General features: G+C 48.6%; 3 protein-coding genes and 4 long non-coding RNA genes across 10 annotated transcripts; 3 read left to right on the top strand and 4 right to left on the bottom strand.

Moving 5' to 3' along the window:
• Positions 1 to 14,095: 14,095 nt before the first annotated feature.
• Positions 14,096 to 20,993, top strand: IRF1 (interferon regulatory factor 1). The gene is made up of 10 exons (XM_055812685.1): positions 14,096 to 14,231; positions 15,354 to 15,445; positions 16,365 to 16,464; positions 16,668 to 16,844; positions 17,180 to 17,229; positions 17,355 to 17,490; positions 17,666 to 17,791; positions 18,631 to 18,674; positions 19,272 to 19,407; positions 19,857 to 20,993. Exons 2-10 carry the CDS (start codon positions 15,359 to 15,361, stop codon positions 19,955 to 19,957), a joined length of 957 nt encoding a protein of 318 aa, XP_055668660.1. The 5' UTR covers positions 14,096 to 14,231; positions 15,354 to 15,358; the 3' UTR covers positions 19,958 to 20,993.
• A 13,420-nt stretch (positions 20,994 to 34,413) lies between these two features.
• LOC106112821 (uncharacterized) lies at positions 34,414 to 39,714 on the bottom strand. Its single transcript, XR_008748434.1, has 2 exons — positions 39,001 to 39,714; positions 34,414 to 37,698 (listed from the first exon to the last, which is right to left on the bottom strand). It is a non-coding gene; the product is annotated as an uncharacterized LOC106112821 (long non-coding RNA).
• Positions 37,565 to 66,066, top strand: LOC114013679 (uncharacterized). The gene is made up of 3 exons (XR_008748435.1): positions 37,565 to 37,686; positions 63,341 to 64,566; positions 65,066 to 66,066. It is a non-coding gene; the product is annotated as an uncharacterized LOC114013679 (long non-coding RNA).
• LOC129785025 (uncharacterized) lies at positions 39,722 to 63,492 on the bottom strand. 2 transcript variants are annotated; one of them, XR_008748433.1, is made up of 3 exons: positions 63,352 to 63,492; positions 40,706 to 43,070; positions 39,722 to 39,902 (listed from the first exon to the last, which is right to left on the bottom strand). It is a non-coding gene; the product is annotated as an uncharacterized LOC129785025 (long non-coding RNA). The 2 variants fall into 2 exon arrangements; XR_008748432.1 differs by lacking the exon at positions 39,722 to 39,902 and having other exon boundaries at positions 40,393 to 43,070.
• On the top strand, positions 45,162 to 51,858 carry LOC106112820 (uncharacterized). The gene is made up of 3 exons (XR_001227334.3): positions 45,162 to 45,976; positions 46,483 to 47,915; positions 49,920 to 51,858. It is a non-coding gene; the product is annotated as an uncharacterized LOC106112820 (long non-coding RNA).
• A 4,671-nt stretch (positions 66,067 to 70,737) lies between the features above and the next one.
• On the bottom strand, positions 70,738 to 98,360 carry LOC101920386 (organic cation/carnitine transporter 2). The gene is made up of 10 exons (XM_055812986.1): positions 97,750 to 98,360; positions 88,477 to 88,580; positions 85,315 to 85,469; positions 83,806 to 83,977; positions 82,703 to 82,829; positions 78,197 to 78,297; positions 74,760 to 74,974; positions 73,289 to 73,471; positions 72,660 to 72,795; positions 70,738 to 72,040 (listed from the first exon to the last, which is right to left on the bottom strand). Exons 1-10 carry the CDS (start codon positions 98,140 to 98,142, stop codon positions 71,953 to 71,955), a joined length of 1,674 nt encoding a protein of 557 aa, XP_055668961.1. The 5' UTR covers positions 98,143 to 98,360; the 3' UTR covers positions 70,738 to 71,952.
• Positions 98,361 to 100,377: 2,017 nt separating this feature from the next.
• On the bottom strand, positions 100,378 to 125,707 carry SLC22A4 (solute carrier family 22 member 4). Of its 3 annotated transcripts, none has more exons than XM_055812987.1 (10): positions 125,254 to 125,707; positions 118,431 to 118,534; positions 116,622 to 116,776; positions 113,692 to 113,863; positions 110,910 to 111,036; positions 108,869 to 108,969; positions 107,642 to 107,856; positions 106,791 to 106,973; positions 104,473 to 104,608; positions 100,378 to 103,256 (listed from the first exon to the last, which is right to left on the bottom strand). In XM_055812987.1, exons 1-10 carry the CDS (start codon positions 125,644 to 125,646, stop codon positions 103,181 to 103,183), a joined length of 1,662 nt encoding a protein of 553 aa, XP_055668962.1. In that variant the 5' UTR covers positions 125,647 to 125,707; the 3' UTR covers positions 100,378 to 103,180. The 3 variants fall into 3 exon arrangements, 2 of the variants coding, with proteins under 2 accessions (XP_055668962.1, XP_027650175.1); XM_027794374.2 differs by lacking the exon at positions 125,254 to 125,707 and adding an exon at positions 119,048 to 119,318; XR_008748567.1 differs by lacking the exon at positions 100,378 to 103,256 and adding an exon at positions 105,539 to 105,892 and having other exon boundaries at positions 104,475 to 104,608.
• Between the last annotated feature and the right edge of the window lie 4,229 nt (positions 125,708 to 129,936).

Below are 129,936 nucleotides of genomic sequence, written 5' to 3'. Positions count from 1 at the left end.
TGCTTCTTGTGTTCGCTTCTGCTTCTCAATCAGAATAAAACCAGATTGTCTAATACATACATATATATATATATATATAAAATCACCTTTCTGTAAACCTGAAAGTGAGTTTTAATTTTCAGCACAGACTCTAATTCTCACAGGCTATCTCTGAGCTGGGGGCAGCAGAAACAGGCAGGTACAGACAAGTGTAATCCCAGCCGAAGCTGCACGTCGGTTTGCAACAGCCTGAAACATGGTGTTGTGGCATGGGGCGCGGAGCAGGCAGGCTGCTGGTAATACCATCACTCCTTGACACTGGTGACAGGTATATTTAAAATCCTGATATTACCCTGACGTTACTCTACTTCATCCTAAATTGCATTGATCACCACAAGAAAGGCTCCAATTTTAGCTGGAGGACACAAAAGGAGAGCTCACAAAAGGGCTTTGGGCTACACACTCCATACAAGCCAGCTGCTGGGAGTACAGAAGACTTAAACCCAGACCCCCCCATCCCTGCCTCTCCTCCTGACCCTGGCTGTGCCCTGGGCCAGCCCATCACCATGCAAACCCAGGATGCCAGCCCCTGCCTTGTCAACGGGTTTTCTCTAGCCCCCTGGGTGATGCTTGCATTTTTTGCTATAAACATCCCAGTGTAAATTAATTCCTTAAAAAAAGAAGTTTTAAATATAGGAAAAAGGAACGAGAAGAAAATTGAGAAGAGATTTTTGGTGAGAAAGAGAGGTTCTCTGATGCTCTCCTAATCACAGAAAAAGCTTCTTGCAAAACTTACCAATTTTGACATCGTAAAAACAGGCAGCTGAGCAACTGAGGCAGTTGTAGGCACAGTGTTCCCAGGCATCTGATTTTGGTTGTTCTGAATTCCCAGGTCCGCCGTGTCCTGATAGAACGTGTCAGCATTACTACTCCTTTTTCGCGTGCATCCTGGAGACCCTTGCTGAAGCACGGGCAAGAATCCTTTGATACCAGAACAAATATGGAGAAGTAAAACATTTTCTTGCCGCCCCAGTACCAATTTCCCCAGCATTTTCAAGCGTCATCATCCAGCTTCTACGAAGGAGAAATACACAGTACATCTCCATAAGGGGGGAGGCAACAGCTGCCGGTGAAACAAGGATTAATCAGCAAAATTATTGATAAATTATTTGCGCAGACGGCGATCTACGAGACTTTTCCCTCCGCCTGCCCGCAGCCCAGCGGCCGAAAGCCGCAGCCTCGCACGGCAGAGCCGAGGCCAGCGCCAGGCGGCTGACGGCAGGTGGCAACAGGGGACCAGCAACGCAGCGGGGACCAGCAACGCAGCGGGGACCAGCAACGCAGCGGGGAGGCTGCTGGGCAGGACGAGCCACGGGCAGGGATTTCTCTCCCACGGGCAAGCGCTGCTCACAGAAAGTGAGTGATGCTGCCGGGCTGCCCTCCGGCAGGGACGGGGCTGGGGGCGAGGCTCAGGCTCCCGCGGGGTGCCCGCTGCCCGTCCACGGCGGGGACCCCAGCCTGGCTGCACCCCAGGGTGAAGCCCCCCCGCCAGCAGCCCCCGAGCCCGAGGCTGCCATCAGGTGACTCCTTCCTGGGCTGTCAACGCGGGTCACAACTCGGGAACACAGCTCCCTCTGGGAAGCCTTTTTCTCCAGGACGGGCTTTGGGCTACACACTCCATACAAGCCAGCTGCTGGGAGTACAGAAGACTTAAACCCAGACCCCCCCATCCCTGCCTCTCCTCCTGACCCTGGCTGTGCCCTGGGCCAGCCCATCACCATGCAAACCCAGGATGCCAGCCCCTGCCAGCAAACGGCGCTGTCTTCAGCCACTTCTTCTGTTTCAGAAGATGCTTTCCCCTTGACATCTCCTGCCCTGCCAACTGAATCCAAGGCCCTCCCTGCTCCCAGGTGGGGCTTAGGCTTCACATGGCTGCTGTGCTCCCCCCTTGAGCAGCCATGTCCCCCAGATTCAGAGCTGTGACCCCTCTGTATGACAGGGAGATGGTGCTGGCCCCAGCACTCAGCCCCACACAAAGTTTGCTGGGAGGGGGTCCAGCCTCAAGGCACCTAGCAACCCATGATATCCTAGGAAGTGATGGATAACTGTCATCCCCTGGCAGCTGGAGCATCTCTGGAGCAGTGCCAGGCATGAGAGTTATCCAGCAGACAAAGATTTTGCTTTTGCTTTGCAGCAGTACCTGTCCTATGGATGCAACCACTCGGCACCTCAGGGAATGGGCTGGAAGAGGCTGCTGGTGTCCCCAGGCACTGGCTCATCCAGGGATAGGGTTCTCTGAGTATTCCAGACTCCCTGGGAAAGAGGGAGCTGAACAGGAGCAGCCCCTGTGGGCACAGCCATGCCAGAGCCAGCCCCTTCCACCTGCTTGCTTTCCACCTCTGCGGCCAAGGTGGGAGCAGAGATGCACACACGGCTCCTGGACAGTGTGGCTGGGGTTGGGGCTGACGGTGAGCTGGGGTCCTCCGGCCCCACATCAGAACAGGCAAACACCCACCCAGGCAGGCAGAGAGCGGCCAAGCAAACTGCCAGGATCACTCACTCACCCAGGATCACCCACCCACTCACCCAGGAGGGTTGGCCAGATCCCTGCGTGGGACATGTCGGAGAGAAAGTGGTCAGTGCCAAAACAGGAACAGATGCGCACGGGGCTGGCAAAGCCACGCGTTCCCTGGAGCTCACCACATCCCTTCCCAAGTACCTCAGCTATAGAAGAGCCTGCTAACATGCAACAACAAACCTTCAAGCACTTTGCAATAGGGTGCGCAGCTCTGAACACTCATACCCAGGTGGGGAAGGTGGGACGCGGCACGTCCAGCTGCACATAGCTCCTCTGCCCTACCCTGCACCGCCGGGTCCCATCCTGCACCCCACGAAGCGGCAGCCCCAGCACCGGAGAGCCACCACCTAAGCCAAGGCAGGGCTGGGCTTTAATACCTCAAAGGCATTTCTGAAGAGCTGAACTGTGTCAAAAAGCGACAGACCACCAGGAGGAGAAGGCAGCACTGTCACAGCCTTGAAAAGCCAAATAAAGGTGGTTTCCAAGTCGTACTCCAGAGGATGTACAGACAGCCCAGCAAAATGTCAAGTACAGCACCAGAAAACCTCCAAAGGAAGCTTCTAACACCACTGGCTCTTTTGTTGGTTTTTTTCCCATATTTTTGTTATTTTCCATATTATTTTAAGATATTTTTCCACATTATTTTTCCATATAATTTTTCCATATTATTTTTTTTAGGTCTCACTGAATGAGACCATGTTAGCGATCTGACTGCACTGGATGCTATGCCAGCACAGGAGACTGTTCTAGCCACATTTTCACATAGCTATGATGCTTATTTTTCTTCCTGCTACCTCTTACTCAACTACCTGTTCCCATAAGGCAGGGAAATACTGTTATAGCCCTGCCCCTGACCGCAGGCAGAGCAGCAATCCTGCAGGGAGCTCCAAGCAGAAGCTGGCAGAGCACTTGGACACACCATAAAGGTAAAGAAAGGAAAAAAAGATGTCTTCCCTTGTTTACCTACAATTTCATTCTATGAAAGAACAACACTGTGGTGCAACAGCCCTCTTTCATAGTGATCCTGATTTCTAGGGTGAGCCAAAGTCCTGTGGGTGCTCAGCACGTTGCCAGAGCAATCACTGCCCCCCACCACCCGCCCGGTGCCGATGCTACCAGGCCAAACCAGCGTCGGTTCCAATGAGATGGGAGCTGCCGGGTCCAGCTGTATGAAAGCTGAGGCAAAAGCTTAACAGGGGCAGGAAGGATGCATCAGCCAAAAATATAAAGTCATTGAAAACTAGTGGGCACAAGCATAACAAGTATAACCTCTCAGTACAATCATGGCATACAATTTAAATATAGGCACACAAATACTGTAAAGATACCGGGTCAGATTTCACAGGGTTTGGTGTGTGCACGTCAGAAGGGACAAAAGGTGGAGAGAAGGAAAAACCTGACCGGCCTCTGGCTGTATGAGGCTACAGAAAACACCACAGGAATCCTGAGAAACGAGTGTGCAAAGAAACTGAAGAGGTCATGATAAAACTACCTGTGACAAAGAAAACAAACCACTCTCCATCACTTACCTGAGTCAAGCAGGACAAGATCAGTATCACAAAAAAAAAAAAAAAAAAAAAAGACCTTTTTTACAGTCAGTAGCTCTGGAAAGCAGCCTGCTAGTCACTGTCCCCAGAACGCTGCCTCTGTCACCTGCCGCCCCAACCCACCTGCATCCTTTTCAGATGGAAACAGTTTCAGATGTATTTTAGTTCAAGATAATCACCTTCTCTAGCATGCCCAGGGAAAAACCAGCACATTCTTAATGTAAACCAACATTCTTTTACTTTAATTAACCTTCTAATACTTTAATTTACCCTGGTAATGATTTAATCCCTGGTAAGAGCAATTCTCTATTGCTTCTTATCTTCATTATTATATTCTTATTATTATCATTGTTATTTCGGCAGCAAATACAGAAGTTACCTCTAAGACCACGACTCCAGAAGTGTGGCTTGGGGAGGGGTCGGTTGGCCGCAGACCCCTCCAGCAGGGCCGCGGCTCACCCAGCACCGTTGCGGGCAGCGCTGCCTCTGCCTGAGCCCGGAGCAGGGATGTCCCCTCCGGCCCGTCCCACCGCGTCCCCATCCAGCTCGGTCCTGCCGCGCTCTCCCAGGGGCGCGGGGGTCACCACGCTCTGCAACGGGGTGCCGCAGCCCTCGGCTCCGGAGCCTCCGACAGCTCCCGCTGTCTCTGCACCGGGGGGGTGGCGCAAACGCCTCCATCACGGGCCAGCCGGCCACGCGAACCCCCCGCTCCTTCCACCGCACCGCCCCGGGACGTGCCCTGCGGGTATCGCGGCATCGCGACATGACCCGCGCGGGGCCTGAGCCCGGCTGCGGGGACCAGCGGCCGGACCGCCGCGGGCTGCCCGGGGGTCGGGGGGCACGGCCGATGCCCGGCGGTCGGGGGGGGACGGCGGCAGCGCGGGGCCGCACTGGCGGGGCGGCGGGGGGTGCCGGGCTGCAGGTACCCACGGAGCAGCTACCGGCACCCGCACCCTCAGGGGCCCGCAGGACTCCCCGCAGCACCGCTCGGGCAGGGCAGGCGGGCACTGGAAGCGCTCGGGACTCCCTTAGTGCACTGCCGGGCCGGGACCACCGCGGCCGCGCCCCCCCAGGCCCCCCTCGGGCTGCAGCCTGGCGGGAGAGCCGGACCCGTGCGGGGGTCAGGGGCCGGGGGCCGCGCCGGTAATTAGAGCAGCTCATTAGCCCGGGGCTGGCGGTGCTGCGAGCCCGCGCCACAGCAGACAGGGAGGGTGGAGGGGTGTTTTGGGGCTGTCTGGGGGGGGGTTTTTGGCTCGCCCCCGGGGGGTGCAGCGGATGCAGGCGGTGCCGGTGCCCCCCCCCGTGGATCATCGCACCAGCGTCCAGGTGCCTCGGGGAGGGGGGGTTTCCCGGCGCGGATGGACTTTCCCGGCGGGGTGGCTGGAAGTCCCGGCGCATTCCTGCCCCTGACTCACAGCTCGGGCCGGGCTTCCCCCGGACCCCCAGCCCCAGCCCCGGCACCCCCGCACCCCTCGAACCCCCTCCCGCCGCCGTGGCGCCCCCTGGCGGCCCCGCTGATTCCCGGAAGCGGCGCGTGCCGCCCCCGCTGCGGGAAACTGAAACTGGGGGGGCGGGGCGGGGAAGCGCGGGGGAAGGGCCAGGCTGGTCCCGGGTGCGCTCCGGGCACGTTGGCTCTGCGGAAGGAGAGAAATAAATGGATAAGGTGCGAACAAACAACAACAGCATCCCCAAAACACAAAGGGGGGGCCAAAAATATAAGAACATGAAAAACAAAGAAAAAGGGGTAAAAAAAGGGTAGAAAAGCCCCCCCCCCCAAAAAAAAAAAAGTGGCTGGAAGCAGGCAAAATAAGGCAAAAGAAAGGGGAGGGGAAGGGGAAAAAAAAAGGAAAAAGTAGGGTAAAAAAGAAGGGATAGGAAAAGGGGGGCAAAAAAATCCGACAAAAATGGAAAAGAAAAACGGGGTGGGAAGGATAAAAAAGGAAAAAAAATACACGAGGCAAAAAAAATGGGCATAAAAAAAGAGCAAAAAGAGGCAAAAAAAGGCCAAAGAAAAAAAAAAGGTAAAAAAAAACCCTGCAAAAAAAAAAAAAAAAAGGGCAAAAAGAACAACAAAAGGGAAAAAAAAAGAGGGGGAAAAAAAAGGAGAAAAGGAAAAAAGGTGATGTGGCTGCCCAGGGGGCCAAGGTGGCCCCGAGCAGGTGAGGGTGGCTGCCTGGCATTTTTTGGCCCCCTTTTTTTTTTTGCCCCCACCCCCTTTTCCTTTTTTTGTTACCCTTTTTTTCTTTCTTTTCTTTTTTTTTTTCTCCTTCCCTCTCCCCCCCCCCCCCCCCCTCCACCTGCCTCTCCCACACACGCACACTTTTTTCCCCCCTATGTTTTTTGGGATTTTGTTGTTTGTTCACGTGGCAGCTGCTGAGATGTCAGCCGTGGGAGGCGAGTCAGTGGCCAGGGGTCTCTGCTGGGACATCAGGTGTTAAAAACAATAATAACCCCAATAATCTGTGCTTCTTCCAGAAGAAATCACACCCACCTGGCAGGGGCCGGTGCTGTGTTCCAACCCGGAGTTGCCTGGGACAGCCTTTCCCTGCAAGGTGTCCCCTCCCCTGGGGGGGGTCCCTCCTGGCCGGTGGGTGCTGCTGGAGGGATTCCTCCATTTCTTGGTGGGGAGAAGGATGCGAGGGGTCCTTCCTCCTGCGGCAGAACCTCCACCATCCCTTCTGCAGGTGGTCATCTGGGCTGCAGTGAACTCTCTGGGGTCTGGCTGGAGATATCACCGAGCTTTTCCCAAAATTTTTTTTTTTTTTTTTTGGGGGGGGGGGACAGATAGCAGAGCTTGCAGACCCCCCTTTTCGAGCACCCCAAAGCAATGCCCAAAAGCGGCAGCCATGACCAGTCCAGCATGGGGCAGCAGCAGGGCAGGTGCCGTGGCGCGGGGGCCCAGACTGTGCCACCGGCCCTGCTGAAATGCATCTAAATGTTTTCCACCCCCCGAATCTGACTCTTGCCTATGTAAACGACATTATTATCAAACGAGGCTGTTCTCGCTTGCAGTCTGTATTTGGACAGAGCTGTTGCAGTCTGCATCAAGGTCAATAGCCAGTAAATAATAATAATAAAAAGCCTAGGGAATAAGATGCAGATGTTTTAACATCTGTCGCTCACAGCACGTATTTGCTCTGGTTGTTCCATGAGGGCCACGACAGCAGCCAGGTGCCCTCCCAGTGCCCAGACCAGCCCTTCAACCCAGGTGCCACATGCCAGCAGAAGCCGCCCCGGGTGCAAGCCTCTGTCCCAGCACATCCCACACACCCCCGCTCTCCCATCCTTGGCTCCTAACAGCACAAACGTGCCAACCCCACAGCCCTCTTCAGCATCCCTAAGAGCTTCCTCCTTGGCAGCCATGCTGGACAAAGATGGGATGGAGTATTTCAGACAAAGCCGGGCTTGTTGCCATTTGTCCTGGGGCAGAGCAGAGGCAAAATGCTGGCAGGTCACTGGATCAGGATGGCTTTCCCTGGGGAGCTGCAGTAAGTTCCCAGCGTCTCCCTGCCTCTGCGCTCACAGGTACCCTGGCCCACCCCAGCTACCTGGTGGGCAACAGCAGGGTGCCAGCAGGGGCTGGGCAGGAGGCGGGGGTGGCCCCGGCGAGCCCCAGCACTGTGCCAGCTGGACCCTGTCATGCCTGTTGGGCACCTTTTTGGATCAGTCCAGAGAAAAGCAAACCCTCCCGGGGGGGGGGGCAGGCTGGAGGCACAGCCAGCCGCTGGCCCTGCAGGCTGGAGCTCCCTTGGGTTTAACTCCTGCTCTTCAGATGGCTGGGTGGGGAGTGGAGTCCTTCAGACTGATTACCTTCAGCTGGATACTCTAAGGGCATTAAAAAAACCCCATCCAGTCTTTAATACCCAACTCACCATTTTTTCCCCTGCTGATATCAGCCCCAGCTGCATCGGTGGGACGTCAGCAATGTAAACTGAACGGGCTCCCCACTGACCTGCACCTGGGCTAGCTGCTGGGATGCTGGCACCCCAGGGCACCCCGGGTCAGCATGGCCCCACAGCTGCCCCACGGCTGCCCCACTGTGCCTGGGCTGGGCAGGGAGGATGAGCTGAGGGAGCCACTGCCATGCTCCCAGGAGCACAGGGAGAGGACTGAGTCTCTCTGACCTTTGGCAGGGGGCTCAGGCTGCTGCAGGTCCCTCGCTCGGCAAATGTCACAGCTGCCAGCTGCCTGCAGCACACCAGGCTTGCCTCGGCAAAGGCTTCACGAAAGGTCTGTGTCCTCCTGCAAGGGTGAGAGAAAAGTAAGGAGCCCAGAAAGTCTGAGGACGTGAGTCAAAGTCAAATTCTTGGAATTCCCTTTTTTTCCCACCAAAGCAAGCACAGAATCTCATTTTGGTTTAGTGTAAAAATCCACCGTGCCGTCAGTGGGGAGAACTGAATTGATTTCAGCTCCTGAGATAGGTCTCTCCAATTCCAGGAAACTGTAAACGGCCCATCCCAGGATATATTTATGGCAGCCACGATCAGAGCGCTCACTGGCGTTACATCATGCCAGGACAGGGTTTCAACATTTCTGACATTATTCATTCTCCTGCATGTGCTTCAACCAAACTTCCTTTTTGTAAGAGAGGCATTTATAAGAAATGGAAACAGCTTGCAGCAAGTCCTGTGCTCTCAGGGCTACTGACCGGAGCAGCTTTTTTTTTCTCCTTAGCCTTTGCAGCTTTTAAGGCTGATACTCCCATTAACCTCTCCCAGCCCAGAGAGCTGAGGTGCATCAACTGCCTGCCCGGGGAACCGTGGTGTGGCAGCGAAGGCTCTGTACCCATTTTGCACGCCCCAGGGAGCTGCTCCAAAACAGACTAACTGTTTCTGGTTTTGATGGGGAAAGGGGAGGATGACAAGTGGGAGAGAAAATGAGAAAGGATTTGCATTAGAGCAGGTTTCTTTTAAAAGCAGGTAGGGAGGAGGAACAAACCCTCCTGGAGCAGGGTCTGGGAGGACTGTTGGGTGCTAGTGGGCATGGAAAGATCGTGATGCAGCGACGGAAGGAAGCAGCCAGGGCCGCGAGGAAGCAGATAAGAGGCTCTCTCTCACCATGCTCCCGCTCTTCCCCTCCATCAACCCCTGCTCCATCCTGTGGTTGTTCACTGCCCCCCCCCCCGCCCCCAAATACTGCCTGGCCATGCAGACCTCGGGCTCTGCTCCCTCCCAGGGCTCACTGTCAGGCACCAGAGACAGCTTTCCCTGGCAGCCCCCATCCCCACCTCCCCACCTCTCCATCACCAAAGCAGAGATTCCCCACTGTGGAGCTTCTCCTGGTTGGATTCACAGTCTCAGGGAGGGACAATCATCAAAGTGAAGACTGCCTTTAGCACTCGGTGTGATGCTCAAGCTCTTTCCCTGCAAGACACCTGAGGGATTTAAAACCCAAGGGTAATCTGCCCTATCCACAGCTCACGTATAGCACTGGGCAAGCACAGGGCCAGTGCATTGGTGGCATGATACATGCACTGAGCGATGCGCTATGGGGCAGCCCCATCCTGCTGCACACACACATGCCCCTGCAGCATTGCCTGGTGTGAGGGAAGGGCAACCTGCCTTCTGCTTACCTTGGGAGGGAGCCGTGGGCTGGGCAGTTAGCAGAAGCTGACAGGCTCCTGTGCTGCTGCCCTGGCACATACTGGAGGTGACCGTGGCTCTCCTGCAGTTGGTTTCTCCCCTTCACCCCCCCCAGCTCCCACAAGGATGTGTGTGAATGTTCAGAGCCTTAGGGGTTTGCTGGGGGGTAAAGCAGGGAAGGTCTCGTCCCCACTCAAGGGTAATTTTGCAAGGAGTGAGGAGCGAAAGGTGTGGCAGACATAAGGTGGAAAAGATGCTCCTTTTGCACTGCCAGAAAAACAACCTACTCCAAGCAGCCCCGGCATCAGGCTGGGTGCCCATGGGTGAGAAAGTCCATGCCGCTCGTCACTAGGGAGGAGAGAGCTTCAGCTGCCTTCAGCTGGAGGCGGCAGGTTTGCCTGGCTGTTACACAGCACTGCTGGCTGGGAATGGCCCATTTCATGGCACACAGGGTTCAACATTAACCACTCTTCATTCTATATAGCACTGGAGCAAATCCATCCTGAGCTGCTCAACCAAGCACAGCAGCAAAGACAGGGAACAAAGAAGCTCGTTAGCACCTGCATGCCCAGTTCATCACCCTCCCTCCTTGCTGGCTGCCCCAGGAGGTCTGTAGTGATGCCATAACAGTTCACGATTTTTAGCATTACTTGAAATACAGTCTTCCTAGGAGCACCTTACTTCAAGGGTGCTACTGACTGAGACCGAGAGGTGGTCATTTTAGAGTAACAATTACCACTTGCTGCAGCAACACTTGGGGATTTGATTGTGTTTTCAATAAAATTATTATTAAATATTTCCTCTGAAACAGGAAAACAATCCCAGACTTGGGATCTCCCTGGATCAGGTAAATTGATAAAATATTTTAGCAATCTGTTTCTCTGTCACTCAGTTTACAGTTAAAACAAAAGAAGTGGCAAATCACAGGGGGAATATGAAAAAGGGGGAACTTCAGAAGGTGTCCGAAAGGCCAAGCAAGTGTCTGAGATACGACTGCTGTGAAGTAAAGCTGGAGCACAGCTGCAACCCTGCAGAGGATCAGAGATGTTGACACTCATGGAAATTCTCTCTGGGTGATAACCTGGGTGGAGCAGAAGGGATTTACAGCCAACCATTTATTGACGCCCTTGAGGTGCATGGATTATTCCTTGCTTATACTTTTATACAAGTATGTGTCAAATTTAAGTGCATATTCTTGCTACATTGAGAAAACTGCTGAAACGATTGTTAGCGTAGTGGCATAAATGGGAGGAAGGAGTTGGTTTTGTAAGGAGGTGGTTTTGTAGCTGTCCTGTAAGGACAGCCTGACACACAGTAACATCAGGGAGAGACAAGTTGTTATTTCCTTGTTTCAAGCTGAGAGATAACAATGAAGCAAACAAACAGAAGGCATCCCAGCTTGGGCAGGTCATGCCTCATGGAAACTTGTGCAGATATGGGATAGAATGCAGATATAAAGGTCAATTAAGTTCCACTGAGTAGTATCTGTATGGGTTTAAACCAGAGGAAAGAAGTGGAGATTTAGGGCTGGGACTGTTAACCTCCCCTCCTGCATCTCTGTTCTAGGTCTATTTATTTGGTGCCTGGTGCCAGTTCCTGACGAAGATACAGACTAAAAATAGCCAGTAAGGACCACAACAGTACCGAAGTCATATATCAAAAAACTCGCTGTTCAATTTTGTCATTTAAAGTATTTAAGATACATTTAGTGTAAGCAACCATTGGCCTGTCAGACCAGAAAGCTCAGAATTAATTTTTCTTAAAGCTGGCTGAGAGGGTAAAGTTTAACCATGGGAGGATGGAGCTTGAAAGGAATGACAGCATGATCTTTTCTGTTAATATTTAGGTTTTATAAGAGGTGTTGTGACTATTTTTGTAGATGACATCTGCACTGAAACCTCAAATACCTTCCGTCATCTTTTTCAGGCCACTTTTATGTTACCTCTTATTATTCTAGATTTCTGGACATCTTACACCGAGGAGTGAACCTATGGCCTCTCACAGGCCGTGAACTATAAATGTCCTAGTGCTGTCCCCACCTGGTCTGTCTACCACTCTCCTTCTTTGCTTACTTGTTTAATTTACCTAATACGTTATATCTTTGCCTACAGTGAAAGCTTGCTGGTGAACAGTGCCTCACCCAGCACAACGACCCGACTGGAGGATACTACCACAAGATAAAAGTGTCAAGCAGACAAAAAAAATTAGTTTAGAGAAAGCATGGCCCATCTACAGTGTGTTTTTCTGTACTTAAAACCAAGTTTGGGCTTTTCTTTAATCACTGTGTTAAAGAAAGAGAACTTGCCAGTGCTGGCAGGGTGATAGGGCTGCCCACATGTCTTTCCACCTCTCTTCCAATAAACCTTCCCATCGCACACAACTTCAAACCTGCCTTGAAAGTACTGAAAAGGGAGTAACTAAAAATGCTCTAATATTCTGCTGGACTGCAGGCACCTTGAAGACATTGGATGCAAATCTGATCTCAATGTCACCCAGATCCAGGGGATCGGAGGGAAATCCTGATGATACCAGTGGCCTTCTATTGTAGTGTCATTTCTCTTCCGTGTGCTTCATCTGTGAGCAGTAGGAGAGGACAATACCAGTGGCCACGCTTTATGTCTCCTAACACAGCTATTTCAGATCAGCCCAGCCTGACACACATCCCAGGCCAAGGGAAGACGGGAGAAAAAAACATTCCTGGGTTTTGCAAAATGGCTGCGTTGCTCTGCCTCCCACCTGTGGTCATTTATGTCGAGAGCAGATGATGGGCAGTGCACTTCTTGCTATAAGCTACTGCACAAGCTATGGCAAATGCGTGTTATGAAATTAGAGCAGCTCGAAGTCTCAAACTCCTGCGGCAAAGCCACTAAGACCAGATCTCGGCTGGGAGCTTTATGGGAAAAAGCCCTGGAAACAGGCTGCGTTATAGTTCTAACTAGGCTGAGGAGCCCCGTTAGAGCATCAAGGTGTTCAAACCAATGACAGAGGAAGTCCAGGCAGCGTCTGTAGCACTGCTGCTCACCAAAGAGGTGGTCTGCTGAGGCCAGGCCCGTGTCACACGCTGTAGGCACACTGTGATGTGCACTGGCACTGCTCTGCCCACTGCCCCGAGCCCTTTCTTTCAGCTGCGCGTTTGATGAGCATTCAACACCACAAGGCAGCAGCACACCCCTGTACGTCTGCTTGCATCACTGGGGTGGCTCACGCTGACACTGGGCAGCACGCTGGGTACAGACCACTACCTGCCTTGAAAGCATCAATGCGGAGGAGATGGTCAGAAGCATCATTGCTCACAATCCTCAACACCTTCCTTTTCTATTGACCTTCTTTCTATCACCCGTGGCTGCTCCTATTACTCCAGGCCCTACCAAATCCCTGCAAATTGCTAACACCAAATAACAAAACCCGCGTGCAGTTTTGGCCCTCCATGTCCAGCAGTCCTGCTGCTCACAGCAAAAGCATGTGCGTTGGAGCTGGTACCATCCTGGGTCCCGTGGCAGCAGGGCTGCTCAGTGACCGTCGGCACTGGGGCCGGTTCTTTGGCACTCTGCAGTGAGGTGACTGGGAGCAGCCCAGCTGCTGGCCATGCTCCCACCCGACTCCCAACAGCCTCATCCGGACCCTGCTCCCTGCTCACCGGGTTCCGGTGGATCAGGGCTGCTGTGGCTGGCGGGAGCTCTGGGGCTTTGCGCGTCGCCATTACCCCACTGCTCCAGCTGCCCGGGATGCTCGCGAACAGCTGCCACGTGAACAGCTGCCACGCGGGGGGAGCACGGGCCAGGGATGGATCCCTCTGTGGCATGGGGGCTGGATCCCTCGGGAGGACAGGAGCTGGATCCCTCTGTGGCATGGGGGCTGGATCCCTCGGGAGGACAGGAGATGGATCCCTCAGTGGGACGGGAGCAGGATCCCTACATTAGACAGGGACTGGATCCATTGGGGAGGACAGGGGCTGGTCCCTCAGTGGGACGGGAACTGGATTCCTCGGGAGGGACAGGAGCTGGATCCGTTGCGGGGGGGCAGGGGCTGGATCCTTCCATGGGACAGTGACTGGATCGCTCAGTGGGACGAGGGCCGGATCTCTCGGCGGGGGACAGGGGCCGGATCCCTCGGGGGAGGCACGGGGCCAGGCTGGGATGTGCGGCGAGGGCCGGTGGGGCCGGGCTGAGCCCCCCCGTGCCGAGCGGCGGGGCCTGGCGCACACCCGCGCTGGACGGCGGCGGGGCGGGCGGGGCGGGGCGGGGCGCGCGGCGGGGGGCGGTGCTCCCCCCGCGCCGCTGGTGCTACAACAGCGTGATTTCCCCGAAGTGATGCTGGCGGCGGCGGCCAATGGGAGGCGCGGCCGCCCCCTGCGGCGGGGCTGATTGGTGGAGACGCAGCCGGGCCCGGGGCGGCGGGGAATCCCGGGCGCCGCCGCGTTATACCCGAGGGCGCGCCCCGCGGGCGGCAGAGGCCGGTCGGCGGGCAGCGGGCGCGGACGGCTCGGCTCGGCTTACCGCATCGCTGCACAGGCTTGCACGGCTCGGCACTACACGGCACAGCCAGGTGGGTCGCCGTACGTCCCGTCGCTCGCCCCCTACCCGCGCTTTGCACAGCCCCGGGTCTCCGGGAGAAGGCTCCCCGCAGGGTCCGCGGGAGCGGTCCCAAGGGTACGGTACGGCACGGCTCGGCTCGGCTCTGCTTGGCAAGAGGGGGCAGCACCGGCATCTGTCGTGCGGAGGCGGTTGGCGGGCGCCGGTGGCCGTCGGGTGGGCACTGGGCATCCCTCCGGCGGGCGGCGGCCGCGGCCCCTTACCCAGCCGACGGCAGGAGACGGACGGGGGCGGGATGGCGTCCCGCACCCGCGGGGCCGGGCACGGCCGGGCGCGGCTGCCACTCGGCGGGCTCAGCCGGAGGCTTCGCTCTCGCTGTTGAGCTTGTGCCAGCGCCGAGCCGCGGGGCCCGAGCCCCGGGGGGCATCCCGGGCCGCCCTCCCCGGGGCGGGCACGCTGTGGGCCCTTGTCCTGCCGCCGCGCGCGTTGGTGGTGCAAGCTGGAACAGTATTGTTTGGGAAATCTGGGGCTGCCTTGAAAAACCACCGCAAACAGGAAATTATTTGTGCAGAGGAAGGGCTGGGAGCGCCGCGCCGCCCCGCTCCCTCTGTGCGGCGGCAGCACCGGGCGCGGTTTGCTGGGGCCGGCTGCGCGGCTAGTCGGGCCCCCGGCAGGGCCGGCTTCCCCCGCGCCCAATTTTATCAATAATAAACTTCTAAGAGCCGGCCGTGCCGGTAGAGCCTCCCTGCCGCCGCGGCCGGGGGGTCCCGCAGCGGTCCCCGCCGGTTCCACCGAATCCCCTCCTGGGCAACCGGCCCCGGGGCGGGCGGGGGGCTCCCCGGGGGGCCGGGCTGCCCCGACCCCTGGCAGCGGGGGCCGAGCTCCCGCCATCAGTCCCTTTGCCAGAATTCCAAACTGGAGTTTTCGGGGCTCACCAGGCAGAGTGGGATGCACCGCCCTGCTCAAGCAGGTGGAAGTTACTGAAATAAAAAGAGTTATGAATCTAGAGAAGTAGTTAGTTGCATTGCTAGCATTACAGGCAGTGCTGGCAGTACAGAGGGTAACGGGGGGGTGTGACATTGCAGAATGAGGAAAAGTGATGAGTGGTTTTGCTGACCTATTATTTCTTTCATAGACAACATGCCAGTGTCAAGAATGCGCATGAGGCCCTGGTTGGAAATGCAGATTAATTCCAATCAAATACCAGGACTGATATGGATTAACAAGGTGAGGGTTGTTTATTATGATCATCATTATTATTACTGTTACTTCTGTGTCATTAACCATCCTCGTTCTTAGATGATGGTAAATGTGAGTCAAGATCAGAAAGGAAGGAAGAACATGGAGAAAACTTGCAGGCATTATGTTTAAAAAACAAATATTTTTGATTTCAGAAAAGTAGCTCTGGTTGGTACACAATGCAGGAGTTCAATTTTTTTTTCCTGGGAAAAATGCTAAATTACAATAAAAGCAATCTGAACTTGAGGGAGAACGAAGAAAACTCCAAGTTCTCTTTTAACTCCTGCTGCCCACTTGAGCCAAGTCACCTCTTGTCCCAGTTCAGTGGCTACTGCTACACTCCCAGTTGCTTCCAGTTTTATGTTTTGGCCTGAAAGCAGCACTGTATTTTTTGTTCTGGAAGGCAATGCCCTGTACCTGTAGCACCGGGTCAGATCAGTAGGCTTACTGACCCAGGTCTCTTTCTCTGAAGTTTCCATATCCATCCCAAGGTGATATTTAAGCTAGGACATGCTTTTCTCGGGATTCTTGTAGGATCTTATGGGCAGCTTTAAAAAAGGGATTCTCTACCAAAGCATGCCTAGAAAATAGGCCATAGTTCCTGACATACTAATGATTAGATGCAATGTATTTAAACGATTCTGGGATAAAATTGACAATATTGCTTACTTCTAACTGTACTGTACCACATGTGTTGTTGGGTTTTTTCCCCAGTTTCAGAAATCATAAAAAGCCTTAAATGCCTGGAACAGAATAGATGGAACAACGGATGTTTAATTAAGATATAGAGCAGGGGGGTTTATAAAATTTCTGAGCTGCTACTGAGAATTCTTTGATTAAATCTGTCGTTCTAAACTGGCATGTGGTGCTTCTATTTTAATTCAAATCTCTGTTGGTTTAACTTCAGGATAAGATGATGTTTCAAATCCCATGGAAGCATGCAGCTAAGCATGGCTGGGACATGGAGAAAGACGCCTGCCTTTTCCGGAGCTGGGCCATTCATACAGGTGTGTGCCAGTGTCACATTCCCATCGCTCATCTGCATATCTCAAGCAAGGCATTTTGTTTTGTCTTGACTTACACCTCAGGTAGTTATATTAACTACTAGTATAGATGTCAGAGAAAATAGAAGAGTAAGGTGTTATTTTTTTAGGGGGAAGAAGTTAACACTGAAAAGTCTATAAATACTCACCCCATCTCTTATTTATAGGAAGGTATAAAGTAGGTGAGAAAGACCCTGATCCGAAAACCTGGAAGGCAAACTTCCGCTGTGCTATGAATTCACTGCCTGACATTGAAGAAGTGAAGGATAAAAGCATCAACAAAGGCTCCAGTGCTGTCAGGGTTTACAGGATGCTGCCGCCCTTGACAAAGGATCAGAAGAAAGGTAAGCCCCTCAGCACCCCAGCTGGGCTTATGCAGCTGCCACTGCTGTGCTTCAGCACCACCTAAATTTCCTGTTCCGCATAGGCGGGGGTGTAACAGACCTGTTGGTAGCACCGGTGCTGCTGGAGTTAATAGCTGGTTACTGCCATCGGTAACAGTTTGTAGAAATGGTCTGGTTTTATCCCAAAGTCTTTAAATGCGCCTAAAGGCATTGTCAGGATGCTGCTGACAGCAGTAGCAGAGCTTGCTGAGCAGGGCTCAAAGCTGCAAGAGCTCATGCTCGCCTGAAATGTCAGCCACGCAGCTCTTTCTCACATTCATCTTTTTATTTAACAGAAAGGAAGTCGAAGTCTTCAAAAGAAGCAAGAAACAGGAGCAAGAGAAAGGTATGTGTCTGTAGAGGCAGCTGAAGAAGCTAGAGGTTTTGGTGGTTTTCATGCTTAATTTTTTCTCGTATGGGAATCTGTGTATTCTTTGACGAGCCTTTCATGCACTGCTCTTATTTTTGTAGTTGTATGAAGACATGAAGACGGAGGAGTCGACAGAAAGACTAACCAACACTCCTCTGCCAGATGACCACAGTGGCTACACCGTTCAGGACTACGTGGGGCAGGAAGTGGAGGTGGAGAGCACGGCCATCACCTTAGGTGAGACTCAGTTTTTAGCTCTGAGCAGGGTGGAAAGTGTCGTTTGTGCTAAACCCACAGTTTCTGCACCAAAAAGACAAAGATGACTCTCGGGGCCATGCCGTCAGGTGGGCAGGGAGGAAATAGAGGTGGTTGTGTCTCTCCTGTAAGTGCCAACTCCTGGTGCATCCCACAGACCTCTCCTCGTGCGAGGTGAGCGGCTCCCTGACTGACTGGAGGCCACCGATGGAAATCAGCATGGCTGACAGCACCAACGACCTCTACCAGCTCCAGGTGTCCCCCCTGCCTTCGTCCTCAGAAGGTGGCTATTTCTGTTTTCCTACCCTGATCTTTTATAAGTCTGCTGGGGGCAGGTTGGAGGCAAGACAGCGGGAAGGAGGAGTGTCTGGGACATGAGAAAAAGCAAGAGCTGTTTTGTAGAAATACCAGCCTCCACCTGGTGGATGAGGGTGCCTGGAGCCACCAAACTGGCCAGGTGACAGAAAGGAAGACCTGGCAGGTGCCACCTGCAGTAGTTACTCATGGGTGAAAGGCTCTGAAATGCCATTTGCTTTGCACACATGGGAAAAGGGGCAGGCTTTGTCCTGCAGGCTCCACCTGATGGCACAGACAGGTCGGTCTGTAAAGAAGAGGGGAGATTTCTGAGCTGGGAGGGTGGGACTGGGGCTTCCCGAGGCAGCTGGAAGGAGGCAATGCCAGAAGCAGGACAGAGTTGGGTACAGTAGTGTCAGTGCAGGTAACCATGCTTCCAGTGGGGAAGAAAAATAATCAGCATAGATATAGCAAAGTGGTTCTTCACTTAGGGTGCAAATACCTTCCTCCTGCATACCAAGCGGGCTCTGCTCCGCTGAGTCCTGGGGAGGCATCGGAGCTGCCTGCGCCGCACACCCCAACACGTGGGGGCTGCAGAGCATCTGGGATGAAGGGCTGCAGAGCCACGGGGAAGGAGCTCAGACCCTCGAGCCTCTCCTCAGTGTCATCCCCGGGGAGGGGGAAGTAAGGGGTAGGGCTGTTGTGTGACAAGAGAACATGAAGTGGGTTGTGTGGTGGAGAAGCAGAAGCTCAAGAGCTAACATGTGAAAAGTTGACATCTATGTTTTCTTCTTTTTTTTTTTTTTTTTTAATATGCTTACAAAACAGTCACAGATGAAGATGAAGAAGAAATGAACTCGGACATTTTTAAGGTAAAACCAATCCTTCTGGTCAGAATAAAATTGGCCAAAGTTGCTGTTTGCACCAAGAGAGGAAGGGAAGCAGCTATCTGATCCAGTCCTATATGAGCTGAACATACGCTTAAGTAATACAGGGCCCTTATTTAATGAGGAAGCCTGAAAAATTAAATACAAAAAGAAGGCTCCTTTGCAAACATGTACTGGAGAAGACACATCCCTGGAAATATTTACTCTTCATGTGAAAGTCAGAGAAAGCTGTTGAGTACTACTAGAAGTAGAGGTTGCTATATCAGAGTCTGCAAAGGTTTTCTAGACTTTATTTGGCCCATCCCTCTGGCACATATGGCACTTAATCTGCGTTTCCAGACATGTCATGCTCATCCCGCTGATAAGATGGGGGGATTCATCACTGGAGGTCTTCCAGCCCTTCCTGTTTTGCATTAACTTTTTTTTTTAATTCTGGGAATAAAATTAGTTTTATATAACTTAGCCTGAGAAGGTATAATTTGGTCATTTTTGCTTGCCTGTCTTGTGATTAAGGGAAAGGAATAGAACATTGCACCCACAGAGAGCAGGAGCACTTTTTACCATCCCCTTATTCTCTTGCAGCTGTTTGAACCAGCCCAAGACTGGCGTGCCACCAGTGTTGGGGGGAAAGGCTTCCTCACCAACGAGCCGGGCACGCAGACCATGTGCAGCACTTACAACTACAAGGAGCAGGACGGGGAGATCGACACAACCTCAGGTACCACTGCCTCTGCTATCACCGGCAGCCATGGCCACAGGAGAGCACGGGCAAGAGGTTTCATGCAACACACTGATGGGAGGGAGCAAAGCCAATGGAGGGATTCACACATCCCTGTGCTCTGAGATTTCCAAGTAGCCTGTCGGAAGGCTGCAAGGAATTTTTGATAAAGAGGAAAAGCCAAAAAATGCCTCCACTAAGAATACTAGAGACTTGTTTTACAGTTACACGCCTGCAAGTCATGTCAGCTTTCAGGAACTCCTTGCAGTGTAACTGAAGAATTTCCACTAGGAATAGCTTAAATGGGATGGTTTGATAGAGAGTGTTTGGAGTATTTAGTCTAAGGTGTTTACTCACATCTGAGGAAACTTTCAAGTTTTGATATACACACACACAATTTTGCTTTTACCAGGTGTGCTTCAGTACTCATCCTTTTTTATTTTGTCTAGGAGAGCTGGAGGTCAGGTTCTTCGACCAGAAAAGCTGCCTAGACTTCTCCTGGCTGGACACAGTGAGACCTACCATGCAGGTCATTCCTTGTGGCTTGTAAACCCCTGGCTTCTTCCCACCACGAACTGCTCTTGGGTAGAAACTCTGACAAGCCTGAAGAGATGGAAGAGGTTGTTTGTTACTGACTGAGCAAAGAAAGTAGCTTTTATATTCCGTTTAACTTTTAGGCCTGAAAAGGTTAGCAAGAAAAACGCCATTATAAATTAAAAAAAAAAAAAAAAAGAAAAAAAAAAAAAGAATCCAATCTCACTAGCAGGACTCTTGGCAGTGAAGATGCTCAGCCACAGTGTGCACCTTGTCATCACTTGGGAGCTGAAGCTTTTTTGCTGGGAAGGTTGCCAACGTGCCATGGGGTCTGACCTGGTAGGGTGCTGCCAAATGGTACCCCGCTGTGCTGGAGGCCTGGGGAAGAGGTTACCATCCTCCCCGTGTGAGATGTGATGAGCACTTTACTCATGGAGTGCTTAGGAGAGATGCTGCTAGGAGAGCCTCTTACCTGTTAGTTTCAGTTGCTGCTTACCTGTGCAACACTGGTGACAGTGAGCTTAATGACTGTCATTACACTTAAGAAAAATTGCACTAATTGGCACTGTCTTCTTTGATTTACTCCATTGCATAGTTCACCTTTCAGATCTTTCAACTTTAAACTGTAAATAATTAGACCAATAAAATGTGAAAATTCAGTTTAGGCTTTGCTTCCACATTACCCAGGTCTACTCATAGGATGTTATCTGCTCATAGACACGCCATATCTATTTCCACATAATAGTTGAAGAGCTGCTGCATGAAACAATTTTTGCACTGATGGGGCAGAGCTCTTTATTTATACCATGCCTTTCCGAGATCCCTTCTCGCACTCTGCTGGGACACCCACAGTACTGTATGCAGCAAGCGGTAACACCCTGCAGACTCACCCCGGACCTGCACCTGCAGGAGAGTGCAGAATGGAAGGTTCTAGTTTGTGTGTAACACATAGGAACCAAATCACTAAGCTGTAATAGACTATTTTCATGTACATTTTATTTTTGTATATAAAGTCATGTATATTTGTTTTAATAAAAATGTTTTATATATGATGTTTACTTTATCTTGTGGGAGAACTCAGAGAATGCACTCCAAATTCCTTGAAAAAACCCAGACACATGCTGTTGACAGAGATGGTTGCAGGGGGTTTTTCATGAGTCATGAAAGCATAGGGAATTTAGTAGTTTACTCCTGTTTTCCACTCCTCCCCTCTTCCCAGTGCAGCTGTGGGTGGAATCCTGCTTGTTTTGGGAAGGGAAGCCCAGGTCTTGTGCACGTGCAGGGGAGCTGGTTTGTATCTGCCATCATCTGCAAGTCAGACCTACCTCGGAGCAGGGTTAGAGGCTATGCTATTAAAAAAAGCGCTATGGACCAAGCCCCTGCTGTGGATGTCCCTGTCACCAATGCTGCCAGCTTCTGCAATAAGCCAATCTGCAGTGAAGACCTGGCTAAATAACCCAGGTTTACAAAAAAACCCAAACAAATGCACAGGCACAATTCAGAAGGCAAGGGGAAAGCAAGCTGGTTTTCCCCTGCTATTTTACTCATTTGCCAATAATTTTAGGCTGGAAAGGTCTGACATGTTAGAGCATCGTCTGGGGTGGGAGATAAGAGGCAAGTGTGGCTGATGCAATGTGTCTCCAGCTGCAGCCACCAGCATCTGACACTGCCTGGAAAACCCCCGTGCTGAGCAGGGCTGTGAGGCCATGGCCTTTGGGGAATAACTTCATTCACCGAGCAAGAGCGAGGGCGGCCCGCGGAGAATAAACATCAGGCTGTGGGAGAGGAAAACCCAACCCAAAGGGCTGGAACAAAGCGAACATTTCCTACCGCCTTTGGCACGGGCTCTGCTGCGACGCAACCTGCAGACACGCAGGGACAGATGTGGGGTTTACCAAAGGAAGAGGGGAAAAACAAGTGCTACAACCACCACAGTAAGTGGTGGGTCTCCAGTGAGGCAGAGCTAAAAGCCTTGGCGATGGTACAGCAAGGTGGGCAGGCAGCAGGGAGGGAGAGGCTGGGCAGGGCGACTGCAGCGCCTGTTAGTCATTAACTGGCCCTATCTCTGGGGCAGCCCGGAGCAGGCAGCACCCTCCAGGTGGGACCAGGCAAAGAGCAGCTCCCTACGGCCTCATCCTGGCTCTGTGTGGGCAGCAGCCTGCAGGGTGACGACCTTGCTGTCCCCCCACAGCATATCTGGTCCACCTCCCGGGAAGGGATCCATCCAGCCGGGAACCCTTTGGGTACCAGGGCTGCCGGAGCAAAGGCCATGGCTGCCTTGGATCACACTCACCTAAAATCCCGCACGACTACCCAGTGCAGACCTAGACCAGGAACATTCTGTGCACGAGCAAAGGGATCACCCACCAGATCAGGTTTGTGCCCAGGCAGCTGCAGCAGCAGCTACTGCCAGGGAGAGTGTGTGGGGCGGCTGGATCTTGAGCATCCTTTGCACACCCAGGAAGGGATGCCATCCCAGTGTCATCAACACAACCAGAAGAAACAGGTTTTGTTTAGGAACCGCTGCCAGTTTGTTACACATAGGGGGAGGGGGGCGGGGGAGAGAAGGGAAACTTTCTATGATGCAGACAGTGCTAAAAATAGAAATTAATTTGCCCACTCATGCATTAAAAGAAGCAAGTTTTTCACAGTTATGCTCAGATGCAAAAAACCCAGCACTTATATTTTCACACATAAAAGGTCTGACCAACATCTGAGGACAGAAAACAGCAGCTAATGCCTCACACCCAGGGGCCATAGGCACGCTCCGAGTGTTTTTACCAGGACAGAAGAGACGCTTGCCTTTGTCACCTGCCAAAGTACCTGTGTAACTGACTGCATGCCAGATATTTTGCCAGTGGGAAGTGGTGAAGTCCCACAACAGGGTGGAATTCATCTGTCCAGTCGCTTCATTGATTGAATAACTGCCAGACTCATTTTTTCATGGTTGTTTCAGACTCCTCCATCACCCCTAGAGCAGGTGGGATTTGTGTAAGCGACATTTCCTCTCCCAGTGCAAACCAAGGAGACCTTCAGGCTGCTTGTACCCAAAGGAGCATCATGAGCTCTTTAGGATAAGCCTTCTGCATTGACTATGCAATGAAAACAGTTTTAAAACCTTGACATTGAATTTTTCCAAACTCGCCTATCCTAATTAAGCTCTTCGTAAGTCCAATAAACTTCAGCTGGCTTTCCCATGTTGGAGTAAGAGCTGTTTTCACCTTTAACATGCACACAGCTACATACCAGGGGAGCAGGTCACTGGGGAGAGCTCATCCCTGCCAAACCCAGACAAATCAATAAAAGGTAAGTTTTTATGGGAAGGGCTTGAAGAGCAAGCAGCTTTCTTGTGCTATGAACCTCACATGACAGCAAGATAGATCTATAGGCAATACCGCTGTTGTAAAAATGAGAAGAGATCACCTCTCCGCGGTGGAAAACAAAGAGGAGTTGTTGTACAATCAGGGTCTTTTGGGAAATGCACAGGAGCTTATGCCATGGGCTTGGAGGGCTGCTGGAGCAGAGGCTCTCCATCACTTACACCATACTTAAACCATCGCTGGCTGCAGCTTACTTGCAAACCTTGGAAACCATTTAGAAACAAACAAAAAAATTCTCCTTAGTTTTAGAGCTTTAGGATGTCAACAGGATGAACCCTCCTGAAAATAACGACAGCCTCAGAAACAGTCCCACAGCCAGGAACCTGGGAAAGCCCTACAGCGGCTCAGGCACAGATTTCGCTGCTGCAGCATCCTGCGTCAAGGTGGCAGAAGACCTTGCCTATAGAGATTTTCAGAGCTGCAGAGGCAAGGATGTCACACATCTGTTCACAGCAGCTTTTCCTAGTGAAAACCCTTGAACTATAAATAAGGAGTTGTTGCTTTTCCCCTGATCTTTGTCCAAACAGATTGTTAAAATGCCCTTCCATAATTAGAGGGGAACATAACTTCTTCCCCTGGGGTCCACTTACCACATTGCTTACAATTTATTCACTCATTAGGAGAAACCTGTGAGCAGCTCAGCACCAAGCTGCCTAAAGGAGCCTTTTGCTCTTGGCTGCCCAGAGTGCCTGCACCTTCTGTGAGCTTTGCCCACCAGCAGAGGCTGTGATTAGTTTCACCTTTATTTGCTATGGCCATTGAATCCTGATAATAGGGCACATTTCCAGGCAGTCATAGGATGTACAGTATCATGTCTGTAAAGCATAGCATGCTTCAGACCAAAGATATGAAGTTATAACTGCAAAAAATAGTGGAATATTTGTTTGTGGTGCAGAGGCAAACTATAGCTTAGGTAGCAACTGAATGACTTTGACTTCAAACACTATTTCTCTGCTGTTGTGCTGGATCGTTCCTCCTCTCCGGACCCCCAAGTGTCCACTTTTCCCCCAAGGGTCCACTTTTCCCCCCATGTTTGCACACACAACACAAGGAGGACAGAAATTTCTCTCCCAAAGGCTTGGGAGGGCCAAGGGAAGAAGTGTTACCTGTAGAAAAGTCCCTTTCAGAGCTTAGAAGGGGAAAAAGATTTTCTAAAAGTACTGGAAAGCCATGTTTTCATGGACAAATTCTGAGTTGCCTGTTCTTCTACGCCAAGTGCTTCAGCCACCACAGCACCACATTTCAGAGCTCCTCTTCTTTCCACATTTTTCCACCCCCTACAATGTTTCTCTCCCAGTTAAACTCACACCTGTCCCTTCCCAGCCTTCCCATGCATGGAAGAAACAAGGCGGTAACACCAGTGTGTTCGTGCAGGCACCATGGTGCGTGTAGCTCAGGCTACTTGCACACCAAGTCATCCCCCTCTAACCTTGGGTCTTGCCTGTTCTGATAACGTCAGGATGCAAATTCAGCCAGCTTGGCTCCCTGCCACATTGGGCTGCAGGTGGCCACCCCAGGGAGCAGCTGGGAAGGGATGGGGAAAGCTTCCCATGGCCCTTTCCAGAGCTCAGACACGGGCATGGCTTGCACTGCCACCAAGCTGGATGCTCAGACATGAACCCAAGCCAGCAGAAGCTGTAAATCACCTAAAACCTAGAGAACCTGCTCACCCCGCTGATGGAGGTAACTGGTCACCAGCTGGCCCAGCAGGGGCTTCAAACCACAGTACCAAGGACGTGGGGTGGCCAGGCACCAGCGATCGGATACTGGCTCCGCTAAGTGCCTGGCTGACCCGGGTAAAGAGCCATGCCAGGTCACAGACAGCATGACAGGAGCAACGAGGAGCAGGGGGCAGCCAGGAGGGTCTGTAGTCACAGGGTGAGATGATGAGGGCCAGGGAGTGGGCAAGGGGGCAGATCTCACCACCCACCTGTACAAAATCACTGCGGGCTGGGACCCAGGTGCCAGAAGTCACCAGGCTCTGCCCCTGCACGAGTAGAGGCAGCTAGTCATCCCTTCTGCTATATATATAAAGCTGATAAATGAAGTCAGGACAAATGCATGGATGGAATAGGCATTTGATCAATGGTTATCAGGAGATTTCCAGGAATAAGGAATCCAATCTGCACAGCAAACAGGACAGCAGACCCAGGCTGGTTGTGCTCTCTTCATCCTCTTCAGGATGATCCACCTCATTTGTTTTGCTCATGATTCATACAGAAACTTCACTGTGAAGCCTTTGAAGAGCCAGACAGTTGGTACCCGGCTGGGTGCAGCTGCTGCCACAGGCCAGGGATGCCAGGAAGGATTAGGGGTGAGGTGCTGCCAGTCTGCCCAGCGCAGACCCACCTCTTGCACCTCACTGATGTCTCCTCAACCACCAAAAGCCAGTGGGGAGGAGGTGGCTGAGCTTGTGGCACATCAGGTTGCTGGCGGCTCTTACCTGACACACAGCATCCAGGGTCAGGTCCCAGCATCCTGGGTCACAACAGCAGCAACATGCATTACTTGGACACCACGAGCATCCTGAACAATGACTGTAGGTGCCTGCACGGAGGATGCTCAGCCGTCGCAGATGAACTCATGACCTATTTTGGTATAGGAAATGTCGCACTTCAGGCGCTCCTGCCTATTGTGCATTGTTCCCCACTGCCCGGCCGCGACATGCTATGCTGCGGGCACGTGGCCACAGCATCAAAGCACAGAAATGCTGAGGCAAGCGGAGATGTGTGCAGCAGCTTCTGGGGATCTTCCAGGGGAATTCAACCTCACCAGCTTTACACAACTCCCTTAGCAGAAACAGGCTGCCTCACCAGCCACTGGCAAAAGGAAGGACTTTGTTTTCTGTTTGCATGGACCAATGGTTAAAAATACAAAAGCAAGGGAGTGGTTAAAAGGTCAGTTTCATTAGAAGGAGAATGGGGAAATGGTCTGAGGAGCTCTGGGCGACCAGAAAATAGATGGAAGTCCTTGTTCCTTTCAAAGCATGTGGTGGTTTAGCAGTGACAGCACAGAGCATGAAGAACAGAAAACAGCGTAAGGATGCTGGCCCTAATTCAAAACGAATCCAGCACAAGCATTACGCCTATTAGCTATTTGCAGCAGGGCTATTAAATAACCAGACCCAGGCTAACCACAGGCATAAACACTGAACATGCCCAGTTTTAATATCTGCATTGCAAGAATACGTTTCACTGAGTTTGTTCTGTCATGAACTGAGTCCTATAAAGATTTCACCAACAGTCTTCAGGCAGAAGTTGTTAATTGAGAAGCCAAGTCCAGACAGGTACAACTTTGTTTTCACCAACTTTATCACTGAGGAAAGCGGAGGGAGCAGAGAGCTGAGCGTGGACTGTGCTGGCCTGTTCCCGGCCTTGTGGCTGGATTTTAGGATGTTTTTAAAAAATTCTGGAGGGAGTTTGCAGAGATTACCAGCAGCACTATTTAAAATCAGCAATTGAACCATGTTAGCACATATACGTTTCACACGGAAATAATAATTAAGCAGCTGCCATTCCTGCCCAGAGCAATCCTTTGCCATCAGCTTTGGAAAAGCCTCACTGGGCTTCCTCCAGCTCCATGTGCAGCGCTTCACGCTTCTGGGAGCCCATGGACAGACTTTCCCAGGGATGTACCAGGGCAACCTGTCTTGGGGCGAGTGATTCACGCCACCATTTGCTCTGCCCTGCAGCTCCACATGCCTCCCGCCCCCACCCTACGGTGAGGTCCCAGCTCACCTGACACAGGCTGGCTCCACAGCAAAGCCGCACTTCATTTGCCTAATGTTCACGTGATGGCTGTATCATCACGGGCGGCGTGCCAGCACAAGCTGCACGATATCAAAAAATCTCATGTAGTTTGTATCTACTAATGCATAACATCCATCAAGCTCACAGCAACCATCAACTGCATCTGAGCTATACCAAAAACATCTTTGATGTTGCCTACAGAATATTACGTGGACCACAAGAGCTGCAGAAGTTTTACAACTGGCTACATCAGAAATGTGCTTCCTAGCTGCTGTGCGAAACACTACCAGATTAGCCAAGGGGAATGGTCCAAACCAGCACAGCTTGCATGCAATTTCCATGCACGGGTGATCAGCCTGTCTCATTGACTGGCTTTTTCTCCATGAGGCAGGGAGAGGAAAGCAATCATCAACAAGAGGAAAAGGATTTTAAAAACCCACTGTAATGAATAGGAATGTTCTTGGACCTATATATCTTGTGATTGACCAAATTTCAGGTTGGTGGTGTGTTTAATTAAGGCACTATTACTGGACATGCCCTTTCCTAGCTGATTTACTGTTGTCTTCCCTTAGAGATAAAAGGCAACAGAAGTTTTTCCCAATGATTTTTAAAAGTCTTGGGCCTACCTGGATTATACCCTTTCCCAGCTATACACAACACTGACTCATTTTTGGGCCTGAGTTCCCGGATCCCATTTGCTGCTGGGTTCGTCCCCACAGTTCAGAACCCGATGTCGCTGCGGCTGAGCACCTCCTGTGCCTTGGCTCTGGGATGGGCAGTGGCACATAAAAGCCATGTGCATGTGCTGACAGCAAAGCCAAGGCAAAGCATGAATATAATTCCTACCTCCAGGAAAATTCTCCTCCCTTAAAATAGCAATTCCTCATGGAAAAGCATGAAGAGCTTTGGTGGAAGCACAGTCTGAGCCCCTCATCCCCATTCTTGATGAACAGATCAGCAGGGGAAAGATTCCAGCTCACTTTCCTCCAGCATTTTACTCGTGATAAACAGGGAGCAAACATTCTGCATAATTAGCATCTTTAGAGAAGCAACTCACTGAGTGCTTTGATTACAGTGCATGCACCTGTATGTACTGCCAGCACCCAAGGGTTAGGGAGTGCGGACAACCCTTGAACTGCACATAGGTATGAGGAAGCCTTGAAATAACATCGTTCTGTATTCCACGGCAGGGTGTCATCTCCTGTCATGGAGAAGCACAGCCTGGCTGAGCCCGTGGCCCTTCAAGGAGGTGTCCCCCGGATCAGGAATGACTCTGCCATCAGCCCTTTTGCAGGGACAGCAGCAGGACCCTGCCTGGGGCGCAGGAGCCGCACAGGGCGCCCCATGGCCGATGCCCCACTCTTCCCAGTGCTGAGGCTGGAGCGCTGATGCTGTGCCACGTAAACATTGTGTGGTGCTTTATAGTCAGATCTAAGTAAAGGCAAAATTTCTGCATTTCAGGGAAACCAGCTAACTGCCCTGGAGAAGGTGCTTGCCACGAACAAGAAAAACCTACAGCCCAAGCCAGGTTTGGGGACTGTGAGGCTCATGCTGCAGCAGACGAGTTTCCCTGCTGCCCTGGGAACTGCCGAGCACCCTTCTGCACCCCAGGGAGAGGCACGAGTGGGCTATGCTCCACTTCCAGCAACCAGCTCCTTTTCACTGCTTGGCTCCTGCAGGGATTTTGCATCCCTGGCCATCCTGAAGAGGCTGGCTGAAGGCCACCTGCAGGGAGCCCCGGCTCACCTGCAGTGCCCCAGCTCCACAGCTCTGCAGAGTTACCAGCTCTGCTGAACCCGTGCCGGCTGCTTTAGGCACGAGCAGGTATTGGCAGCCGCAGAAGCGGTGGAGGCGGCTGTGCCAGCAGGCAGTGGGGGGCTGTGCTCCAGCATCGCCACGGCCCCTGGGGGGAAGGAGCTGCTCCATCACTTCTGTGACCTTCTCACATGGCCCTTGTGAGGGCAAGGAGAAGACCCTTGCCAGCTTTTTTCTTTTTGCTTTCAGTGTAGGACCTGGCAGACTGTGAGACAGAGGACCCAGGTGTTGTCCTTACCACAGCTCTCTCCTGAAGTCAAGAGGATGGTGCAGGAGACCAGCTGGTGCCGTCCCACCCATGGGATGGGCACAGCACCTGCTCAGCACAGCCCTGCACTTACCTTCCGACTGCTTGGCAAGGGCTTGGAAGGGATTGACTTCACCCTACTTTAAAGAATAACAACGCAGGGGCAGCTGGAGCCACTTTGGTGGCATAGTTTCACAACAAACTCGCTGTGGTTCAGCAAACCTCAGGCACCTTGTGTCTGAGGAACAGGAACCTCAGCAACTGAGGTCTGCAGGACGTGAGCCCAGCCCTGCAGGAAAACGAACTTGCTACCGTGTCAAAAACCCAACCAAACACTCAAGAGCTTGGCACTAGGGACACATCCCCTGCTGTGGGTGCCCCCCGCCTACACGTACTGGCTGGGCTACACCACTGCCCTCTGCACAGAGCCCAATACAGCTTTCTGCTTGGGAAAAACTCAGTAAATTGAGAAAAAAATGATGAGAAAGGTTAATGTTGTACTTGATAACAACTTGCTGCCTCCTGCACCTCTGCTGAGCAAACCACTGTTTCCTGAATTGAAGTGTCAGGCATGAAATATTTCATATGCTGGAGCAACCGTCACCATCTGCTAAGTGACAAACATAACTTAAGCCTTTCCTGGTATTTAATGCATAAATCAGGGTGCGTCCTGTGTGGCTGTTTGTGAGTCTGTAATTGAAAACTCCATCTTGCTTGGGGTGGTGGCAGTAAAAATGCTTGTAGAGCCAGCAGAGCTTTAGCCTAAACCACTTTCTAGCAAAGTGTTTCTACAGCATGCTTAACTGGAGCGTGCAGTCTGATGCTGCTGCAGCAGGAGCATGGTGAGAAGTGCCTGAGGGCACCAGGGAAGGCCGTACCTGAAAAACCAAAAACTTGTTTCCTTGGGTATCCTCTTTTCCCTACAGCTAATACGGATTTATCCGTTCCTTCCTCACCTAGTTGGCGAGATGTGAAGTGACTTGGCCATTACTCATGACCCCATGAGTCTGGCAGGCTGACCACTGCATAAGCATTTATTTTTGCTCTTACCCCTCCAGGCACTCGTTGATTTTCCCGCTGAGCCCACACCCAACAAGTGCCCAGCAGACAGCGCTGCCCAGGGCCACCACTACACTTGCAGTGAAGACAAGGAGACAGAGCTCCATGCTTGGGGAGCATTGGATTTGCATGATAACCCCCTACCCAGTGGAGCTCCTGGGAGGTCTCCTGTGCAAAAAACACATTATAAATATATATATATATATATATCTCCACTTAAAAATATGCTTCACCAACATCATTCACAACACTTGTGAGGAGCACAGGGGAAAGGCTGATTGCTGGTGTCAGTCATCAGCATGGGAGGGTTTGTGCCTGGAGGGCATGGGTACAGTTCCATCCCAGTCTGCTGCAGTTGAGGGAACACTGAACTCAGCGTGTCCATGATTCCTGCCCGAGTTCAGCGCTTTCCCTGCTCTGCTCTTCACCTCAGAGCACCAGGTCACCTCCTGCCTGGGTCTCCGTTTCACACAGACTTGTCTATTCAGACCTCCACATCAACAGGCACAAACAGAAGCATACCCAGTAGATCCAAGGAAAGGATTATCTCCTTCGTGCAGCACTCAGTAGGTCATATCTACAATACCATGTCCACTTTTGAGTTCCCAATGGTAGAAGACAGACTGGCAAACTGGAGCAGTAAGTCCAAAAAGCTTGAAGCCACCAGCACAACCAGGGGCATGGAGCCCTTGCTGCAAGAGGAGAGGGCAAGGGGGGCTTGTTCTGCTGGAGGAGGGGCTTTGGGGGGGCTCATAGCACCCTCCTGTAGGGGGGCTTGTTGAGAAAATGGAGCCGGGCTCCTCCCAGGGTGCATGGTAAGAGCACCAGAGACAAGAGGGAAAAACTGGAGTGACAGGGTCAGCCTGGGTACCAGGGGCTGTTTGTTCCTGCAAGCACAGCCCAGCAGTGGGACAGCTCACCCAGGGAGGTTTCCAAGACTGGAAACAGCCCAAGGCAACTTGGGCTGACCTTGCTTGAGCAGGAGGTTGGACTAGAGTCCTCCTAAGGTCCCTTCCCATGTGAATTATCCTGCAAGGCTATGCTGCTATGTTCTTCCAACAGCAAGCAGATCATTGCAGGTGGTGCAGCTCACAAGAAGCTCATTGCTTTCTCCTGCTTCGTGCACTGATTTACCATCTGTTTATCATCTCTAATCAGCAGCTAGCTTCCAGACCATGCTTTTAGAAGAGCTATTTTATTCCCAGGTCTTCATTATGTCTCAGCTAAGGTCTGGTAGTAAGTCTCCTGTTCCTCCACACCTCACAGCCATGGAAATACAGGTATCGGTGGCCGTTCCCTCACTTATATGATGTTTCTCTGCTGCACAGAAGTGCAACAGCATAAAGCTCCCAGGTGAAACCATCTATACCAGCTTCAAAAGCAGGGGCAAATCCCAATCAGACTTTACATGGCATTTCTACTAGCTATGGTGTTCTGAAGTGCTGGCTTAATATTTGCCTTAACTCAAAAAAAAAAAAAAAAAAAAAGACTGTAAACTTACTATCTGAGGAAAGCCAGACCATCAACAAGCAAGTCCCCACCACTCTGCACCAAGAAATACCATACCACAGGCTTTCACTGAATTGTAAGGGGGGGGATAACCTTCACAGGCTGCTGCTGCAGCTGCTGGAAGATGCAGAAGTCCATCTGGTCCCCCCTGTTTGTGTCTCCTGAGATTCCCCGAGGGAAGCACAGCCAACAGTTCTGCAAAGTCCGCCTGCCCTGGGCTTTGGTCGCATTGCAGCTGTGCTCACAAGTGCTTTTAATTTTTCAGGAAACCTCCCAAAGTAATCTAGATACAGAAAAACTAAAGCACAAGAGATGCCTTGCCCTCTATACAATGTGGGAAGCTTCTCTGAGGGCTCCTTCAATGCCCATTATTACTAGAATAAGCCACAGTAGACAGTTCCTCATTTCTTACTGAGGTATATAGGAGAGAGGGGCAATTGGCACAGACGGGTTAGAAAGAGGCACTCGGTGCCTTGGGAGTTCTGCATGATGCTCCCATTGCCCCAGGGACAGGCATTGCCCGCCCTCAGGCTTGGCCCCATATCCACAGCACCGCAACAGGAGGATGGGAGAAACAGACACAGAAGCTCCTGTACAGTGGGAACAAAGAACAGGTGCAGGGAAAGAGAGAGAGAGGAAGAACCAGAAATACTGAGAAGAAATAAACCAAACCAAAATAAACAAGAACACCTAGAGCCAATAGTTTGGCTTCTGTTACGAATAAACAATAACAAAAAAGAAACAGTTTCAATTTGCCTTAAAACATAACAATCTTAATGTGCCAGAGACACACCTGTCCAGGGGGCTCCACCAACACTCCCCCCCTGCCCAGGGCACCCAGCGATGCCTTTCAGCCCCCCGATGCCCACAGCACCCACTGCGGGGATGTGACCGTGTATTTACTGACCTTCTGAGGGTAAAATGGGATTAAACCCAAGAATGACTGCAGCAGTTTTAAGCCACATGCTCAAATAACAAGATGCAAATTTCCTTAGATATGTTTCCGAAACAGCCATTAGAAACCCCAGATCAAGAGTTATGAAGCCCCAGACCCTGTAGTTTACCCGCCCTTGCTTCCCACCCCAGCGTCCCACTCAATTAGCTTGGGGTCACCTCTCCAAGCCCTAGATATGAGCAAACCAGTGCAGCCCCACCATCAGGACTTGGCTCCCAGTTTCCCCTCAACCACTTGCACCCTTAGGTAACAAGCAATAAAAACGCCCCAGAACTTGGTGTGGATGTGATGCGGGCTGCCAGCCCAGGTCACCACAGGGACAGACCCCGCGCACCCCCGGCCAGGCTCTGCAGCGCTGGCCCACGCTCCCCCGGCAGCCCTGCTTTCAGATAAATGAATCTACTGGCTCCTTTCCCTCCTCACTCTGCTAAATGACATCACTGCAAAACCCCTGACAGCTGGGTGCAGCTACGGAGAGATGCCCCTGGCCAAAGTGCCCCAGGAAAACCTGGTGTGGCTCGGGTGAAGAGCTGCACCTGCTGATTACAGCATTCAGATGCAAATGGCAACAAAAAATACTTGCAAGGTAAAGAGCAACACATTTGAGCTGTACCAGAACCCAGTGGTGTACAGAAATGCATCACAGCAGCTCTACTTCCTATTTCCTTTTCCTTACAGCTCTGAAAATCATAGCGGCAAGGTGGGGGCTGGGGGGTTCTGGCGATCCGGCAGCCCCGGCAGCTGCTCGGGGCCAGCTGAGCACACTCAGGAGCTGGGGCCCAAGCCCCCACCGTGTCCAGCCGGATCTTTCCCGCTGCTTTCCTGCCTGGTTTACCATCAGGCACAAAGCCCAGGGGTGCAGGAGCGGGTCTCCGGGGGGAGCTTTGGTGACAGCCGTAGCTGGCAGTGGGGCGCAGGGATGCCCAGGGTGCAGAGGGACCAGCTCAGTGATGCAGAGCTGGGCTGCCAGCCCCCAGTCTGGGGCTGAAGCTGCTCCTTTTGGGTAGTGCCTGACGAAGGGTCTCTTGGAAACAACCCAACTCTTACAGATTTTTTTATGTTGAAGCAGTAGTGAGGCTCCTGGCCAAAATCAGCATTGGACTGTGATAGTCTCTACAGATACGAGGTATGTTTGGTCTGACAGCCTGGGGCAGAGAACACCCGAGCACTGTAGGAGCAGAAATTCACACCCAGACCCCGGTGGGTGTTGCACCATCAGAAGAATCACTTTCCTCCCCCTCCACACCATTGTGCCCTATGATCCCCGAACGACAGCACCATCCGTGGTGGGACCAGCCCTGATGAGGCCCCTGGGCACCATGGTGGGACCAGCCCTGATAAAAGACACAAACTCGCAGCAGCAGCAATGGAGCGAGGAGATGATCGGAGCAGGACTGCAAGTATTGCTCAGCCAACTCCAGGCTGATTCACTACAAGTATCCCAGCAATTTCCTAATGGCCTAAGAGTCACAAATTTTACAGGGTATTTGAGATACAAGTTGGTGTCCTTTTAATATTTAAAGGGCAGGGAAGTGGCACTTGATAAAAGAGAAAGCTGGCGGAAGGGTCTAGCTAAAAGGAAGGGTGGGGAAAAGGAGGGTGTAGGCAAGACGTGAGGAGGACAGAGATTATTTTTGTAGCCACAGCCCTGCAGATAGCATGGTGTAAATATCTTAGTCTAGCCTGTATTGCTTGTAGTCATAAAAGAGGGGAAAAATTTGTAGAAAGGACGACAGATGCCCATTCGAAGACAAAATCCAAAAGGAATATCAAAGATTTAATTTAAAATAGCTCAAGTATGTCTTGGTCTAAGGTTCAGAAATCCTTGGCAAGCAGCTGGTGAAAATGGCCTGAAGGCGATGAACGAGGCAGTATTGGGAAATGGGAACTGAAGCAATATCTGCTGGTGGGAAAAGAGAAGTGGCCGGGATATTTCTCAGCTGGTTTCACATCCAGGCACCCCCTTTCACGCATGATCCCTCCTGCTTTACAGCAGGTGGCAAAGCGAGAGGTGTGAGCCAGGCTCCATTGCCAAGGGTATCAGGGTACCAATGGAGAGACACCACCACATGGGGACTGATTCACGGGGAACTTCTTATTCAAGACATTGTTTTCCCTCTTGCGCAAAGACTGCACTAGGGAATCTCTCAGCTGCAAAGTCTGGCTTACTGCTAGCAGGCTTGGCTAGTTTTCTACCCAGGGGAGAAAACACTAAAACCAAAAGGATCTGCTGCTTGTCCTTAGTACTAAGGACTATTTTGGTTTACTAAATGAACGTGTAATGATAGAAGCAAGGTGCAAAGAGCACTGTGGGTCCAGGAGACATGCTGCAGTCTGGTGCCCAAACGCAGGCAGGTGCCAGGATGCATTACAGAAGAGCCAGTGCAAATTAGCCCTGAACCCCTGCCCAGCAACGCAGCTCCTGGGCTGAAGCACCTAACATACACCTACAGCACCAGGAGTTGCTTTGGGATATGGGTGTGTATCAGGTTTGCACATGGGGAATCACAGGACACCCCCAGAATAACGCAACCCCCGACTCGTACCCACAGGGACAGGCTGTGAGCAGGGACACTGGCACTCGCTATGGTCATAGCATTTGCATTACTTCCCTTAAAATAAGTAGTCTCGTGGGTTTATTTTAGAATAGCCAAGTACACAGGAGGGTTTATGTTTCTGCTTTCTTATATTTATATACAAATAAACCACATAAATATCTCCCAGCACCACAACAACAAAACGCGTGCAGTGAGCCAGCAGACAACAGCCTGGCCTGTACCCAGAGGCTCGGCTTGGTTTAACTTCTAAGAATTCTGCCAAACAGGGACTCCCCACTTCTTCCTATTGGAACTGATGGCGATGTACGTTGTTTAAAGATGCGTATGGAAAGGCTGTTTTATTGCATTTCTTCAGTGTCAGCTTGTAACTCTCATTCACACCCATCAGCTGCTTTGCTCAATCTGCTTTGGGTTTTGGCGATGAAGTTTAATGAGGTTAAAGTAAAACCTCTCAAAGATTAAGGAGGAGAAAGCTCTTTGTATTTTGGAAGGAAAGGGGTTTAACGAGCGGTTGCCCAGTTCAGGACAGTGAGAGCCAGTTAGAAAGTGAAGTGCTGCTCCAGGATTCCTGGGTCCAGAGCACCTGGACACTTGCAGCTGCTGGGGAGCACATGCGGTGGCTGGGGACTTCCACCCAGAGCAGCCCTTTACCTTCCATCAGAGAAAGCTGCTGTCTCCATGACCACTAGCTAATGCAGAATTTCCACGGCAAAGGAGACCAGCATGGCTGGAGCGGCAGGGCTGTGCGGTTACAGCACAGCGGAACGCAGGGGGCTTGCACCCACCCTGGGCTGCCCGGTGGCTGCTGCGGGGGTGGAGGAGTGCAGGGAGGCTGGCCGTCACCCAGGCACACAGGTTCTGTGGTGTGTCACCATCTTAAAACACATAACGAGGATGATGCAATTTACCACAGATCCACTTTTCACAGTATTTTATCGGAGTCATTTAGAAACAGCAGCAGAGACTGGTGAAGCAGCAGCAGTGCGATGACTGAACTTACGCTCACCTCTAAGCAGCCTGGGAAATGTCAACCACAAACTTGAAGTGAATATGTCCAAAGCCACAGGTTTGGTGTTATTTTTTCCCCCCTTTTTTTTTTTTTTTTTTTTTTTTTTTTAGCTCATCAGTCATGATACTTTATAAAGGCATTTGCAATACTGCAGAAAAGAAGAACAGAAAATTCCAGAAGTGCATTTTATGCAGTATGAAATACAGTCTCCTCCAGTTTCATATCTTAAATTTGGGTTTTGCTGTATTCCAGTATAATAGTCAGCTTGAAAGGAGCTTTATAATGGCATATATGAACAAATATATTGCATGGACAAAGGAGAAATTAACCCTGCCAACATCTTTGAGGAAATTTAAATTTGAAATCCAAATGAAAATAAGTATCGACAAAGATTTTTTTCCTCCTCAAAACCTGTTTTCTCTAAACTCTTCTTTAACATCCTTAATTTAATCTTCAGTGCAGCAGATGTTACTTACCAAATGCTTTATAAATAATACCTGGCTATAGTCTAGTCTAATTTAGTCCCGTATTGTAGGATAAGAAGTCTACACCAAGTTGCACAGTTAGTTAAATGAGGACCCAGTGCCTGGTGTGAGATAACTGGTCCCTGTTTCAAACCTCCTGCAAAAAATCTGACAACCCCAAAAGGCTAGATTATTAAAATAGAGTGCACACATGCATTCCACCATACCCCCATGTGCCTGTGGGAATACAAAGTCTACATTTCCAGTACATTCAAAAGCCAATTTCTAATGACCCAGGTGGTTCCAGGAGGGCAAAGGGACCTCTTGAAGAGAGGGATTGAAGTGGGATGAATTAGTTCAGCAGAGGCTGGTCTTTATTTTGTGTTAGGCAGGGGAAGCCCTTGCTGGGGGCCCCCACTTTGGAGCACTTGGCCACTGAAATCCAGAGACGGTCTGATAATAGTCTCAGTAGGGTCAGAGTCTGAATGTCAGTGAAGATAAATCAAGCAGTAACGGACGTGTGAGCGAGGTTAAAACCGCTGACAGCAAGGCGACGTAAGGCAGAAAATGTCTTTCATCCCCATCACAACACAGTGGGTGCCAAGGCGGTCGGCTGGTTCCATGGAAATTAATCTACTTCTCTGGAACTGACATAAAACCACACAGCTGGCACATCAGCATTCCTACCGCTCTTACGGAGAGCGGGCACAGGCTGTGTTCTGGCTACGGAATGCATGAGAAATGCCAAAATTTAGATCTTAATCTTTATCAGTTGCAAAGTCTATGGCTGTGAACCTGAATCCAGATACAGGACTAACTCAACCACCTTTCTTCTGCTTTTCTCTGCGGTGTCCCCCCGTCAGACAGCCACCAGCCACTGGCCAGAGCTGCTGGGCGTGCTGGCCATCAGCTGCTGCTCCACGAGAATCCGCATCCCTGCTTCCAAGGGCAGAGGTTTCCCAGCCTTGCCTTCATCCCATGCCTCCTCTGGCTATGAACTGTGCAGCAAGCGCTGTAAGGAAAGCGACACTGTTAATGTCCTGGCTATTACTGTATTTCTAGATCTGCTGATAAAAGGTATTCCTTCTTTGCCAAAGCATATTCATTTCTTCACATGCTGATACCCATTCTCCCTGCAAGTGTTGTGTATAAGCATAAATATATATGTATACATACATGTTTTTACAACACTGGCATCAAGACAGCTGACAGCATGTTACTTTTGGTGTATTTTATAAAACTTTTCTCCAAACACCATCACTTAAGCAGCTGCTGTCAGGTCTGCCTACACCCTGCCAACCACCCTCCTGTCTCACAACCTTATTCTGGCCATATTCCCTTGCAGGGGGGAAGCACAGTCATCTTCCTCATGCTAGAGACTATCCCATGAGAGGCGCTGTCATGGTTTAACCCCAGCTGGCAACTCGGTGCCACCCAGACACTCGCTCCCCTGTACCTCATCCCTGGGATGGGGAGGAGAACCAGAAGAAGAGTAAAACTCATGGATTGAGAGAAGAACAATTTAATAATTGAAATAAATAACCACAACAACTGTAATGGAAAGGAAACAGGAGAGAGGAAAAAACCCCAAGGGAAAAGCCCCAAGTGATGCTCCCTACCCACTGGCTGATACCCAGCCAGACCCCAGCAGCGATCGGGGCCTCGAGCCAACTCCCCGCAGGTTATATCCTGAGCATGACATCCTCTGGCATGGATATCCCTGTGGCTAGTTTGGGCCAGCTGTCCTGGCTGTGTCCCCTGCAAAGTCCCGTGCCCCTCCAGCCCTCTAGCTGGCAAGACCTGAGAAACTGGAAAGTCCTTGACTTAGCACAAATGTTACCCAGCAGCAACCAAATCCAGCAGCGTGTTATCAACATTACTCTCATACTAAACCCAAACCACAGCGTTTCACAAGCTACTAAGAAGAAAATTAACTCTATCCCAGCCAAAACCAGCACAGGTGGGCAGCAGGGTCCGCCCTGCAGGAAGCTTCACCATGGCAAAATGTGGAGATGGACAACAGTGTTTTTCTAATGCTGATGTCCTGAAGTCATTTCCAAGACAAAAATTCTCTCCTTGCAGTCCAGTTGGAAGATGAAAACTTAGATCAGGGAACCTAAATTTATTTTTGAGTCCTCCACCAACAGCTGCAGAAGTCCTTGATAGTCTCTGCTGCCCAAAAGTTTATACATTCCAGCCTACCCAGCTCACTGTGAAAAATAATTTCCCATATTCCTCTTAAAATGCTGTAGCTGCATAAGATCCGCTTTCCCTATGACCTGAGATAATGTTTAAGCACCTGGGCAGGACACACCTTGCCCACCATCCAGCTTGCAGCGAGGAGGAGCTGGCGGTGTCCGAGCACGCTGGGCTTTCCACCGCCTTGCCCTGTGCGATGGCTCAGAGCATTGCGAAGTGACTGGCACGGGGCTGGCTGCTGGCTAGGAACAAAGTGGGGAGCCGTGTGAAGCTCTGGAGTTTATGGCTACCTGAGCAATGAAACTAAGGCAAATTGTGTATAATGAGAAGTGTGAACAGAGATGGGAGCTCTGTGCCATGAAGAGCAGAGAGATGGCTCTGGCACAGGGATAAGCTCCAGCTTCTGGCTGACAATCTCCCAGATACACAGCTTAACAGGGTGCAACACCCAGACGTGCTTTTAAATAAAAGTGAGGGCCAAGCTGTGAGAGATGAAGGCACGGCTGGTGCCTCCCAAACCCTGAGTGCCCCCAGGAGCAGCACCCCTGACAGCACCGTGCCCCACCGCCCGTCTGCACAGCAGCTCCTGCGGTTTGGTGCAGTTCCATCTCAGGAACTTCCCTCCTCAGCTTGTCTCCTCCTGCGGCAGCTTTTTCGAGGCATCACTTATTTCTCCAGTTCCTACCTTTCCCGCAAGCTGTTTCCTCTCATGGAGCACAGCTCAGTGTGCAGGGCTCTGCTTCGACATGCAAACCCACCACCCAAGCTGGAAGCTCCCAGGCAGCACCCCAGCCGAGGGCGGCTGCCCACCGCAATGCAAAGGCTGAGTGATTTGCCTGAAAGTCGCACGGGATGTTGGGCTGGGGCAGGAGCGGAGCAGCAGCAGCATCTTCCAACACCTGGGATGTGCACACAGTTTCCACTCTTCACACCTCATCCCCGAGCCGGTATCGGTCCATGCAGCCAGGTGACGGTAAAGGTCCATGGGAGAAACCCACCGTGCTCAGGAATGCAGGTCTACCATGGGAAAACACAAAAAGGAGCGGTCCCTCCTGTGCAGCATTTTCTCCCAAAACAGACATATCGAAGTTATTGCTGGAATGAGTCTGTCCCCTAACAAGAAAGCGCCATGAAAGGGCTCCCAAAAATGAGAGTGCTGGCAGAGGAAAAATAGCAGATGCAAAAGTTTTCATTTTGCCTCCAAAGAGGAAAAAAACCCAACCCAAACAATACCTGGCTTTCTTCAGCAGAAAACTGAAAAACTTTGTCTGAAAAGGCTAGAAAAAGTTGTTTGGCTCAGAAAAGGGCGGAAGCAGCATAGAAAGAAGAGGAGCAAAGCAGTTTTCCAACAAATCACAAAAAAATAGACAATTCCTGTAGAAAGCAGATAATTTATACAAATATTTTTGTTTGCCTTCAACCCCCTCTGCTTCTATTTTTAAATCAAGTGTAAAATGAAAAACTTCACAGGAAGTTTTCTCTGCTCAAAAACCCCTCTAAAACACAATCTAATAATTTTTGCTTTGTTAATGAAGAAGGTTATGAAGTACACTGCATAGAAAGATGAACTTTGGAAATATTATAGTTTCCCCTTGGAAAGGGAATTATTAACTCCTCCATCAGGGCCAGCAGGACAGACAGCACAGCAACCAAATCCATTGTCAGTTCTGGAAAGTCCCACATCACACACACTGTATTAGATTAGAAAAACAAAGATTGATTACCCAAGAATGAACTTTAACTAAAATAAAAGTAGCAAGTTCTTCACTTCCTGGACCCAGTGCATTTAAAAGCTGGAGCATCTCATAATATTTTCTTACCCAAGGTGAGCGAAGTATTTTGGGTATCTATGTCTTGGATCTAAAAGCAAATTTCCCTTTATTTGCTTACAGGCTTGAAAAAAAAAAAAAAAAAGAGATTTCAGTGTAGAAAGATTAGAAATGCTTCCCCACATGTCCTGGTCTGGGTCAGAATGAGGAATTAGAAACAATATCCTTTCACTCCTGATCTTCAGCCAAACCAAACAGTGCGCACCAGGAATCACAGCGAGAGGGGGAAGGGGATGGGACACAAGGTCCTTATGTGGGATTTTCTACATTTTTGTGCTTTTTGACACTCCAGTTCAAAAGACTCAAGTATCTTTCAGCTAAGACAATAACAAAATTCAGCCTCCAAGTTCTTCTTGGACATCTCAGTTCCAGTGGGTCCGAAGCAGAGGTGGCCGCAGGAGTCGGGCAGGGCTGGACACATCCCTGCAAGGAGACACCTCCTGTAGGAATCTGATATCCTCTGACTCAGAGGACACAAAGCCTTGTGCCATGTAAGATGCCCCAGCTGTGCTTTGTCTGTCTTCCTCGTTGCCACGATGAAGGCTTTGCTCAGCAGCTGTAAAGACTGGAGAAGCCCCTGGTGAAGCAGCACACCCGCCGGGGTGTCTCCAGCCACCCGGGGTACCACGCAATAGGCCATTTCAGACGCTTTGGGATATCCATCATCTCAGACAATTACAGAATACCATCTTAGTGGTTTTGCCCCCCCAGTGACATTTCTCCAGGGGCTCCAAATGCCGTACTGCCCAGTTTGCAAAGGATGTGGCTGAGGTCTCTCCCACTTCGCCCCCCTCGCTGCAGAGCTGCGCTCCCTTCCTGCAGGCAGGACAAGATGGATGTGTCTTATGGACTCTCACTCAAGCTAACAGTGGACTCCAGGATCCATGTTATCCAGTGAAATGAGCCAGCAGCACTCGTGCAGGAAGGGAAGACCTGATTCCTTGATGGTTTTGGATCTACCACTGGCATTGTCCAAGCTCAGGACCAAATCTGAACTTTCTCTTTTGAGCTCTTGGAGCGTGCAACATCTCCAGGTGGGCAGGCAGGTAAGGCTGGAGCTGTGTCTAGGTGGGAAGCAGAACTAGAGAAGAGCCCGACATTTCATGGCAGAAGGTACCATCGCCTGCACAGCATCGGCAGAGAGAGGTCTTGGCCACAAAACAACCCCTTCTAGTACAATCATCAAAACAGCTCTTGCCACATCAGGTGGACTAATCTTCATGACCACAAGATGAGATTAATCCAATTTATCACACTCTTGCAAAAGAAGATAAACTGTATTATTCTGAGACTCCTTGCTGACTGAATAATCCATTCTATCATTCTGGATAAAAATGCAATGGGCCTAACACTGTCCTATTTTTTTCTCATGTGAGAATTAACTTAAGCAGTGTAATTAAGATTACATCAGTGCTAAGTGAGTAAAAAACAACATCAGCTTCCAAAAGCCCGTCCTTATTTCATAACAAATACTACAGCAATGGCTGGCTACTTGATAATACCCCTTATTTGTAATAACTTTCTAAATTCTCTTGTATGGAACCATGATGTTCAGCACTAGCATGATGGAAAACTCACTTTGAAGAACAGCTGTATGAGGGAGAGGGAACATGTCATTGAGGTACAAATATAAAACTGTATAAATAAATCAATAGGCTTAAAATAAAAATTACATATTACAGCCGTAACTCACCCCAAGTCTTTACATCCTCTTATCTTGCACATTAAAAAAACAAATACAATTTTTTTCTTGCTCAGCCATGCCTGCTGACACGTGACTTTGGAGGAGCAGACTGGAAACAGTCCAGCAGCCAGTATATCTGTAGCGTTTATGTGGGGACCCAATCCAAAGTGTGAAAAGACAGAATAGGGGTAACTATACAGATTTCCCACCACCTCAAAGACAGCTTAATGTTAGTGTCTGAGCATGTACACTGTTCATCTCCCATAATGATTTTTTTTTAATTTTTTTTTTTTTAGCATATGAACAGAACTTGATTGAATGTGTTTTCTCTGATGGGAGAACAGTCTAGTTTTGTACCTGCATCCTCTGCAGCACATGGGACCGTTCACACGACGGGGCAGACAGAGCAGCTCTTTACTGACAGACGGACACTATTCGAGATGGTCCACACGGTCGCCCTCACAGCTCCATTGATTGGAGTCTGATGTCTTGAACCAAAGTCCTGGTGAGGGCCAGACCATCGGTGCTTTGAGAAGTGGTTCCAGCTTTGGCCACTCCCTGCGATACCAGCCCCTTCCCTGGGCAGATTTCTACTAATTTGAAATTCACTCTGTAAACCACTGGAAATTCTGCAGAGTAGCTCCTCTCTTTTGTTTCCGGTATTTTCACTCTCTGGAAAAGGGAATGTAAATAACAGGTATAAGTCAGATTGTTCTGGTCCCCCAAAACCTTTGCATTTGGTGTGTATTTTGGATTATTTTCTCTAATACACACGAAGGCACTGCTTAGCACTATCCTGTCAGCAGTCAGCTGGGTGCTCCCCCTCTAACACAAAACACCATTTGAATGATGCAAAATTTCTTGAACAATATCAATAAGCAGCAACCATCTGACTGGAAAAATAAAAGAACAAACCCTTGCAAAGCCTTGATGTCGGGATAATGACTTTGATGAGCAGCATAAAAAGGCAACCTCTTCTGTGAGGTCTCTTTTCCTAACAGGATTTCCCATGCAGGTCACACACCGCCTGTTTAAACAAGGTCTCTAAATCCAAAGCGATGGCACCATTTTCAGGATGCTTTGATATGTATCGTCCATGCATGAACACTGAGGTCCCTACAGCACACACATGTTCCTTGGTTTCCTCAGCCCAGCTCCTCTGCTGGTTGCCCTCTACATCCAAATTACCCATATTCCTAATTCCATCGGTCATTTACCTACACAAAACGTTTAGAGATGAAAGCCAATACATCTGCCACTTAAAAGCCAGCCTTCAAGGCTTTGTGCTGTGTTACCTGTAAAGACAGCTCACAGCAGCAGATGGACTTTCCTTGGTGACAAGGAAAACAAAAGTATATGTATACATACGTATTTTAATCCTTTTTTAAAAATACATTTATTTTACCATTTTTAATTATTTTTTGCTAGTTGGAGCAGTTACTCTGCCAGCAACTAGATGCACAGTCACTAAAAAGAAGGTTGGGAATAGCTGATCTAAACCCCTGGACAAGCCCTTGCAGAAGCTCAATCACTTCTCGGCCACCTACATCCAGCTGGGACTGACTCATGCATCCCCCTGGGAAGCAGCTGGGTTTGTGTCCTGTATCTACAGCCCTTCAGGCCGTGCTGAGGCTGGATGTCCCTGGACAGCAGGGGTGGCTGGTGGCAGTCCTGCTTGGTTATGTAGCCAGTGGAAACCGGCATCGGTCTCACGGCATCGGTTACTGCACCTTGTACCCCGCCAGCACCCGCTGCTGGTAAGGAAAAGCACATGAGCAAATGGGGGTCACTCAACTAAATCATGAAAGAAGATGAAATCACATACTTGAATGTGCAGAGCATCGCTGGTCTCAAATAACTAAAACAAATGTTGAAATCTGAGTTGCTTGGAACTTTCTCATCACAGTGCTTTTGTCTCAGAAAACATGGTTTAGATCAAAAGGGAATTTCCCACAAGAACATCTGAATTTTGCTGAAATCACCCCATATAAATATAAGATCAAAACAAAATGTTTTGGTTGTGCTTATTAAAAAACCCAAACAATCTCACAAGAAGCACAGCTGCCTTGCTGAAATGAGCTGAAATAATTTTTGCTCAGCCTTCTACTTCTACTTCAGCTACTTCTGACCTGTGATCACCTGTCCATCAAGTCATGAAGTTTTTAAGTAATTTTTGCACTTCCTGACCCCACTTCTGTGGGCAGAGCCCTTAGCCAGACTACATCGCTCATAACACAATCTATTTAACCTTTAATTAAACCTTGGTGCTACCCCATGGACATTCAGGATGACTAAGGAGCCTGTTCCCAGGGGCTGGGCCGGTGCTTCCTGGCGCACCCTGCTCTGTTTTGGGAGCACCTCGGTGGGTGACTGCCCCGGAGCGGGGCTCAGTGCCGGCCCTTCTTGTGCTGCATTTGGAAAGGGTGACTGAAAAACCTGAAAATTTCAATTTTCAGCTTCATACCTGAAAAATTCTTTTATCTCCCCATGTGCCCAGTAGCACACCCACAACACAAGAATAAAGTCTTGAGACCCACAGTTACATAATACCACTAATATTAACGAGTTGAGTCACCTTAATGACGCCAAAATTTCCTGTGGAGATTGCGTTCCGTTTGCTTATGTGGCTTTTTCTTCTTTCAAATTTCAAGCAAATACCTTTCAAGCCCACCTAAAACCAAGCCAATAAATGCAAGTTGACTTTCAAACATGTGAGATGCTAAAAACAGGTGAATTACTCAAGACAGAGCAAAACCTCACCACGAGATGTGGCATCATATTCTTCCTGCCACCCTCCTGCTCCTCACGCTTCAGCAGAAGTCACAGCTCTCTGAAGCTTTGCTCATCACCATGCAGCCCAGTTTTGGCAGCTATTTTCGGCACCGCCGCTGTACAGCGGCCAAGTTCTCAGATGTATTTGTATGTTTTTTCATAACTTCCTCCAAGTAGGTCTGGTTTTTTTCCATACTAAGCTCAACATTTTTACTCTTCCTAGGTCAACCAAAAGCCATCTCCTCTTGGCATCGTGCCTATCTGTCCAGCTCAGTCGCAGCGTTTCTTATGACCGGTGCCAGCTCCCAGGGCGGGTGGAGAAGGCTGGGAGCCAGGACCCAACTTATTTACTAAGAGCCCATCACAAGCTATTTCTGTAGAGCAGACTTGGCCCTTTCAGAGCTAAAAGGGCAAAGATTCGGCTGCTTCCCCATAGGAAGGCAGTTCCCAGGCAGCTTCCTGCTGGGTACACGCTTTGCAGACCAGGGGCAATGCTACTTTCCTTCCATTTTTATGCCCATTGCTGAGCCTGCATTGGGTTCCTCATCCTGCTGAGGGCTTCACCTCATACGTGCCGAGGCCCTGAGTTATTGTTCTGCTTGAAGGCGGAGGGGACGGTGAAGGAAGCGACACTGGCCAGGTGTTACACAGAGCCCCAGGAGCAGACACACATTCCAGCCACGTGCCAACACCTCCCTGCCCAGCGCAGAAAGCTCCATTTGCCGACAGCCCTGCAGGTCTCCAACGCAAAGCCCATCGAAAGCAAGGTACCGCAAGAGTCTTGGATGCACATCAAGCGAGCGCAGGTATTCTGCTTACGTGTGCTGGGTTACAGCAGCAGAGGATCCACCTCTTCAATCCTCTGCTCCTGTACATTAACGAAGCACAAAGCGTGGGGCCGGGGCAGGTCAGAGGGGCCCGGTGCTGCTGGGGGCATTGCCTCAGGCTCTGAAACCAGCTCCAGGTCCCAATGGCTGCGGGTGAGGAGCCGCCCCTGGGGCTTTTCCTAGTGTTAATTCACCCTGTGGGGTCCAGGGCTGCCCATGCTCCAGCCAGGACTGCAGCTCCTGGCCCTGGAGAGCTCACCGTGTAGTTCAAGTTCAGTGGTTATTAATAAAACATGCAAGGGGAGGGTGAGCGTACTCAGAGGATGGAAGCAACCAGGCTGAAATGCTCAGAGCATCAAACACAAGCGAACATTTGATGTACTCAAGTGTTTTTCTTCCCTTTTTCAATTGCTGCTTTGATTCTTTGAGTTCTTTTTTTTATACCATGCAAATGTTACTTCAAGCTCTTCCTGTTCTCACATCAGGTGTATGCAGTCAGCTTTCTCGCAGCAAGATTGCCCAAAAGCTTTAAAACCTAAAAGACGGGGAGTTGCCGAGAAGTGACTTCATGTGCACCCTTGTCTGACACCCCCGGCTGTGAACAAGCGCCCTGCAGGCTCCTGAGCCAGCCTGGCCAGCCTCCAGCACAGCCAGCAGCCCCTTTCCAGAGATGCGGATGAGGTGTTTGCTCTTGAGGATAGACCACGAGAGCCCAGTTCTCAGTTGATCCCCCAACACTCGCTTCCTCATCCATGTTAACCAGTTTGCCAACTACAAAAAAATAAATCTGCTCTTCTTGTACTTACACCAAGCCACAAGAACCAGAGCTTTCCAGTTGAATGACACTGAAACCAGTGAGTAACCCTGGTCTCAACCCCAGCTCCTCTGGACTGCTGTGACCCCACATACACACACGTGTGCAATCCCACCCGCACATCCTTCCCACACAAACAAAACAGCCACAAATTTATACGGCTATGAACAGTACCGTTAGAAATTCATTGTGATGCTATTGGAAACACAGTGTGGTTACCCCGCTACAAAAAATAAATAACAAAAATATTGAAGTGCTGCTATCGGTGCCAAGGCTTGTGTAGTCCACTGTGCTCGGGGTAGCTGGTAGATGGATCAAAAAGCTTGAGAATCACCAGCTTGGTGACAGCCCCGCAGACCTGGGGTACCCATGCTTTATGTCCAGTCTCCCAAGAGATGCACTGGGCAATGCTTTGGCAGTCCCTGATGATGCCCTTTCAGCTCTACACCTCAATGTTCGGTTAGATTATTGAATTTTGGCCCCTCAAGCTCCGACGCAGGCTCAGCCCCAGGCGAATTCCCTCTGTCCCTGGGCAGCACCCATCAGCAAGTGCAAAAGGCAGGGCAGGGCTGCCAGAGGGATGGGCACTGCCAGCAGCTGTCACAGCCCTCAGAAACAGCAGAGTCACCCCTACACGTGATAAACCATTGCTTCATATTCTCAGTTTCTTACTTTAATCAAAATGCATCTGTTGCAGATTCATGCAATGACTTGTTCTCCCATGAACCACCTGGTCCAAGTGGATTCACATTATTTGGAGTAAACCCCACCCCCCTCCCTTATTACCTGATTACCTTAAAACATTCATTGCAGTGTTTCTCAATAGCAAATGCCATTCCTAAGGTCACGTTTTCTAAAGGAGCCGAGATACCTGGTGAGGATGCAGGTGTTGATGAGGATGAGCTAACGCCACTGCTCGCAGCTCCAGCAGCTCCAGCACCCGGCAAGCAGGGAGCCCTCAGCCCTGCGGTTCCCAAGGCGCAGAAGAAAGCGAAAGGCAATTACATGAGAACAATTAATCAGAAATGGGAAACAACACCTCGAGGGAGTTAACCACAGGAACATGCCTTTGGTGCTACCTGCCAGGATTACAGACACCAGCAGGTGAGTTGGAAAATTGGTGCATTGCTGGAAGCCTCCACCAGCCTCATGGCATTTGCTCTTTTATTTGCAGTACTTCGCCATATGGGCCCGATCCAACAGACATACATGTTCTCCTGCTTCCTGAGCAGGTTTGGTTCTAGTTTTTGAGGATGTGAAAGGCTTACAATTCCTTTGCCTGTCAGGGTGGCCAAAAACCCTGACTCCAAAGAAACCCTACCCAGGCATTTCCCCCACTGCCTCCGACATGCCCAGCATCAGCTCCTGCTAGAAATTTTCAACAGCTCCCAGAAGTTGCCCAAGTAGTTGCCACTTCTGCCAGCTACGGGAAATGATGGGCAGCAGCTCGTTCTGTGAGGCTGCGTGACAAGCTGCCCGCGGTGCCTGTTTGCAGGTGCATGTGTACGCCTGTGTGCCCCAAAGCTTCCAGCTCCCGTTTTTCCTATGTGATGTACCATTTATTTTCAGGTATCTGAGAATTTCTGTAGGAATAATGCTTCATCTTGGGAACACTTGAATATCTAATTATCACTTTAACCAAGCCTTGATTCATTCTAGCAAATAAATTAAAACAACAAAGCAAAACCAAGAATATGGAAAAACCCAGGCTGCCTAAATATCTAGCTAAGGAACTCCAATAATTTCACTCTCCTTAATGATGCGAATCAACAATATAATGAAGGTCATCAGGGGAACTGCTCTGCATCAACAGGAAGCACAATGCAATGCTTAAAGCAGCAGATAAGGATCAGGAAACCTGCCACTATTTGCCTTTCCTCTCTAGTCTGCAGTTTCATCATCTATAAAATAGGAATCCTGACATTTTTCCTAGCCTACAGATATGCGTACTAAACCACTTCATTAATGTTTATGGGGCAGCTGGAGAGGTTCAGATGAAAAGGGCTGAATATATGAAACCACAACAGGCTGTGAGTGATTCAGAAGAGCTGGTGCCCTGGGAAGCGCCGAGGCGCAGACAGAGCGTAGGCTGCAGGGTTCCTCTGCAGGCAATGCCAGGGCCATGGCGGGTGCAAAATGAGCACCAAACCAGGGGAAAAAAGTGCTCCAGAAACAAACAAGACAAGGCAAAAAGCTATGGCAAAGTACCTTGGAAGGTGTCCCAACCAAATATTCCTTTTCAAATTTATCATGTGGCAGCGCCGTTAGAGATCTGTAATGGGAAGGCTTTGTTTCCCCCCCACTGCCTAGAAGTCAGACTTACTTGGGCCATTGCTTCCTATCACTGGAGTCTGGGATGGGAAAAGATGCTCCACATGGCAGCTGGAAGGGTTATTACAGGGTTAAAATAGCAGGACTAAAATAAAAGTAGATTATATAAATAAGTCTAGGAAACATTGGCTGTAACACAACTCCAAAACCAAGGTGCTAGCTGGATTTGTTAAACAGTTATAATTAAATGAAATATATCTCCCTTAGCAACTTATTAAGCTGTAGGGAAAGATTAATTTAGTAAGATGTTTCAAATTTTTATAGTGCATTTTATAATACCTGGACATCAGGGCAGTTTTCCATGTATGCAGCCCAGCAGCCAAAATTACAGTTGCTATTAGACTGCAGTTAATTAGGTACAAAGCACTCTGCCCACTTCATCATGTAAGCACAAGGATGAGCCAAAATTTTTCTGTCAGTCTGCTTTTTCTTTTAGCAGAAAACTGAGTTTTTGAGAAAATGGTTTGTTCACAACCATTATTTGCTGTCAAAGGAAGTTTCCTCAGCAATGGTTTTTTATTTTCAGTGGGTTAAATGCTGTCAGAGTTTTCCATAAGAGAACTAAAATAGTTTTGTGGCAAATGGGTACGCACTAGTACCCCACTTTGGGCTTAGTTGCTTTCCTTATCCAGATCAGCCTGAAACAGGCTCCATCAGCCCGTTCACCTTGGTTCTGCAGCCTCTGCTGCTTCCGCCTGATTTACGGGAAGCTGTATTTTACCTTCTGATGACTCAAGGTTCATGCACCACATCATAACTTTTTTTTTTATGGCACAGTGACCCTTTATCTGGCTCCAGTAACACGCAGCACTGCCTGCCCTGGCAGGTTTAGGCGATGGTGAACATGTGTGGTGGTGCATCTCGTCCCCTCTCTGGGCTGCTCTGCTGCCTGGGGGTCCCTGGTAGCCCCGGTGTCTGCGGAGCGAGCTGGCACCCTCGGCTGCACCAACAGCTCCTGCTTGGCTGAGGTGGGAACGGTGCTGCCCGTACCAGGAACTCCTGTTGTCTGGCAAAGGTGGAAACAAACCCAGCCATCGGTCATCCCCTGACAGCCCTGGGACATTCCTGACCCGACCCGCAGCTGGGTGGAACGGTACCATTGTCAGTGAAAAATGACCGGCTCAGGTTACGGCCGGGATGGAATTTTATGGATGACTAAAGCCAGTCACCTCTGCCCCATAAACAGCGGTCCATGCAAGACCCTCTGAGCCGTCCTGGAGCACCGCGGGCTGCGACAGCATCTCCCTCTGCGTGGGATGTCACATGCCAACTCCCAGGTCTGCAGTGTCGGAGGGACCGTCGCTGAGAGCTGACGATGGAGCCTGGACTGATACCCCCGCTCCTCCAGGCTCACCCTGAGTATTGCACTGAACTCAGGGGGAAATTTTAATATATATATACCTTTATACATTTGTATATCTATCTCTGTACACCTATCCCCTTGTGTTTGTGTGTGCATGTGAATAGATTTAGATACTTCATAACCAATACAAGTGTTACCATTTGGGGTCTGTAATTAAATCACTGTTATAACTGAAGTAAATCCTACTGAATCACTCTGTAAATGTTAAATTGATGATTAAGTGCTGCTAAAATTTTGTGATGAACCTTAAGCTGTGAATAAACTCTCACTCTCTACATACCCTTAGAATAATCTGTCGACCAAATCTGAAACTAAGATTGGATCTAGCTGCAGCTAAACTCGACCAAATCAGTAAGAAAGCCAGGGGGTCCACTCTGAACCTCATGACTCAACAGTAGGTTCTCCCTTACCCGTGACATCTTTGATCCCTGTGTAAAACATTCTAGTTTAATTCTAACTTGATTTTTAATTTGATTTTTTTCTTTGTGTTCTATCCATATAATAAGTAATGAATGAACCTTGCCATCACACTTTGTGAAGTCGCACCCCCACAAACTCTTACTAAAACTACTTCGCTCATACCTTTGACAGTGCTTCTTTAAGTGACTTAACCTAAACAACTCATTGGCGACACCGCTCCTTGCCACAGTGACCTTGCTTTTTCTTTGTGACCTTGGTCACCATGGTTGGGTTTGCTCCTTCAAACCACAGGACTGACTCCCATACTGGCCTCATTCAGCCTCCCCCCTCCCCCCATGGCGGGGCTGAGCAGGTGTGACCACGAAGTGTAGGGTTCTGCCAACCCACCACAGAACAGGCACGCATGAGCATCCCCCTGCCCCTGCACAGCCCAAGTTATTTCTCATTCACTTATTACCACGTTTCTGTGCTCTCCGAGTCACACTGAAGCTATACGGGATTTGATAACGTATGTCAAGATACAACAGCCATAATGCCGGGACCATGGGAGCAGGAATCAATGACCCAGCGGCGGTAACCCCACGTCCATCACCTCATCCACCTCTTGCCAGCCCCGTGCTTTTATCTTAGGTTTGACAATCAGCTTCAAACTAACATTAAAGCCAACATAGAACTCTGCTTCATCCCCTTCTTCACCTTTTTTTCCTTTTTTTCTCCCCCTCCACCACTTTTTTTTCCCTTTTTTTCCCCTTTTCTTAGCAGGGTGTTTTTCCAAGATCATAACAAGCAACAAAGGAAAGCTTTGCAAACAGGGGCTCAGTCATCAGGCTGCCTCGGCACTGCACTGCACTCTGTTCTCAGGAGTGGCTGTGCAGAGGTAACCTGACACGTTCACAAGTACACGTCCAAATCAAACATGTCAACATCGCAATCCCCAATAAACAAAATAACTCACCTGGAAGCTACAGCCTTTCCTGCCCAAGGCCGTGACACGGCCGTGCTCCTGGGCTCCCCTCCGTCAGGCTCAGAACAGCCCCAGAGTCCCCCGCTCTCCGCAGCCCAGGCCAGCGCCCAGCCCACACCAGTGCAGCTGCATGGCACACTGGGACAGCAACGCTCATCCCAGGGCATGCACAGGGCCAATGGATGACTGTAGGGTCTACAGAATCAGCCAGCCTTTAAGCTGAGTGTTATTTATGAGGCGGTCTGGCAAGCCTGACTCTGATTCTCCAGCTATCTCCATTTGGACAGAGACCTGGATGCTCCAGTGCAGCCCAGATGCCCTCTGACGGGCGGCAGGGAACGGGGAGCAGGGGCCGGGGCAATGGTGCACACCTCTGCCTTGGCATGAAGGAGACCCAAGTCCGGAGCGTACACTACCGACACCATTCCCAATCCAAAAGCTTATCCACACTCCAGCTGTATTACTTAAATTAAAAACAAAAAGCGTTAGCCACCAGGGATTTCCGTTGTTATTTTCCCCATCATGTTTCCAAGGCAAAAGAACAGACATCATCAAGCAGTTTTGCTGACTGTAATAGAGAAAAATCACATCGTTGGACACTCACACAGGCTTTTTCATCCCTTTCTCTGTGTATGCTCTTGGTTCTAAACAAAGGAGAACAGACAAGATAAATTAGAGGGGAAGATGTACTTCAAGAGATTATATTTTTTTTTTCCTAAAACCATCTTGATTCTGTTTATACTGGCTAGGAGACAGCATATTCCATTCTTCTCAAACATACCAAACAAAACGCAAGCTAATGACGTGATTCCCCTAATCAAGGTCACAAGTCTGGTTTTGCTGCAGCGTGCAGCTGAATGTTATACCCAGGGCGGAGCTCAAAACCCAGTTTAAAATGGGCTAAGTATCAAAAACATAAATAATTTGCTTAATAGGAGGAAAAGCACTTAGGGAATGCTTTTCTGTCAAAAGAAAAGAGAAAATTTAGAAAGCCTGTGGGTCCCCTCGAGTTCTTCATCTAGAGGAAGGTTCAGGGTAAGCTGTTAGGATGCTAAAGTCAAGGGCAAAGCTCTTCTCCATTTGGGTGAAACTGGGATTGTGCTCCATCTCCTTCCACGAGGGAAGAACTAGGAAGGAGGGTAGTTCAAAGAAAGAAAGGATGGCTCACTGCTCAACCCCATCTGCAAAAACCAAAGTCATTTCCCAGCTGAGAAACTCAGCTATCAGTGCTTTAAAATAGCAGCTGTGACTCTGCCATCGCCAACAGTGGCCGCTCCCCACATGCGCTGCATGCAAGGGATACGTGCCATGGCGTACAGGTAATTTCTCTCTAAACAAGGAAATCAACATAAATCAACATAACTTGCAGATTGGGTTGTTGACACAAGAAATCCTGCTTTAGCTCATAAGTCTATAGTTTTCTTGACACACAAGAAAACAAATGTAACTGAGCAATCCTGGTGGTAAGGCTCAACGGCTCAGCTGGGACAGCTCTGGGCATGGCTGGAGGGGGGTGCAGGGCTGGGGGCTTGCTCAGGAAACATGCCAGCACCAGTGCTGCCCACCCCTCCTGCCAGTCCGACTCCACTGCACCATCACACGTCCCAGGCGGAGAGGGATGCCTGGGGCTGGCAGGAGCTCTCGGGGAGGAGAGCGGGGAATGGCTTTTCTGCAGGTGATTCCAGCTCAAGCATTTGTGAAGCACCATGTCTTGGCACCAGGCAGAGGTGGCTGGTTTTCCTCGAGGTGAGCAGGAGAGCTCCTGCCTCCAACAAGCGAGGCTGCGCTCATTGAGATGGTGACTACGCTGCTGCTGACTCACCTCTCGAAGGCAGGAGGCAAAGAGTGCTTGCTCTGCTCTCCCCAGCAGACTTTGGTCATGAGGAATAACAATAAGGGAACACAGATGATTTGAGTCATCTCCACTGATCCATCATTCAGGGAAAAAACTGCTTTCTGTTCATTGCAGCAGAAAAGATCAGCAGACTTTTTAAAAAAAGCTACAGGGAATCCCACAAAGCTTCTTACAGTGCCCTGTGCTTCGTCTGTTGGAACTAATAAAAAAAGTTACAGCTGCATGTTATATAGTCACACAGCTGGATGTAAAGCAACACAGCACTACTAAAACAGGTTGCAATTTTCAGACCAGCTTCCAGCCCTCTGAATAATCCAGATGGATGTGCAGCAGCATTCCCTAAAGCAGCTCCTGTAGCCTGTTCAGCCCACACATGCCCACCTTGCCTGTCTGTGCCTGCAGCGCTTTCTGCACAGCACGAGCTAGTTTTATTTGCACTGCATATTTGATATAAGTTTAAGCTCTTTCAGAGACAGCTCTTCCAGAGCACCTTCATGTGCTGAGGGACCTCCCATATTTAAGCTTGTTATCACCGGGTTGTCACACACTCCACTTTTATTAACCACAATGCTGGTTCAGAGGAAGATGATGCAACGGCTGCATGGGAAATGTCAGCTATTTTGTACAACGCTGTTTATTGTTTCAGAAAAGAGACTTTCAAAATGGAACGGCTGCTGCCGTGCTTACTGACCTCCTCAAGAAGGCTTTTGGCTGTGCCTTCTCTTTCCTGAAAGGGAAGCAAAAATATCAGGATGCAAAAATTAGTGTATGTTAGTGAAGCGGCAAAATCAAGCAGCGCTGTCCCTGACCCATGGTCGTCCTCCTCCTCTGGCCCTGCTCTGGCTTTTCCTGGGGGCTGAACTCCAAGGGTTGAGCGGATAAGACAATCCTTTTTCTCTATCTAATCTCTGCTGCGTTATCCCAGCACGAACACATGTTGGCTCCTCTGCTGCTCAGCTGAACTCAGTGGGAGCAGCAGCCACAGGGTGCAAACAGGTCTGGCGGAGCTGGTCCATCGTCTGTCGTCTGTCGTGCGCTGCTGCCAGGGAGCAGAGGTGGCACGGCTCTCCCCAGGGAAGGATCCTGCAGGGGAACTTTGATCCATGTGCATAAGGCACGTGGAATTAAAACGTCTGCCTGTGCTCTTTCATGCAGCTTGCAGTTACCCTTCTCTCGTAAGGGGCATAAAACCAGCTCAGCTTCATCAACTCCAGCCATCTCCATCCCCACTGACCTCACAGGACCCTGACATGTTACACCACCTACCAGCAAAGAAAGCACATAAACCACAATGGATTGATCAAAACAGATACAGGTCATAAATCGTATCTTATGAATGTACATTAAAAGCAGGTGGGTGAGATAATAATGAATCACTACAGGCAAAATTACTCTATCCGTCGACCTGCAGTGGGGCCACTCCACAAAGCCACATCCTTGCTGGCGGCAAGTGGCGTGTCGAGGCGAGCACGGAGCAAAGAGCAGCAGCTGCAGTGGCATGCCAGGCTGAGCACCGCTGTCTGAAGTAGCTGGCAGGCACACTGCCACTCGGGTGACACTAAATAATCAGTAACGTAACCTTTCCACCCTACAGCCTGTCCAGGAGTCATTATCTTTTATTACCCTCTGGAAATCATTAACTCTATACCCAAAAGTCTATGCAGACTGAAGCATGATAAATGGAGACTAATAAAACTCAATTTTCTCCAGGTTAAAACTAAATTCTGTTTTCAGCCTTCTAGCGTACTCTCATCCTCAAAAGTGAAAATGTGTGGCTGCCCTTCACCCAGCAGCTGCCTAATAACTCATACCCTATGCAGAAATCACAATTAGCATGAGCAGCCATGGGGACTGGGCTGCAAGTACACGTTGGTACTCAGGCAGGGTGAAACCCAGGACACTGTTTACTCCCAAGGCTCGCAGCCACGTTCCCTGGGAAGGGACGATGCCATTCTCTAAGCTCACAGAAACGCTGCGCACTGTGGGACGTGGAGGTTACAGCACAGCAGGATGGACGTGGAGGTTATGGCACCTCAGGAGCCCTGCAGGTGAGCGCGTCGGGCAGGCAGGGCACAGCTCATGCTTTTCAACAGGTGTTCCAGGAAACCCAGAGAAAAGAAAGCAGAGGTGCAAAGCTTGTCACCTCTAGATTCCCCCGTTCTGCACCGTCCACCATCAGATGAGGCAAAGACAAAAGCTGTTTCATCTTAAAGCCAAGGCAAAGCTGCTGAGCCGCCCCAGGTGACACGGGCACCCCTGATTCACACCACCTGCGCTATGACTATCTTGTATATAAGACAATCCCTTTCCCATAAAAGAGTGGCAGAACTGGTTTTGCAGCCCTTCCACCATGCTAATTTGCTGATGGAGAACAAGGTGCTTGTAAGGGAGAACAAGCAAGCAAGTGAGCTTTATTCAGCTTAATCACTGGGTTAATTAATGGTGTACCAGATGAACACCATTTACATTGTATAACTACCATAAAACCTTAGGTAGGGTTCACTCAAAACAAGAGCATCTCACCCATGAAAGCACAACCTTCGCTCCAACAGCAGGTGACCATCACTCCCAGCAGCTGGTAGAGGTAAGGAAGAGCAGAGAAGCTGCCCCAAGGCTTTTTGCCAGGACCACTAAGGTCAATAAAGTCACCCAAGGTCTTCCACCAGGGACACAGCCTCAGAGACACTTATTTGGGCTCTTACACTTAGCGGCATAAGGATAAGTTATAGATGTATTTTGCTAAAATAAGGCAAAGGGGACTGACCCGACAAGCACTTTTATCAGCAGCTGAATTGCCCCCTGGGTGAGGGGCCCCCTCCTCTCCCCACAGATTTGCCTTTTACAGCAGAGGAAACCACTACCAGCATTCTGGTGAACACACTTATGGGCTCCTGATCAGGGAAACCCAAAATGCAATGCATACCGGGGGCTTAACGGGGCGTTGCACGCCAAAAATGATCCTAAAGCAAGTCAGCACAGACTGTGCTATGCTGAAGATTTCCCAGTTCTTTTCCCGGCCATAGAATGCATACAGACTCCTCCATGGCTATGCAAGAATGGCTGTGCGGGGCGAGGAATAATCATATATTGATGAATTAGTGGGGATTAACAGGCTCATTAGCAGAGCATTTTGACATGCTCATGAATGCAACTTCTATGCTGCGCAACAAGAACTCGGCAGCGAAACAGTGGTTGCAGGAGCTGTGTATCATGATGAATTATCTCAAAGTGGTGGCTGGATCCTGTCCATGTAAACGGAGCTTCCTCTGTGCGTGGCCCCAGGCACTACCCCGCGGGCAGGCAGGGCAGGAGGCGGTGACCCTACAAAGGCAGGTGACAGCTCTGCGCCCCCGGGACCCCTGCAAGCCACAGCCTTGGCAGCGGCGCCTGGCAGCGAGGGCCTGCACGGTAACAAACCGGGGTGGTTTGTTAACCCGCTGTGCCGGCACGGCGAGCACATCCGAGCCACAAGGGAAGAACCTGCTCTTCCCTTCCTGGGCCGCAGTGGTCTGGCAAGGACATAGAGCGCCCGACATCTCCTGTCTTTGTCTCCTTGACAGCTCCTGTTGCTTCAACCAACTCTGTTTGTATTTTCTCCACCAGACCTGGCCCACTTCTGTGACCCCTTTTTCTGCAAACCCTTCTGCGTCTCTCCTCTACTAACGCTCACCCTCCTGGGTCTCCTCCTGCCCCGCAGCTGGCAGAGCTTTGCTTGCATCTGGTATCCAGCCACTTCCCCACAACACTCCAGAGCACCTATATGGAAAATCCTGGAGCACTTACTTTTAAAAAGTGATGGTATTTATTTTTTTAGACTATCGTAGCCGAGTGGGCTGCAGGACGGGCTGTACGTGGCAGATGCCCGTGACTGCTGTGAAGCAGTACGTGTGGCTGCCCCAGCAGCTCACCTTCCCCTGCAGCAGCTCGAGAGGAGACAGGAAAGGGTGGGATGGGTGTCAGCTCGAGAACAAGCTGTGACAAACAGGGCAGGAGACTGTAACTCCAGGTGTACCAGAGATGCTGAAAAGGTGACCGCAGACCTCCTGAGCCACAAAGGAAAGCAAGCCCCACAGGGCTGCTTGGCATGTGTTATGGGTCCTGGAGTGCCACAGACCCAAAGCCAGTCGTGCTTTTCATGGTTTTAGAAGTCTTTCTCTCCAGCCATACTGCAGCCTACGTAAACTCTTGGCTGTCACACCAGAGACCTGAACTTGACCTCTAGCCCTGCGGATAAACTCAACATTGGCTGAAGCCAATGGATTCTGTGCAAAGGTCCCAGGACAACGAGGAGATGTGGCTCCCACCCCACAGCTCAGAGCCACTGCTGGAGGCTGACTTTGGCTTCCAGAGGGAAAATGCCATGCCCAGGCTTCGCTAACTGGGGGCTGGCAGTTGACGGTTTGGGTCCAAGGGTAAGAAAGTCATGATGGGCACAAGCTTGGCCAGGGCTCAGGGAGGAGGGCAGGCACTCCCTGTGCCTGTCAGACAGCACAGATACCGTGCACAGCACTTATGGGACTAATTAAGAACAGAAAAACAGTCTGCTGAGGAAGCACAACAAGTGCAAGCTGCACTTCCAGCAGGCAGGGGAAAAGGAGGTGAATAAAAGGAACTGCAGGCAAAGAGACTGGCAGAAAACCACAAGTTCTGGCAAGCGCTCAAGGCAAAGATTTTGATCACAGCCTGGTAAAGCTGAACTCAGTACATTCATTTCTTCCCAAGAGCTACACCTGACAGCTCCAATAAGACCAGCAGCTCTCTACCCTCAACCGAGAGATGCTCCTCCAAGATCTCTCGGAGCTGCTGCTCTTTTCCCAGGACTCCTCAGGATCTGGAAGCTCTTCAGAGTGACCAAGTCCCCCACAAGCAGAAAGTGCTGGGGTCTCCTAGCTGAGCCCCTCCTTCAAACCTCTCCTCCAGATGCAGCAGATGCGGAGGCTACCCTGAAAAGTGTCTGATGATGGTGGGTGCCTCCAAGGTCTGAGAACACATGGGCTGCATGACCACGGAGCCTCCCTTGTTACACTTTGAGCATCTTCCAGTCTCTCTGCCTCCGAACCTCACCCCAAAAATCTCCACAGGCTTGTGCTCCACATCCTCACCCTCACACCCTGGCCAAGCAGAAGGCAGCTGCTGTTCCCTTATTTTACTTCTGCATGAACAGTTGGCACCTGCGAAGAGAGCCTGCCAGCCCCCTCATCTCTGGGGGGGGGGCGGTGCTGGAGCAGGGCAAGACAGGCTCTGTGTGCGCTCTGCAGCCTGCACCTTGCTTCAGGCACTCAGAGACTCCTTCCCATCAGAACTGGCTCCAGTGATCACACTGGGGGACGGAATGAGGAGGCAGGAGGGAAGAGGGCACTGCACTGGGTTGACATCACCTTTTGTGTGACCCTGATCTTTACCACAGCTGTTGCTCACTGCTGTGAACAGCTGATGGTGTTCACCATCAGGGCAGCGTAAGGGAAGCATCACGGCGGTGGTCACTTGTCTTGAGCGGGTGTTCCCCACTGCCATGGCCAGGAGGGATGGCAGCACAGAGGCTGGGACACCAGGGTGGCCCCTGAAAGCCACCAGCGAGCCACCAGCACATGCAATAACTTGCAGAGACCCACATTGCCACCCAGGACCAGCCCACGACTCCCACCCAGCCTGCCAGGAGCTGCTCCAGGGCAGCTCCTCCAGCCGGCACCCAGGGCCACCCGCGCTTCTCGTGGGTGCCACTGCCCTCTGCAGTCCCCAGAGGAACCTGCCACCATGCAGCCAGCACGTCCCTCGTCATCCTCTCCTTCCAGCCTCACCTCACACGGGCTCACCCTACAAAATCCCAGCCTAGAAGATAATTCATCCATAGAAACACGTCCACCCACAGTGGGAGCACTGGGAATGGCACTGGGGGGGAAGCACGGTCCCTGAGCCCTATCTCGTCCATTGCCCCAACTGGGAACTCCCCAGCCGAGCTGCGGTTCTCACAGAAGCCACTGAGGAACAGCCGAGAGCTGAGCCGGGATGGGTCATCCCACCCTAACGCCTCTGGCCGTGCCCTTTTGCAGCTTCCATCTGACAGCCGGTGCTGAGCGCGGCTGGATGGCCCCGCGCAGAGAGGAGCTGCGGCCACGCGCTGCCTCTGGTCACGGGCTGGGGACACGCCTGGCTCCGCACCGCGTCTCAGTCTAAACTGGCTACTGCAGGCTGGGTCTGTAGTCAGCAGAGACTCAGCCAGTGGGACGTAACACACCCTGCTTGACTGAAAGTGGAAGGCGAAGCAGCGGAGGTGAGGAGGAAGAGAGCAGCACCAGGACGGGACATGGCGCAGAGGACAACAGCTTTGGCAACCCCCGTAAAGGTCTTTGTTGAAGCTTCCCAGACTGCAGCGACCAGGCTGAGCCGGGATCAGGGCAGGACTGAGGGCAGTGACAGCTCGAAGGGAGCCAGCTCCTTCAGCCACCCGCGGAGATGCTGATCGTTGCTCTCTTCTCTCCAGAAGCAGAGAGTGGGTGAGCCGTCGGGACACCTCCAGACTCCCTGCTCTTCCCCATGCTGCTCAGAGGGTGTTCCCCAGGGAATCTGCTGGCTGCAGGAAACTGGTTCTGGAGGTGTCGCAGGAAGCACTGTTGCTCCAGCCCTGCCCGACACACCTGCCCAGCTGCCCCACAGGCTGCCGGCTGGCACTGACCTTGGTCTGAGCACACTGGCCACACTGGTGTGCCAGCAGCTCTGGTTTCAAATACATGTTTCTGCTTTGAAGGCTTTCCTTGGTAAGCCAGCCAGATTGTTACATATAGATCCTACACCTTAATGCAAAAAGCGGAAATAGAGCTAGTTGTTTTATGTGTGTATTTGAACAGTATTTGCTTTGTAGCAGCAAGTTAATCATAAAAGCAGTCTGGTCTGCGGCTTGTTTGCAAAATGGAAAGCAGAAGATAAGAAAGGGCTTCTGTGCCAAGGGCTCTGGCACCTGGGTGCGTTCAACACAGCTCAAGCAGAGACTAACACCACCCACGGCTCCCACACGATGCCCCCCCACCACCCCTACTTCCAGTGTCCCAAGTACAGTTTTAAAACTCCAGTAATTATTGCTGTTATAAACACAGTAAGGGTAAGAAAGACAGTGAGGTTGGGCTGATTCCTGGGGTAGAAGTGGAAGAAAAATGTTCCCCAGCAGAGCTGGAGCTGAAGACTCAGATATCCATCACTGTCCCCTGATCCCAGTGCAGCACAGAGCACCCAGCGCCCAGTACCATAAACCAGTGCCAGTTTTCAAGACCTGATAAGAACCTGTGGGCCACATTCACCCAACACTCGGTTGGGACTGAGCTCATGCAGTTTGACTAGTGATTAATTTGTATCTTTAGGTACAGAATTGTAATGGGCTTGAGTGCTCCAGGAGCCACATTTTGATGGAGAAACAACAGGACCACGGTCACAAACTCAGACTCCAAACACTGAAATCCCCCGACTCGCATCATTGCAAGACACTCGAGCAACATGAACGTGTCCCCGCTGTCCCTCAGCTCCCTGCAGCAGATGAGCAGTGCTCACTCCCTGTATACTGTTTCTCCACATTGCTCAAGCCTGGCATTCTCTCCATGCTGGCTAAACCCTGCTCTGAGGACAAATTGCATCATCCCACCAGCTCTTCCGAGGCATGTGCTCCCAGAATATTTGTTGTGTGAGTCTGGTGCTTGGCCTTGCAGTCTCGTTTCTTGGGCCGTGGCAAGAGCTGTGACATTGCAATGTAACACTGCCATTCCAGCGACCGACCTACACCACCGCATTGTCAAATGACATCAACACAGCACTTCATGCATCTAAAGCTCAGTGTCCTTGGCTCTGTGGCTGCTCCAAGCAGTCAGCACTTCTGAAAGAGTATCTCCTTTGGCTGCTGCTCCTGCCTGCACCATACCACCAGCCACCCTGCGAGCAGGCTGGGCTCTGGAGACAGCCGCCTCCTCCAGCTGCCGCTCCCAGAGCTCCCTCCATCCCAGCTCCTGGCTGTAGCTCCATCCCTCCTGGCTCCTGGGCACAACACACCAGCCTGGGACAGGGATGTCAGAGCAACCTGCACTCAGCCACTGCCTGAGGCTGGCTCCAGCACTGCCAGTGCCTGCAGGGTACCTGGCACCAGTACGTATGCCCTGTTTAAAAATAAACGTGAACACACGAGCTGAGACAGCAGTGTGAGTATGGGCCAAACACAGACTGCCTTTCCAAAGGTGTAGTTGGCTGCATGGTGATGCAACACCCATTTTTGCTTGCTCCAACTGCCCTTTGCCAGGGAAGCAGAAGGGTGTTACTTGCTTTTCGTTAACCTACAGCTGGGCTGGGGGAAAGGCTGAGCACAGTCTGAGCTGTTTGACATATTGAGGGCTCTGTTCTCAAAGGGGCAGCAGGCAGAGATCACCGCTGTTGCTACAGGAACAAACTGAATTTCATCTGCCAAAGGCAAGGTGAAGCCTGGGGCACTCGGCTCTGGCAGCAGCTACCTGAGAGGGGACCCTGTCCCCACTGGTCTCCATCCTCAGCAGTTCCTAGTCCAGCCTCAGCCTTACCCCTTTGGCCCAGGCCCCAGCTCGCACAGCTCCGCTGGTCTCCTCTAAATCCACATTTATTTCTCACACTTTTCAGGTTCTTGACTTTGACCTGTTCTTCCTGCTGTGCCACCAGCAGCAGCATGTACCAGAGCTATAATTAATACTTGACCTGACGTAGAACTGAAGGAAACTAAGCTTATAGTTTATTATAGTTTGTGCAAATCAGCTTATATTTGGGCAACAGATCTTTACAAAAGCTGCTCTCCCTTCCCAAACGCAAATTCCTTGCTGGGAGCAGAGGGAGGCTGGGCAGGCAGTGCTGCTCCAAGGAAAGGTCACCAGAACTGCAGCCATCTGAGAAACAAGGGTCACTCCTTGCCTCCCTCTTGGCTGGAATAAAATAAAGAAACACAGCAACGAAAGCCCAGCCGAGGCAGACATCCAGGACGGAACATTTTCAGCTCAAACAATTGAAGCTGGCAGTTATAAGGAATTAAAAACTCAAAACCAGTAACTTGCTGTGGGATAAACTGAACAAGCGCTGGGCAGCAGTGCCCAGCTCAGCAACAGCCTATGGAACCTGTTACCTCTGGGAACACACACACAAAGGAAAACTTCCCAAAAGTAATTCAAAGGCCAGACTTGCACAGGTGCCAGCTTCTCCGGGAGCTCCCAGAAGCCCAAAAATCCGGCCCTTGGGCACAGGGAGCTGGCCGGACCCCTAGCAGCAGCCGGACAGAGGCAGTGGCCAGCAGGGACGGAGGAGCCTTTATCCCCCTCGGGCAAGGGGGCAGTTATTCCACCCAGGCTCGTCCCTGCCCAGGGCGGAGGAGGAGAGCGCTGCGGGGCCAGGGAGAGAGCAGGGGGCAGCAGCTCCCCTCCATCCCCCGCAGCGGGCAGGTACCTATAGATGCATAGGCGTTGCCTCCCGCCGGGCTCAGGCCCGTTCTCCAGGCACAGGCAGCTCCTTCCCGTGGAATCCTGCCCCTCAGCCCCCCGCAGCACCGGCTGCCCCCGCTCCTGCCTTCCCCCGGGGAGGGGGCGATGCTCGGGGACCGGCGGAAGGCGACGCTTACCTTCCGCTGCGCCGGGGCCGGCGGGGACGCTCCGGGAGGATGCTCCGGGGGGCAACGCTCCGGGGGGCCGGTCCCGTGGCGGGGGACGGTGCGAGCTGCCTGCCGAGCACCCGCCGCCCCCGGCCCGCCGCGGCCCCGCTCCGCAACGCCACCGCGCTGCGCTTTCGCTTTCCCTTTCCCTCCGAAACAGAAGGGGCGGCCCCGGCCGCCGGCCGCCCTCCGGGGAAGGGGCTGGGGGAGCCCGGGGGACAAGCCGACCCGGAGCCCGGGCACCCAGGACCGGTGGCCAACGCGACTGCTCGCACCCATGTAACAAGATGAGTTTACTCCTTCCCCAGCTGCCTGCGCCGGGGTGTTTCCCGGGACTTGCAGCACAGCGGGCAAGGAGGTACCTGGGCTCTTCAGCAGAGACACCTGGATGCCCGCGGGTGGGCCACAGCCCCACTCCCCCCGGGTGATTTCCCACCTGGGACTTGAAGGAGAGGCGCCTGGGATGCAGGGAGGGAGTGCCCTCACGGAAAGCAGCGGTCCCCTAACAGAGGGGAGCTCCTCACCCACCCCCCTCTAACTGTAAGCAGGAGCTGTATGAACTCCTGGGGCAGAGGGGGGGAAGCTACCAGAGCCATGAGATTTCTGATGGCTAAGGACAATTAGTGAATAAATCAAAAGGAATTTAACTTGGTTCACCCCAGGGTCCAGATGGTCACAATTAAGCTGCTTCACGAAGCCTCGCATCCAGAGCCAACAGAGAAGGGGGGAGAGAAGGAGCTTCCCCCCACGGCCAAGGCCACCACGGAGAGCTGGGGCTCTCAACAGCAATTAGCAGGAGCGAAAAACCTCCTCCTCAGCTGTTCTGCTTTAGTCCTCCTGCACCTTCCAGGAGGCATACTGCTGCTCGGGGAACACTCACTTAATGACTGCATGCTTTAAAGCTATTTTCTTCAGGAATTTAATCCGTTACCTGGTATTCTTGGGCATTTCTTGCTTATCACTCTTCTTATTTGCCTTGCCTCAAAACAAAGCTAATACAGGAGCTAGCAGCAGGTATGCTTGCAGTTTTGCAGTAGGCAAAGAGGCAAGCGATGGGGATAGGATCTGCTAACACAGAAGGTCAAAGATATATGGTGCAAGTGAGGCAGAAAAGCCACCTCCCTACAGCTCTGGCTCTACATCCCCAGACTCTGCTGGCTCAGCATGGTGCAGTCTCTGGCTCTGGTTTGTTTGGTGTTTTTGGGTTTTTTTTCCTCTTCTTAGAAGCACTCTGCAGAGGGATTTGCAGAACACTGCTCATAGGCCCCATATGGAAGAATCTCCAAATCTAAGCAACACCCCAGTGCCCAGGCTGCTAGAGGCACCAAGGATTTTTACGTTCTTAAAAGAGTTTGGTTTGGTTTGTTGTTTTTGTTTTGTGAGGGAGGGGAATAGCAAGGGCAGGGCTCAGCCTCGGATCCCAGGCGGCAAGTCTTGGTTGCACAAGCGCTGCTGGCACCTCCCGGACTGCTGTTGTTTGGGTGTACAGAGTCCAGGAGATAATCAGACTGGCTGTTAAACAACAAAACCTCACGCTAAACAGCATTTCAAATAGTTTCTAAGATGTATTTCTAAAATCTGTCACAACTGACTTAAGGAAGAAGGTTGGTATTTGGTGAAGAAGCAGTACCTTGCCTCTTCAAATGTTTTAGAAACTTGCAGAATGACGATCCTTCTTTTACAGATAGAAAAACTGAGCTGTGGGAAATGTGAGCAACTTCCCAAGGAAACAGCCCCCAGTCCCAGTACAGCATCCCATGGGCTACACAGGTTTCCAAGTGCTTAAGTGACCTGGGAATCCAAGGCACTGCTTCAAAGGTGACTTGTTACCTGAGTTCTGGCTGCTGGGGAGACATGGCAAAACACCAGTTACCTAATCATATTTGAAGTGTGGGTCATGGGAACCGGTCACCAAGAGTTACTCAGGCTGCTAATTGTCTCTGCAGCACCGGGGGGGTGGGTGGTGTGTGCCTTGGGTTGGGCTTACTCCTGCCACTTGCCCTTTGTAAACTTTCAGACTCTGCCCTAAGCGCCGTCCCTGGCTGCCAGGTCCCTCGGGTGGCATCTTGCGCACAGCTCAGATTTCTGCAAGACTTTTAACTGTCATCCTTGACAAAACTGCAAAGCAGGGAACTTGGGAAGTGTCACTTAGACTGATGGATTCAGAAAGAGCAAAGCACACGTGTGGCCGCGTGTTTGGGTTAACACCTAGGCTGTGGCGATCAATAACCTTCATCGTGCAAGCCTGGGTACTGCGTACAAACAGCGTGTGCCTTACCAAGGACTGTACCCTTGAAGAACAAAAAGACTGATGGAAGTGGAACATCCTGCCATAGAAGGTGCCAGAGGCTGGAAGTCAGCAAAAGTCACGGTAACTAGGGGAAAGGTGATGGAGGCAGGGGGAGACTGTGACCACCACCTCAATTTAAGACTGGAAAGACTTGCCCCCGCACCCCTGCAAGGAGCACACATGCTAATCTACATGCAAGTAAGACTAATTTGGATATAATTAACCCATAGCAGATGGGTTGGTAACTACTAACTAATGAGCATGAATTTAGGCAGGTTTTTCCAAATCATGTAATAAGATAAATATGCTGAAGTTCTTTTGGATGGTTGGCTGGCTTTGTGGAATACCACTTAGTCTCCAGCTTTGCATGAATCTGTAATAAAGAAATACCTCCACTCTGTGTGGCAATTAGCTCTTCCACGCTGGGTGAACAATCCCACTCTGAAATGAGCCCCTCTGAAATAAAAGACCTCTTCTACAGGAGCTTTGTTGTAGAGGTATCAATTTCTCTTCACATCAAGATTTCTGCACTACAAATGTCTGCACTTTTTTTTTTTTTTTAACAAAAAAATTAAAAGAACCCACAATCAAGCCCTCACACATTGCCACAGGGGGAATCTCTTCCCCCGTGCTGCCCAGCGCAAACCCTGCTGCACAACCTGCCTGCCCTCGCCTCCCAGTCTTGGTGCTCCTTCCAGACAAGGGTGGGTTTCTTGAAAACCAGCTGGGAAGCAGCTCTCCAACCAAGCTCCGTTGGATAAGGGCTTTTTTATCCCTTACTGCTGGCCTTTTCTTCAGCCCTTCTTGAAGGATTAAAGTTAGCCGTTCAGGCTACGGACAGCAGCAGTTTAGTTGTAGACAGTTAGCCAAGCACTTAGTTCTGTAAACATCTTAAGTAAATTCCTGCTGCCCTAGTATCTCATCTTCCATCTTCCTTACTCCTTTACCACATTTCTTTAAAAGGGAGTAAGAAAAACTTACTAGAACAGAAGCGACCCAGGTTTTAAAGATCATTTGCGGACACTGGTCCAAACTCAGCTATTTTCTCACAAGATGGGCAAAGATTTTTTTACAGGTGTACCAGACCACCTGTGTGTACCATGTAGAAGATGGGCTAAATGCTCATTATTTAGTAAGAAAAACCAGGGGACAATAGGCACAGTCCCCTAAATTGTTTCTTACACCTCCTAGTTTATCAAGCTCAGCTGACCTTGCCAGTGGTACTTTTGCTTATCTACCGGCATTCAGCTCAACACAGCACGTGGGGGGAACCCCACAAAACCCCAGACTGAATCCAGTGATGGCATTCGCACAGCTTGTTGTCTCGGTGTCACATAAAGACTCCCATACAGTTCTGTTGCAAACATTTAAGTAGCACCTAAAAGAAACTCCTTTCAATGGCAGCCTCTCCAGGGAAAAGAGGAAGCAAGTGCCCACAGAGCTGCTCCAGCACCCACCTCCCATCCATCCCATTCACCTCTTCCATGGGCAGCAGTCGCAGACAGTGATCAAGTTATGAAGACCACCTCTTTGCTTAGAACAAATATTAAAAAAAAGCAATATGGAAAAAAGTCATTATATATAATACAAGATCAGTCAAGGTAAAGCCTACAAGATCACAAAAAATGGAGTAGCTCTGTTATACAAAACATTTTAAAACATGAAGATGTAAAAAAAATTGCAAGACTACTTCATTTTAAAGATAATTCCTGACATGATTTTATTCTGAATTTTACAAAGAACAAGCATTTTTCTATAAAAAACTAGGGTAAGAATCAATTTAGTTACAGCTAGGAATATTTACATTCTAAGAAGAAATTTCTGTATCCTTCTATATACAAGGCTGTGGCTATTACTAGTTTAAAGGACTCCCAAAGGCATTTGTAAGTAAGGCATTATGGTGCCTGAGCCAATTCTATGCTTTAAGATGACCATTTACAACTGCCAGGATTAAGGTTCTATTCTGCAAATACTGAAATAGGTTTTTAGTTGCAGAGGCTGTCCCATTGGTTTCCACACGTGCTGTGTCTGTGCGTGGGCTCCTGGAGAGCACCAAAAAGAAGAGCCCCTCTGGGTGAGGCTGTAAAATGGAACGGTCGTAGAGCAGAGATGGGTATAACTCACATTAACCTCAAATTCCATGAGATCAGCTATACAGTAGTAGCATCGTCATATCTCCAAATGGAAGTCCTCTGAACAGTATTTTTACAATGTAGTTAGGTACACAGCGAAAATGTTCAGTAATGCCCCCCCTCACAGGCAGTCTCGTGTAGAACTATGAAGGGCTGTGCAATTAAAGTATGATTAAGCATTCAAAACGCAATCCTCACTTGACTTACTGCAGTCCAATTCCCTGGGCAATGCATCACCTCCCTGTGCTTTCTTCTTCTAAATGGTAACTTGGAAACAGGGGAGGACGTGTTCACACCTCTTAACAAAAACAATGCCACAAGTCATCCGAAGCTGCCTGCTCCTGCAAGACGAAATACTAAGTGATGCTCATGTGAGCATTACATTCACCGTCAGGAGACCCAAACAGAGAATCTAATGAATACAGACTGTGGTGCATGAACATCACAAGAAATTATGTTACCTTTTGAGTTAATGGTATTCCCACTTGCAAACAAAGAAACTGAAGCCACAGGATTACGCGACATGCCCAAGATGATGAAAGAAGTCAGTCCAAGAGCTGGAAATGAAGGGATCCTAGCTCCCAGCTCGAGGCCATATGTTGTTTTCCTTGGTGGAGATATTGTAGTATGCATCGTTCTTTAGCAACAGAGAATTTTGCCTAATGAGGTTAATTTTGTATAACCTGTATTCCTGCTGTAATACAGGTTTATGGGCACCAAAACCATTCAGTATTTCTCAGGTTAAGGTTAGCCTGAATGTCAAAGTCTGTAAAATCTTCCTCAGCAGTACAAGGAGCTTATAGGTTTATTACAACTCCTCTTCCAAAGGCAAATTCCATCCTTTCCCCCTTACAAAGTGTCACTCACTATATCTTTGAGGATAACAGAGGCAAAAGCACTGGCTTTCCCAGTGAGCACAGAACAGGCCCTTCGCCACTAGCCAGCACACTAGGCAAGACCAGTGTCCAGGTGCATTCAGATACTGGTACTAGAAACCATCAGCTCTTCACAGAGGGGACAATCTATGTGTGACCTCACCCTGGGAGTCAAGGCTGCCCCATGCGTCCCGTTTCACCACACTCACACAACAGCTCACCAGGGGCAAGCGAAATGTGTCTCACAAATGTAAGTTACAAAGCGGTCCATTTACAGCAAAGTCTCAGAAGGTCCGTCCCAATCCTGCTTCGCATCAGCATAACGCAGTGACATGCCAACATGTCTATTAACAAAACCATACATTGTCTAGGAGTCAGTCACACCCGAAAACGTGGCACTTGGCACACACCTTCCAAAGCCAAGGCACGGTGCAGCACTGATGCCACTCTTAAGATGTGCCAACAACTGGATCAGGTCCTTTCATCTGCATCTCATTGGCACAGATCAGATCACCCACCTGTATTAAAATGCTCCCTCAATTTCTTTTGAAAATACCTATTAGCTGGAATCTGCCTATTCACTAAAACAAGCTGCTTCTTTTAGAGACAAACTTCAAAGGAGTAGAATTAAGTAGTAAATACAAAATAACCCAGTATGCTATGTGAAATATATTCTACATTTCCAAATCATACTTTTTGTTTTTAAAAACAGAGGCAAAGAAAAAAAAAATTTTGACACAAAGAGTTTGCCATTGTGTTTTGTAGTATTAGTCATAACCAGGAAATTCCCCAATTTGTCTGGATTAAACAAACACACACATCCCCAAAAAAACCTCACTTTAGTAAACATCAGAATATTTAAATACTCAAGAATGAAAGTCTCACTGTCAAGGCACATACCTGGATAAAACAGTGGATAAGAAATTACAGCTAAATCAGGCATTAAGTGGACTCTCTACTTTAGGACAGGAATTTCCATACTAGATCATGTATCAGGCAAGCACATATCTTACATTCCAGGATATTTTCTGAAACAGTTTACAGGAAGAGAGTTAATGGGACACAGTTGTTTACATTGGCAAATTCATTACAAGGAAGTTGCAGCTAAATGTGTTTTGCCTCAGACTCCTGTGGTTATTAGATAATTCTTCTATAAAACACAGAAAAGAAGCTGTTTCTAAACGTTCCAGTTCCTAGAAATAAGGTTTACAAAGAAAAATATTTGTACCAGGTTTTAGAGCATACTCTTATGTTTGCAATGAACATCTCAAAAAAGGTGGCAAGGCTGACAAATCGTATCATGCCTTTTGGGCAAGGGAGACTGGCTGTTACATGCCCTCTCCTGACATGTATTTGCTCATGTCAAGGCTATTACATGATGTGCAGTCAGGCTTGCAAAATCCAGGTCCTCAAAAGCTTCACATCACACACTGCGTTTTAAACCTGCCTGCCAAGGGCCTGTCAGCTTATTAAACAGGACTGACACCGAACCTGCCCAAACGTTCGGACTGCTTTCCTCACAAGAACTGACGGGAGGGCAGAACTATGTTTCCCAGTATCCTTCTCTGACCCAGTAACACTGGCCAGCTTCCTGCTGTGCAACTGAAATACTGGACAAGTAGGTGAGAAGATGCAGAACAAGCAGAGCAAACCCTAAGGCTCAAGACACTGATAGGAAGAGTTTAAACAAAACAAACCAGTGTAGTCTATACAGTGGTTTCTGCTTTCTTTTTTCTATGACAAGTAGTCTGGAGGGCATGCATCACTTGGGCTGCTGGAGCCAGCTACCAGGGCAGAATATGGGTTTTGGTTAACAAAAGGCTGGAACCAGCCGATGCCACTTAAGTACTCAAATACAGCAGGAAAATGCCAAACTTCCTCGAGCAGCTGCCGCAGCAGAGAGTAAGGCCCCGAACAGCTTTGGCTACAAAGGTTTACGTTCTGTTTATCAAGTCTCTACAAGACAGAACAAAACACAGATAAGTGCCACAAGACAGAAATCTTTCACTGCTCACATCTGTCAAAGTATAGTCGCAACAGCACAAATGAACACTGGGTGTACATATATATTGTATGTATTTAAAGAAACACAGGCAATGCCACAGGTGCTTCCACAACCCAAGGAACAATTTCTTGGCAGCTTGTCAACAAGATTTTTTTAAAAACAATTCAGAAACAATCATCAATTACATGAGCTAAGTGAAGTAACAGACCTCAGCAATCACACAGTTGGCACTTGAGAATTGAGAACCAGTGGTCAGAAATACATTCTGAATTTTGTTCTCAGTACATTCCACCACGAGGTCAATGCAGTGGCATAAATTAACACAAACATTTATCTCCAAATATATTATTTGTGTGCGTATGTGCACGTGTGCAAAAGGCACAGAACAAACACAGGAGAATGTTTTCCATCATCCAAATTGCACAGAAGACATTAAAACAATTTAGACAAACTTTCACCACACGTCAAAAAGGGAAGAACCCCAAACTAACACCACTCCCTCCACAGATGGATGAAACCTTTTGCATAATTTAAAATAAATCCAGCCTGGAAGCAGGCCACATCCAGGGTCGGATGTAAACAACTTCACCATGCAGGTACAGTTGAAAACCAGCATTGGAATCAAGTGAATTTTGTGAGCAAAACTTCAGTGCTACAAACAGTTTGTGCAAGACAACTCTTTCAACCTATGTTCAGTTAAAACGTATCAAGTTAGAATTAATTCTCAAAATCTTCCTTTGCATCTTTCAGAATTCCCTAACAAATTCAGCACATGCAAAGCAATTTGTCTAAGATCAGACAAAGGCATGTTCTCATAACCTTCACTGTAATAACTATAATAAATAAGTTTTCTGTCCAGAGACAGAAGTCAAGGACTCAAACCCAATTAGCAGCTTTTTCTGGCAATTTTTAGTTCTTGATGTGCATTAGCTCTGGAGAAGGTTCACTGAGGAATCCATGTACCCTGCCTGCTCTTGAACTCATTTTCAAGTATCTTTCAGCTGAACTATACATTTAAAAGTTATAAAGGATTGATCAGATTGTTCCATAGTACTACTGCATTAAAACAACTGTGGCTGAAAAATCTCTTTGAAGGCTATACAGTATGTATGTTCATATAAAAAGAGAATGTACGGAACACAGTGTTTAAATTAATAAATAAGGTTAAAATTACAGGAACAAAGTGTGGCCACTAGCCCTTTCTAGAATGAATTATAGAAGAAAAGTCCATTTAACTTTGAGTCCACCAGGAAGTACGCAGGAGTTCCATCAAAAAGCTGTGCTTTTAAAAATCTCTGGATTTTCTTCTTCCTCCTTGGAATCCCTTGTGCCATTAGAGGCAGGTCTGTATTCTAATCTGGGGGGGTGGGGGTGGGGGAAGAAAAAAAAAAAGAAAGAAAAAAGAAAACTTAAAAAAAAAAAAGATGAGAGAACAGAGAAGAAAATATCTTTGATATCCTGAGTCCTACTTGACATTACAGACTCCTAATTTTAATACCCTGTTGACTTGAGTTGGACAGATCCCTTTCTTACTCCAGGTGTATGATTATGTATCATTTTCAACCAGAGCCATGGCAAAAGGCCAAACGCTCTCAATGCCTTCTTAGGCCAGTTGAACTAAATAGGAAGACTTCAGCCCTTCACCAGTACTTATATGATTTTTCAGAACCTAGAAAGATAAGATTATAACCCACAAAGTGTCCCTAAACCTTTACGAAGCAATGCACTTTTATAAATGCATTTCCCATATGTGCTTTTGTTCAGTCCTCAGAGTAAAACAATAAATTTGGAGCCAAGAGATGTACATACGAACATAAACACTTGGGAAGAGGGACCAGGATTCCAGCCAAGCTCTTATATTTTCAACAGAGCATTAACTACACTACCAAAACCAGCCCCTCACTCTGACAATACCCAAGCAAGTCCACTCCTTGGAACAGAGAAAAGGTGTGTTAAGATCAGAAAGTGACACTTACCCTTTCACCAACAGCATTTGCTCAATTGTGTCTGGAAGAGGCATACCATAGCTTTCTGGCAGAAATAAAGTTAGAATTCCTGACAGCACAGTCAGGCTCCCCATCAGGATGTAAGGCAGGAATCTATCATAGGCACCTAGCAGAATAAAAAACATAAATTAAAAAAAAAAAGGTAGCATCAGCTCTAAGTCTCTGATAATGTTTGTACCTAGATACAGGGCTTTATCCTGCCAAGATTTATGTGTTCAGTAAAAACCAAGCAAACTGACCCCCCCCTCACAGCCTGGCATTCAAAGCATATGTTGCTATAAATGTGGTTTTAGGAACTCAAGAGTTTCCTATTGGGAAACAATAGCTATAAAAGCTGTCCCTATTGAGTCAGTAGCATTGTGAGTCTTCAGAGCACCTGTTCAACAGGGCACAAAAGGCCATCTCTCTCCTTTACAATCAATCCTCAGAGATGCTGAGACCTTATTTTTACCTGCAGCTGCACAAGACACCTGGACCTGGAAACAGAGAACAGTAGAAAAGCCCAAAAGCCCTCAGAGGCAGAACACTCACCTGGGTAAACAGCATCACTTTCCACCCACCACCATCTCCCCTGCCCCTGCACAGACTAGTTAACTTACCAAGGTAAACGAAGTAAGGTGAGAGGATGCTGCCCAGTCTAGAGGCCATAGAACTTGCTCCAACTCCCATGTTTCTCACTACTGTTGGGTAGAGCTCAGCCGTGTAAACATAAACCATCGAAAAGGCAGATGTGATCCCAAATTTCCCCAACATCACCAGCAGAATAGATAGTGCACGGATATCTGAAATCAAAACATAGCAAGGACTTCCATACAGCTCTGCCAATTCATGGTAATTCTTAATTCCATTGTATTTGTATAACTCCTGCCCAATTAATTCCAGTATCTGGTGTCTTTTTTCCCCTGTACATGTCTACAAGCATGGGCAACATTTTTAATGCTTTTTGGATGGGTTTTTTTGTTAGTGTTTTGGTTTTTTTGTTTTTAAATTACTAGGACTCAACTTTCATTTCCTCTTGAGCATGAGGCTTCCTGCCAAGCAAAAAATAAGGAGAACAGAACAAGAACTGGAAAGGTCCTCTCAGATTTCAGGGGCCTGCTATTGCAAACAACGACATATACTCCTTTTTAGTAAAACGAACAAAATTAGACATTGAAACAAGTTATTTTTGGTTCCCTGCTCTGGTTGCTCATTAACATTCCTAGCTACAAGTCAATAATTTAATTACAGGAAGCTGGGTTGACTTTAACTGGGATAGTTAATTTGAAAATCAAAACAGATTGCATCAGTGTCCGATCAACTCAAAAGGACAGAAGAAAAAAGCCCAAAACCTAAAGAGAATGCAACACATACATCACCTGTACAAAATAAGCAAGGCAGTTCTTGCACATTCTCTTTTGTTTATTCTTTGATTTTTAAACAACTGCTAAGCAACACCACACACCCCACACCACCCCCCATACTTAACTTCATCAGTAACGAGTCTGTAACGCTATTAATCCAACTGGCCTAAAGATGCATATGGTTCGGTATCCAATAAATGTTATTTCGTCCTCCTTTCCAGTTGCCAACCATTATTTTAATTATCAACACTAATTCAGTACAGTTAACTGACAACACTAATTCAGTAAGTTCTTTGTGGAAGCGTTTTTGATAAGTAACAACCCCTGAATATAACATCAAGAGCCAGTCACTGACAGCTGCTTGGGAAGGAAGTTCTGCAGCCTTTTGGTCACCTCCAGTTACTAAATTCTGGTGGGTCTAGTCCTGGTTTTACACTTGGGCCTTACCAGGGCACCTCGCCAGGGATGTACATTCAAGGCAAAACTGGAATACAATGCTAATCCCAACACATCACAGAGCCAATGACCCACCTTTAAAAATGCATCTGAATTGACATGTTGTGTGAGCTCCTTGTGCAGCACCACTGAGAACCAAGGAAGAGGGACTAAGACAGGACATGATACCTGTATTTAGTCCCCTCAGGACACTTTTCCTCCACATCCGCCCAGTGCATGGTACTGCACTTCACCTATCATACATATTTGAGATCAACTAATGATTCCATACGTGAAGGCACCAGCTGAATGAAGAGAAGAACACAGCCTCCCAAGAATAACGCAGCAGCCATTGAATACCGTCGAGGCAGATTTCGAAGCAGCAGCCAGGAAATAACGTAGGCTGGAACTTCAATCACTGCCGAGAGGAAGCAGTTCACATAGACATCTCCATGCAAGTTAGGTGTGTCAAGAGAAAGTCCAAAATAACCGACAGAGATTATCATCCTGAAAGAAGCAGAACAACAGGATCAGACAAATTTCTGTTCTTCCTGAGGTTGCCATGACCTTCTCTTACATCTCTCAAACACGGAAATCACTATGTAAGGCAAACTCAGCATCTGCCAGATTTGTTCAGCTCCGAAGCAGCTCAAGCGCTGACTTCAGAAACAGCAAGACAACAATTAAACAGTCCTGATGCTTTTTACCTTTCAAGCTGCTCTTGAATTCAAAGAATAAAATATATTTAAAAAACCTAAAAATATCCTATTCAGCATTAACAGAACCGGGTAGCTCCAGAGCTGTTGCTAGCCTCGCTGAGGCACAGGTGTACGAGTCCATGGTCATAGGTGCTGGATGGTCCTGCAGCTACAGAAGTCATACTTCTTTTCTGATGCCATTGCATGAGTTTGCAACTGTCCATCCCACTCCCATTCAGACCTTGCAAGGACTTTTAAGACATCTCATTTGTCTCTGCTAGTTGTGCTGATGGAGAGGGTCTGCCTAATTCTCACTAAGCCTCCGTACTGCTGGTCACCCCAGGAGATAAGTGATGATCATTCATGCAATGATACAGCAGTTCCCATTACTAGTGGTTACAGCCTTTGGCTGAAAGTTTGGACTACTGAATTTCACTGCTGCCGAGGCCTACAGTAGCTTCCTATCATGTTTACCAGGGAGTTCTGGGTGGAGAACATTGTTTCTGGATCATTACCCTCCATGCTTTGTGTATAAAGTCAGAGAGGAGGAGTAGGGCATCCTGGCAGACCCAAACAATCCGGGACTTTCTCTGCTGTGCCCCAAGCTGGCTGGGCAGCATCCAAGTCACGTTTGCATGCCTCAGTGCCTGGGCTGGTCAGTGCAGCAGGACAGAGCCTGGGGGCTGGGAACACTGCCATCTTAATTGTGCTGCTGCTAGATGACATCTGGGTTCCACATGATCAAGGGAAACACACAACCGGCCTTGGAGACAAATCCTGTTGTGTCTTGGGAGATGCTGGGAAGAGAAGGTTATGCTTCACCAAGTATCACATGGTAAACAAGGAAATAATGGGCACCAGATCAAGACATCAAGTTCAGGTGCAACACTGAGGCACAAAGCACTCTGCACTTCAACTCCTTCAGCATCTATGTTACAACGGAACCCAGAGAAAAATCACTGTACAGCATGAAGTGGATCGCTGACAAAAGATCTGCTCTTCCTCACGTCACATGGGAAGAGCCTTCACAGTCCAATTGCTTAAAATAAGTTGCCTGCCTAGTGTGCTTGGCAAAGCATGCAGTCATACAGCTGAGGGTAACCGCTCCGCTGCTGTGTGCCCTGCCAGCTAAAGCTATTCTCCTCCAGGGTAGTTAGGCGATGATTTCCACAATGCTGTGCAATATGTCCAGCCCTGTGCTCCCAGGAGTTATTTATATATACAATAAACGGTGCTTGCTGGAACCCACTTTCAGTAGCAGTTTGCCTTAGCTTATCACATTGGCAAACCTTGATACATTTTCTAGGAAAACTTTTAACGGTATTTACACATCCCAGGGTGACAAGAAGCCAAACTTCCTCCTCCCTGATAAAACCCAGCAAAGGGATTAGTTTAAAGGCCTGCTGCTTACTCAAAATTAACAAAACACTCAGCAATGCATAAAAGTGATTTATTGCTATCTGCAAGCGTGCTTTTTTACAGAGCTTCTTCTATGAGCTCTCTCAATTCATAACGCAAAATATGCCATCAGTATACCATGGGCTGGAAAACATTGCTGTGAGTCAGCATAAGATACTTTCATTTTTGGAAATTAATTAAAAGGAGGTTTGGCAACTGATACGCAAGGTAAAAAGAGTGGAAAAATTGCCCAAATCACTGAATATTTCTCTGCAAGAGGAGGCAAGATTGCGTAAGTCAGCTGTATATGTTCGACGCTTCCTGCCCATCATAAAATTTCATTTACCATGTGGTAAAAAGCCCTTCAGCATATGGAATGGGTTACATATTGCCACATTACTGTTTCTCTCAGATGCCTTCTCCTACCAGAAATGCTGTTCAAACAGGTTTTGCATTTGCTTTTTACAACCAGAGACACAAAATCGGCTGTGCCTAGGAACCTGCTGCTGATCTACTCCATGCAGCTTAGAATTAGGACAGACTTAATGCTCTAGCTCATTTCCAATTAAAGGTGAGAGTCAGCAATTGGTCTTGGAGGTAAGACAACCGTATACAGAAACTGTACTGACATTTCTGCAAAGAAGCAATATTACTTTTCTTTTTTGAGCCGTTTTCTGCTCAGGTTCCTTTCTCAGTGTGTTTGTAACACTGTGCTTGGTGATGGGCAAGGGAATCTGGCTTAAATATTAGCCAAGTCATCCTTGGACCCAAAAAGCAACATTGGCTTGTACGCATTGGCAGCTTGGTGGACTGAACTCCAGGGCTTTGCCTCACTAAAGCACAGGAACATTGTTCAAAAAGGCAGCAAATAGACTTAGTTAGCTCCAAAAGCACTTGAGGGACCTTCTTGGTTAGGGCACTGTAGGTACATGCACTAGTAGAAGCTCATTTTTATGGCCTCTGGCAGGCTAAGTTACCCTCTCCATCTCCTCTTTTCTAAGCAATTACAGCTTCACTGACATTCCCAGTACAGGAAAATAACAACCATTTAATCAAATAGAGCATAAAGTATGACTTCAGCTAGTGCAGAACCAAGCTGAAGATGGCAGGTCGACAGAGGAGCTAGCAGGAAAGTTTAGGGAAATCTCAGATTAGAACTTCAAAGACAGCTTTGAAAAAGAGATGGGAAGATTCTCCCCACCCAGGTCAGGCCTCCTGGTGTTTAGACCCCTGGGAAGTAGATCTCTGGCGGGGGTGGGGGGGGTGGGGGACACGAAGACAGGGCATGACTCATTCCTCTTAAAAGACTTTGTTACAGTCAGCAGAGCACTCCCCAAGGCCGGTATCAGGCAGGATTCCCATGCATCACTGCCAGCTGATCTGATTCTTACTCAATTCAGGATATGTCTGACTGCTTCAGAAGTAACAATCCAGATGTGTTTCTAGACTGTTACTGAAATGAGGAACCTACGTAACCATGTTTGCAACAATTTGGTTCCTTCACCCAGCAGGTCATTGGGTTTTTGAGCTGGTTTTGTCCATATCTCTTCAGAATACCTTAAGTGTTCAAAAAGCAGTTTTCAATTGTTTTGCTCCTTTTGTGCTTACATACACCTGAACTGCACTTGCTTACCAAAGAATCACTGACATAATTGTGATAGTTAGGATATTTCGGGTTTTCATTAGATCCAAAATGGTGTACGTCTGTTGCTTCTGGGACTTCAAATCTTGCAGCTGAAAAACAAACCAACCAACCACAGGAACATTAACTTCTTGCAACCAGAATTATTGTGAAAATAAGTCCCCCTTCAACTTATACATCAGTATTTTCATACACTGCAGAGCTAAAACAGGTGCTTCACTTTCAATGAAACACCTATAAGTTGTAAGAGCCAACAACCTGTGAAAGTAGTTTTAAAGTTAAAGAAAGAAAGTTTTAAAGTCACTTAAAATTTAGGCTGAAATTAGTAAGTTTTCTCTGCCCAAGGCTTCACAAAACAACTGCTCATTGTTACTTTTATACTTGAATTATAAAGAAACAGCATTAATTCATGATTTATATATTGCTTCTGGCAGGGTTCTTGCATCCAGTTTACAGCACTGTGCCTTGAGGATCACGGAAATCAACTGCACTCAGACAAGAAAGCAAGGATGATGAGACATTTGGAAAACGTGATCTGTAGAAGTAGGTTTATTTAGCCTAAGGGCCAGAAGACCAAGGGCATCTTAAATGGTCTTCCAAGATCAGAAAAAAAAAAAAAAAGTGATAAATTGTCCTTCCATGTTCACTGCAGACAAGGCAAGAAATAACAAGATTAAACTGCAGCAGGACAGATTTAGTAAATGACTCCTCATGCTGGACCTAACAGAAATGTATTTAAACTGAGACAAACCGGCTAATGAGCTGAAGAGTCCCCATCATCATCCAGCCTGTTTTTGAGACCTTCTTCTAAGAATATAAGCAAAAAGAGAGCAAGCTTCTCCTTTCCCCTTGAAACTTTCTAGCTCCTCAATATAAAACCACTTCCATGTAAACAATGGAAGATACTCATCCATGAAGCATGCAAACAAGTTTTGTGCTCAGTAAGATTGTAAAAAAGGAAATCATTTAAGGTTGTTTTTTTTTTTTTTTTAAATCAGGACATTAATTTAGACCCCTAACAAGGGGTAACAAGGGAGAGATTTTTCAAAATATGTAAAAGGTGATTTAAGAGGATGAGTGACTTGGCAGTGTTAGATTTATGGTTGGACTTGATGATCAAATAGTCTTTCCCAACCTAAATGATTCAAATTATCAACTCTGATAATGGCTGAACTCTGATAAAGTGATAAACACTATATGGCTGAAGAACCACAGTTTTCTGAGCATGTCACATTTTTCACAAAAGATGGATGTTTTCAGGATTTATCACAGGCTACTTACTCATCAGTTTAATGGTATTTTTAACAGTCTTACAGTATGAACATTAACAAGATTTTGATCTTACAATCTTCCACAAATTCTTTTTTCTGATAGGATATTTTGTATCTATCCAAATCTGTGACACTATCAACAGTTGGAAATCTAACCAAGGAAGAAATAAGCATCCATCTTAGCAGCTCAAAATTATCAAATGAAAAAGGTAATACTGAAACATTTTTAATTTTGACAATTTTTGAACTGTACTGCCAAGACACAATATTTAAGTAAAGACTCCTCTTTGCACAACTAGAAGAATCACTCTTGCCTGACAGACCTGTTATGTGCAAGCACAATAAACCGTACACAAAGATTATGTTCTCCCTTGACTTTTTTAAGTCAGCGTGACCTGAGAAAGTCAACTTAAATTTTAATATGTTTAAAGACTGAATGCCTTTTGTTGGCACTGTGTACTTTTTCATGGTATGTGCAAACGGTTCTCAACAAAAGTAAACTATAATTGTAGTTTCAAAAGAATGCAATTACTCACTACTTTACACTTTTCAGAACACTTTCCGCCTGGACTAACATACCATGCTCTATTCTGCATTAGTTCAGCTTATTTAATACTTTTTTCCTTAAAACACCAGGCTGGTCCAGCAGTAGTTGGATGTATTCCAGGACACAACACACCAATAAAGACAAAAGCAACCATTAGTTTAACTTCATTCCTCAAGAACCTCTCTTCCATATTCAGTTAGCAAAGTTTCTTTTAGCAAGCTACTTGCCGGACACTGATTTGGGGCCCTTAAGTCTTGCCCCTCAAGTCAAAATATACATTATCTCCTCAATGTCTCCTAAACTTTATCTGAGCTAATGGGAACACGAAGTTCATGTAACCCCTGCAAGTCAGGCGAAAATTCTTCCCGAGTGATACTCTGTTCTGAAGACCTGGAGGATAAAATAACAACCTGATGCTCATGTACACCAAGTTTCAGTGTATTTGTTTTCATAAATCTTCATTTTCTATGAAAAGTAAACAGTTCTTTACATCTGATGGCTTTCACTCTGCCTGAAGACAAACCTCCCCCCACACAGACTGCAGGCAGCTTTACAGCTCTCAGCCCTTTCTCATAAATCACATGATCTTTCCTAAGTACTCTCCAGTTCTGCCACTATTTGTTGCCAAGAAACCAGCAAACAGGAAACAAAAAAATGGAGAAAAAACCCAAACAAACCACAAAACAAAACCAGGAACACTAAAATTCAGCATCACAGTTGCTGAGAAAAAAGAACCCTGCCTTTTAGGAGCCATGAGCAGACAAGATGATCCTTAGCAGGACAAGCTAGAACAAGAAGCTATGAGAAGGGCATTGAGGGCAAAACAATGGTTTGACATTAAATCTATCAAGCAAACATTTCCATCCCCCTCATATGGGATAATTCAACCAACCAGGCCCTATTTGTGCTCCATGGCTTGTTTGCAACCAGTCACCTGCTGGATCCTAACTGGTTTTGGAGTCTAAATACCGCAGGTGCTGCTCCCTACCTGCACGGGTTTGAGGAACATTCCAAACACGAGCTGGGGTTGCTCCTCTGTCCAAAACTCACATTCCAAATGCACGAGGGCTAAGGGCCAGATGGATTTCTGAGAACCTCTCTGCAGCATAAACATGTTTCCTAAAAACTCAAGAGATGCTGCGAGCCTTCTGCTTTGGAGCTCTTCAGAAAGCAGACAAGAACACTGTAAACAGACCACTGATGTAGAGAAGCTTTGCACACATTTTTTGGCCACAGCGTTACTTGTACCTTAAAAAGTAAAAAGATGGAAGAAGCTCTGCATTCAAACAATGCCTGTTCGTGGAGCTCATTTTCCTTTGAGTGTCGGAATGTTAATCTGCGTTTCTGAAAGCTGATGTGCCACTATTTACCTGTAAACATGCACCGTATACTCCAGCCCACCCTGCGGCAGAAGCCAGCATTTCTTCCCCTTGTCCAGTGTTCCCTGCGGCAACATCCCCACTCCTGCCCCTGCCTTCTGCTGCTTCTAATCCAGTCCCATTCAGAGACGGCAAACAAAGCAGCATTTCTTTCTAAGAATGGGAGACAGAGAATTCCAGGGACAGTGACCTTAAGCAGATGTTGTAGCCAGAGCTTATTTTCTGTTCTGCTGCAGTGCTGGCAATGGGCGTGAGAAGGAAGGAGAGAAAAAAAAAAAAAAAAAAAAAAAAAAGGAAAAAGGCACGTTCTAATGAAAATCTAGGGGAAAAGCTATCAGAAGAAGGTCTGGGTTTTCCTGGCACTCTCACTCTGTTCCAGCAAGACCAGGATTCTATCCTACCATGTACAAGTAAGTCTGCACAAACAGGTAGGTTTGCCCCTCAGCTAATTCAACCCAAGTGAAGCTATTTAAATCTCAACAGCAAACACACTACAGTCTAAAGGCTAACCATTCCCCTTTTAGCCTGTTACAGAAGCCTTGTAAAGCAAGTGAGTGTGCAAGAGATTTTCATGTAAATGACAGGACAAAGTCAATTGTCAACCAGAACACAACTGGGCAACTGCCCAGACAGATTCTACAGATCTGCCTAAAAGAGGCGTCCATTCTCCCGGATTATGCAAACAGTTTGTCTGTCTGACTTTTGCAGGTCACGTTTGAATGAGTGTGGAACTGCTTCTATGCCTTAAGGTCACCAAACAGCTCAGACAAAGGGGAGATACCCAGAGGGAACACAAACATGTTGGAAGAAATAGATAGGAAAGAAAAGATACTGCTAGCTACACCACCCTGAAAGATGCTCGAGTTTTGCTTTCCTTAACATGGAGTAGAAATTGGAGTTGAGTATGAACTAGGTTAACATTATTTTCAGTGCCACTGGCCAGGATTAGTTCTGTGTTAAACTTTTATAGAACTGTATTACACTGCACAAGCATAAAATCTGTTCAGCCCAAGTATCTGGATCACAAAGCAACCGGTACCTCAAATTCATTACCCTCCCACAAAAACTAGAGTTTAAAAGGAGAGAGGCAGCTGTAAACCGATCCAAAAGATGTTTGCATTAGAATACATGTTGTCATTCCCAAGGGAATTGTGGGGAAAGGGTATTCTGCTTTTTAGAAAAAGGATGACCTTTTACCCATTTGAGAAGTAATATATTGCTAAGTCATATCTGGAAATTAATAACTTTACACAGTCATTAATAAGTCCAACAAACAACTGGACTGCTAAATGAATCTTACCTCACTAGGGTCAAGTATTACATCTGGGGCTGTAATGCCGTTAGTTTTTGCAGCCTTTCGGATGATGTCCTCTGCCTCTTGAAATCTTCCCTGGGAGATCAGCCACCGTGGAGATTCTGGAATGACCCTGCAGAAAAGGTTCAGAATAACAAGCCTACATTTCCACAGAAAGCACTGCTGCAGACACCAATACACATTGTTCCAGGCATGAAAATCTCAAAACTTGCCACATCTTGCAGAAATTAGAGCAATGACAACAGAAATCAGATTTACAAGAGCAGACTAGTATACTGAACAAGAGCAGACTAAAATGCGTTTGTGGGCTTTAGAAGTACTGAGGAAATTAGCAATGACTCTGAAAAAAGCAATAAAAATCTTCAAAGCACAGGAAAACAGTTTAAAGAAATTCAGAAATGTGAATACACAGGCAGCACGCTGTACGTTAAGAGGCATATTCTTAGAGAATAACACATATAAAATTACTAAATGTAAATACTGTCACATAAAGGCAAGTCAGAAAGCAGAATTCACCAGTCATTGAATGTTCTAAAAAACGGGATGGCATCTCCAACACAAATGCTAGTGGACGTGAAGAAACACCACCCCCGTGTGGACCACTTCAACTTTACACACCACCTAGAAGTACCTCATTAACCAGAAGGAAAACACGAAGTCTCACAGATACGCAAGTCCTGTTTTGTAGCTTGTCAGCTCTACGTCACCCTAGCATTGCCCAGCTTCCCAAAACAACTGGCTTCTCCTGCCCTCAGTTCAGGCCTGCTTTTAAAAGCTTATGGATTACAGGTCAGTGCAGAAGGATGCAGTTTATTGACTTTTTATATTATTTGCATGTACACCACTTAATTCTATAGAAGCCTACAGAAAATGAAGAGTAGGCTTTCCAGGCATGAATCAGATCACCCACAAAGCTGTGGACTTGCAGCTAAACAGCTGGGAAGAGTAAAAGACACAATGTCCGTTCTTCATCTGCCCATTTCTGAATGTCATTGGTAAAGGCTGGTTGGCTTGGAGTCTGGATCTTAAAATTTATCTGCAGACAAGAGCTTCTAAAGACTAAAGTCTTTTAACTTAGTTATACTCACCACCAGAGCGGGATGCAGAGCAGCCCAGGTAAAGTAAGCGCCAGCAGCAGCATCCGCCAGTCTCTGATGAAGTAAGCAAACAGCGGCAGCAACATGTAGCCAAATGCATAGAATATGCAAACGCCCAGTGTGCAGAACAGCACACGAATTGACTGGCCAAGAATTTCAGTGCCTGTTCAAAACAGCAGAGTGAAGATTAATATTTTAACTTAATAGCAACCAAGTAACTTACGAAAACTACCTCTAAGAATTGGTTTTGAAACATACTGCACTGATAGTCCCAGTATATAGCGTGGTCTGCCATCCAGTTTTAGAGGCACCGCAGAACTGCTTCACGCAGTGATCCTGCATCAACCCAGGTCATTCTACATATAGAAGGAAGAGAACTGGGCCATACAATATTTCTGTAACTCAAAGTAGCTAATACTTGCCTAATTTTATCTTCTTTGAATCTCACACTTGACCTGAGGAGCTAAAACCATCTGACATACTACAAAACATTCACAACAGTTAACCTCAGCTTCATCTCTATCAGGTCCTCTCCAGCTCATGGAGAAAGACCAGCTTCTTTAAAGAATAATTCAGAGATGCCTAAACTAGGCTCCTGACCCATATCACCTTCTAAAAGACTATTTTGCTATTAGCCAAAAAACCTCACACTCTTTCGGTGTACACACGTGGAGTTCATGTTGAATCACTAACAAAGGCCAGGCTACTGGCAGTGGAATTAAACGCACAAACAGGGGTCAGTGCTTCCCTCTGAAATGCTTTGGGACCTGCAAATCAAGAAACATAGAAAGAAATATAATCTTCCTTCTTTCCACAGAAATCAAAGAAGATTACAGATGTTGCAGCAGGATGTGTGCAGTGAGGTTAGCTGAACACTGCTTTCACGGCTGCACTGGCCTTCTCTGGCCCAAAAGGAATTTCTTGCCAGCATTTGGTACTTTGGACAGTGAGGTCACTGTAAATAACATTAATGAAAAAAACCTTTTTTTTTTTTCAAATGTCAGATTCATCAGGTAATTCACATTCCCATGATCATATATGGCCTTAGTTATACTGAAGATCTACAAAGCAAGAATCATTATGTCATTTAAATTTTTATGCTAGGCTGTTTAAAGGACTTTATAACACTTACTCTACTATTTTTTTTGCAAGTCTTTAAGTCAAATAGGCATTTAGGCCCCAAAATGGACAATAGAAATCCCTGAAAAATCATGTCTTATACATCTCTCCAGCTAGAAGGTGGACTTTATTTCAAATAATTGATTTCTGTCATTTTGCTTTTTAGGTTGGTAAGCCACAGAATTAATTCAGATTGCACCTCTATCAACTAGGAATGTCCAAGGAGAGGACAAGTCATCCATGCATAGTAAGGACACACTCTTAACAGTGCTGCTTGGCAAAACAAATCAACCTAAGCCATCAACCTAAGCCAGTACTGAAAAGGAGTAGGAAAAACACAAGACGGAAGAACACATACTGTGCCCAGCAGGACTTTCATACCAAGAACAAATGCTGCCACGTAGTTAGATATCTGTCCCATGCCGACCAGCACAAAGAACACTGAAAACATCTCCCAGCTGGTAGAGAAGACCTGTATGAAGCTGAAGACAGTCTGCATTGCCAGAGTTGCAAAGAGCACATTCTTCCTGCCAAACCTTCCATGGACAGATTAGAAGGACGAGGAAAAAAAAAAAAAAAAAAAAAAAAGGGGAAAAAAGAAGAAAAAAAAAAGAAAAAAAAAAAGACATGATTATACAATAGCATGAATGAATCTTCAGAAACAGAAAAATAAGATTACTCACACGCATACTTAGGGAGATATATCTGCAGAAAGCAGAGGTTCAGGAAACGTGACACGGGCACAGCTATTCTGAATACACTGGAAAAAATCCACTGGCCCAGAGAAAACAATATTCTAAGGGCTGCTAGTTAAGTTGCCTTTAAGTATGTGCTGTAATGCTATTTCCTTCTTACTGATAGGATGAACAGGGAAACAAATCACTGGGAGCAAAATATTTAAAATGCAAGAGTATTAGGTGCTCCTTGTCCTCTAAGGAGCATACAGTATGACATAGATTAGCATGTGGGAAAAAAAAAAAAAAGAAAGGAAAGCTTCTGAAAAGTAAAACTCAGGTTTGTAAGATGCTATTATCAGTTAGTGATCCCATGCTGCAATCTTCATTCCACTTCGTAAAAAAAAAAGAAACAATTTTAAGGGACTCTGGCAGTTCTATCAGTGAAGTATTAAAAACCAAACCAAACCAAAGTAATTAAACTAAACCCAGCCCATCAAGCTGTTACAAGGGTCAGTGCTGATGTCCTGGCCCGGGCAGCCCCACAACATAAGCAGACTTTGCAGCCTGTGACAGGACGTCCACCCCACTCCAAAGTCAGACTCAAGCAGAGGGTCTCGAGCTGGTGCCACAAGCCTCGGGCAGGCCATGACGCATTCACAATGGACCCTGCAAAATATCCTGTCAGTCTCAATGTCGTGCCTGGCCAGGTGCGGGGCACAGGCTTGCTGCACAGCTTTCCGTACCAGATGGGCAGATGGCGGCAGCAGAAGACCGCAGGCAGCCTGGCTGGAGCAGACTCCTGACCATGAGCTAGTTGCTGCTGCACGGGGTGAGGATCTCTGTCACTCTGTGAAGGACCTGCAGGAGACTCCCATGATTGTGAAAGTGTGAAGCTGGTGGCTTCTGCCACCAGGAGAACAGCTCCTGTGTCACCTGCTCGTTAGTGACCATGGAAGACACTCAGCATCCTTGCAGCAGCGGAGGGGCTGAGAGCTCTTTTGAACAAAGCATCCGAGACCTGCAGCAGCACCAGGATGAAGTGGCAGGAGACTCCCCATAGCAAAGAGGAGATATTGTCCCTCACATGGGAGAGCAGCTGGAAAGCATGGAGCTCTGCCTGGGGATGGATGACGAGTAAGCTGAGCGCTTATGGGTTGGGATTAGCAGGCAGACCAACAGTGGCACCACTATGGGTGTCTGCTGCAGACCACCTGATCAGAAAAGGGTAAAAGAGGCATTCTTCAGACAACCACAGCAAGCTTCGTGTTCACAGGCAGAGGCCATCAAGAAATAGTCTGGGTTGGAAGCGACCTTAAAGACCACCCAGTCCAACCCCCTGCCACTGGCAGGGACACCGGCCACCAGCCCAGGTTGCCCCCAGCCCCGTCCAGCCTGGCCCTGGGCACTGCCAGGGATGGGGCACCCACAGCTGCTCTGGGCAGCCCGCGCCAGTGTCTCACCACCCTCACCATAAAGAATGTCTTCCTAATATCTAATCTAGACCTACCCGTTTTTAGTTTAAAAACGTACCCTCCTGTCCTATTGCTATATGCCCTGGTAAAAAGTCCCTCTCCTGCTTTCCTGTAGGCCCCTTTAAATCGGGAAGGTCTGCTATAAGGTCTCCCCGGAGCCCTTTCTCCATACTGAACAACCCCAGCGCTCTCAGCCTGTCTTCATGGGGGACTTCAACTACTCCAGTACCTGCTGGAAGGACAAGACCCAGGTGGTTTCTGGAGCGCATCAATGACAATTCCCTAATGCAGATGACTGAGGAGCTGACAAAGGGAGAGACTGGTGGACGTCAAGCTCGTGAACAAGGGAGAACTGTTCGGAGATGTAAAGGTCGACAGCAGCCATGGCTGCTGGCTGCGCAATGGTGAAGCGCGGGATCATGAGGGGAGGATCAAGGCTGAAGGCAGGATCACAGGGAGAGCAAACACTGGCCTGATCAGGGATCTATTTGGAAAAATCCAACAGCATATGGATCTGGAGAGAAGTCCAGGAGAGCTGGTTCATTTTCAAGGATCACTGCCTCCAAGCTCAAGATTGGTCCAACCTGATGAGCAGGAAACAACATAAAGGCCCTGAATGATGCTACAAGATTTGTGGCATAGGGATTATGTTTCCAAAAAACAGGAACTCTACAAGTAAATCAGCAAATTAGAGGATCACGTGTTCTCTGAGGATCAGGAAGACAGCACACAAAGCATTGCACAGCAAATCCCAGGGAGAGAATCAGAAAAAATGAGCTTAGAAAACCCCAAAGAAACAAACAGTCAAGATCACAAAAATTAATGGTGTCTTCCATTTTATATTTTTAAAAAAATGTTTGTACTGATAAAGAAGCCTTTGTTCTCTGGAGTACAGCTCAACAGCATTCATGCTTTGCAGCTTCTACAAATGCAGATCATTGGTTTTATATGCTGCATTTGATGATGAGGAAGAGAAGCTATGTGTGTTTATAAAAAAAAAAGAATTTTAAGTTTGACCTCAAAGAAAGGAAAACAAGCCTTAGGGATCTCTCTGAACATAGTCCAAAGTAATTAGAAAAGAATGCCATTGATTGATTTTTTCCACATGAAACTTATCTCTTACACCTGCTTTCTGGCATAAAACCAGTTTGCTTGAGAAGTGATTTCACTGAAAAAATAAACAGATAGAGGTAACACCCACCAACAATCTTTGTAACATTCTGTTCTAGTGCAGGACCTTTAGTCTATACTCTGTCTACATTCAGATTAGCCAGTCACAGAACAAAGACATGTTAGTAGCTGTAGAAAGACACTTACAAAAAACTTCACACACAAGAATTGCTTACAAAACAGCAACAAATGAAGAGCCAGCAGCTCTGGTGTATATACTTTACTTGTCTGAGAGCTGTCCCGATACGAAAGATCCAAGCAGGACGCCCACAAAGAACAGGGAGGTGCTCAGGGGTCCTTTCCAGTCGTCGTCACATACGAGATTCCACTGCAAGGAGAGAGAACACAAAAGCCTTTTAACAAACAGGATCTCCTCTTCCTGCTCAGCCCAGATGAAAACATACCCTTTGGACAGAAAACCTCCATGAGAGAAACAAATAACTAACCTATTGCACGGATGCAGCTCCATGAAAGTAACGGCAAGGGATGCCCAGCAGCAATGGGCAAGGGCCACCACCCTGAGCCATCTCGGAAACCATCCAGCCCCAACACTACCTTTAGCTGTGACCCATGTGGCTTTCTTTACACAGGTGATGGCTGTGCTATTTCACCTACACATGTATGAGTGATGGTAACTAATTATTTCATAATGCGCTTGGTTCAGGTCCCTTTCAAAGGCTCTGCAGCCCCTTAAACTGCTGCAGTTCTGCTGGTTTTGGAAGGAGTCAGAATAGATTCCAAACTTCCCTGCATGTGGCTAAGTTTGCCATTAAAATTTCACATTTCTAATATAAGAGATACTGAACTATGGAAACGAGAATATAGAAAAAATACTTTAATACCATTCTGAACGAGACTGGAGACTGTTCACTCCTCACTGAGAACCTAACTAACATGCATTATAATCTCTGGAATACAAATAGAAATACATACCAAACAAACAAAAAATTCCAAAATTAAAACAAAACAAAAAAAGTAGTAATAGAAGAAGAAGAAAACAAGATATTTTTTTTAAATGAAGACTGCAATAGTTTCCAATCTCCTACCCATTTCAGTCTGGTGTTTTTGAAGCAGCACTTATATTATTTTTGTACCTATACCAACAGCTATTATTGAAAGACTCTTAATTTTATTTTGGTTATCTGGGGAGAAAAAAGCGTGCAAATATTAGAAGGACAAAACCCAGCAGGGACACCTCATCCCTTACCTCACTGCTATGCTGTGGCTGGAGGAGTTCCCAGTGCTCTCCCAGTCCCACCATGTTGCCCAGAAGCCTGCGTGCTGGGGGCAGGAGGGGCTGCAGCCCCACAGGAGAGGAATTTGGAGGCACCCAATGCTTCTGATGTGAGGCCAAACCCTCCCGAACTTAATTACACAAACAGCTCCCACAGGGCCCCTTCTGATGTTTGAGGGACAGAAACTTTTAATCTGTATTAAAAGGTTGAAACAAAGATATTCACCCTAACCCTAATAATTAAGCCCCCTTGCCCCCCAGTTACAAATTAATAAGTGTAGCATGTTTTACTCTTAATTTTTTTTAAAATTTGTACTGGAACACTCATCAATGCTTTGATCTACCCCATAAGAAACCCAGCTGCTGCACGTCCCAGCTCTGCCATCCACACCTTGTCCATGGTCCCCTGCCAGCATTTTGCTTTGTCCGTCAGCCCTGCCTCCTTAGCATAATGCCTCTGACTCCAGGAGCCTCACAGCCCCCAGTCTGTTAACAGTTCACACTACAACTACATCCTAATGTATGTTTTAAGGTTGGAGGATCACTAAAAACCTTGCACTGAATGAACAACACCAGCAATGGCCTTCCACTCGGCGATCCCAAAGGCAAAACTCAACTGAGCCACCACTTATTTCATGGAAGAGCATCCAGTTTTGAACTAGAACTGGAAGTTCTTCTAGAGGTGAATGATGCTCATTCATACTGGCTGCACTTTCATCGCTGTTTGTGTAACTTCAGCTGCCAGCCTTGGGCTATCTTATGAATTCATGTCCATCATTACTATTTTTTTTATGGTCATAGAGGCAAACAAAATGAATACAGTTACAAATTGGGAAAAGGTGCAAGTCATTTCTTAACCTCTCCTTTGATAAATCTGACTGGTTTTGTGCCTGAAAAAAATATCTCCTTCTATCAGACTTCATACCCATTGACATTATTCTTGTACTTATTCCCCAAACCTTTCCAGCCTCACACCACCTCAAGCACAAGCACCAGTGCTCAGTGCAATGCTCCAGCAAATCCTACCGACACTATCAATTATGCATCATTATGGAAGTTCCTTTCAGAACTGTGGCTTCCTAATGTGCTAACAAATTTATACCACTCATGTAAGGGATGTAACTTACTATAGTTATCAATAACATTTGGATTAAAATCTGCAATTAACATTTATAATTAAATCTCTATTTACTGAACAGAAGTTGTACTACATTATAGATTAAAGAAAGTTTAGGCAATTCTGTGACGACCACAGAGGCTAATCCAGCCAGAAAGCTTCAGCAAATTGTATTTGGCAACTTGGAGATACGTAACAAAAGATCATTATCAAATTTATACAGGCCAAAGGTTTCAGTGGTTATCATATGCCCTCATATGACAACACTTAACCAAGAAAATAAATACCACAAATACTAACTCTGTATTAATAAAGACTCGTCTACTCACAAAGAATTATCTTTACATCAGCTACTGGAGCCAGACACCTTCAAAAACAGAATTAAAATCTAACTAGCCAAACATCTAGCTCGGTGATTTATATCTATCATTACTAAATAAGTCATTATTTTCCAGCTGCTCACCCTGTGCTTGCAAGTTAGTAATCTTCTTTCATCTTACACCCTGTGCTTTGGCACAAGGCTGTGCAACATTTGGCTTTCCAGATGCTGGCATGCTTGTGCCCAGCAACAAACATTTTCTTCAGACCACTGAGGTAGAGACATTGCTTGAAAAAGTTTATGGTATTGAAATGTTTTGCACTGTTCTGCCAATAGCTTCTTGCATTGGTAGGTGGAAACACATTGGTCCTTAAAACATGGCAATTATTAGCAGCTTGTTTTTCTGTCCACTCTATTACAGCAATGTTAGGAACCATTATGCTGAAGACCGTTTGAACCAGGCCTCAAAGTGAACTTCAGTATCAGGTTTCCAAGGAAAATGACTTTGGTTGTGCAATACCAGTTATTTACAGACTCCATAGATGCACAACCATCAGAACAAAGGGATTTTAAGGTCTGTTACCCCTTGCCCCAGGTAAACGAATGCTGAAGTCTTCAACTTTTTAATGACTCACCAACAAAGTCTACTATTTCTTGTCAGTGGTGGTGGCAGCAGGCTCCCAGAACCATCCTGCAGCTACACCCTTCACTCAACTACACATTGCCCACAAAGAAGTCACCAAAGTACTACTGTTAGAAGACCAGCATTGCAAAGAGCGAGTGTCCCAGGAGTAGTTACTGATTGAAACATGCTGCTGGCAGTGCTGTTTGGACACGGTATACTGTGACCCAGTGCTCTAAAATCATGTGCTATTTTCACTTCTTAGTGTCCTTTGAGTTAGCCTGCTAGCTCTAATGGCCTTTGCCCCAGTGAATGAGATAAGGTTAACCTCAGCAAGGTATCAGGGCTCCAAACAGGAGGAAAACATTTCAGCTTTGTTTCAAAGAGCAGCTGCTGATGTTGCAAAGAACCGAGCTGCTGAACACTGGTACCCAATGCTCAAGGCACAGCACATAGCATTCTCACTCAATTTTATTATAACTTTAGAAGAGGACATCCTCTGTTGCAGCTTAAACTTATCTTCTTTCTCAGACAGCTTGCAGATATTTTGTGCTTTAGCTACTTCCCAAACAATTCATCAGGTTGAGTTACATCTTTGTCAGCAGCCTCACACCTAGTAGCAATAATCACTTGCACATTGGAGTCAAGATGCATGGGGAGATAGGTGCCTCCGTAAGCGATTCCTGGCTGATACCAGCTGCTGGTGAGGACAGGTGGAAAGAGGGGACAGGGAAAAGAAGACAGGCTATGGAAACGACCAGGAAATCCAGACAGCTTGGGGGAGAAGGCAGAGGGACTGAAGCCATTACTTCTCGAGCACAGGTTTGGGACTAGAGTATGAAACAGTCCTAGGTATTCACAGTCATCACTTAAGCATGTCTTTAGGAGAATCCTTTCCAAGTTCTGCTTCATCTCTTACACAGCAAGTCAGCTACCTGGAACCACGTATCCAAATCTCTTGCTATAAGGCAAGCCCAGTTACAAAACTGGGAAGAATAAAAAACAACCTACTCCCTCAGATCTTCTCCCTCCCGCAAACACAAGGTCCTTCCCAACCACATTTTATTAGCTTCCAGTCTTTTATCACAATACAACCTGAACAAGAAATATTAATGCAGGTTTATCCAGAATTACACTAAGCAGCATACGCAGAAGTGTGTTTATCTTGCTAGAATAGTGATTCCTGTGTTCCTTCTTACACCTTTCCAATACTAAACTGAACATTAATATAACACCTCTACCCAAACAGAAAACTACCCTACAGTTTTCATACAAACTGCAATCACAACAAAATTCAGACTCCAAGATGAAATATTTGAATTCTTTTAACTACAAACTGTGGAACAACATTAAAAGCATAAAATAACAGCATCAAACAAAAATTGCAAGGCAAGTTTAGGCAGACAGAATGCTGCAAGTCCAGCTGAAGATACCACTATACAAGTAAAAAATATAATTCCCAAAGATCTCTAGGCACTTTAAAACCTTCAGGGCTGAAGAGTAATTTCCTGTGTACAGGCTCTGCTTCCACTGCACTTGCAGAATATCACCTGCCTTGAAAGGAGAGCTGGCACTTCATGAATTACTAACAGTAAATCCTGCAATGGCTCTCATCCAGTCACTGATGCAGGTCCCTTACCCTGCTTCACTTTCACTGCAATTGTATCATCTTGCAAGAAATGACAAACCAGGAAGTAACAACATTCTAGTTGCTAGTAACAAGATTTGTATCCTATTTAAACATAAAATTTGCCCAATATTTTTAATGCATCATAACATGGAGATTGCAAGTCTAATTACAGGCGTGCTCTTCAAAACTTCAGAAGTTCTTGCAATACAGCATCACAGCAAACAAATACATACCACCACCAAATACACACCACTACCAAGTACGTTTGGAAAGTTACAGAAGTAGTTGCAAAACCACCAACAACATAATTTAAGACCTCACTTGAAAAAAGCATGTTTCTCAGATTATAGAGAACTGTTCCACCACAGGAGAACTCCCACTTCCCTAACACCATTAACGAGAACCCTAAACAAAGAAGAACTATGACAAACACAGTAACTTTAATAGCCTTACTTGGTTACACCCGTGTTACAAGCAAAAGCCTTTTAAGAAAAGGAATTTTTTTACAGCTACAATGTATCATGTCCTCCCACTCTTCCCCCCCCCCCAAACCTGTTTTCGTCTCTTGCCAAGAATAACACACATGATAGAAAAATGAAGTGGGATAGTTCCATGTACTAATATTTTCTTTTCAAAATCAAAATGTTAGCAAAAATTTTTGAAACTAATCCAATATCCTGTACTCTCTCCTGCCACTTGCTTCTCTCCACAAGTAGAGGCAGGTTCAACAACAACAAAAAAATCTCACCATCTCATAACCTTCGAATCTGGTCTTGCCCGTACCCATATAAATATCCTCTTCTTACTTGAAAGCTATGATTGTTATTAAACACCCTTTCCTCTGAAAATACATTTGTATATTTCAAATACTTAGAAGTTCCAGATGTTACATTAAAGCTTATCAGCTAAATGTAAACAGAGGTCTGTATCTACAAAATATAGATTCCGCTCAATTTTTCTCCTTGTAGTTGTTTTAAATTTTGACAGAGGTAAAACTTGCATAGAACAGGAAGGAAGGTGCCAAATATTTCATAATTCCAGTGCAGAAACTTCACCCTCCCCCATATATCAGATTTTTGAGATGGCTGGAGAAAAAGGAAACAAGGCACAGACATCAGAAACTGAGAAACACGAGCTGAGTTTTAAATTAAAGGTAAAGACAGCATAATGAGAACATTACCCTATCATTAATTGTCCATGGTACCTCTAAAAGAGCATTGTTTCCATTAAACTATATCAATTGCACATTTCTGACCCTGCACTTTGTAGAATTCTGAGGAGTCCTGCATGGCGTGCTTCTTAAACCACACCTTTAAAACCTCAGTATTTTACAAGTACTTCTGTACATGTCAGACATTTATTTGTATTTACTTCTTAAATGAAAGCTAGACCTTTTTTCCCTTATTCTGACAAGACTATTAATACTAAGATTTTGTACTTGAAAATCACCGAAAGGTCTTTCCATAACTTTATCAGCATCTGGGGCTGAAAAGCTGTCAGTATGAACTTCAGCCAGAAAAATAAGCAGTTATTAACCTACAGAAAGAAAGAGAATGCACCTGTTTTAAAAGATGAGAGATAACATGGGGGTGGCTAACACTAATGAAGAGTTCAGTGAGAGCTGAACCTGGATGACACGAGCTTGATTTACACTTCAGCTCCTAGCTCTGCTCTTAGAAAAGCCGGTCTAGTGGCAGGCGTCCCTGCCCATGGCAGGGGGTTGGAACTAGATGATCTTTAAGGTCCCTTCAAACCCCAAACCATTCTATTATTCCATAAATTACAATGTCTAGCATGAGCCTGTGTTTTTATTATGGTAAAGCAAAAAATGCATCTCTCTGCCTTCCAACAAAGAGTGAACGTTGAAACCTCTGGTTTGACAGCTGTATCGCAGTGCCTCTTCGTGTCATTCCAGGTGTCACCATTGCACTCTCCACTTGTTTCCCGAAGGTCTTCTGGCATAGCCCACTGACCTTCAGGAACAGGGCTCTGACAATACAGCAGGGCACTTGAATCCCTGGTGTGCAGGGAATGGAAACTTCTGAGCCTTCATAACTGCCTAGAACTTACTCTCTCTGCATGTCCCTGCATGACAGAGCACCAACCCTGCACCAAGCCTCAGGACACTTGGCAATTCCCACCATGTGCATCCTTCCTCTGCAAAAGCCGAACAGTCGCTGAAGCTTGTTAAGAGCACAACAGGCATAAAACACGCAGTTCTGGAGCACAGCACCTGCACTGCTCTGATTTCAAACTGATGAATAAGGCAATACATTTTTAGAGGTTGACAAAGGATACGTGTATACTATTTATGTTTCAGTAAGTAAGAATTACTCCCATATGGACTAAAATGTTTTGACTGCTATGTTGTCTAACATCTCCTCATCACATCATATTTCCAGTTCATTCATGCTCTTAATAATTCCACTGCTCAATTCTATTCCCAGTTATTCAGTACAGCCCCATAACAGCCACAATGGGCAGAAGTTAGCCTTTTCCCTTAATTACTCCAGTTTTATTCCGTTTACTACCACATACAAACTTTTATTACTCCTACATTCTTTTTTTATGGGACTTATGGAGGAATAGGAACAACACAAATGGTTTCTTGAGCCAAAGTAAAGCTTTTCTTATCCCCTGAGCTACAGCATTTCAAACAGCAAGAGACAGAAAGGGATTTTGTTACAGGGGAGCTGTTTAAATACTGCAGACTGGCTAACAACAACATACTGTTGTTAGCCTGTGTGAGAAAAGGAAGCCTCTCCAACTGAGAGGGAACTGAATGTTTTAAGTCTCTCCTGAAAAGCAGAACCATAAATGAGGCCTTTCCCTAGAGTCATAAGAGATTCAGCAAAAAGCTTTCTTTAAAAAAATCCCCCCTTCCCCCTCCTAGTGTTGGCTACGGAAATCTGGGACAAAGGTCCTCATGATTATTCAACAAGTTAGAGATATGCAACCAAACACAAGATTAGTTAATCATAAAACCAGCAGCACCAAGCCAAGAAATTAAACAAGTTTAACACCGAAAACCTACAAGTATGTGAAAGGCCACAGTTCTTGCAAAACTCCCTCAGAAGCATTAATATTAAAGGAGAAAAAAAATACTGCCTCAGTGCATGATGTCTGGGCAGACAAACACTACCTCCCACAGACACAGAACATCTGCCAAACCATACAGACAACGGGCCAGAGCTTCTGGGGAGTCTCCGTAAAATGTTAGCAGCTCCTGTTTTTTATAGATTATAAGACTCCTGGACAATACCCTGATAGCTCAAGACATCTTAATTTACAGTAGGCCATAGCTCAGGGAAGCAACTCTGAAGACAAAGTACTGGCTGAAGCCACATCTAAGCCTGGACAACCATTACAGTAAGGCACTTGGAATGAAACCTGTACATTCAGCTAAGTGAGACTGCCCCAAGAAGATGTCAATTTCTTTACACTGCCCCAAGAGCAGCTCAGCCTTTCACAACAGTGCATTTCAGCAATGACCAGGATCTAGAAATTCAGAACAGCTTTCTTATTGAGGAAAACAGCAGTTCTTCAGAGACAGGTGAGGCAATGCCTTGTGCCACTTGTCAGAATCACTCAAGCCCTTGCTGCGCGTGTTCAAGGGAAGTTCCCAACAACCCCAGTGTCACCACTTCCATGCCTCCCTGTGCTGCTGTGGCTCCTCTCCCTTGCTCCCTTCCTCACCCCAGCCCTCCTGAAGAGGATTTCTGTGCTCAGATCAGCTTCTGGTCATTAAGCACTCACACCCATCACTATCCAAACACCCATTTTGCAAAGCAATAAATAACAGCAAATATAGTTCCAGCTCTGTCAAATTTATCCATGGGCACAAACAGGCAACGGGGCTGTACAACTTCCTGAAAATAAACCCATACATGGTTTGAAATTCAAGTATTCCTCAAAGTCCATTTCCTTGTATCTGAACCCAGCGTGGGGGGCTGCACAGCTTTCTCTTGGAACAGGAGGGACCGGCGGCGCAGCGCTGGTTGGGCCCTGGCGCAGACCGGACTGGAGGGCGTGTGAGCAGCAGCGAAGCCAGGCTGGCCCACAGGTGAGTGCGGGGACAGAAGCCACGGGCACGGCCACAGCAGGGCCATCGCAGGCGCTCAGCAACCACCAGGATCCTTTTGGACACAGCATCGGACCAGGGCTGCCAGCTTGCTGCATTCTGCACAACTCAGGGTGACTTCTACTGCCCACCTTTTTCGATCTACTACCACCCAGTCGATCTCCCGAGTTGAGAGAGGTCTCTGAGCCGAACGCGCCGTCCCTGTGCTGACCCTGCTCCCTGCCCCGCAGACACGCCAGGTGAGGTGCCTGCACTGCCCAGCAGCTCCCGCACCGCTGCCGCGCTGGTTGAGGCACTTGGAGGTTCCTTTTGCAAGTGGAAGCAGACAGAAGATCTCAGTGTGAAGGCAGCACGACCGACCGAACAGCGGGGCCATGCCCCAAGCCACGGGGGCGCTGCCCCTGTGCCCCGGTAACTGCCCGCTTCCCCCTGGCTCCGCCGGGGCCGCCCGCCCGCGCCCCCGCTGCCAGCGCGCCCCGCCGCCGCCCCCGCACCTCGGTGACGATGGTGGAGCGGTAGACATCGCGGCTGTACTCCCAGCCGTCCAGGCACGGCTCCAGCTCCAGCGAGCCCAGCTCCACGTCGGAGCCGGGCCGCAGCCCCAGCGCCGAGAAGTTGGCGAGCGCGGCCAGGCGGTAGCGGCGGCAGCGGCTCGGCACCGCCCGCCCGCCCCGCAGCTCCAGCGGGGCGCTGGCGTTGAGCCACTCGCCGCTCAGGTTGGCCCCGCGGGGCACGGCGCACCGGTGCTCGGGGGTGCCGGCCAGGAAGACGATGGAGAGGCCGTTAAAGCCGTTGGGAATGATGCTGGCGCTGAGGAGGAAGAAGACGAGGCGCTGGAAGCGGCCCCACTCGCCCAGGAAGGCGGTCACCTCCTCGTAGTCGCGCATGGCGCAGCCGAGCTGCGGCCGCCGCTACCTGTGGGCCCGTCTGGCACGGGTAGGAAGCGGCCGCCCCGCGCCGCCGCGCAGCCCGCCGAGCGCCTCGCCATGGGCCGGGCCTCAGCGGCGGGGGAGCGGCCGGGGGTGGGGTTTGCAGGCGGAGGCCCCTCAGGTGGAGCCGGCCACGGCCACCGCCACGGCCACGGCCCGGCCCGGCCGCCTCCGCCCGGCGCCGGCGGCTCCCGGCATGCCCTTCGCCCGGCCGGCGGGAGGCGCGGCGGGGGCTCGGCCCCTGAGGTTTGGCAGAGCCGGGCGCCGGGCGCAGCCTGGGGCGGGGACACCTCGGCCGGGCCTCCCCTCCCCTCCCCTCCCCTCCCCCGAGCCGAGCCGAGCCGAGCCGAGCCGAGCCGAGCCGAGCCGGCCTTGCGAGGCCTGAGGGAGAGAGGGCGTGCGCCGGGACAGCGCCTCGGCCGTGTGTTCGCAGCGAGGGCGGGAAGAGGCGAGCCCGGTGCGCCGGTAGTGCGCAGAGGCGTGCGGACACCGGCTCTGCCTGCGCCAGCCGCTGCTCCCGGCCTGCCGAAGCCGTGCTGGGCTGCAGGCTCTGGGCAGGCATCGCCCTGGCTGGGGCTGCTTTCCAGCTCCTCATGAGGTGCCCGGCCCAGGCCCGGCTGGGCAGCCTGTCCCCTGCCCGCTGGTGACTCCTTGTCGAAGCAGCCCATTAATACAGGCATCAGATCCCTTATTTACTGCACAAAGTGTTCATAAACCGGGCTTGAGGTGAAGGAAGTTACCACACAGCTGCCTGGTACCCCCAGGCCTTGGCTATGCAGGTGAACCAGCCTGGGGTTCCCGTGTAAGGCTTTGGTTTGGCTCGTTGCCACGTACGAGCCACGAGTCTTCCCTGATGGTTTCGCTCCTCACCTGGTGGAAGGCAGGCAGCGTTCTGCACGTCCAAGCACGAAATGGTTCCCCACCTTGTTTTGACCTGCCTCAGCACCTTCCCAAAGCTGTCATCATCCCTTCAGCAGGCTCCTCTGTGGCTGTAAAAAGGTCTTGCTGACCATGACACTTTTCTGAGGGAACATGTGCTATATGTTTGACAAATAATAAATTTAATAAAGAATATTCTATTCTCCGGCCCCAAATCCCAGCTCATTACCTAGTGGCACTGTCAGGAAGATGGTGTCTCCCACTGAGCTTAGTTAAACAGCTGCATGATCGTCACTGCAGAATTTGGCCTTGCTCTCTGTATGGCTGGTTCACATTTCTGACTGGCTTTTTTTAGCTGACATCTTTTCCACCTCCAAATGACGAAAGCCAAATGTATATATTTCACAGCATTTTTGAATGCTTATATTTAAAAAGAGCTTTCGTTCCATGTTACAATTGCACAGCTGTGAACAATCTCAAAGATGGGAAATGAAATGGACAAAATAGAAGTTAAATCTTGTGGTGGGTTGACCTTGGTTGGACACCTGATGCCCACCAAGGCACTTTATCACTCCCCTCCTCAGCAGAACAGGGGGGGAGAAAAATATGATGGAAAAAAAAATCTTGTGGGTCAAGATTTTGGCAGTTTAATAAAGCAACAGCTAAAGTTGCACACACAGAAGCAAAAGAAAACAAAAGCTGTTACTCTCTATTTCCCATCAGCAGGCGATGTTTGGCCACTTCCCAGGAAGCAGGGCTTCAGTGCACGTAGTGGTTGTGCTTGAAGACAGACATCATAAATAATGAATGCCCCCACCTTCCTTCCCCTTTCTCTTAGCTTTTATGTCTGAGCAGATGTCGTATGGTATGGAATATCCTGTTGGTCACTTTGGGTCAGCTTTCCTGGCTATGTCCCCCCAAAAATCTTGCCCACTCCAGAGAGCTGCGGGGGGGGGGGGGGGGGCTGGGGAGCCTCGCTGCTGTGCAAGCCCTGCTCAGCAGCAGCCACAACACTGGTGTGTCACTGCCACCTTTCCAGCTACTGATAGAAACACGGTGCTGAGGGCTGCTGTGGGGCTCAGCCCGACCCAGTACAAACGTCAAAACCATCCCTGAGCCTGGCTGGGGTCTGTGTCCAGGGCTTTGCAGGATTAATCAGGATCCAATGATCTGAAAGCCAGAAAAACTGTACTACACCGTCATAGCCTTCCTGTGCAGAAGAGCTTATTTGTGGAAGAGCTTATTTTAGGGTTTTATTTTCATACTTTATATAAGTTAGGGGACCTATTCTTCAATTACAATCTACACAGAAAGCAGGTTACACAGTGCCAGTGCACATTTTTATTACAATCAAGACAGAAGTTAACAAGTGACAATTATGATAGTTTCATATATGCTTTAGCTGATCCAGTAAGCCAGCAGAGAATCAAAGGCTGCAGAGAGAGACCCAAGTAAAGGTGGCAGAGGTGACAGATGAGGCAGTGTCACGGCCCCTGCGGTCAGTGGGAGCGATCCAGCTGGTGCTTCCCTCCCACCCCCAGGTCAGAGCCTGGGGCAGCCCCCAGCTGCACGTGAACACCCAGGTCCCACACTGAGCCCTGCCAAGCACCTGCCACACGCAGAGCTCCCTAAAGATTGCAGTGAGAGGAGGCTTACATAGCTTACTAGCAACGTATTTTATTTCTGCCAATAGCTACTAAAACAGTGCTGTTTTCTCCGGCTTTACAATTAAAAAAAAAAGTAACTCGCCAGAAACTGCCACTCCAGATTCATCCCCATTTGATTCTCCCACAGACTACTGCTCTTTGGGTTTCTTCAAAAATCCCCATGCAAGCTTGGGAAAGATATTGGCACAAGGACAAAAATTCTCCTTGCAAATGCTTCATCAGTTGAAGCAATCTTCTCTCATTTTTACTATGCTCAGATACCGTAAGGCCTTATAACAACATCACATACTTTTCAGAAAGGCATTCCACGCTTACGAAAGATGATGCTTTTTTAAAAATTTGCCATTAAAAATACTAAAACGTGACACTAGCTTGAGATCAATGGCATAAGTAAGAAAAATGAGACTGATTATAACAAGGTATTTAAAAAAAACCCCACACAACACTTTTTCCTATTTTAAAAAGGAAACCTAGGTTTTAAGATACTACAAAGTTCAAGAGTACAAAAATATTTACCTTTTAGAAATACACAAGCCTACCATCACATAAAATAAGTATCAATACATAAATCTTCATAAAAATATGGCCACCTGTATTTAACTAAGTCCTCAAACCTGTCCTATGCTGATAAAAAAGCTTTGTTGAGAAATTTAGTTATGTCTAATCAGCTATTCTATAGATTAACATTGTAATAAGCAAAACCAAGATTAAATACTGCTGCTGTTAGAGAAATTCTAGCTTTAGAAGGGATGAGAACATCAGGGGTCACAGGATAATGGTTGCCTCATGGCACATTACATTTGTGGCAAAAGCATACTTGCAGAAAATTAATATGAAAGTAAAGAGTATTTCCACATCCCAAAGAACAGCTTGAAATAACTGCACAAGTTCCTTGCACTTAAATGTTATAAAGCTTTATATTTGTGCTTGAACTTAAGAGAGAGAGCCTCATTTCTGTGCCAAGTGCCAGCACAAGACAACTTGCCACAAAGTCTCTCTTTAGAGACGAGACAGTGTGCTCTTGTTGACTCTTATAGAAGGTGAATCACGGCTAATTGTTCTTTACAGAGAATGAAAAAAAAAATAAAATTCTGCCAGGTCTGACAGACTTTTATGTGGCCAAGAAGTGCATGCACAGCTAATAAATAGAAAAATAAAAGGTATTATACTCTTCTCAAATTATGTAGTGTTCATAAAACAGTAGTAGCACAACTCTAAGCTCTACATTTGTTTTCATCCAATATAGCTTTGCTGAACTTTAAAAAAATAAAATGCATACATAACCTGTTGGGTTTGAAAGACAAAATACTGGCTTTGTTAGTGTTTTGTTTTGTTTTGAAAACACAGTGGTCCCAAATTAGCCCTTTTGTGGTTTTAACAGCTGCAGGTGAACATCTCCAGTACAGAACATCAGATTTTTGCAAGCATTTAAATTTGTAAATGGTACAATGGTTTTGCTGAGGTTTTTGAAACTGCAATGAGCTTTCTCTGAAGGTACAGAACAATGGGGTATACATTCAAAGGAGAAAGGAAATGCTTTGGAAAAAAAAAAAACAACCCAAAAGATCTAAAAATCTTCTTATGCAAATATACGATGGAAAAACCTGAAAGCTAAAACTGCACGGCATGTTTGGACAGGATCATTGCCTTGCTAAAGCTCATGTTTCTTTTGAAAGCCCATCAGAAGGCCAGCAAGCTACAGTCCTTACTCGGTTAAAAGACTTCCCCCCCATCCCCAAAGACACTGAACATTCAGGAAGCCCAAGGATTTCAGCAGGCTCAGGCTTTATGAACAAGCATCAGTTTCTACAGGGGCAAGTGGATCCCAGGTCCTGGGAAAAGCAAGCGACATCAAAAGATATTCTGATGTCTTGTTTAAAAAACACATCCTTACAGCAAAGTCTATATCTGCTTTGCTACAACTAAATTCTGATCCCACTTAATCTACTGGGCTTTGGTCACAGATTTCAAAGGAGGCCAGGAAAGGAAACTTTTGGGGTATTTGCTGAGATTTTCAGAGACAGACACCTGGCTCTCCTTCATCCAGTCAACGTGCACAGTGAGAAAAAACACCAACATTACATTTGCTTTTTTTTTTTTTTTTTTTCAAGCAGCTTTCATTGAGTACCTGACTGACTGGCCTCATTGCTGTATTATTCCTAAGGCTCATTTCTAGCTTACTCCTTGAAATACAGGCAGGGCCCCCCCACTTCTCAGGGGAGTGTCTGCTGACAGACCCCAGGTATCAGGACACTGAATTACAGACTAAAGAGTCCTACAGGAGTAGACAGCATCTGTTCAGTAAACTATGGATTTGGGTACAGTAGCACAGGGGTAACAGCTATGGTGCAGTAGCATTGACTGTTGGGTTTTGTTCGTTTTCCTCTGGCAGAAAATGCATTTTGAGAAGATCCTGTTCTTCTTTCAGCCCTTCTGAGAGCGTGCGTCCTTCACAAGGGTGTTACCAGAATTTTAGGACTCTTTGTTGAATTCCTAATGCCAGTGGTTTGTTGCCCATTTCTGAAACTGAAAGTAAGCAGAAGACTGAGAAGTTAGAGAACATTTTACACTGTGTCATCAGACACTTCCCTCTCCTCTTCAGCACTGCTAAAATAACCACGTTACACTACTAATATAAACTTTAAAAAACCCGTAATGCTATGTACGTTATGCCTTTCTTGATGGCAAAGTAGCACAGCAAACAACACCTGGAACTTGAACCTAACTCAGTGGCTGTAATTCAGTTACTTCAGTCTGCTTATACAAGAAGCCTGCAAAGGGAATCTGGTTTGACTCTAGGATTTCTTAGCTACACTTTGTCAACTGCTAAGCCAAAAACCCATAGGTCAGACATATGAGAAGTTCTTAATTGCAACAGAGAGCAGCATGCCCTTCTCAAGGAACCTGGCCCAAGAATTCTTCTTATTCTAGAAGTGTAATGACATCTCCTTATACTGACCAGGAGTCAGAACAAGGCAATTCCAGCTTCTTCAAGCTGTTATTGGTTATAAGGACAAATTCTGTTTCAGTACAAATTCTCACTAAGCTAGAGGGTAGCTGTGCAGCTGCACTTCGGCTAATTCAGTTTCCCTCTGCTGCTCCCAAGAATTTTCCTCCCAGTATAGTAACTAGCAAACACTGGCAATCTCCACTGCCCTAGCACTATAACGTACATGCACAGATTTCAGTGGAGATGTTTGCTCAGGGTACCCTAAATAGCAATGGTGGTGGTGCAAGAGAGCTGGCATTGCTTCCAGCTAAACCAAATAAGCCAGGAGAAAAGCCGTCCTGGCATGCCTCTAGCCTCCCAAATAAAGGAGGCTAGACTACTGAAATCTTGTGCTTCATCTCGAGTAGTACCTAATGAAAAATGTTTAGTAATGTAAATCATCCTACTAAATGAACAGTTTAAATGAAGAGTTAAGGAGAGTGAATGATATAAAAGGATGGAAAGTGTTGGGAGATATAAAGCAACAGCCTCAAGGTGATGCGAAGGTCAGCTTTACGTTGTGAGTGCCTGCTTTTGAGTGCATCAATCAGCTCTCAGGTTCAGAGATTCTGGATAAACTGCATAATGTCAATGTCAGTCAAAATAACAAAAAAAAATATCTAAAGGGCACTTGGAAAGCTTTGATGTTTTGCAGTGGATCTGATGAAACATGTTTACCGATTGTGAAAAGGGACTATGTAGAAAGAGGTCCTGAATTCTTGTGAAGCATGGGATGAAGAAAAGCCGCCTTACCATTTCACCTTCAGCATTTGCTCAAAGCTCTCAGGCAGGGGATTGCCATAGCTCTCTGGGAGAAACAGGGTAAGGATCCCGATCAGCACAGTCAGGCTTCCCATCAGGATATATGGTAGGAATCTGTCATAGGCACCTGGCAGAACACAAGACATGACAACTGTACTTAACACCCACAACCAACAAACCCATGTGTAAAATTTACATTCCAGACATTGCTGTAATGCAGAATTAATTTGGAATAGCTGAAATCTTCATAAATATGAAATGTGAATCCAAACCTGAATTACATCTGTTATCTGCCAGCAAACAAAGCGATTTTTCAATTTTAAAACTACATGTGCGCTCTAGGGTGGTCAACACCTACCATCAGCAGGACGCTGGGCTTGTGAAAAGAAGGGAAGAGACTGATGGCAGCTGAGCCACCCAGTTACAGACTAATGGGCCATTAATGGGGGAACCCTTAAATACATTGCCTGTTACAGAGGGAAAAAGCATCAGGCCTCCTGTGACAGAGGAGAAGCTCTGACGTTGTCTACTCAGAATATTATTTTGGACTAGAAGTCAGCAGCCACTGCCAGCAGCCTGAAGTCACCACACAAGTGTTTGGGCAGGATGCAAGATCTTCAAGTCACAATAGCACAGCAATGAAAAGGTCTTTCAGTAAAGGGATTATCTAGGAGTTAAAATTATTTAAGGTAGAAAAAGTACCAAACTGAACTTAACAGCTTTATTTTTCAGTTGGGACAGAGCAGTATGCTTTATAATGTATAGAATAAACTAGGATTAAAAACCCCTGGGTATTTCACATAGAGCCAAAGTTTGTGATTTGATCTCTTCTGTCTTCATGAGCTGGATGAACTGCAAGGTCCTAATTTAGCTGTAGCAAATAGCAGCTGACAAGTTTCTCCTAAAACCACCTAAAGTTTAGGAAACTATTCTGATGACTGCAACAAGATTTATTTAAAAGCTGAGCCTATTGAAACCTAGGAGAAAAAAAAAAAACCACCACCAACAAGCCAACAGTAAAACCTTTATCCTGTTGTTTTCTCCCTATTACCATTACCTGTGCTGCAACAAAGGCTGAAGACCCTAGGGAGCATCACAGTCCTGCTGTCCCTTTCACTTGACATTTGCACTGTACAATCATGAAATAAAGACAATGTATTTTCATCATTTTTAGTACAGTATGTTAAAGCCACACAGGAATGCAGAGGTGAGATAACACAGGTGAGCTACAGACAGTGGTCTCCTCTCCCCTTTCTTGGCATTAACCGAAATTAACCACTTAGCAGTACACCAGCAATGTTCTGCCAGAGTCAGCAAAGTCACCCTCATTTTGTATCAAAGGGCTCAGCAAGACTTGTTAGGTGCAGGGGAGAGCTGAGAGGGGTCCAGTGATGTCAGAAAGAAATAAATCCTGTGTGAGCAAAAGAAACAGGAGATTAAGCACTATGGACTGAGCAGCTGGTATTCACCAATACTTCCACGCTTTATCCCCTAATCTCTGTCACACTTTCTTATCTGCAATATGAGGATCATTTCCATGTACTTTTAAAAAAAAATGAAAATCAATTAATATTTGTGCACCACTGAAAATGTGATTGTAAATAAGCCTCCCCCCCAAAAAAAGCCTATGAGGAAATCAGTAAGTCTGCTTACAGACTGAGGCATGACCCGTAAGAAAAAGCAGAAGGAATGCTGAGGTGCCTGGCTTAGTAACTAAAAAAATCACTTCATGAAGATCACAATTAAACACACTCCTGTGCTGCTTAATCTGTATGTTTTCCATCTATTGCTTTAGAGACCCCACATTCAGGAGATGCTTGGATTCCTGCCTGGTTCATCTCCTTCTGATGTACCCATCTTAGATGTGCATGAAGAGTACAACACAATGAATTTCCTACTGCTAGACTTCCTTACTTGCAAGATCACTTCTTGTCATGCCCTCCTGGAAAACTAACTGGTGTCCCAGGGGTAACATCCATGGCCAAGATGTGACCAGTTATCACCCCAACCCCTCCGCTCACATGGTTTATGGACACTGACATTGTCCTGGACCAGCCTGGACCCACTGTGGTGGTGGATGAACCACCCCCAGCTTCAATAAAAGAAAAGAGTGCCTGATTCTTCTGTGAAACCCAAGAAACTCCACTTCGTTTCTACAGCGTGTGACAGTGAACTCAGACCCAAGGTGAGAGAAGGGACTTGAAAAGACAACAAGTGAAAGGACTTAAAGCTAAGACTGCCCTGCAGAGGCTCAGATAACTTCTCTGGGCAGCTGTGTAGTGCAAAGCAAGAAACATGAGATGCCTCACCCAGGTAAACAAAGTAAGGAGCAATGATGCTGCCCAGCCTGGAAGCTGTGGAAGTAGCTCCAACTGCCATATTTCGCACTAACGTTGGGTATAGCTCCACGTTGTAGACATAAAGCATTGAAAATGCAGCTGTGATGCCAAATTTTCCAAGCATCACCAGGCCAACAGACAGGATGTTAAGGTCTGGAGGAGAAAAAATAAAATCAAAGTGAATAAACACCACCCTGGACTTACTACTTTTATTTCTTCTACATCCCAAAGATGCTATAGCTGTTTTTTTCCTAGTGGTTTGGGGTTGGTTTTTTGTTTTTTTTTTTTGTTTGTTTGTTTTAAATTCTAAAATCTATTAGCCCTATCCCTAGGTGACTTGGCTATGAACTTCCCACTAGGCATAATGTAGATGCTCAGGTTCCTTTGTACTTGTCAGATTTTGGCAGTCTCTCAGTAAAACAGCACTGTTGAAGTGGAACAAAACACTGGATTATATAGTTTAAATCCACCGCCTTTTTGCAAAATCCTGTGGAGATGTACACACAGTGAAATCTGGAAGACTTGCAGGTTTTTTTTAGCCTCTACGCACAACCAGATAAATCACAGTACACTTTCGGCTGTCATTTTACAAGCTGGTTCCCTGGACTATAAAAAGCTCAGTAATTTGACACAATAAATGAGCGTCATGCGTGACTCAGCATATACATGAAAAAAATACCACAGCTGTAAGTGATCAGCATGAATTTGACCTCAAATTCTAAACCTGATTGTGGTTCCCAGTAATTTCAAAGAACTATTTGACAGTACCATAAAATATTTCTATCATTTCATATACTTAGGTCATGTATTAAATCTCATACCTGCAGGAACCAGCTGAATGAAGAGGACAACACCTCCTCCCAAGAACAAGGTGCCAGATAAGGAGTAGCGCCGAGGGAGGGAGCGGAGGAGAAGCCAGGCAATCACATAAGCTGGAACTTCAATAACAGCCGAGAGGAAACAGTTGATATAGGCATTTCCATGCCAGTTTGGAGTGCTGAGGGACAGGCCAAAGTAACCAACCGATGTGAAAAACCTGGGAAAAGCAATAAAATCAAATTATTCCAGAAACACCAGTCTCTGAACGCCTCCAGTGTTGCCTCAGATGTTGTTACAAAAATAGGATGTTGCAAAGCATCGCCACAGGCATCGTGGCTTAAAAAAAAAGTCTCAGCGGCAACCCCATCTTTCTAATTCTGTCATCCCTTCCAGTGACCATATCCACTGTGGCTTGAAGAGACCTCTGATTTCTCTGTCCTTCCTGCATACACTATACCAAGTAAAAGACTTTGTGGAAGTTGATCACAAAGGTTTTTCACTGCAATGGACTCATTAACGGCACAATGAAATAACTCTTGAAAGCTTCCCATGCCAACTACATTCTACTTGTAGCCAACTCCAGTGACAGGATCTCCCACCCTCAGCAGTTCCATTACATCTTATTTAATCTTCACGAGAGAGCTGGATGTTCAGGTTTCAAATCTTAAGGGTGCTTTACTATGGCATGCCAAGTGTGCTAGCCAGTTCCTTTCTGCTGGGGGAAATATGTACAGAAAAGGGTCCCGGGTTGTCTACATGGTATTATCGGGTCCTCATTCCTCGTGGCTGCCCAGGCAGGGACCAGGATCTCACTGAGATGGACACCGTACAGAAACAGAACAAAAACGCTGGCCATGGGTCTGCTTCTTGCTATGTTACTGAGTTGCTGCCTTTGCTTCAAGCAGGACATTTCTCTTCAAATAGAGATTTAAAAAGATGGGAGCCTCTTAAAAAACAAACAAAAAAAAGCAACAGAATTTAAAATACACAAGTTGTTACATATAGTTTCCTAACTATTTTACATCTGGGTTGAGGCTACTGTCTCCATACTCTTGTATGTTGTGTATTAATGCAGTGCGGGTGCAAGGACACTGAGGGCCATGGACCAGCCAAGGACCATGTGCAGACGGGCTCCAAGGCTGAGACTTATTATCTAAACCTGTGGCATATGCCCTCAAATCAGATACTGTTCTACTGCCTGGGTACTTTAGGAATACACATTTCCTTACCACAAAAGTAATGACATAATAGTAATAGTTGCAATGTTTCGGGTTCGAAATAGGTCCAGAAGGATAGCCTTCTGCTGCTGCTGAGGCTTCGAATCCTGCATCTGAAGGAAAAAGGAAAACAAAACCAAAAAAATTCCCACACACCTAAGAGCAAAACAACCTCTGCACACCCACAAGTTTGGGCAGTTAGGAAGTTAGGAGTCTATCAGGGGATACCAGTCAGCCCAAAGGCCGCCCCTGCACCAGGGAGGGTGGTCCTTAGGTACAGCTTGTCTCTGCGCCCAGCTGTACTTGTGATGGTTTCCAGGTTTTAGTTTAAAAAAAAAAAAAAAAAAAAAAAAAAAAGGTAGCACTGAGACCACTACACCATGCTGACTAATTAAAAAGGAGTATCAGTTGACAAGAAAGACGCATTAACACTTCCTTAAAGATCTAACGCCATGCTTCCAGGAGTAACTTCATTACCCAAGGCATTTTTCTGTGCACTGTCCACTCAACTTTCTTCTCTTCAGCCTTCACAAAGGATGTGAAATAAATGCAGGAAATCACCCAGTTTTGCTGCCTGCCTGCCTGCTGGAACCCTGCTGGGGGGGGAGGGGGGGGAGGGGTGCCAGAGCTCAGCGTGGTAACAGGGCACATCATGGGAGCATCGCCATCCCTGATGGGAGATGGAGGGTCTGGTTTGAGGTCTGAAGCAGAAATCTTCTGAGTGGCATTAGGGTGCCCTTCTGCTTGCACGGAGCACCCTTGCCAGGGCAAAATCAGCGGCTGTGGCCAGGCTTCCCCCCAAGCCCAAAGAGCGAACCACCCTGGCCCTCCCTATGGGGCTACCCAGGAGATTCCCTATCCTAGGGAGGGAGGACTTTTTTTCTAGCAACGTTTGAAAAAATACTTCCAACAGAGGACTTAAAGGGCAAACATCATCCTCAGGCTTTTGTGGACAAATGCTTTGGTACACAAGATTCCCACAAAGTACAGGACAGCTGAGCTGCCGCTTGGTCTCAAAAATATGCAGGAGTGACGAAAAGCCAGCTCACGTGCTGAAGCCTGAAAGGGTCGTGTCCAGTATGAAAGATGTCTGAACTCTAGCTATGAAGTAAGGAAAGTATTTTTCCATGGTTTCTGCAGGATGAGCTTCCTGTAGCTGGAATGTGCACTTGAGTTTACACTAGAACACACACTTGGAAAAGAGATCTTCAGCAGCTCAGCCAAAGTGTAACTATGACATTCAAGCGATGGATCCTGCCCACGGGAGGTGTTGCACGCAGCATCTTTCCCCCACAGATATTGTGGAGCAGCTTTGCTTTCTGCTCAATCAGAGGACATCAGGAGGTGTAACAGCAGGTGATCGCGTAACAGTGAAGTAAGGTCTGACATACAGACACGTGGTCATTACTGATGCAAGGCTGGAAGCTGCTGGTTTCTTTGAACAAGAAAAAAGTCTGTGCCTCTTCGGCAGGAGCTCTGGCGAGGGCAGAGCCACTAGAGGGGGAGACGAGCACAGGAACCAGCCACCCTGCTCCCTGTCACATCATGGTTTTCAAGTGCCCTTGCAGCCCTCGGGTGCTTTGGCTGGTTTGGGTGACCTGAGGAGTCCCTTGGGGCTCCACACAGCCCTGGAACATGTGGGTGCCGATCTGGAGTCCCCTGCACAGCCCCCCCACGAAGGGCTGCTGTTAAACTGCAAATCGCCAATACTGTGCCAGGCTGAAATGGGGGCAAACACGTCTTCCTCGGGTCTTCTCAGTGCCCAAAGGATGAAGCGAACTGGGTCACCCTTGCTCTGAAAACCACAACCAACCACTGCTGAGGAAGAGAATTCTGCTGTAAAAAAAGCGACCACCAAAACCCCAAACAAATAACGCCCTCCCTCTGCTTCTCATTTTGAACTTGCTAGCCCAGCACTTACCTCACACCAGCAGTCACTGCCAGCCTCTATGAGCTGCTGGTGCAAACCATTGCTCTGACGGCATTTCCCAAGTCAGCTGGCCAAAGGGGGAAACTGCCGGCCAGGTAAAGTGCCAGGACGTATGAAACATACCTCTGCAGTGTCAAAAAGCATGGCTGGGGCTGGAACGCCGTTTATTTTTGCAGCCTTTTGGATAATAACTTCTGCCTCCTTATATCTTCCCTGGGAGATCAGCCACCGAGGGGATTCAGGAATTATCCTGCAATAAGTTTCAGAATAAATGACTCAACATTTTCACAGAAGTAAAAAGTTATTAAGAACACATGTATCGTTTTTATGAGTTATGCTCTCATCTCACAGATTGCTTGCAGCAGAAGACAGTCAGCACAGAAGCATGTGGGCTATGTAACTCATGGATTTGTCCCACTGGGATCAGTGGGAGAATTCAGATATATGGGACATGTTTATTCTTGTGCTGAAGTAGATGCACACTTAGGCCCTTGCCCTGGGTGGTTGTTTTTTAAGGAATAATTGATGTCCATCAGAAAAAACCCAGATGTCACTAGACAGACAGCAAAGATGGGGGTAGGTGAGCCAGTGTTGAGCAGAAGTGTTCTTGGGAGATGGCACACAGTGTGGAAATGCTTTAAATGCACAGGGTGTATTTAAAGGATCTGTGCCATAGGAATCTTATATACAAACCTCACAATCGCCACAACTCTGAGGCAGGCTCTCCCAGGCAGAGACAGTGGCAGTGTCCCCTTGCAGAGTTGATGACATTTTCCAATCAATTCCGGGCATGTGTTGAGTGAATTAACACCAAACACAGGACGGAAAATCTCACCTTTCTTTAACTAAATCCTTTGATCTTAACAGATGCTACCTTGTTCCCTTTAGCCAGCAGTATTTTTTCCTCTCCTTGGAAAAAAGCAGGTCAGACACTCCTTTTCTGATGCATTCTCTAAAGGATTGACCCAAAGCCACATCAACAGTTTCGAGCATCAGATGATTTATATTCGATCGTTCAACCACTAACGTGACTTTCTGTGAGATGAGCTGTCTCCACTGCTCTTCTTTGTGGGCAAGCTGAGGAACACAAGACTGCAGAGACGATGCTGGGAACCTTTTGGAGAATTTGGAAGAGGAATGAATAGAAGAGCAACTATGGCACGGAGCAGTGGGATGTGCAAGTCACATCACCTGTGGGAACAGTGGGCCCAGATGCCAGCTAACACCAACCTGCCTCGGCAGAGCTTTGCCCACATGCCGTGATCCCCATCTACCCCCACACTAGCCCCAGGCTGGAAGTGCCATCTGTGGAAAATTTTGGCATGCTTTACGATTTATGCTCCAAAAAGCACGGTAATTGTCACCAAATACATTGAAGCCGCACACTGAAGCTATGCCCTGGGGACAAATTTTGTGTGCCTCATCATGCTCGTTCTCTAGCAGACATCTGAGATGCGCCCACCCAAAGCCAGCCTCCCCAAAGAGCAGCTGCTTGGTGCACAGGGAAATGCCACTGTGCTGAAGGGGTTTGAAACATGTCAAGTTAAATAAGCAAATTGACCCTTAAACAGAATTAAACTGTCTTTAAAATCAGAGGAAGATCTTTAAAAGATCTTTAAAAGCAGAGAGGGGAGCTGAAAACTACTGTAAAGGTTTGGTTTGGTTCGAAGACTAATATTAAACAAATGCAAACAACCAACAAATGAAAACCATCAGCAGAGACTTCTGACAAGACTGAGATCTGCAGGTCTTTGAGACTATACAAGAGGGGGTCTAAATCACTTAACTTTTAAAAAGACATTAATCTCTTACTTACAGATATAACGCTTTCAAGATAACAAGAAGAAAGGAGTTCCCCTGATAAAATTAATATGAAAGGAAGGAACTGGTTTTGTTCTAAATTATCCTTATTCTAAGAGCGTGTGATACTCTTGCCTTTCCCTTCCTATTTTCTAAACGCCTCTCTCTTCAGAAAACAACAGGTGAGCACAGCAGCAACAGAACAAGGATATCTGCCCGCCTTCAATGCTTCTGCACAGCTGAGAAGAGCAGACAGTTTTCCTGAATTGTTTTTCTAGTCCTCCAGGGCAGAGCAGCCATGGGCAAGTGAGGTTGCACCTACATGTCCACCAGCGCATTAGAGCAGGGGTGGATGAGCACAGTGGAAAGATGAACAAAACCGTGGACTCGGCCACCAAGAAGACAGCGTGGGATGGCTGAGAGGAGCAGGGCAAGGAACAGCCAACCTATGGGCCAAAGGAGCTCACAAATAAGTCCTGCTCCAGCAGCCAAAGCAAAGTTTGGGAGGACACAGAGCTCCTGGCATGCCGAGCCTGTGGGAGAGGGCTGGCCCAGAGGGCTGGCCCTGCAGCCAAACCCCTCTGCTTAATGACATCTAGTGCAATGAACTGCTTAGTGACATCAAGTGCAATAAAACTGCCAGCTGCTGCGTGCTGAGTGAGCGGGCTCAGCCTTTCACTGACATTAGTACCAACCAGCAGGTGGATCCACATTAAAAACAATGGACAAAGAAAAAAGGAAGGAAGCAAAGTCAGAGTGAATCATCCAGCAGTGATTTTGCAGGAGTAAACCTAGAGGTGGTTAACAGTGTCCAGAGTCATGAGTCAAATACAGAACTCCTAAGCTGCTCTGGAAAGCCAGTGAAAAAGTGGCGTCAAGCACACTGTCAGCACCAGCGAGGCTCCGCAGGTAGTTAACCTGATTTACGACTGGCAAAAAAAATCCCCTCAATGCCCACCTCAAGGCAAAGCCTCCTCACACGGCAAATAGAAAAAAAAAACCACCAAGGACCCCTGACACCCTGCCATTACCTAGCACCCGGCACTGGAGAGCATCAGGCAGGGAGGGGAGGTGGGGACCGTGGCCTCAGCGCGGGGGCACTCACCACCAGAGCGGGATGCAGAACAGCCCCGGGACAGTGAGCGCCAGCAGCAGCATCCGCCAGTCTCTGATGAAGTAAGCAAACAGTGGCAGCAACATGTAGCCAATTGCAAAAAATATGCAAACTCCTAATGTAGAGAATATAATACGAACTGATTTGCCAAGAATTTCTGTTCCTGTTTAAAACAAGGGAGGTTGGATTAGCATTTTAACTCTTTCTTTTCAATCATGACTAAATACTTTACTGCATTTGCAAAAAAATAAGCTAAACAATCTTAGAAAAGAGCAGCACAGCATGGACCCACCCGGTACAGAAAGGTTGCTGGGAGTATTGGGGACCTTCAGATGAAGGAGGGACTTCTGTTTGCTTTGGTTAATGCATTGTCAGAGACAGATAAGGTTGGGCATGGGGGAATGGCAGGCAGACTTTCAGGAGCCTTCCCCACAGGCTCAGCTAGGACATAGCCTGCTCCCCAATTAACCCATTGGCATTTAAGATGCAGTTCACTGCTGAGCAGTTCTGGAGGACAGCAGGTCTGTGGACAGCAGAACGGCACTGGACGGAAGGATGGGAATTTACAGTGAGGTGGGAATAAATTTCGTGGTTATTTTTTGGAACAGAAGGCTGGAATGTCAGACTGGCACATCACAGGCTGTAGGACACAACCAGGGAAGACACCGTCTTCTAATAATGCTGCTGCTCCAGCAGCCGGGCAGCAGTCAAGGAAAGCATCCTATAACCACCATGTCACACACAGACTAGGAGCAACCCAATATTTAGTAATAAAGATTGAGACTGTTGTAAGCCTTCAAGAGCACTTGATTTCTTTTCCAATAAAATACCTAGCCACTGCTAACAAAACCCACGGATGCCCTCAGGTCCACCTCACCTCTCACTGAGCCCTCAGCCCCAGGTCTACAGAGCTCTTGTCTCCATTGGAAGCACCGCAAGGGCCATAATAATCCCACAGTTTGATCCATACTCAATTAAAAAGCAAATTACGCTGAACAAGCAGGAGGGTCTCAGGAAGTCTGGAGAGCTTATTTTGCTTATGTAGCATGACAAGAACTCCCAATATTTAATATTGCAGAGAAAATGGAAAAAATACCTGAGCAAAAAAACCCCCTCCTATTTGATAGCTACAAGAATTTTCATTTAAAAAACCTGGAGTAACAGAATAAAGAATTTAAAAGATAACCTGTATCCTATCCAGCACTTCTGTCATGTGCAGCTTCCAGGAGGCTCCCAGGTTTGCCTTGCCATGGGCAGAGGCTGAGCACTCATCAGGGCATGCTGACCCCACAGCTAGGCAGATAGGGTGGGAAGGACCGTCCCCCATTAGTGCCTCCCTCCTTACCGATGACAGGCGGCTGGTGACTCACTTCAATTAGGAAGCTAATGTCTAAGTTAGTTTAAATTAATCCTGCCCTTAGTAACAGCCTCATAGTTCGGTGAGTGCCTGAGGCACCTGGCTCTCCACTCCCAGGGGGTCATCCCTGCTGCAACATCTCTACAGAAAATGGGACGGCAGAAGGGACAACGCGAGGGGTAAAGTACCAGCAAACTGCAGCTGTGCAATTAAACAAACCTACCATTACTTTGGGAGACCCGGTCCTGTCTCTCAGCAGCGGGGGCATTTGGTCAGTGGGGTGCTCAGCCCCCCCCCCCCCCCTCCCCCAGCTTTGCCTCCGCTGATCTGCTTCCAGCTGTGCCCCACATCCCCGGAGCTAAATTCCTGCCTGATCAGATCCTGCACCCTTATCAGAGGGACTTGTGCTGCACAAACCCCATGTGCTTCCAAGAGGATTTGCAGCCAAGCCAGCACTCCTGACCCAGTGCCGTACCCCCCTGCCTTCCCACCGCAGATGTTGCTCCATCAGCTCCGCGCAAGAGTTAACTCCTGGGCAGAGCAAGCAGCAATGGCAAGGGATCAGCAATGGCAAGGGATCTCCCCGCTGACAGCCTGACCTACTTAATCCTCTGTCACTCACTGGCAGTGGTGACTCACAGCCCCCCCCAGCACTGATTTCAAATTATGCTCTTCTGCTCTACTTTTCCCCCTTTAAAGCCTCATGGGGTAGGAAAGAACAACATTAACTATTAGTGTATCATTTTCATTTAGACTAGCTCACAGTATGATCTACAAATTTAATTTCGACACCGTTGGTTTAAAAGCTGACATAAATATGTATGTGCACACTTTATAGGTAGCTCCTGCAAATCCCAGCTCCCCCCTCAGGCCTGCATCAGTCATCCCGGTAATCCACCTGTGCAGTCACCTTTCCTGAAAACCCCGACTCTAGCAGGAGTCTCTGTGGGGTCCCCTTCCCCACGGGGTCCCCAGGCAGCGACTGCAGCCGCGCAGCCTCCCCATGGCCACTGGCTCTTTCCTCCTACACTCCCTGTAAAAAAAAAAATAATTAAACCTCTGCCTCTAAAACTAGGGACTTCATTGTTAACCCTCGCACTGAGACCAGCACCTTTATGGCTAACAGGGCTCTGACACCCACCTGGCCCCTCCACTCCAGTGCCCCCCACATTTGCTGTGCCTGGAAATGCTGGTTTTCTCCAAAGCTTTGTACCCAGGTATGCACCGACCCCTCTGCAAAGGGACGCAGGGGCAGGGAGGGACCTGAATGCCTTCTCTATCTCAGACCTGCTTCTGCTGATAACAAACCCTGAATGGGCCTTGAACTTCTCCAAAGAGGGGGGGAAATGGATGTTTATTAGGAGTCTTCCTGCTCTATTCTTTTTCACTAAACCTATAGAAAGTATATAGGCTTGCAGTATCCAACAGCAAAAAAACTCAGAGTGGCCTAAATTAGGAATTGTACCAGTGAGGATTTATCGCTAATTAAATGATGCAGGTTCAGAGGGGAAAAAAATAAAAGTACATTAAGAAAGCATTTAATCTAATGCAAACATGTTCATACCCAGTATGAAGGCCACCACATAGTTAGAGATCTGTCCCATCCCCACTATGAGAAAGAGCACTGTGAACATCTCCCAGCTGGTAGAGAAGATCTGCAGGAAGCTGAAGCCAGTCTGCACAGCCATCGTCGAAAAAAGGATATTCTTCCTGCCAAACCTTTTGCAAAAGACAAAGATTATTATTGAAACAGCACGTATTTGTGGAGTGGGGCTACGTAAGAGAGCACAAGGGAGCACAAATATCCAACCTCAAGCAACACAGCTTAGCACAACCTGAAGTTTGGTTCATCCTAAAGAATTTTGTTCATTATTTTCATAAGTGCTAAAAATAATTAAAACCTCTGAAACCCAGGAAATAAGAATTAAGAGCAAAAACTTCAGGAAGCCACTAGACGGAGACTAAGGAAACAGGACAACAGTACGTAAGTGAGACACATGAAGATTGCAAGCCACACAGCCAAAAATCAGGAAATGATGGTTTTTAGGCTACTGGCACCTATACATTGCAACACCATTATGCTCTGAATGTGCTGAATAGCTTTATCAACTGGCTTCAGTCTCTCTGAGCCACCATACGATTGCACCTGTTCTCTCACCTGCTTCTCTGCATCAGAATTACGCAGATTTCCTTATGGAAAGGTAAGAGCAAGCTTATGTACGGGGCACGCTGCCCTGTGCGGGGCTGCATCGCCGGCTGCCTGCAGCAGCCCTTGACTTGGGAAAGGTTTCTGCAGCAGCACAGGGACATTGCTCAGGTACAGGCTCAGAACATACCTCTTTACTGACCAAATATTTCCAAAATAATTCAAGACAGCTCATGCTAGAAGGTGACTGGGCTCTCGGGAAGGCTGACCAGCCGTGCTGCTGCCAGGGCACACGCGCTTTCTCAGGTGGTCCCAAGTGGGCACATGGCAGCAGCAGGATTTAGTGATTATCTCATCTCCCTTTCAAAGAGTAACACCAACTGACTTCTGCACTGGTGGCAGGAGTCAGGAGATTAAATTCGGATCACATGGAATTTAATGCTGGAGGCTTTAGGATTAAGACTCACATCAAGTTTTGAAACCCCCCTGCTAAACACCCAGAGCCATGCTGCTGCTCTGATGACTTCCCAGGCAGCAGCCAAGGCAGTATGGGAGACCCTGCTGGAACGATACGGAAAAAAAACCCTAAGGGCTGTATGAGGAGGGAAGCAGAGACTTGCAGAAGGAACAGATATTCTGCATTCAGCACTTGTAGAGCCAAAACTTCAAATTACCTGCTGAGGTAATTATCAAATACCTGTAATATTTCTTTTTTTAATATTTCACATCTACTTAGTTAGATACTGTGGCATGATTGCTATCCTTATACAGGTTATCTTTGTTCTTCCTCTTGGATATGCTTACTTTAATTCCCACAAAACAACTCTTCTATGCAGAGCTTCCATTCAAAGGACAAGTTTCTGTCCTGCAGCTCGAAGAACGGACTGTCAGTTAACGTGTGACAAAGAACAAGACTTTTCAAACTACTAAAAAGAAACAACTGGGGTCGTGAAGGAAACCCCACCACATCAGTCTGCAAAGCAGCCACCGGGGCTCCTTGCAGAGATCAGTCCTTGGTCTCCTGAAGTGCCAAAGGGGCAGTAACCCTACGCTTGGGGTAGATCAAGGTTGGGATTTCTGAAGAAGCCAGGCCAGTTACCTCATTTTGATCAAAACTCAGAGAATTGGATGTTTAACTCCTTCATGCCTCTTAAAACCAAATGCACCAGCCGTGGCATCAGGTCTGCCCTGCTCTGCCCACGGGTGGAGTGGGAGCAGCGGCGTTACCTGTCTGAGAGCTGCCCCGAGATGAAGGAGCCGATGAGGACCCCCACGAAGAAAAGGGAGGTGGTCAGCGGGGCTTTCCAGTCGTCATCACACACCAGGTTCCACTGCAAGAGAAGGGCCCGGGCTCAGTCACAGCCGTGATGCTGCCGTTGAGCCCCATCCAGCTGCAGGGGTTATTGGCTGGAGGCATGCATGTTTCCATGTCATTTAATTTAGTTTCCCCACACCCCCATTTCCACCCATCGCTGGCATGAGCACTGTTTACTTGTTTACTTTACAGTGAAGGTCAGTGCCAGAATGCCCTGCTTAAAGCACAAGAAAAGAAGGGAAAGCGGTTGCCTCCCTGGGCAAGCCCCATCAGGCCAAACCCAGCAGCTGTCTGATGGGACCCATCACCTCTGAAGTGGGTGACAGACAGCAATGTCAAACCCGATGGGCAGCCAGTGTGTGCTGCCCTGGCCCCCTTTCAGCACGATCTCCCCATCACGCACCCGTCAGGCTCCCTGACACCCAGGACCTGGCTCCCCATGGCCGAGACGCTCCCCTCCCGAAAAGCAGAGCCACGGAGCAGGGTGAAGGCTTGTCCCATCCCTGGCTAGGGACAGTTTCCAGCTTACCTGATCTCTGCCAGCAGAGAACCCACTGCATTTCTGTAACTGCTGGGGCTGACAAAGCATACGCAAGACGACACACAGAATGAAATCTCTTCTCCTGTCCTGATGTGTTTCCAAATTCTTTTCCATCCCCACAACCTGCAGGGCTGACTCACTGCCCATCACTCAGCATCGCAACCAGATCTGGCTGGGGCTGGAGTCTTAGGACAGGAGCCAACATGGAAACTTCCACCTAAAGCCACTCGTAACCCCAGACAAGGGTGGTTTTTTTGGGTTTTTTTGGGTTTTTTTTTGTTGTTTTTTTTTTTAAATAAAAACGGTGTAATGCATGTCCATCCACCGAGCGTGTTTCTGCTGCAGCTTGCTCCTGTCCTGGTGACTAAGCTCCTGGTGAAGGCATGCCTGCCAGCAGCGCTTATGGATAAACTTCAAACATGTCAGTCTCAGATTAGATAATTCTACCACCAAGGTAAGCTAATTAGATCACAGATCAAAGCATAGCATAATTTTAATAATTAGCCATGTTATCAGAAAGTGGGGACATCACCCGCCCCAGCGTTCACCCTGTGCTCGGGGAAGGGATGGGCTGAGCCGTCTCAGCAAGTGGCAGCTGAGCCCAAGCGAAGGCAGGGGTGGTGGTGCAGACATCCCCCCTCTGGGCTGCTCAGGCCCCTCAGCTCAGCTACAGGCAACAAGAAGGAGCAACTCTTGCATTACAGAGATCCAGGTGCCATCCAACAGCGCTGTGAGTCCTGCCAAAACCAAACCACTGATGGGTCGGCAGCTGCACTTCACTCCTGCTGCAGAAGAACAGGCAGAAGTAAAGCCCAAAGGCAGCGGGGACATGGTGTGGTTTGATGCAGGTTGCTCTGGACTGCAATTTAGGAAAGAGAAGCCATTGGTGTGTGTCCTCAGGCAGAACGGCCGTACGTGCCAGCGGTGAGGGGCTGGGTACCACCACACCTCTGCCCGATGCAATGTCACAGCAGCTACACCGCAAAGAGATGAATCGATGTTAATAAACACAAGCCCAGGCCTCTTCCTGAGAAACACACAGAGAAGTTTGTAACACCTGGAGATCTGAAGACTGAAACATGCCTCCAAGAATTAAATGTGATTAATAACAAAAAGAAACCTATGGCAGCTGTTTCTGTAAGATATTTTCTTGTCCCTGCTGGGAAGGGAGAGGTTGCAAGGTACGGGCCCATCTGGGCATGCACCTGCATTTGCCTTCCCTGTGTTTGATGAGGTGGATGCGAGCCTGCAGGTCAGCAGGGCTCCGATACCTTCTGGGATGCTAATCGTGAAAAATATATGCAGGGATCTGTCTCATAAGTCAAAGAAAACTGAGATTTCTGTGAAGAGCCTTGGTGGAAATCAAGCCCCATATTAACAAAGCAGTAATTCAGCTGCAGGAAACACAGCATTAAAAGCAGGTGTTTCTTTATATGGTGCAAGCAAGGAAGAGGGAAAGGCAGAAGAGGGGCAGCTCCTGCACGCTGCAAGAGCTGCAGCAGCTCTGCGCCAGCCGGGCTCACCCGGCCCCCACACTACAGGGGTGTTTTGCCGCATCCCGCTGCACCTCCCTTTCCGTCTTCTGGGAAAGCTGGTGACTAACGAGGTGCCAAAATTTGCAGCCCATACAGACTATTATTAATTATCTGGGCCCTGAGCACCCTGCTCTGGGGCCACCAGCACAGCAGCTGCTCCCAGACCTTCAGACTTCAGTTGCTCGAGGTTAAGGGTCAGCATTTTTAAAATGCCTCCACTGTGGCAAAGGTACTTTGGCTGCAAAATAAACCCAGCTAAATAATAACTTGCCTATGAAACTGAGCTGCTTCCTATGTTTCCTTGGTGCCAAATGCCTCCTACCCAGCTGTTCACTCTACCTTTTCCCATTACATCCTGCACAGACAGCAAAAATTCACTATACAGGGGCAAGTCTTTAAGATTTACAGGACGTAAATGGTACACAGCATGCAGTGGCCGGCTGGCCAGAGGGGTTGTTGTCTACAGAAACTCCCTGTATTTGACCAGAAAACACACAAACACATCAAAACCACCCGATTCCACAAACACGGGAAGCTGCTGAGTGAGAAAGCCACACCATCTATTTTAGATCAAATCCCACACACAGCACATGGGAGCTGGGCAATGATCTGTACAGCCTAATCTCTAGGTACACCTTATCTTCTCCCAGAACGCCAGCCTCCCCATCGAGCTCCGACGGAAGCTCACGCCCTAGCGCTGCACGGTGATCAAGCACGTGTCGGCATGGTAAGATTTCACTTGTGGTTGAACGTATAAAGCTTTAAGGTATCCATTGCATGCTGACTCCTCACAAGCAGTACCTGAGGAAAACTGAAATTTAACTTATTTATCTCCTCCTCAGAGGCTGCATCCATCACAGCTGGCGCTGACACACCACGAACAGGGGAGCTACAGCCCAGCCACAGCTAATCTACCTACAACCACAATCTCCAAACCGTCTGTACTGACTAATTACTCATTAACCAGAAAATTAGTAATTCTGTAATGTCTCTGGTTCAGCACACTGCAGAGCAAAGTTCGTGTAAGCTTCCAAGCAAGTGCTTTCAACACCAGGAATAAAAGCTGCTCAAGAAGAACACTATTAAATCACTTTATTAACATCAAATCCCTCCAACCTTTTCCCACAAGCTCCCAGCTACTGAAAGAACCAATTCTGCTGGGTGCTGCTGGTGGGAATGCTATGGATGCACAAGCTTTCTGAAAAACTGAAATGCCAGAGAAGGTGCCCTGACTGCCCCAAGTGACCCTGCCACCTGCTTTCTCAATCAGAAATCACTAATTAACCATCCTGAGTATCAGCCCGTTCACATCAGAGGAGAAAATACAGCGGAGCCTTCTGTAAATGGTCGAGGTTGTAAACCAGGGACAGTCTGACTTTGTTTCCAGAAGTAAAAATGATGACAAACAGCTCAAGAGATACTAGAAGACATTTGCAGATCCCCCTGTGCTGCACCCTGGGCACCACATCCAGCAACGGGACCGGCTCCGCTCAGCGCACGAGTGACAAGCTCAGCCACCTCCATGCCCAGCGCAGGGCGGGCTACCAGTGCTGGGTAAAGAGCAGCTTCACAGCTGCTGGAAAAAGCTGAAAGGAAACAGAAAAATCCTTCAGATGCCTTCAAACCACAGCAATTCATATGCAACTTCCCATCCATCTCTGCCAGTCCCAAAATTTCCGATTTCTACCTTTGCTACCAGGGCTGGGACGGGGGCACCGAGCAGCCCAAGGCAGGCAAGGGGCAAGCGGTCCCAGCACAGCCTTTGGCACTGCCCTGTGCAGGGGCTTTGCAGTGGTGCCTGGGGTACGTGCTGTGCCTCGGTGGTCCCAGTAGCCCTGCCAGCGTGTTCCCAGGCAGTGGCGCTGGCAGACAACCTAGCTCGAGGGAATTAACTGGACGTTAATGCCCCGCTCCAAAGAGCAAAACTGGTGTTTGTGCTTGAACCTCTAATTAATGTCAGATCTGAACATTGTTATCTGGAATTAAAGCAGAAGTAGGTTAAGTTCCAGACAAAAAACCCTCAGTGTAACAAAAATACATGCGTTAACATTTAAATTCATTTCAAAGCACAGACGGCAGAAAGCAGAAGGGGTAACGAGAGAGAAGCAGCCCTGCTTTGGGGTGAGGACCTGCCAGGCCAGCTCAAGCCCCCTTGTGCAAGCGCAGGTGGCACCAATCCAAAGCAGTGACCACCTGCTTAGGTGGAAAACAGCCATTTTATGTTGGGACAATTGGAGGAGCTGCAGTAGACGGGGAGGCAGCTGGGCCAAGGGGCTCCTGTGCCCCTGGAGCCTGCCAAGGGGCCTAGCTGAGCCCTGCAAAGCAGCAGGAAACCCCCTTCTCCTCAGCTGTGGGATCACACCTCACCCCACACTTGACCCCATGTTTCCACTTGCTCATCATCACACCTACAGACTTGTTTGTATCACCCCAGCTTGATGATCACCTTTCTCACCGGCACCGTGGACATATTCACTTTTCCACCACCACCTCGTTCCAGATGACCTAGACTGGGAGCCTCTGTTCCCAGGGTTTAGCACATCCCCGCAGACCAAGTAACAATGGTGCTAAGCTCACATCTCCCAGCCTGTTCCTCTCAAGCAGCAATAACAACAGGATCTGATGCAACTGCACAAATCAAATCAGACCTCCAGCGCTTAATCCTGTACCATCAAGTCCTGCTCCCCAGTTGAGTTCTTGAACTGAAAATGGTTTTTCACTGAGCTTTCCTGATGGCATGTCCTGACTTGTCTTTCCTAATACAGAGAAAAATATCAGGTACAAAAATAATCATCTGAAGTTTAACCAAGCTGCTTTTTTTTCCTCAGGATTTCAGCACTGCCTGTTTTCCTTGTTTTAAAACCAAATTCTGTATTTTTTTCAAATGTCCGTGACATTTTTAAAACAAACCAAGCATCCTTCTTTTCCATCTGGCTTACAGATGGGACCCTGGCACTTGGTTTCCATCCCTGAATGTGCTATTGCCTCTCTGGCATGCGCCGGGTCCCGTGGCAAACCCCACCGCTGTGTCCCATTTGAATCTGGTACGGAAGACACTCGTCTGGCCTCTGCCAGCACAACTTGTTTGCTGCTCATTATGAAGGAATAATATTCCTCCTCGTTTTGCTTCGTGCACTGTGTCCCTTCACTGCTAACTCCACACCACAGATTCCGAGCTCACAGCCACCCCGGGTAACCCGGGCTCCCCCCGGCAGTGAATGCCAGGGCACTGCCTGTGCTGGCGGTGGCTCCCAGGCATCCGCCACGCAGCCAAGCCAGCCCACAGGCTACGGCCGGGCACGTCTGCCTGCAGCACGTGGGTGGCAGCTGGGCTGCCGCTACAGTTCACCCATGGCTATAAGCAGGGCGAGCTTCCCAAGCACCCTTGCCCTGATTTGGTGTTGCGTGGCATCCCCGGTGACTGAGCACGATTGCCAGCACAAAAGGCAAGAGATATGCACACGCAGGCATCGTGCATGCTGGTGGCTTTGCTCGGGGCATGTGGGAGGAGGCTGGCATCCCCTGCCCTCCCCTAGCCTGGAGCTGTTCCCTGCTTGCGTGCTCCAGTGCACCGAGCCTACACCTGCACGCCCCCGGCACAGATCCTGCCCCCGTGTCCCTGGGGCACAGCCCCACAGCCATGCGCCTCTCGGTCAGGACTCGTCCTGGCTGTGCTCCCATGCAATGCTTTTTGGTGGCAGATGCTGCTGAGTCACAGGGCTCGAGGCGAGAGCCACGGACCCGCTCCCTGCCGCGCTGCACACCCTGCGCGTGAGCAGGGCATCCCTCGGCTACGTGGGGCACGCTGCTCCGCCAACCCACCGCCAAGCCTGCCGGCTCCAAACCCGAATGCTGGCTGGCGTGAGGATGAGCCTGTTACTCCTCGAACCCCCTCACAAAACACAAAAGGGCAGCAGCAACCCTGCAGCTTTAGGGGACCCGTGTTGTCCTTCTCAGCAGAGCTCCGCGCTCCCCACTGGTGCCAGCGGTGCCAGCCCGTGCGTCCCCGCTGCGCACAGCCACAGTGCCCAGACAAGCGCTTACACGACCCGCCACCACTGACGTTCCCACAGGACACCCTGCACAAACAGTGTCACTGCACAGCCTTGGGGACTGCGCCGGGGGCCAGGCTCGCGTGGGAGCCCACCGCAGCCCACGGGCACGTCACAGGCAGTGACCGGCCTGACCCAGCGCCGCCGCCACCGCGGGCATGGCTGGCAGTGGGGCTGGGGCTAGCAGGGCCCACCGCTGCCCCACACCCAGCCAGGCCGCTTGTGTTTACCGGGCAGCGTCGATGTCCCCATCCAACGCGACACCGGGAACAAGCGATTCCGCCTGATGGCGAGCTTACCGGGAGGGCCGGCGGGCTGGCAGAAGGGAACCATCAGGCTTCTATTTTCAGCCTTTGCCTTCCCCTCCGCGGAATAAACCCTCTCCAAAGAAAACAAGCTGAGGTTTCAGTGGCAAACACAGCCACGACAGTCAGGCCGGGTGGCTCCTCCCGGGGCCGTTCACCCCACGCATCCCTCCCCACGCAGCACCGCGCCCACCGGCCCCCTCCCCGTTCACCCCCCCCGCCAGGCAGCACGGCCCCCACAGACCAGCCGGTGCTCGGGGGGTGCGGGGGGGTGCGGGGGGTTGGGCTCCGCGGCCGCGCACCTCGGTGACGATGGTGGAGCGGTAGACATCGCGGCTGTACTCCCAGCCGTCCAGGCACGGCTCCAGCTCCAGCGAGCCCAGCTCCACGTCGGAGCCGGGCCGCAGCCCCAGCGCCGAGAAGTTGGCGAGCGCGGCCAGGCGGTAGCGGCGGCAGCGGCTCGGCACCGCCCGCCCGCCCCGCAGCTCCAGCGGGGCGCTGGCGTTGAGCCACTCGCCGCTCAGGTTGGCCCCGCGGGGCACGGCGCACCGGTGCTCGGGGGTGCCGGCCAGGAAGACGGCCGACATCCCGTTGAAGCCGTTGGGGACGATGCTGGCGCTGAGGAGGAAGAAGACGAGGCGCTGGAAGCGGCCCCACTCGCCCAGGAAAGCGGTGGCCGCGTCGTAGTCGCGCATGGCGCGGCTGCTCCGCGGCTCTGCGCACCTCGCGGAGGCCCCGTGCGGCGGCTCCGCCCCGGCCCGGCCCCCCGCGGAGGCGGTGCGTCCCGGCGGCGGGCGGGGGATGCTGCCGCCCCGCCGCCCCGCCGCCCCCCCCCCCCCGGTTCGCACGGCGCCCGCACGGCGGTCCCGGCAGCTCGGCGCCCCCGCCGGCCGCAGGCCCGCAGCCCGGGGGGGTGCGCACCGCACCTGCGGCCGGAGCCGAGCCGGCGGCCGGGGGGCTGCGTGGGGCACCTCGCCGGCTCGGCAGCCCCCGGCCCCCGTGCACCGGCCACCGCTCCAGCAGCCGCAGCGCTCGCCGCCCCTGGAAATCCGCCGCGATCGCCCCCCGGGCTAGCCCCCGCCGCGTTCGGGCAGCAGACAGGGCACGCAGCACCGTCTCTGCGGGAGCCCGCAGCAGCCCCGGCCCCGCTAGAGGAGCCCGTTACACTCCGCATCCCTTTGCTCTCGCTGCTTCACATGTCTCTCGGCCGTGCCCGCGGCCGGGTACGCGGGTTGCTGGTAAAGCCATTTCAGAATTCCCAGCAACGCTGTCATCTTCTGGAATAACTCACGGGGTGCTCAGAAACAGGGGGTGTTTGAAATGAGCACAGCACTCAGACTGGTCAGATTGGTGGTGGGTGGATGGATGTGGGGCTCCCTGTAGGCCTGCAGCAGGGAACGGGACAGCTCGGCCTTGCAGAGCTGGGGATGCTCGTGCTGGCGGTGGGAGGCCGGGAAGCATCTCTGCAGCTGGGATGATCGGGGGTAACGAGGGTGTGTGGGAGGATGGAGGCACAGACTGGGAGCAATGGCTGCGGCAGTGCCTGGGGAGGAGAAGCACAGGGCAGCGTTTACCTGAGCCAGGCAGAGATCCGCTGCTCCTTGGCATAAGGGATGGAGAGCTGATGTCATGGGGAAGATTTAGATACCTCCTGCCTGGAGAGAGGCTGGAGGCGGCATCTCACTGTCAGGCCTGGGCCACCACCACACAGCTAAAGCTGTCCCCAGTGATAAGAGTGGGGTGGTGGCCGATTCAGGCAGATCAGGAGCTCGCAGGCAGCTCAGGCAGGGGCAGGCAGCAGCCCTCCACCCTGCCCTGCCTTGGGGCTGTGCAAGAGCCACAGCAGACAGGCAATGCATGCCTGCTCCCATGAGGAAGCAAGGAATTTGGAGTGTATTGTCTTAAGCATTAGTGTTAGTGCAATCTTAATAATTATTCAGTCAACAGTAATTGTTTACAGAGGAATAATTTGCAGTGCTTGTAAACAGCTCTGGTTAGCCTGCAAATTTAGCATATCAAAAGTAGGTGGTAGGCATGCACACAAGCTCAGGTTTATCTGGTTTACAGATGAATCCTTAATGTATTATAAATTTCAGGTGTTCAACATGAAAACACCATGTCTTTTCTTATTTCTTTTATGTTGTGAATCTACATAATTTAGTAGATTAGAAACACCTTGTGTTCTCACCAGCTCGGCCACAGCACCATGAGCTTCTGCATACAATCGTTGTAGCCCAGAGCGATGCCGCCCGCCTGCCAGGCTCTGCTGGGTGTTCCCCGCATTGCAGACCCTGCTTATGATCCAACATCAGGAATGCTTCAACCCAGGCATGGAGATTACGAAAACCACATGGGATTAGTGGCCAGTAAATGGCTCGGGCAGCCACAGAGCAAGTTCACTGTAGAGGAAGGACCAGTCCTAGTTCTCCCAAATGACCCCTCTGAAAGTGGCCAGCGCGTTTCACTGAAGCCCTCTAAACCACCCTTTCAGCTATTAGATGAAGAGCAGCATGCGGGAAACAAGGGCAGAGAGATTCCTGTAAAGTGAAATCAGATGCTAAGGAGCCAGCAGAGCAAAGGAGGAGTGCCTCCGTCACAGGGGGAGAAGGAGCAAATCTTTGAGGAGCTGAGAAACCAGCTCTTGTGCAAATTTTCTGTTCTTGTGCAAACAGATTTTCTAACAGGGCCTGAAACAGTCAGGCAGGGGCTGGAGGTGGAAGTGGCACCAACAGGCTGCTGGTGCACGGTCACTGCACCCTCGTGCTGTGTGATGCTCCCAGAGCTCCTGCTCTGCTCAGGGTGGGGGTGGTTACTGCCCGAGGCAGCTCTGCTCTTCCTCTTCTGCTTGGGAAGGCCTGTCTCAAAGGATCCTCTGCCTTGGTGGGACTACTGTGTCACCCGCCCAGCAGCCATCTCAAGAGCTGGGAATTAAGAAAGTATGTGATAATTAGAGTTTTCTAATTCCATGTTGTTTGTCTAGCACTGAGATCGTGTGGAAGCTTGTCAGTGTGACAAATCAAAATCCATTTTCTAAGTGTGTTTGCTGAACCTGCAGAGTGTCCCCTGAGGTCTTGGAGCTGGCGTGGAGGTTCTGAAGCGCGTGTGCCGCCCAGCCGAGCAGGGTGCAGCCATGCTCTGCCCAAAGCCCTGGCCTTACGCTCCTGCCTGCCTGCTCCCCGCTCCGGAGCAGCTGGAGCCAGTGGTCACGTCCATCAGGGCCACGTCCCACTGGACCGATGGCATCTGGGAAAAAATCTTTGGCAACGCTTGAAAAGGCTCCTGACTGATTTCAGCCTTGCTGCGCTCTCAGCAGCGTGATGCATTTACCCATAGAGCGGTGCCGAGGCTTCCCCGGTGCAAGGCTCACTTCACACTGGGTTGATTTACGGGACTTACAGCTTTCAGGGGCAGCTGTGGCCATCGCTTCCCAGTTCCTGGCAGTGGTGTGTGAACTTTTTCCTTCCTAAGCAGAGCTGGGCAGACAAACACTCAGCAGGATAAATATTTGTCAGGCAATTGTATTTGTGGTAGGAATCCTGTAGGGATGGAGCCAGGGTGCCAGCCCGTAGCGTGTGTGTGAGGATTTGAGATAAAACTCCCTGAAATGCACCTACTCAACATTTCCCAAGGCCATCCACCACCCACCAAGGACTTAAGTAGTTTTACCTGGTGCAGCGTCACTCCGGTCAGGTAAGAGACACCACTTTGGCCCAGGGCACCAGCACACACTTCCATCATGGCTCTGCAGCAGGAGCAGGTGTATTGAGGTGTCCTGCAGAGCTCAGCACCGTGGAGCTGCACGACCACCCCGTCCTGCTCCCCTGGCCCCTCAGCCTTTGGGTCCGGGCACAGGGATGTGGGGCAGGGCTGCACCACAGCAAGGAAAGGCGAGGGATCTTGCCAGAGAACAGATGGGATGTCTGGCAGCACGCACATGCTGGGGATGGGCTCAAACCCATCGCTCCGGCTTAAAACGGCCTCCGCCGGAGCAGCCTCTGCCAGAGGTTTCTCAGAAGCGCTGCCCTCCGGGTGGGTTTAGCTGTTCCCACCCGGGAACCACCCCACAGCGCCGGGAATCCTCACAGCGCAGGTTCTCCCGTCCTGCCCGGGTGGGAGATGCAGTTGGATATTTCGGTTTCCATCACTAGATGGTGCAGGAGGCAGGCGCAGCGCCTGGCTGGGCTGGAGCTCGGCCTGTCCCCGTGTCCCTGCGCCCCATGTACCCCATCTGCACCTCGTGTACCCCCAGGCACACCCGACACATCCTATATAGCCCCAGGCACCCCCATTGGAGGAAATCCTTCCCCGTGAGGGCGGCGAGGCGCTGGCACGGGCTGCCCAGAGCAGCCGTGGGTGCCCCATCCCTGGCAGTGCCCGAGGCCAGGCTGGACGGGGCTGGGGGCAGCCTGGGCTGGTGGCCGGTGTCCCTGCCTGTGGCAGGGGTTGGATTGGATGGTCTTCAAGGTCCCTTCCAACCCAAGCCGTTCTGTGATTCACCACTATCTACCCTATGCACCCCATACATTCCTCGGCACATCATGCACCCAAGGCACTCCTCGCACCCCCAAGATGTTCAGCAATGCCGTGGGACACGCAGCCTGGCAAGCTCGGAGTCTCCATCCTGAGGAAGATCAGACACCTCCCGGGAGGGATGCTGGTGGCTGGCACTGCCTGGGGACAGGGGCAGGGAGCAGGTGGCCTCCCCAGGTCCCCTCCATTGGCTTTTCCGACAATGATGCTCAGTGTCCCTCGAGCGAGTCCCAGCACTGCCGTCCCATCCCGTGGTGCCAGCAGCTTGCTGTTGACCTCTGAGTCAATCAGCTCAGGGAGAACAGAAGCTCGCCGCTGGCCCCCTGGCACCCCTCAGGTTTGGGAGTGAAAAACTAAGGTATTTCTTAAAAAAAACAAAACAAAACAAAACACATTTGTTTTCATTAATAAAACTAAAAGCCTGAAGCGTGCTTGAGCAGTGTCTTTGCACAGCA

This window comes from Falco peregrinus, chromosome 8 (genome assembly GCF_023634155.1).
Source record: "Falco peregrinus isolate bFalPer1 chromosome 8, bFalPer1.pri, whole genome shotgun sequence".
Classification (NCBI taxonomy): Eukaryota; Metazoa; Chordata; class Aves; order Falconiformes; family Falconidae; genus Falco; species Falco peregrinus.
This window is presented reverse-complemented; position numbering and strand designations above follow the sequence as displayed.

Coding starts and splice junctions, on each gene's coding strand:
- LOC101920386 (XM_055812986.1), bottom strand. CDS start 98,142: ATGCGCGACTACGAGGAGGTGACCGCCTTCCTGGGCGAGTGGGGCCGC. Junction 83,978..85,314: donor CGTGGCAGCATTTGTTCTTG/GTATGAAAGTCC, acceptor TGTTTTGAACAG/GCACTGAAATTCTTGGCCAG. Junction 78,298..82,702: donor TAATACTTGACCCTAGTGAG/GTAAGATTCATT, acceptor TTTGTTTTTCAG/CTGCAAGATTTGAAGTCCCA.
- IRF1 (XM_055812685.1), top strand. CDS start 15,359: ATGCCAGTGTCAAGAATGCGCATGAGGCCCTGGTTGGAAATGCAGATT. Junction 16,845..17,179: donor GACAAAGGATCAGAAGAAAG/GTAAGCCCCTCA, acceptor TTTATTTAACAG/AAAGGAAGTCGAAGTCTTCA. Junction 17,230..17,354: donor GAAACAGGAGCAAGAGAAAG/GTATGTGTCTGT, acceptor TTATTTTTGTAG/TTGTATGAAGACATGAAGAC.
- SLC22A4 (XM_055812987.1), bottom strand. CDS start 125,646: ATGCGCGACTACGACGCGGCCACCGCTTTCCTGGGCGAGTGGGGCCGC. Junction 116,777..118,430: donor TCGGGGCAGCTCTCAGACAG/GTAACGCCGCTG, acceptor CTTTTGCAAAAG/GTTTGGCAGGAAGAATATCC. Junction 106,974..107,641: donor CATTCAGCTGGTTCCTGCAG/GTATGAGATTTA, acceptor TTTCTCCTCCAG/ACCTTAACATCCTGTCTGTT.